This window comes from Phaseolus vulgaris, chromosome 11 (genome assembly GCF_000499845.2).
Source record: "Phaseolus vulgaris cultivar G19833 chromosome 11, P. vulgaris v2.0, whole genome shotgun sequence".
Lineage (NCBI taxonomy): Eukaryota > Viridiplantae > Streptophyta > Magnoliopsida > Fabales > Fabaceae > Phaseolus > Phaseolus vulgaris.
In genome coordinates, this window is record NC_023749.2 from 1,873,715 (window position 1) to 2,002,245 (window position 128,531).

Genomic DNA, 128,531 nt, shown 5'->3' on the forward strand with positions numbered 1-128,531 from the left:
TATAAATTAGACTTTTGAATATAAAAAATTATGTGGTTCAATTTTATTTTAGTTATTGATTTTCAAACTGAGATCTGAGAATAGATTATTAATTAAAGATAAATTAAATAAATAAAAATTATTTTGATCAGTTTTTTCATTTTTTGCTTCAGCATTTAATTATTAGTTTCATAGACTTTATTTCAAATAACCCACTTTATATTTTTTAAATTGTAATTTAAAACAAGAACTTAAAAAGTAAGTTATAGTTACTCTATGGTGTTAATTTGAAAATTCTTTTTAACACAAATCCCCTACGATAACTACAACAACATTCATTGGACAAAAAGGAAGTATAAAGGGAAAAAAATAGCAATCACAAGCTCTCTCCAAAGAGTGAATGAATCCTAACATATCCGTCAACAAAATTTTCTACAGTTGAGTCATTGAAATTCAAAAACGTTGATTTACATCACTGGTGATGCAGTTCAAGACAAAGGAATTTCAACATGTTATTGAAGAATGCTAATTGTACTGGTGAGTCAAGACCGAGAGGTTTAGACCGAGAGGTTTAGACCGAGAGGTTTAGACCGAGAGGTTTACACCGAGAGGTTTAGGCCGAGAGGTTTAGGCCGAGAGGTTTAGACCGAGAGGTTTAGACCGAAAGCAAAGAAGATGAACAATACCAAAATATATACTATATGAAAATAAAAGCCTATCTGGACAAAAACTTACCAAAGGGGGTGCACAAATAATAAAAAGGGTGTAAAAAGAAAGCCCAAAGGTAAAGGGAAAAGCCCATTAATGGAACCCTATAAATACAAGGTCAGCGCAATAAAAAGGTACGAGTAATTTTATGCACTAATTCAAAACCCTCTCTGACTTTGGCATCGGAGCACATGCAGGTACCCCCCACCACCCGAGAGCATCAGTTGGAGAATCCGCCGAGAGCATCAGCTTGGAGAACCCGCCGAGAACATCAACTTAAAGCACTAGCCGGGAGCAGAAACTTAGCTCTAAGCCCAGATCGAAGACATCAGACTCTTTAACCCAGCTCAAGTCTCTTGGTCCTAAATTGTAAGAACATTTTGGCGCCCACCGTGGGGCCGAGGTCAATTGAAAAGGGTTAAAGGCAAGATGAGCCAAGAGGGAGAACAGAGTGGAGATCGTGAAGATAATGCTAACATACCAATGACAATGTTGGTTCAACTACAAAAAGAATTCGAGGCCCTAAAGAAAAGTAACGAAGAAGAGTTAAGTATCTTGAGAGCCGAAAATGCACGCATGAGAAGAAAGATACATGAAGACACGGTTTTGCATACATCCTCCGGAACCGTTCAACTAGGAACACCAGTGAACGAAAGGCTTTACCGCAACGAAAGTTCCCAAACCAAAAAAAAGTGGCTTGAGAACTCTGGGGTCTCGGCAGGAACATCTTCCAGAAAACATCTGTTTTATGATGTTATAGTTGATACTCCGTTGCCCGACAATTGGAAGAATTTGACCATTGACAAATATGATGGGAGCGCCGATCCCGACGAACACATCGCAATATATACCACTCAAATTAGCTTGTACACATGGAATGATGCTATCATGTGCAGAGTTTTTCCTACGACTCTGAAGGGGGCAGCGCTGAGCTGGTTCACACGCCTCCCACCTTTGAGTATAGATTGTTTTGATACGCTGATAGAGAAGTTTGGCGCTCAGTTTGCAACTAGTCGCCCTCACCATTTAACATCAATTGCTTTGGTAAACATAAGGCAGGAGAATGGAGAGTCCTTAAGGATGTTCATGGAACGTTTCGGGAGAGTTGCCCTAGGAATCCGAAATCTCAGCCCCGAAGTCACCATGCACCATATGATAACAGCATTAAAACCGGGGCCGTTTGCTGACAGCTTGTGCAAGAAACCTGCAACTAGCTTAGACGAATTGAGACAACGAGCGTCAAAGTTCATGCAAATGGAAGAATTGAGAGAGTTTCGGAATCGCGTGAGGATCGATGGGAGTGAAAGAAAACAAACAGAGAAAGATAGTAGACCCATGGTTAGAAGAGCCAGGGAAGAATTCAGAAGCCGGAGATTCCAGCAATACACACCCTTGAATACGAACAGAGCAAGGGTCTTACAAGAAGCCATGTCCACAGAACTTATACCACCACCTAGGAAAGCACGAACACCGGAAAATGCCGACCGTGCCAAACATTGTGAGTATCATAAAAATCATGGCCATCATACAGAGGAATGTATCGGATTAAAGGACAGAATAGAGGAGTTGGTTCAAGCAGGGCAATTAAAGCGCTTTGTTCAAGGCGGAAATGTAAGACTGAGGATGAGCCCGGGGAGAAGGGTGCAAGGGATAGAAGCAGGAGAAAGAAGGGTAGAGAGGGTCGAAAGAGAAAAAAGAATAGATAAGAAAGATGGCAGAAGAAGTGGGAGATCAGAAGAACGAAACAACAGAGTTTACCAAAACACACAACCAATGAGAAGAAGCAGGGAACGAAGTTTGGGAAGACCCGTCAGGGGGTTTATAAATACTATTTCTGGTGGTTTCTCTGGAAAGGAGTCATCATCAGCAAGAAAACAACATTGGAGAAGCATCAGGACCATCAATCACATTTTCAAAAAAAGAACTTTGCCACCAATGCTTTTTACAGACGAGGATTTTCAAGACATTGATCCTGACCATGACGATCCCATGGTGATAACAGTCGAAATAGCCGAATACGCCATCATGAAAACCTTGGTCGATCAAGGGAGCTCAGTGGATATTCTGTTTTGGGATACTTTCAAAAGAATACATTTAAAAGAAGAAGACATTGTACCTTTTCGAGAACAAATTATCGGGTTTTCAGGCGAAAGAGTTAGTACGAAAGGGTATATTGACCTGATGACTACCTTTGGAAGAGGAACTAAAACCAAAACGATCAAGATCAGATATTTGGTGGTAGATGCTTCCACGTCCTATAATGTGTTGTTAGGACGATCTTCTTTGAATGAGTTGGGAGCAATAGTCTCAACCCCGCATTTAGCAATGAAATTCCCAACCGACAAGGGGGAGATTGCGACTGTTTATGTTAACCAAAGGGATGCCCGAGAATGCTATGCAATAGGTTTGAAGATGAACCTGAAAGAACACACAGATACCTAAAGAATGGTGGCGATGGCCGATTTAGATCCGAGAATCAATGATGAAAGACTAGAACCAAAAGAAGAGACTACGGCTGTAATACTCGGACAGGACGAGAAGCAATGCACTTATATAAGTGGCAGCCTACCCGAAGACTTGTTACACAAACTCATCACATTGCTACGTACTAACAAAGACTTATTTGCCTGGACGCCATCTGATATACCTGGAATTGATCCGAGGATAATTTGTCATAAATTGTCGGTATGCCGAGAAGCAAAACCGGTATCTCAGAAACGAAGAAAGTTAGGGGAGGAAAGACGACAAGCGGCAATAGCAGAGACCGAGAAGCTAATGCAGGCTAGTTTCATCCGGGAAGCTCAATACACAACATGGTTGTCCAATGTAGTACTCGTTAAAAAATCGAACGGAAAGTGGAGAATGTGTACAGACTATACGGACCTCAATAAGGCTTGTCCGAAAGATACATATCCATTACCCAACATAGACCGATTGGTCGATGGAGCGTCGGGACAAGAGATGATGAGTTTTCTCGATGCATACTCAGGGTATAACCAAATACAAATGTATGGCCCAGACGTGTCAAAAACAGCTTTTACCACAGATACAGCGAATTATTGTTACAAAGTCATGCCTTTCGGTTTGAAAAATGCCGGGGCAACGTATCAAAGACTGATGGATAAGGTGTTCACAAATCAAATCGGAAGAATCATTGAAATATATGTGGACGACATGGTTGTGAAATCAAGCGAAGTGGACAAACATTTAGAAAATCTTGAAGAGGTGTTTTCACGCATAAGAGAGTACAATCTGCGCCTTAACCCAGAAAAATGCGTGTTCGGCGTCAAAGGTGGAAAATTTCTGGGTTTTATGCTAACCAATAGAGGAATTGAAGCCAATCCTGACAAATGTGAAGCAATTATGCAAATGGGAAAACCAAAAAATTTAAAAGAGGTCCAAAGATTAGTGGGGAAACTAAATTCATTGTCAAGGTTCTTACCAGTTCTGGCCGAAAAAACCAAACCGATAGTAAATTTGTTAAAGAAATCTGAAACCTTCGAGTGGAATGACCACTGTGAGCAAGCCTTCTCTCAAATCAAAAGTATGGTGGCACAACCACCAATCCTGGTCAAGCCTGATTGTACCCAACCCATTATAGTATACCTCGCAACTTCCAATCAAGCTATAGGAGCGGCGTTAATCCAAGAAATCCCAGATCAAAAACCAATATACTTTGTGAGTAGATCTCTCCAAAGTGCTGAAACCCGATATCCCAAGGTAGAAAAAATTGCCTTGACTCTGGTATACGCCGCACGACGTCTTCGGCCATACTTTCAGAATCATCAGATAATTGTGAGGACGGATTATCCGATATCAAAAATCTTAAGAAAACCGGAGCTGGCCGGCCGAATGGTCACATGGTCCATGGAACTTTCAGAATATGGGATTCGGTATGAACCAAGAGGACCAATCAAAGCCCAATCCCTTGCGGATTTCATCATCCATATGCCGACAACAGTGCAGCAGGAGCGATGGATGTTGTATGTAGACGGTGCGTCAAGCAAAAAAGGAAGCGGGGCAGGAATAGTCCTTGAAGGACCAGACAACTTCCAAATTGAGATGGCATTACGGTTCGAGTTCAGGACCTCTAACAACCAAGCCGAATACGAAGCTCTTATTGCCGGACTTCTACTGGCAAGGGACATGGGAGTTGAAAATATCATTTGTAAAAGTGATTCCCAGCTTTCCGTGGGACAAGTACGAGGAGACTATCAGGTAAAAGACCCCTTATTGATGCAATATTATCATAAGGTATTAAATATCATGCAATGCTTCAGTCAAGCTGAAATAAATTACATTCCGAGAGAGCTAAACATGAAAGCCGACTCCTTATCCAAACTGGCAAGTCAACAGCGGCCACTCCAACACAACTCCGTCATATAACAAACTCTTAGTCACCCATCAGTCGGTGTAGAGCAATGTTCCAATATTACCACAGCTAAGGACGAGTGGATAGAGACATATACCGAAGCCATAAAGAATCAAGAACAAGGTATTCAATTAGATACGAAAATGTCCAAGAAATTGGCTAGTTTTGTATTGATTGGAGATCAGCTTTACAAACGTGGCCATTCAACACCTTTGTTAAAATGTCTCTCCAAGGAGCAGGCCCAATATGTGGTCAAAGAGCTTCATGAAGGAGTATGTGGGTTACATTGTGGAGCTCGGACAATGGCAACCAAAGTATGCAGAGCCGGATATTATTGGCCAACACTCCGAGAAGACTGTGAGATTTATGTTAAAACATGCAGGAAATGTCAAGAGTTTGGAAGTTTAAATCATATACCGGCACAGGAGTTACAAGGAATTTTGTCTCCATGGCCATTTGCAAAATGGGGTATTGATATCCTCGGCCCATTTCCACTTGGCCGCGGACAAACCAAATTCATGATAGTCGCTATAGATTATTTTACCAAGTGGATAGAAGCGGAAGCATTGACTACGATAACAGCTCAACAAGTCCAAACCTTCATTTGGAAAAATATAATCTGTCGATTCGGAATCCCACACACCATAATAACCGATAATGGCCGGCAATTCATTGATAAAAAACTTATGGAATTTTATGCAGATTTGGGAATCAAGTCAACCCGCACCTCCGTTGAACACCCACAGACAAATGGACAGGCAGAGGCCGCTAACAAAGTCATCTTAGGACAATTGAAAAAGAGGTTAGGAGACGCCAAGGGTTTGTGGGCAGAAAAATTACCATAAATATTATGGGCATATCGGTGTACACCACAAACATCAACTGGCGAAACACCCTTCAACCTCACCTATGGGATGGATGCAATGCTGCCTATAGAAGTAACCGAACCAACATTACGAAGCCAAATAGAGGACTGGAACATAAACAATGAATGTTTAAGAACCGACCTAGATCTCATTGAAGAACTTAGAGAGCGGGCAAAAATAAAAGAGGCAGCAGTAAAAAGAAGAGCAACGAAAAGGTTCAATGCGAAAGTCAAATTCAGGAACTTCAAAAAAGGGGATTTGGTGTGGAGAATGCGAACTGATGCACGAAAAGACCCCCGCCATGGCAAATTAGCATCCAATCGTGACAATTACGTGGCAAACGATCAATAATCCAACCAACTATATGTATTAAGGTTCTCAAAAGACATTACATTCAGCAAAACAAATCTACTTTCGGTGTGGATTGCCATATCAAAAAATATCCATACATGGATTCATAGTTCAAAAAAAATCTACTTTCGGCAGATAAACCCACGCCCATTTAACTCTCAATGTTCACATCTTCAGCATCAGTGTCTGGGATCTCGTTAGCCGGCACTAACTCCCCTTTGTAAAAATCCTTTTCCACATCAAATTTGCCTTCATCCAGTGGTACTTGATAAAAGTATTTTGCCTGTTGAAGAGCTTTCTCAAAGCCCAGTTTATGTTGTTCAAAGATAAAGGTTTCAGCTTCCAAGACATTAGTCTTCAGTTGGCTTATTTCTTCATCCATACGTTTGATTGTGCTTTTGTCAAGCTCACTCGCAGACAACAATGTTGATACCTTCTCGGTCAAATTCTGATTGCCTTCCAAAAGCCGAGCACTCTCTTGAACAAACTTTGCGTTTTCCTTTTTCAACTCGGCATTTTCTTTCTCAAGACCATTTTTCAATACTTCTTCCTCATCCTTCTGCTTTTTCATCTCTTCTAATTGCAAGGACAAAGAACCTGCTTTTTCCTTATACTCGGCAAGATCAGCCTTTAACGTCTCGAATTCTGTCAATGATACGCAACGCCCACTCTTCTCTTTCATCATTTTACCAATCAGCAAACCTCTGCTCGACAATTCGATGAAGGAATCTGCCAACGAACCGGCATCCATATTTTGTAACGTGTTGTACGATGGCTCAGTAAAAGAGGTCTGAACAAACGTTGCATACTTTGTTGAGGCGCTGAAAATAGTTTCGGATAGAGGTTCCGATGAGATATTTTCGGGACCGAGAGGTTTAGACCGAGAGGTTTAGGCCGAGAGGTTTAGACCGAGAGGTTTAGACCGAAAGCAAAGAAGACGAACAATACCAAAATATATACTATATGAAAATAAAAGCCTATCTGGACAAAAACTTACCAAAGGTGGTGCACAAATAATAAAAAGGGTGTAAAAAGAAAGCCCAAAGGTAAAGGGAAAAGCCCATTAATGGAACCCTATAAATACAAGGTCAGCGCAATAAAAAGGTACGAGTAATTTTATGCACTAATTCAAAACCCTCTCTGACTTTGGCATCGGAGCACATGCAGGTACCCCCCCACCACCCGAGAGCATCAGTTGGAGAATCCGCCGAGAGCATCAGCTTGGAGAACCCGCCGAGAACATCAACTTAAAGCACTAGCCGGGAGCAGAAACTTAGCTCTAAGCCCAGATCGAAGACATCAGACTCTTTAACCCAGCTCAAGTCTCTTGGTCCTAAATTGTAAGAACACTAATATTCCAGACAAAAAATGGCCATCCAGAGAAAGGTACTCTGAGTATCAACGCTTGACCCATTGGAAACTTTTTCTTGCTTTTGCCTTTCCTGGTTTTTTCCTTTCTACCACTCGTGAGTCCCTTGTCAGGAAACCAGCTGTTCAAGATTCAAGAAAATACTTGCTTAGTTTAATCATCGTAGTAGTGCAGCATAACATAAAACCCAGCCACAACACAACTAAAAGACTAATCAAGAGTTTTGTAATATGGTAGGAAAACAAAACTGTAACAAAGTAAATCAACAGAGAAAAAAGGCAAAAAATGTTATACCATTTCTCAGTGAAGGCCGCAATTCTGGTTCCCAGTTCTGCAGAGCCTTGCTGATCCCCAATCGTATAGCTCCGACTTGCCCTGTTTTCAAGAAACACATTTCATTGACACTGATGTGAACAATAGCTAAACAAATGAACTTTGACAAGTTAACCAGTGGGTGGTTCTGTCAAACTTCCATTGTGCAGAGTTTTCTCAGTGTAGGATTTCACAGAGGAAGTTGAATAGAAGTGTCTATGGATGATAAATCCAAGATCAAGCATTTATTTGTCAAACTTAAATGTTCTTGCTGGGGTTAGCTCAAGGCCAAAATTCTAGCAGAATGCATTTTGCCCTAAATAAAACCAGAAAATATGAAGACACAAAAGCAAGAGAAAATATAACAATATGAGATAGTTGTCTGCTTTTAATATTAGTGAAGGGTGTAGTAACGCAGCATATACTTATAATTCAGTTCACTATTATTTCATTTTTATTTTCTTCAATCAACACAGATATTTTTCTTGCCTGGTCAAGTATACATTAAAGAAAGCTCGTGATTTCTATGACAAAGGGAAATTTCCATATTACTAGAATAGTTCAGCCAATGTTTCAACTCAACAATTAAGTTTTCTCAGTAGGTGAAGTTGGCTACATAGATCAAAGTTTGGAGGCAGACGTGACAGAGATGATGCTCCACAAACTATAAGAAGTTTTTGCTAACTGAAACTATACATGCTTTAGTTAAAAGATGTAAGATCATCATATAAGAAGCTTTTGCTAACTAAAACTATACATGCTTTAGTTAAAAGATGTAAGATCATCATATAAGAAGCTTCTGCTAACTAAAACTATACATGCTTTAGTTAAAAGATGTAAGATCATTATACAATGGAAGAAGCCAATGCCAATGACCAAATATAGAAACTAACTAAAAAGTAATGAACCTCACCTGAAACACCACCTCCTTTCACGGTACAATACACATCCCAGAGCCCCAATGTCTTTGTCTCAGAGAAAGGTCGAAGGAGAGTAGCGCGATGATCAAGCATAGGAAAATAGACATCAAACTCTTTATCATTGACTATAAATTTACCATTACCAGGCTGAACCCAGACACGGGCAACACTGCATTTTCTTCTTCCTGTTCCATAAGCACGACCTTTGTCATCAACTTGTTTCACTCTAGCCTTTGCAGCTTCCTCCTGCTTCAGCCTCTCCATTTCACCTCTACTGGATTTTCTAGTATTCCTCTCATACCTCATGTCTTCAATTACACTAAGAGGGGGCAACCCATCAACTCCCTCGAAGTCTTTCAACGCAATCAAACTGTCAAGCATTTCATCCGTGATTCCAGAAGCAGCAATCAAATCACCAAATGCACGTTTTGGGCCTGCAATAACATCAGTTACCTAAATAGAGGACTAAACACTGAGTAAACAAAAACAGCTATCGGTACAAGGTACAATACATTTTCATTCAATCACAAAACTGATACATTCTCACTCAATCACAAAACTAATACATTCTCACTCAATCACAAAACTAATACATTCTCATTCAATCACAAAACTAATACATTCTCACTCAATCACAAAACTAATACATTCTCATTCAATCACAAAACAGCATCATTTAGGATAACTATTATAAACCTTAAACCTAAAATTTTAATGTGGTGTTAAAGCCTAACCTTTGACAACATTAACTCTTATACAAATCTTCCGAACTTTGGGCTGGACTCTCTCGGTCTCTTTTCACATTGGGTGTTCTGGACTTCTCCTCAAGGTAGATGGTCTCGGCTTCTCTTTCGGCTAAGTACTCTCGGCTTCTCCTTCGGCTAAGAGCTCTCGGCTTCTCCTTCATCTAGGTGCTCTCGGCTTCTCCTTCAGCTAGGTGCTCTCGGCTTCTTCTCGGGTTGGGCTCTCGGCTTCTTCTCCTCACAGGTGGGTGTGTGTACCTGCAAGGCGCTCCGATGCCAAAGTCAGATATAGTTTTTTACTTATCAGATCAATTCAATTCCCCTTACCTTTTGAGTTGAACCTCTATTTATAAGGCTCTCTTATTGGGCTTAAGAGTTACTTAGGTCTTTTCTTTTTGCACCTAACATTTTGAAAACACACACCTGTATATCTGGGCCCATCTTATGGGCTTTGCTATAATCACTAATTTAATTTTACGCACAACCTTTCGGTCGGTCCAGACTTTCGGTTGACCTTTCGGCCGCACAACCTTACGATCGGTCGCGACTTTCAGTTGACCTTTCGGCCTGGGGACCTTTCGGTCGGTCGAGACTTTCAGTTGACCTTTCGGCCTAGACAGTACACTAGCCCCCCAGGCATGAGGATTTGAAAAAGACGTTATGCCTAATGAAAAGGACAAATTTTGTATTTAATACATTCCGTATCAAAGTATTGCCTTGTTTCGTGTACTTTTCTTGATTATGTTGATTAACATGACGAGTTATAATTGTGATATCGTAACGCTTCGTTTGGAAGGGTTTTTTGTTTTTATTGATTCAGAAAGATTGAACCGAATACTCTCAAAAGGTATAATGTCTTCTTCAAGCTCTGTTTCTATTTCTGATGAATTTACCGAATTTTTGGACATGAGTAACGAGGCTATCAGGAAAGTAATTGAGATGAATGAGGATATTCATTCAATTGTTTCATTTGCCATCATTTCAGTTGTGAAGAATAAAGCTAGTAGTGATGAGTTCAAGTGAAGAAGCTATAGATGTTGAAGCTGAATAAAGAGTTGGTTGAATCCAGCAAGAGTCTTGAATAACATAATTTTTTCATTGTTTGAAGATGTGTTTACCTTTTTCCTTTCGGTCGACCTTTCGGCCTATAACTTATTTGAAAAATGATCACAATAGAAGTCGTGTTTACCTTTCGGATTTCCTTTCGGCCTATAACTTGGTGAAAATTGATAATCAATTGTTTGAAGGCGTTTACCTTTCGGATTTCCTTTCGGCCAACTTTTCGACCTATAACTTTCGGATTTTGTGCTAGTCGGACTTTACTAATTGGCAAAGCAATAAGAGAAGAGACTAAGGATGTTTCTTCTTTTGAACTTGAAAAATTGAATAAGGAAGCAACTGAATCAAATGAGAATATCAGATCCTTAACTTCCCAAGTTGAAAAGTTGTCTAAGGCTAAGGATTGTTATGAAGCCGAGAAAGAGTCTTTGAAGGATGAGGTTACTGAGTTAACAACTCATAAGTTATCCCTTGACAATGAGATTCAACGGTTGAAAGGAAACTTCGCTGAAGTTGATAATAATCCTCGTTTAGAATCTGTGATAAACCTGTTGAATTCAAGGGTTACTCGAGCTGAGGGTTATGTTTTACAAAAACCTCTTCAGCAAGCCGAGTATTTTTACAAGATTCCATTGGATGCTGGAAATTTCGACATGGGCAAAGATTTTTATAATGACGAACTGATGCCCATCAGTGAAATTCCGTATGAGACCTCTCGGTTTTTGTTTTATGTCCTGCAAAAAATGAGACCTCTCGGTTTTGTAATGGAACCTTTCGGTTTTTTGATAAGAGCTCTCGGATTTCTATTGGAACCTTTCGGTTTTCTTATAAAACCTCTCGGTTTTTGTTTTCTGCCATGCAAAAAAGGAGACCTCTCGGTTTTTGTTTTAGAACCTTTCGGTTTTTTATAAAACCTTTCGGTTTGGTATTGGAACCTTTCAGTTTTGTTATAAAACCTTTCGGTTTTGTATTGGAACCTTTCAGTTTTGTTATAAAACCTCTCGGATTTTGTTTTCTGCCATGCAAAAAATGAGACCTCTCGGTTTTTGTATTAGAACCTTTCGGTTTTTTATAAAACCTTTCGGTTTTGTTATAAAACCTTTCGGTTTTGTTATAAAACCTCTCGGTTTTTGTTTTCTGCAATGCAAAAAATGATACCTCTCGGTTTTTGTCTTAGAACCTTTCGGTTTTTTGATAAGAGCTCTCGGATTTCTATTGGAACCTTTCGGTTTTGTTATAAAACCTCTCGGTTTTGTATTAGAACCTCTCGGTTTTGTATTAGAACCTTTCGGTTTTTTGATAAGAGCTCTCGGATTTCTATTGGAACCTTTCGGTTTTTTGAAACACACTCGTGAGAGGGATTTCACCTGGAGTGAAAGCATCTTGATCCGAGAGGCTTGAAGTACGAGATACACACTCGGGAGGGATTTCACCTGGAGTGAAAACATCCTGGACCGAGAGGTTTGAAGATCGAGATACACTCTCGGGAGGGATTTCACCTGGAGTGAAAACATCCAGGACCGAGAGGTTTGAAGAACGAGATACACTCTCGGGAGGGATTTCAGTTGAAGTGAAAGCATCCAGGACCGAGAGGTTTGAAGTATGCGAAGCATTGATGGATATAACAATTTGACTCTTCATATGAATAACTTCCTCATTAAGTGTTTCAATCTTGAATAAGACTTTCTGTATACATGTAAAATCATCCTTGACCGAAAGGTTTTACATACAATGATGAGTGTTTAACTGCCTTGGACTTTGTCTGCTCCTTATCCCTCCATCTCTATCAAAGCGTCTCAACTGCCCAACTTGAATCAATTCTTCAATTCTATCTTTCAAAGCTACATTCTTCTTGTATGACGACCATGATTCTTGTGGTATTGCCAATGTTTACTCTGATATGCTCTTCCTGAAGTTCTTTCCTTCTTTGGTGGTGAGCGGCCGGCCATTACCTGCGATGATAATCGAGTGAGTGTAGTTAACGGCCGGCCATTACTTGGGATGATAATCGAGTGAGCGTAGTTAGCGGCCGGCCATCACTTGCGATGATAATCGAGTGAGCGCGGCCGGCCATTACTTGCGATGATAATCGAGTGAGCGTTGTTAGCGGCCGGCCATTACTTGCGATGATAATCGAGTGAGCGTTGTTAGCGGCCGGCCGTAACTTGCGATAATAATCGAGTGAGCGTAGTGAGCGGCCGGCCATTACTTGCGATGATAATCGAGCAAGTTTAGTGGGCGGTCGGCCGGCACTTGCGATGTTAATCGAGCAAATTTGGTGATGGGTCGGCCGGCACTTGCGATGTTTAATCGAGCAAGCGGGCGTTCGGCCAGAACTTGCGATGATAATCGAGCAAGTGTAGGTGACGATCGGCCGGTACTTGCGATGATAATCGAGCAAGCGGGCAATCGTTCGGGATACTTGCGATGTTAATCAAGCAAGTTTGGTGAGCGTTCGGCCGGCACTTGCGATGTTAATCGAGCAAGCGGGAAATCGTTCGGCCAAGACTTGCGCTGTTAATCAAGCAAATTTGGTGAGCGTTCGGCCGGCACTTGAGATGTTAATCGAGCGAGCGGGGAATCGTTCGGCCAACACTTGCGATGTTTTCTAAAGCAAGTTTGGTGAGCGTTCGGCCGGCACTTGCGATGTTAATCGAGCAAGCGGGCATTCGTTCGGCCTACACTTGCGATGTTAATCAAGCAAGTTTGGTGAGCGTTCGGCCGGCACTTGCGATGTTAATCGAGCAAGCGGGCAATCGTTGGGCCAACACTTGCGATGTTAATCGAGCAAGCGGGCAATCGTTCGGCCAACACTTGCGATGTTAATCAAGCAAGTTTGGTGAGCGTTCGGCCGGCACTTGGATTGTTAATCGAGCAAGCGGGCAATCGTTGGGCCAACACTTGCGATGTTAATCAAGCAAGTTTGGTGAGCGTTCGGCCGGCACTTTCGATGTTAATCGAGCAAGCGGGCAGTCGGGCGGCCGAGAGGTCAGCCAAGCATTGATCGATTCTTGCTCCATTACTACTCAACGGTGTATACTGTTGAAACTTTCGGCTACAAAATTATTCTCTTCCTTTTCTAAATGAATGTCCTCCTGCCTTTTCACTTATCTTCTTATCATTTGCATCTGCCCTCGAAATTATCTCAACTCTTCCATCTGCATAAACTTTGATGCACGTTGTCTTAACTCGTCAAGATTGGTTGCCGGTTTTTGGCGAAGACTGTCGGCAAATGGTCTCGGTTTCAGTCCTGTAATCATATGATGCATTGTGACTTTCGGACTGAGATTGCGGATACTTAGTGCTACCTTTCCAAAGCGCTCCATAAATGTTCTTAGGGATTCTCCCTTTTCTTGCCTTATATTCACTAAGGCAATTGATGTCAGATGATGTGGTCGGCTTGTAGCAAAATGAACTCCAAACTTTTTTACTAAAGTGTTGAAACAATCAATGGATAACGGTGGCAACCGAGTAAACCAACTCAAAGCCCCTCCCTTCAAAGTTGTTGGGAATACTCGGCACAAAATGGCATCATTCCACGTATACAAACTTATCTACGTTGTGTATTGTACCTGTACTGGGCGAGCCCGAACGACCGATAGGTCGAGACTTTCGGAGAGTTGGCCGAACGACAGAGATGTCGAGACCCTCGGAACTTGGCCGAACGACAGAGATGTCGAGACCTTCGAGGACTTGGACGAACGACCGAAAAGTCAAGACCTTCGGGGACTTCGCCGAACGACAGAGATGTCGAGACTTTCGAAGACGTGGACGAACGACCGAAAGGTCGAGACCTTCGGAGAGTTGGCCGACGGCCGAACCCCATTTCAATTAACGCTCAAACCGAGATCAGTGAAGCTAATCCATCATCAAGAATTAGGTAATGCAACCCTAAGCGATACCCACCTCGATAAACAGGCCCAACAAGGTAGGCCCACTAGAATAGTATAAATAGCACTCATTTCCAGGAGTAAGGTATGTCATTTTTCACTCTGAGAGCTGACATTTATCACTCTGAGAGCCGATTGCCCGCTTTACTGACTTGAGCGTCGGAGTGCCTTCGCAGGTACCCCCCCATCCGGTGTTCACCCGAGTGCCGAGTGCCGAGTGCCGAGTGGACGAGAAGAATCCCAGTTCACCACCCAGCCAGCTGCCCGACCGAAGGAAGGAGAAGAAGACTTCAACAGTTCTCTAGGTCCCATCTCCCTAGCAGGAACATGTATACTGCAATGTGTTAATCAGGATCTGTACCTCCATCATATTTCTCCATGGTAAAATTCTTCCAATTTTCGGGCAGTGGGGTTTCTATAATGGCTTCAAAAAGCATAGCCATTGATATGGAATTTTGATTATCTCTCTGCTCCCCAGATTGCTCTCCACCTTGTTCTTCTCATTTGATTCATCTTGTCTTCAACCTTTTTCAGCTACTTCTCGGCCCCACGGTGGGCGCCAAAATGTTCTTACAACAAGGACCAAGAACACTAAAATTAGGTTGACAAGATTAACTCTTATACAAATCTTCTGAACTTTGGGCTGGATTCTCTCGGTCTCTTCTCACATTGGGTGCTCTAGACTTCTCCTCAAGGTAGATGATCTCGGCTTCTCTTCTCGGGTTGGGCTCTCGACTTTTCCTTCGGCTAAGTGCTCTCGGCTTCTCCTTCAGCTAGGTGCTCTCGGCTTCTCCTTCAGCTAGGTGATCTCGGCTTCTTCTCGGGTTGGGCTCTCGGCTTCTTCTCCTCACAGGTGGGTGTGTGTACCTGCAAGGCGCTCCGATGCCAAAGTCAGATATAGTTTTTTGCTTATCAGATCAATTGAATTTCCCCCTACCTTTTGAGTTGAACCTCTATTTATAAGGCTCTCTTATTGGGCTTAAGAGTTACTTAGGTCTTTTCTTTTTGCACCTAACATTTTGAAAACACACACCTGTATATCTGGACCCATCTTATGGGCTTTGCTATAATCACTAATTTAATTTTACGCACAATCTTTCGGTCGGTCCAGACTTTCGGTTGACCTTTCGGCCGCACAACCTTACGGTCGGTCGCGACTTTCAGTTGACCTTTCGGCGTCACAACCTTTCAGTCGGTCGAGACTTTCAGTTGACCTTTCGGCCTAGACAGTACAGAAGATTAATTAGGCTAGAAAGAATACCTTCACAAGTTGCATCTTTAGAAATACTTTAGGGTTTAGGGTTTAGAGAGAGAGAGAGAGTTGTATAATTAATAAAATCAGAATTGTTTTTATTACTTATATCCCAATATGTACAGGGAGTTACTTAAGAAATACTTTAATATTGCGAGAAATGAGAATAGACTATTATCGCTGTACTCCCCAGTCAACGACTCAAGAAACACCTTACAACCTGACGTACGGCACAGAAGCCATGTTCCGGTCGAAATCGGTGAGCCTTCACTACGCCGACAGACATTAGACCTAGACTTAAACAAGGAAAGTCTACTAGTCGGCCTCGACCTCATCAATGAATTAAGGGACAAATGCAAGATAAGGGAAGAAGCATGCAAGATACGAGCAGCACGAAGGTACAACTCGAAAGTGAACCCACGAAACTATCAGAAAGGAGATCTAGTTTGGCGCATGCGCAGCAACGCTCGGAAGGACGGAGGAAAGTTTTCAAGCAACTGGGAAGGACCGTTCCGCATATCCGAAACAGCAACAGGAGGAGCTTATTACTTAGAATATTTGTCAGGAAAATCTATACCGTGGAATGCCACGCATCTCAAATTCTATTACAGTTGATGAATAAACTCAGTGCACTCTTTCCTCGCTCGGTAGTTTTATCCGAATTATAACTTAAACGTTATTCACCAACCTTGGTCAGAAATCCAATTATTAATTAACCGTTCATTCGGTCCGAATTATATAACTACAGTTATCCGAATTATAACTTAAACGTTGTACTGGGCCGACCGAAAGTAATATATATTGGGCCGACCGAAAGCTTTGAAAGATGCCGTCATAAGGAATATCACCCACCGGCATTAATTCGCCCTTGTAAAAGTCTTTGCCGACATCAAAGTTGCCGGCATCTAAAGGGATCTTGTAAAAGTATTCGGCCTGTTGGAGAGCTTTCTGAAAACCTAATTGGTGTTGTTGAATGACAAAACTCTCAGCTTCACCAACTCTCCACTTCAACTTGTTCACTTCTGCTTCCAATTGAGCAAGGCTTTCAGTATCAATTTTCTTCGCAGCCGTAAGTTTAGCAATGTCCCCCTTCAATCCTTGATTCTCCGTGTTAAGCGCCAGAGTTTGGGCCGAGAGCTTTACGTTTTCATCCTTCAACTTTTCTTTCTCAGTTTCTTGTCGGCTTTTAACTGAAGAAAGTTCACCAATTTGAGCCTTCAGTAATTTGATTTTCTCATTTGATTCGGCTGCTTCCCTTTTTAATTTCTCAAATTCGGCAGAGGTAACGAGGCCCTTTGTTTTCTCCTTTATCGCTTCACTGATCAAGAAAGCACGGCCGGTCAATTCAAACATAGAATCGGCTAACGAAGGAACAGAAACCACTTTGAACATATCACTAGCAGAGGAATCAAGACTGCAGTCAACAAAGTCTGCAAAACGTGTGGACGAAGTGAATATTCTTTCAAAAAGTGATTGAGAAGAGCTCCCGGAATCGTGACGATGTTTCTTAGCGGAGTGTGACCTTCTACTACTCTTGTCACGTTTCCTATTCTTCTTAGAAGGTCCTATCCCGGCGTCCACTGCTACTTCAGCCTCTAGGTGAGGGACAGGCTCAACTTCATTTTCTGTTCCAGGAGTTTCATTCTCAACACGAGGAGTTGAACTTCCAGCCTGATTAAACAACTTAGAAAAATAAGCGCGATCCTTCGGTCTCACGGCCGCCATTAAACCTGGACATCACCAACAGATTTAGCAAAGTTAAAATTCTATCATTACTCAGAGAAAATCCGAAAGAATCACATACCCTTGAAATCCTTTTGGGGTTTGCGAGAAACATATAGCCGAAGCAGAGCACGAGTTGGAATCTTATGGGAGAAGTGACTTAGAACCGCAATACTATGCTTCTCTTCGGTATTCATCGAATGGTAAGAACGCGAGTTAAATCTCACAGGAGCACGGGTCCAGTACAAAGGAAATTTTGGAATATCACCATCAAAAAAGTACTTTCTCCCGGTTTCCTCAATTAGAATTTTAAAGAAACTTCCTTTGAAATTTTTATACGAAGAAGTAAATGGAGACAGCAAACACACTTTTCTCTTACTAATCAGGGACAACCAGCTAGGCTTCTTCCCGGGCCGAGAGCTATAGTAATATAAAAAGGTTTTCGGACTCGGAATTTGAGAGTCATGTGATGGGGAAGGGATTCATAGTTATCTTTGGCCAACACCTACGGTCTTCACGTAAGTGTGTAATTGTTAATATTTACTCAGCCTGTAGTCTAAGAGAAAAGAAGATTCTCTGGGAGGAGATAACTGGTATTAAAGGGGCGTCACAGGAGTTGGTTTGGTGTCTCTGTGGTGATTTCAATGCTGTAAGAAGCAGACGGGAAAGGAAAGGTGCTAGCAGTCGGGGTGCAACTGCAAGTGGTCAAACGAGTGAGATAATTGGTTTCAATTGTTTTATCGATTCTAATATGCTTCTGGATCTCCCTATAGTAGGGAAAGCTTATCTGTATCAGAAGCTTTAAGTGATGGTTGCTGGAAGGTGATCTTGAGGAGAGGATTTTGAGGCTGCAGGAACAGAGTTAAATGCAGAGGAGGTAACAACAAGAGCAGCCATGAGGCCTGTCAGAAAATACAAAGGGGGAACGGAGAGTGTCCCAACAGTTGGCAAGGAGGAGCTAACCGTCCAGGAGTGCTAGGAGAAGGGGTATTTGATGCTGATTAACAGTGTGTTTTTCATGCAGGTACCGGCATTTGATGTTGAACTTGGTGTCACTACTTTTGCCGTATTGCAAGAAGGATAACAAGGTTGAATCAAAGGAATCTAAGGCGCCACCCTGAACGAGCTTGTTGAGCTCAAAAGTTGCTCCTCGTGTCTTTTGTTTGAGTGCAGGAAGCAAAAACATCTTTATCTCTGGATGGCCAAATGCCCCAGTGGCCCATCTGTAAAATTTCTAGTTAGTGCGGTGCATACTATGGAGGAGTTGAAGCTAACGGGAAATCACCTAAAAGATTTCTACTCATCATAATGAAGTAGATAAATTACCAAAGGGAGGCCTTGATGTGTTTGAGGTTCGAGCTTTGGAGAAAAAGAAGAAGGCTGGAAAGTCTGCGAAGAAGGTCAAAGCATAGACAAGGAGGAAGATGCATGAGATGTCTAATCCTCTGGAGCCTGATGAGTTTGCAGATATGTGGAAAGATTGATTTTGAATACAACTGCAGCTAAAGAGGGTGCGTGCTGGTCAACAGAACCAGGGAGCTGCTGGTCACCACAGAGGTGCTTGCTGTTGAAGGAGTCTCCACTGTTTTTTTCTCTTAACCTTAATAGTACAATAATCCCTCTTGTCAGAGTTACAACCTCTGAAATTCTGCTTGAGGCATTTGTTGTAATTGAGAGTGGAAAGATAGATGTTCAGGACTTAGCAGAGTAAGCTGGCATCTCTTTTTCAAAAAAGTTGGTTAAAAGGCTAATCTTGACTGTGTCAAGGAATATTTATCAGCAGGATTAGATACTGGTGGTGTGCTTGGGTTTCTTTAAATCATCACTAGGATTCGTGTTATGCTGGTGGTATGCAGTCTCAGGTCTTGGGACTGAGTTCTATCTAGCTTTAAGTTTTTGAGTTAAGTGGTGAGCCGCTTAACTTTGTTATAACTGTTAAATGCTTAATTAGGAGGTCTATGTATAAGGGTTGGAACACCCCTAAAGTGTTTCTTTTATTATATTAATTTGTTGCTGATCAAAAAAAAAAAAATTTACACAAAATACTGAAAGCCTGCATATAAGCCCAACCGTTGGGATGAAGTTGGGTAGGAGCAATATTAAGAAAACGCAAAACACCCATCTGAAATTCACTTAACGGAAACCGAACATGAAGATCAGTAAAAAGACACTCATAAAAATAAAAAAATTCGTGTTCGTCGCTTTCACGACCATGGCAAACATTATCAATGGCACAAGTTCGCCGAAACGAAATAATTTCCTCAGTGGCATCAGGAGAATACACATAAATTTTAGAAAGGAAGTTACGAAGGGTTGAGCTAACTTGGTACCGAGAGAAATATTCCCGAACTTTCGGATTAACCCATTCATACCCTCGCCGAAGGCTTAATTTTTGTTCGGCTATTTCTTCTCTTCTCTCGGCCTCAACATCTACGCCATCCTTGCTTGACGAGTTTAGACCCGAAACCGTTTCTGGTGACACCGCAGGGTCGGCATTCTTATTGGTTTCAATCACTCTCCCAGTAGATTCATTACTCGTGCTCGAAAATTCCGTACCCTCAGAAGAAACGGAAACAGAACTTGATGAAGACATTATACCTTCCACGAATCTGTGCTTCAGCTTTACTATATAATGCAGGGAGGAACTTTGACCTAAAGCCAATAACAGTGAAGATTTATAGTGGTGGAAGAGTGGTGAAATCTGAAGAGTCAAGGCATAGTGACCATCAGATTTACTTACATCCAATGGTTAAAACAGCATGCTTGTCCTGTCGCGCAGTCCCATCAGCAAAAAGCGCGCAAAACCAAGGAGTCCTTCAAAATTTGCTTTTTCTTTCAAATTTGCTTTTCCCCCCAAAAATACAAAGGTAGCATTCTCTCTTTTAAAAGACATTTCGTCGTCTACACCTCCTTATGCCTGGGGGGCTTAGTGTACTGGGCCGACCGAAAGTAATATATATTGGGCCGACCGAAAGCTTTGAAAGATGCCGACCGAAAGATTTGAAAGATGCCGACCGAAAGCTTTGAAAGATGCCGACCGAAAGCTATGAAAGAAATAGAATAGAATGGAAATTATTATTAAGCGACCGAATACAATGGACCGACCGAAGGCAAAAGCCTATGCCCAATTAGGTCCAAATATGCGGGTGTATGTAGTAAAGGCCTGATACAAAGAGAAAACGTCCAAATAACTTCTGGGCCCAATAAAAGAGTAGTATAAATACAGGGTCATCCTGAGAGGTGAGGTAAGTGAAAATTGACTCTTATTAAACTAAATCTAACTTTGGCATCGGAGCACCTTTCAGGTATACACACCCGTCCGTGAGAGGAAGCCGAGACTAAGAACCGAAAGATCATACCGAGAAGGGAGTTCGGAAAAGCTGACCGAAGGGTCGATCTGTGGAAGCCGAAAGAAGTGTGTTTCTAGGCCCTTGTAAGAACAAACGTTATTCACCAACCTTGGTCAGAAATCCAATTATTAATTAACCGTTCATTCGGTCGGAAATATATAACTACAGTTATCCGAATTATAACTTAAACGTTATTCACCAACCTTGGTCAGAAAACCAATTATTAATTAACCGATTTACTCGGTCGGAATTATATAACGACAGTTATCCGAATTATAATAAACGTTATTCACCAACCTTGGTCAGAAATCCAATTATTAATTAACCGTTCATTCGGTCGGAATTATATAACTACAGTTATCCGAATTATAACTTAAACGTTATTCACCAACCTTGGTCAGAAATCCAATTATTAATTAACCGTTCATTCGGTCGGAATTATATAACTTCAGTTATCCGAATTATAACTTAAACGTTATTCACCAACCTTGGTCAGAAATCCAATTATTAATTAACCGTTCATTCGGTCGGAAATATATAACTACAGTTATCCGAATTATAACTTCGGGAAGGTCTTAACCTCTCGGTCGTTCGCCCAAGTCCTAGAAGGTCTCGTCATTCCTGTCGTTCGGCCATGTCCCCGAGGGCCTTGTCATCTCGGTCGTTCGGCCATCTTTCCGTAGGTTTCGACCACTCGGTCGTTCGGCCTCGCCCAGTACCCAACTTCGTCTTCTACCAGTTTATGGCTATGTTACTGCTTAAGGAAAATGTTACCCCAGGTTATCATATAGACGCGATGATGTACCCTAGCTTTAAGTTTTTGAGTTAAGTGGGGAGCCGCTTAACTTTGTTTTAACTGCTAAATGCTTAATTAGGAGGTCTTTGTATAAGGGTTGGAACACCCCTAAAGTGTTTCATTTTATTCTATTTATTCGTTGCTGATCAAAAAAAAAAAATCCGAATTATAACTTAAACGTTATTCACCAACCTTGGTCAGAAAACCAATTATTAATTAACCGATTTACTCGGTCGGAATTATATAACGACAGTTATCCGAATTATAATAAACCCGTCCTACCCATGGTGGTAACGACGGTAAAGGAGGTCATGGCGCAGAAGGTAAGACTGGTAAATCTACGTATAGCACAGGCGACGCCACAACGTTCTTCTTCTCCAACTTTCCGAACGGGTATGGTGAACTGGACATGCACAAGATCTTCCAGAAATGGGCTAGAGTGAAAGAAGTTTTCATTGCTGGAAGGCTGAATAAGTGGGGGAGACGTTTCGGTTTTGTTCGATTCTTCGAAGTGGGAAATGCGGCAAGATTAGAGAAGGAGCTTGACCAAATATTCATTGGCAATGTGAAGCTCCATGTCAATATCCCGAGGTACAGGAGACACGTACCCGAGTCTAGGGTCTACAAGTCTCCACCGATGGTGTCTCATCCTGAGTCAAGGAGGAGGGGAGGGGAAGGCCAGGCGGAAGTACGGAGGGAGAGGATGAAGGAGATATGGGTGAAAAAGAAAGGGGAAGAGTCCTATGCTGATGCAGTAAGGGGAGGCCCTCGTCAGGCGTGGAAGGGACCATCGTTCTCAGCCAAAAAGCAGATCCTACCGTGGATGGAGGCAAGCGTTGTTGGTCAGCTGCGTGCAGAAATAGACCTTGAACAGTTACGCGAAGTGTTCCTGAAAGGTGGGTTGAGTATGGTTTATCTGCGTTCGTTAGGTGATAATCTTGTTCTGATGATGCCAAGGGAAGGGGAGAGCATGCAGGCTCTTATCAAGCTTAATAAGGAGTGGTTCGAGAGTGTCTTCGAAAGCATTGAACCATGGTCGGAGAAGTGCACTGCGACCCATAAAGTCGTCTGGGTAAGGTGCTATGGACTACCCCTTTCTCTCTGGAACAAGGAGTGCTTCTCCAAAGTGGTGGGGGATAAGGCAACATTAGCGTCTATTGGCAGAGCCACTCTCCTTTGGGAGAACCTGGAGTATGCTTCTCTCCAAGTTAGGTTGCCAAAGAGCCAGAGCGTACGGAAGGCGGCAGACATGAAGATCAATAATAACCTCTATAGCATCCTTATAGAAGAAGAAGTCACATGCGGGAATGGAGGTTCATGCAGGTGCATTAGTGATGATGTTGGATCCTTGGATAGCATTTCCTCGTCGGAAACCTATGTAGAGGATTCTGTCTCTGTGAATAGTTGTGAAGAGGAAGGAAAAGCTCAGGGTCGGTTTAGGCAGTGGCCAAGGGGGGTGGTGACCGGTGGTGAAGTTAACGGACAAGAAACCCTAATCGGAAGGGAGGTAGTAGGTGACGGTGAGGGTTTACAGAAAACGACAAAAGGTTTGGTTTGTGGGGAAGCACCCTCTAAGGGTCTAGTCAGTCAGAGGGTCAGTGCCAAGAGTTTCACTAATGTGGAAACAGTACACCTGATAGCCTCTGACGAAACGGCGATCCTGGAAACCTGTAGCCTTGGGCCCACAGCTCTGCACAATAGCACCAACCCTCGGGCTGACGTGGCCAAGTTAGTTGTGGATGAGGAGTTGAGTTGCACTCAGCACGAAGCCTCTGTGTTCTTGGGCCACGAAGTAAACCGATTGGAAGTAGGAGACGGAGAGCTCCTGAGTAAGGACGAAGGGAGTGTCGGTCGTTCGGTCGTTCGGCCGAACAAATCAGCATATCCATGAGGGAGCTTCGGTCGTTCGGGAGCTGGAGCCAAAGGAAGTCATGGAAATACGTGGCCATGAGGTCAGCAAAGGGGGAGTCAGAGAGTCCCTGAGTAAGGACGACGGGTGTGTCGGTCGTTCGGTCGTTCGGCCGAACAAAACAGAATATCCTTGAGGGAGCTTCGGTCGTTCGGGAGCTGGAGCCAAGGGAAGTATTGGAAATTCGTGGCAATGAGGTCACCAAAGGGGGAAGCGGAATTAGGAACCTTTCTCCTAGGGGGAGTCTGCGAACGAAGGGGCTGGGGGAAATGGCGGAACCAAGCACCCTTCCACGGAGGTCAATAAGAGTATGGCCCTCTCAGGTAAGGGACTCTGCCTCAAAAGCTGGATCTTTTTCTGCAACTATCTCTGATGGGGACACAATTTGCAACTCAAGGTTCCGGGACCTGGACGTAACGGTGGAACCACTAAAGTTGTGGGAGATGGGTAAACAGATGGGAATTGTATGCCGTAGGATAGAAGAAGAGGTTGTGAAGGAATATCAGAGTATGGAAGCGAGAGATGTAGAGTTTTCACAGAAGCTAGAAGAGGGGGTAACAAAAGGTTTCCTATGTTGATAGTTAGCTTGAACATTCGAGGTCTGGGGGGTGGAACAAAAAGCAGATATCTGAAAAATTTGATTTCAAGAGAAGGAGCAGAGTTTGTTTGCATTCAAGAAACGAAATTGAAGGGGCTCACTGATGCTAGATGTTTTGCTCTGTGGGGGGACAACAGAATCGGGTGGATTCACTTTGAAGGTGAAAATGGTGGTGGAAGCTTGCTGTCCATGTGGCACAAAGATATGTTCTGCTATGAGAGTCATGTGATGGGGAAGGGATTCATAGTTGTCTTTGGCCAACACATACGGTCTTCACATAAGTGTGTTATTGTTAATATCTATTCAGCTTGTAGTCTAAGAGAAAAGAAGATTCTCTGGGAGGAGATTACTGGTATTAAAGGGGCGTCACAGGAGTTGGTTTGGTGTCTCTGTGGTGATTTTAATGCTGTAAGAAGCAGACGGGAAAGGAAAGGAGTAAGTAGTCAGGGTGCAGCTGCAAGTGGCCAAACGAGTGAGATAAATGGTTTCAATTGTTTTATTGAATCTAATATGCTTCTGGATCTCCCTATAGTAGGGAAAACTTACACATGGTTTAGAGCAAATGGGTCGGCTATGAGCAGGCTTGATAGAATTCTTGTCACCGAGGAGTGGTTGAGCTTATGGCCAAACTGCAAACAATATGTCCAACAGAGGGAAGTGTCTGATCACTGTGCTTTGGTGGTGAAGACCTTGGATAAGGACTGGGGACCCAAGCCCTTTCGAAACATCGATGCCTGGCATATGGATAGAGGTTTCAATGGGTTGGTGAAGGGAAAGTGGCAATCTTATCCAGCCCAAAGGAATGCCATCTTGAACATTAAGGTCAAGTTGAAGCTGCTCAAAGGGGATTTGAAAATCTGGAATAAAGAAGTGTTCGGCAATCTTAACACCATTAAGAATGGTATCCTGCGCGAAATCGAGGCCTTTGACAACCAAGATAAGGATGGAGGTTCGGCGGTCAGGGGGAGGATGGTGAGACTGGATTTACTGAACCAGCTAGGGGAGGTTGACAGAAAGATAGACTCCCTCATTAGCCAAAAAGCAAGAGCTTGTTGGTTCAAGTACGGAGACTCGTGTACAAAATTCTTTCACTCCTCTTTGAGATGGAGAAGGCTTAGAAACGAAGTCAAAGGTGTTGAGGTTGGGGGGCAGTGGTGTGAGGAGCCTGCTACGGTTCGAGCAGAGGCTAAGAAGTTGTTTGAGAACAGGTTTAAAGCAACAAGGGATTTCGGGGTTCGGCTTGATGAAGTGGAGTTCAAAACAATTTCCCCAGAAGACAACCTGTTTCTTATATCGGGTTTTAAGGAAGATGAAGTCAAGGAAGCGGTGTGGCATTGTGAAGGTTCAAAGAGTCCTGGACCCGACGGGTTCAACTTTAACTTTATCAGGGAAAGCTGGGAGTTCCTAAAAGACGAGTTTGTTAAGGCCTTGGCTGTGTTCCATGATACAGGGTCTATTCCTAAGGGCTGTAATGCTTCTTTCATAGCTCTGGTTCCAAAGGTGAAGGACCCCTGTTCGCTGGAGCAGTATCGACCTATCTCTTTAGTGGGGGCTCTATACAAAGTTATAGCAAAGGTGTTGGCTGAAAGAATAAAGAAAGTGTTGAATGCCGTTATTGATGAAAGTCAATCTGCTTTCTTAAAGGGGAGAGGGATCTTAGACAGTGTACTCATGGCCAATGAGGTGGTTGAGGACCTCCGAAGGCGTGAGAGGAGTGGTCTATGCTTGAAGGTGGACTTTGAAAAAGCATATGACTCGGTGCGGTGGGAGTTTATGTACGATATGCTCTACAAAATGGGTTTCCACTGTAAGTGGGTGACGTGGATACGAGGTTGCATGGAATCGGCCTCAGTATCCGTTTTAGTTAACGGGAGCCCTACGGAGGAATTCAAACCATCTAGAGGGTTAAGGCAAGGTGATCCGCTAGCCCCGTTCCTTTTCATTGTGGTAGCGGAAGGCCTAGCTGGGCTAGTTAGGCAAGCGAACAAGGCCAACCTGCTATCGGGTGTTAAGTTCGGCAGAGGAGAGGAGGAGATTAGCTTCTTGCAATTTGCAGACGACACCCTCTTTCTCTGTGAAGCGTCGTACAGCAATGTTGTTGCCGTGAAGGCGATCCTAAGGGGGTTTGAACTAGCATCAGGCTTAAAGATTAATTTTCATAAGTCAAAGATTGCAGGTGTGAATGTGGACAACTTTGCCCTGTTAAGCTATGCAAAAACCCTGAGTTGCGCCCAGATGGGAGTCCCGTTTAAATATCTTGGATTAGAAGTGGGGGGGAATCCAAGGAAGGTGAAGTTCTGGGAACCGGTGCTAACCAAGCTCAAAGCTAGACTCAATGTCTGGAAAGGTAGATTTCTGTCCATGGCAGGGAGAATTTGCCTTATCAAGTCGGTTATCTCGGCGATTCCGCTTTTCTATCTCTCTATCTTCAAAGCTCCGGAATCTGTATATAAGAGCATTATAAGCATTCAGCGAAGGTTCTTGTGGGGATGGGGGAAGGAGAAGAGGTCGATACCCTGGGTTAGCTGGGAAATTGTTTGCAAACCGAAGGAGGAGGGTGGTCTGGGGATCAGAGATATTCGGTTGTTTAATATCGCCCTCCTAGCCAAATGGAGATGGCGGATGGTATCGGAAGAAGAGGGGCGGTGGAAAGGGTTATTGGTCTCAAAATATGGGATGAATATGGATCGTCCGCTTGGTCCAGTGAAACTTCAATCATGGTGGTGGAGAGATTTGAAAAAAGTGTGTGCAGAGGGAGAGGGAGAAGGGTGGTTCAATAATCAACTTGTATGGAAGGTAGGAGGCGGTGAAAAAGTGAGCTTCTGGGAGGATGTGTGGATTGGTAACGTCAATCTCAAAACCCTCTACCCAAGGTTGTTCTCCTTATCCTTGGACCAGGGCCTAATGGTGAGTGAGGTTGGGGAGTGGGACAGTGATGTTTGGAGGTGGGACCTAAGGTGGAGAAGGGCTAGGTATGAATGGGAATCACCGTTGGAAGCAAACCTGGTCCAATCCCTAACCCGTGTAAGTCCGTCCAGGGGCCACAAAGATGTTCAGACGTGGGGGCGTGATGACTCGGGGTCCTTCTCTGTCCATTCTGCATATGAATGCTTAGCTAAACAGGACAGTAGTCCGCGCCACGAAGTTTTCGAGTATCTGTGGAGAATCAAAGCCTTCCCCAGTACAATAACAACCGCTTGGAGAGTCCTCCTAGGTAGGATCCCAACCAGAGTTGATTTGAGGAGGAGAGGAGTGTTGCTTAACACAACCTTATGTGAGCTTTGTCAAACAAAGGAGGAATCCTGCCAACACGTCTTCTTAGAATGCCCCTTCGCCCAGAAGGTGTGGAGGTCTTGTTTTATATGGATTGGCATCTCTTTTGTGCAGCACAACGTTCTTACGATGCACTTTGAGAACTTCTCCTTGCCTCATCTGAGTAGCCAACAAAATCTCTTGTGGAAAGGAGTTTGGGCGTGTGTCGTTAGGAGCATATGGGAGCACAGGAATACGGTTGTTTTCAAACAAGGTGTTGTTGATGCGGAAGAGACTTTTTCGATGGCCCAACTCAAAGCATGGCAATGGCTAAAGCACAGAGGTCACCGCTGGTCTTATTCTCTGGCCGATTGGATCCTAAATCCCCTCAGCTGTATCAGAAGCTTTAAGTGACGGACGCTGGAAGGTGTTCTTGAGGAGAGGATTTTGGGGCTGCAGGAACAGAGTTATGCAGAGGAGGTAACAACAAGAGCAGCAATGAGGCATGCCAGCAAATTCAAAGGGGGAATGGAGAGTGTCCTAACAGCTGGTAAGGACGAGTTAACCGTTAGTCTGCTTGAGAAGCACTAAGTAGTGGTCTGTTCTTGGTGGCAGAGGGTGGTATTGGTTGCGAATCTGTTTTGAATTCCAGGAAGTTCTTTTGTTGTGTAAAATGCTGTATCAGACTTGGTTCCATGTATAGCTGGTCAGGTTTTTCACAGTAGGAAGGTATTGGTAGGAATGTATATAATCTTGTGCTGTGCTGTGCTTGAATGTGATGGCAACAACACGGGTAGCTGCAGGGGTAATATACTGCACATGGAGTAATAAGGTTTTAGTTTCGTGTGTTATTGTGAGCTTTCTGAAGTTAATGCCACATCCTGTCTGATTTTGATGTTGTCCTCTGTTATGGTACTAAGAGTTTTGAGAAGGTCTGGACCTGTTGTATCCTGGGCAATCTGTGAGTGGATGTGTTTTTTTTTTTTCCTGGAGACCATCTCAGGAATGATTGCGGTTACTTTCACTACCAGATCTGTGTGGTTTAATCTGCTGCGTTTTTGTTTCTAAAGGTTCTCCGATTCCTTTGAATTGGATTCTTTTATACAAAGCTTTTGGAGTTGGAGCTGGAAGCTCCAACACTGAAAACGGACTAAACCCCTGCCGTTTTCATGGTGTTTGGAGTTGAGAATGTTTGAGCGTGACCACCATGCAGGAGAGTTGTAGGAAGCTGATTCTTTTCTGTGAAGAGTCGTCTTTATCTACATGGAAGGGGATTGGATGGTAGAGAGGATGTAGTTTGGCAGGTGGATTGGAGGGAGGTTTTTTATCTAATGTTTGCTGAAGTTTATGCAGGTACATCTAAAGCACTGAGATATTTATATCCAGCATGGAGCGCCTGAAGTCACTCAAATCTCAGTGGAGGATGATGAAGTATGATGGGAGTAGGGTTGGGTGATGGTAGAATGATGGTGAACAAAGGCATTCGAATGCCAAGGCACAGTATGGCTCAGTAGCTGGAGTTTGCAACATCACCACTTTGCTGCTGCATGATGTAATGGAGAGTGGAGAGGCGAATGTTAGGACTTAGCCGAGAAAGCTGGATCAAAATGGTGGAATAGTCTCTGGAGGTGAGCCTGGGGTTCCACAAACTATGCTGGTGTAAAGCAGTCTCAGGTCATGGGACTGAGTGAAAAAGAAGAAGGCTGGAAAGTTCGTGCAAAAGGTCTAAGGGAAGGTCTTGACGTTCGGTCGTCCGTCCAAGTCCACGAAGGTTTTGACCTTCGGTCGTTCGTCCAAATCCTCGAAGGTCTTGCCACCTCTGTCGTTCGGCCATCTTTCCGAAGGTTTCGACCATCGGTCGGTCGGACTCGCCCAGTTCTGGTTCTTTAGTTGCTGCAAAAACGCAATGATGTACCCTAGTTTTAAGTTTTTGAGTTAAGTGGGGAGCCGCTTAACTTTGTTTTAATTGCTAAATGCTTAATTAGGAAGGCTATGTATAAGGGTTGGAACACCCCTAAAGTGTTTCATTTAATTCTATTAATTCGTTGCTGATCAAAAAAAAAAATAATAAACGTTATTCACCAACCTTGGTCAGAAATCCAATTATTAATTAACCGTTCATTCGGTCGGAATTATATAACTACAGTTATCCGAATTATAACTTAAACGTTATTCACCAACCTTGGTCAGAAATCCAATTATTAATTAACCGTTCATTCGGTCGGAATTATATAACTTCAGTTATCCGAATTATAACTTAAACGTTATTCACCAACCTTGGTCAGAAATCCAATTATTAATTAACCGTTCATTCGGTCGGAAATATATAACTACAGTTATCCGAATTATAACTTTTTTTTTTTTTTTTGATCAGCAACGAATTAATAAAATTATGTGAAGCACTTTAGGGGTGTTCCAACCCTTATACATTACCCTCCTAATTAAGCATTTAGCAATTAAAACAAAGTTAAGCGGCTCCCCACTTAACTCAAAAAACTTAAAGCTAGGGTACATCATTACGTTTATGCAGCAACAAAGCCCGAAACTGGTGATTGGCGATGTTGGTCCCGACTTACAAAAGGATAAAGAACTGGGCGAGACCGACTGAGATGTCGAGACCCTCAGGAACATGGCCGAACGACAGAGGTGGCAAGACCTTCGAGATTTTGGACGAACGACCGAAGGTCATCCGAATTATAACTTAAACGTTATTCATCCAACCTTGGTCAGAAAACCAATTATTAATTAACCGATTTACTCGGTCGGAATTATATAACGACAGTTATCCGAATTATAATAAACGTTATTCACCAACCTTGGTCAGAAATCCAATTATTAATTAACCGTTCATCCGGTCGGAAATATATAACTACAGTTATCCGAATTATAACTTAAACGTGATTCACCAACCTTGGTCAGAAATCCAATTATTAATTAACCGCTCATTCGGTCGGAATTATATAACTACAGTTATCCGAATTATAACTTCAATGTTATTCACCAATCTTGGTCAGAAATTCAATCATTAATTAACCGGCCATTCGGCCAGAATACATAATGTTCTTACAAAAAGGAGCCAAGACGTTCACAACAGATTGACAAGACAAATCCTTCGGTCTACCGGTCTACCACACAGCTTCTCGTCTCGGCAGAAGTTCTCGGTCTTCTCTACTGGGTCGAGGCTTTCGGTCCTCTCTTCTAGGTCAAGGCTTTCGGTCCTCTCGCTCTGACAGGTGGGGGGTACCTGAAAATTGCTCTGATGCCAAAGTCAGATAGCGGTTTAAGCTTTGTAGGTGAAAATATTCTTACCTTTTTCTTGCTCTGGCCTCATATTTATAGAGTTTGTTCAATGGGCCTTCTCTTTAGCTCTTGGGCCTGCTGGATCTTCTTTCTGCACCTTATTTATTGTTTACACACTTCTATTGTAGGACCTCAAAACCTTTCGGTCTTTCGGTCGGTTTATCTTTTTTAGCAACAAAACCTCAAAACCTTTCGGTCGGTCGGTTAGCTTGCCAGTACACATAACAAAAATTATTACTTTTTTTTTTTTTTGATCAGCAACGAATTAATAAAATTAAATGAAACACTTTAGGGGTGTTCCAACCCTTATACATTGCCCTCCTAATTAAGCATTTAGCAATTAAAACAAAGTTAAGCGGCTCCCCACTTAACTCAAAAACTTAAAGCTAGGGTACATCATTGCGTTTATGCAGCAACATAGCCAGAAACTGGTGGTTGGCGATGTTGGTCTCGACTTACAAAAGGATAAAGAACTGGGCGAGACCGACCGACCGATGGTCGAAACCTTCGGAGGGATGGCCGAACGACAGAGATGTCGAGACCCTCAGGAACATGGCCGAACGACAGAGGTGGCAGGACCTTCGAGGATTTGGACGAACGACCGAAGGTCAATACCTTCGTGGACTTGGACGAACGACCGAACGTCAAGACCTTCCCTTAGACCTTTTGCCCGAACTTTCCAGCCTTCTTCTTTTTCACTCAGTCCCAAGACCTGAGACTGCATTACAACAGCATAAAATGTAGAACCCCAAGCTCACCTCCAGAGGCTATTCCTGTGACATTCAAGTGTAGCCTTTTTACCACCATTTTGATCCAGCTTTCTCTGCTAAGTCCTAACATCCACCTCTCCACTCTCCATTACAACATGCAGCAGCAAAGTGGTGATGTTGCACACTCCAACAACTGAGCCATACTGTACCGTGGCATTCGAATACCTTTGTTCACCATCAATCTACCATCACCCAAGCCTGCTCCCATCACAAAAATTATTACTTAAACGTTATTAACCAACCTTGGTCAAAACATATGGCTAATAACCTAAGTGGTTAGCCGTTCGTTCGCCAAACTTGGTCAGAAATTAATAACTAAATTATTAATCAACCATTCGTGCGGTCAGAGCATATGACTTGGGTTATATAAATTAAACGTTATCTACCAAGCTTGGTCAGAACATACAATTGGTAACTTAAGTGTTGTCCGAGCGCATAACTTCGAATACTGACATGATATGGTCAAAAACAATAGAAGTGCGCGGAAAAAAGCAAGAACTAAAAGCAGTTAAATTGTTCAAACGCCCACAACCCGGGTCCAGATATTTTCACAAATTATACTATTTCGATGGCTTCATCCTGCTGCGGGCCCTCCGACACAGTTTCATCACGATTCTGACATTCTTCCTCCGCCCCTTCTGCCTCCTCACCCTCTTCGCCTCCAAGAGGTACTAGGCGGCCATCCACCACATCCATACCCGGGTCGTAACGGCTATCATTAGTCGGCACACCATGGAAGAAAGCTACCTGACGAACGCCCTGGTTAAAACTCTCTTCACTTACACGCAGCATAAAACTTTGGCACTGTTCGATCTGAGCGGTCAAAGACTCCTTTTCAGCCATCAGACTATCTTTTTCTTTCTTTAAAAGATTTCGTTCGGTCGTCATTTCAACCAAGGCGGTTTTTAATGCTTCTTGCTCTTCTTTCGCAAACCGGCTATCCTTCTCCCTCTCCCTTTGGCATTCTTCAACAGACTCCAAAGCTCTCTTCAAAGACGTGTCTGAGTCGTCAAGCTTACGCTTTAACTTGGGAATCACGACCGACTCAGCCCTCTTCAACTCCTCACCAATAGCATGGCTTACGACCGCTGCCCGACACTGAAGTTCTACCATTTCTGTAATAAGGTCCAAAGTCGGGACGGCAGCCAATATCCCCTCGTCCTCTGGTCGCAGATCAAATTGCATGGTGGGGGCAACTCGTATCCCAATTCCCAGCATGCTGATGGGTTTGCCTCCAGAAGAAGAGCCCGCTTCGATTCTCGGTACCTTGGTCGGGCGGCCCCTCTTCTTATTTGCAATAGGAGCAACAATAGCAGTCTCGGTCGGCTCCTCCCCGATAACAGCAATTGGGGATTTCGATTTCACACCAGCAATGGCAGCAACCTTGCTCTTCTTCGCTTGTCTTTTCAAGCTGTTCATGAATTTACTCAAACTCGGATCCATTGTTACGACAATATCTGCAAAACACACAGTTAAATAAGTGTCAAGTATCAAATCGAACTACCGTAGGGCAAAGAGGCTCACCGTTCAGATCTGCCCATTGCTTGGACGATCCATAGAGAGCTATCAGTCCCCGAGTGGGAAGTCTACACGGCAATTGGTTTATAATCATCAAAATCTCCTGATCAATAGGGGATAAGGATTCCCAAAATCGATTTTCAAGCGTGGCAGGTTTCTCGGTCCAATGAAAGGGAAATTTGGTAGTCCCATCAGCGTTATAGAAAAGATCTCGGCCGTTCGGCCCCACAAAAACTTTAAAATAATAGTCTTTGAAATTTTTGTAAGAGGAGGTAAACGCAGCAAAACGCACTTTACCCGGACGACTAGATAGGGATAACCAACCCACAGGATGGCTAGGATGAGTATTATAGTAGTACAAGAAAGACTCAGGAGTTGGCGTAAGGCCAAAAATTTGACAGATAACCCGGAAGGCTTGTAAAATGGCCCACGAGTTCGGGTGTAGCTGGGTTGGTGCAACATTAAGTATCCGAAGGATACTCATAGTAAAATCATCAAAGGGGAAAGATACGTACAAATGAGAAAATAAAGTGCTATACACAAAGAAAAAGTCGTGCGGAGCATTTTCCCGGCCGTGACACACACGGTCGGTGACACCACATATATCGACATATAACGCCTCTGCCGGACAATCTGGTGTTAAAAAGTTTTTATGGGCAGCAAGAAATTCATCTAACATATCAGAGGACATTATTTTACTAGGAATCCTAAGAACGGCAGGATCGACCCAGTCATACGTTGGGCCATCCGATGCCTGACTCGCACCGCGAGTCAAAGACGAGCCCACAACACTAGGAGACCCCTCGGAAGAAGGCATGACTAACCTTGAATTGAAGAAGAAGACACCAGCAACAAACTCAACACCTAGCAAACGGAGCAAGCGACGTGAAACTCAGAGCAAGAGAAACAGAAAACCCTCAACTCCACAAATGAAGCACTATTTATAGGAGAAGCAAAACCCCTGCGTTCGTCTAGCACCATTAGATCAAATCTAATCTAACGATCATACGCGCTCGGCATACGAAACTGCACGTAATCCCTACCATTCAATCGATCTAGATGTGACAGCATCCCCAAACGGCAACTCTGCCATGCGTCACATCTCTGCCACACATTAATGATGCCAGCTATCAAGCATTGTCTCAAAAACCCCTGCGTCTTATACTGGTCGGCACCGGACGATCGCATGGTTCGAATTAAAATTATCTAATTAATTAACGTGGTTACACATGGTGGAGATGGCTTTTATAGAGTGAGTATGGGAGTGAGAGACCGTGATTGGTAGGTGGAAGGCTTTGTTTTGAAACTTTAAATTGTGATTTGTGAGCATACACACAGTTGTAAGCTAGAAAAGAATATTGAGGTTTTGCATCAACGTTCTACTGATGTATTAAGCATAATGCATTTTGATGATTGAATGCCACACCAATCTGCCATCAAAATCAATTGATTTTTGTCAATAATATTGCTTTTTGCTGAGACCATTGTAATTAAACAGTGCGATTTTTTTTCCCATGAAGATATATTGGGTGAAAAAAGAGTGCTCGATCAAACAGATCAAGAAATAGAAACACACGCAAATGAAACTTACAATAGGTTCTGATAGGTTGTGGAAGTTACACTCCTAAAACTCTACATCTGTACATAATGACATTATTTCGGTTGCAAGTCACATATGAAGTAAGCTATATTCTGTACATAGTGGGCAAGGATGATCAAGATTAAGGGTATACATATATGATATATCAAAGTTATGCAATTGTTTCATTTGATACAAAGGTGTTCTCCAGATTTTAGAGAAACTTTATCTCTGTCTAATTGAATGAGCTTTTGACAGAGAATCACATAGAGGTCTTGCTCTGATTGTGGTTTGCTACCAACGAAGAAATTGGAGAATACTGTTATTATCAATAATTATGATAAAAGTTTCCTGAACGATTTATTAATATTCGAATATTTTGGTTTCTAGCTTGGAGATGTATCCAGATAAACAATGACCTAAAATGTTGCCTCCACGATTTTGTAAGGGAAATAGTGATTACATTACATGTACTACAGATATGTTGAATTTTACTTTGGGAAACTTTTCATTTCAAGTGTTCCTGCTAGGGAGATGGGACCTAGAGAACTGTTGAAGTCTTCTTCTCCTTCCTTCGGTCGGGCAGCTGACTGGGTGGTGAACTTGGATTCTTCTCGTCCTCCTGCTTATCCTTCGGCACTCGGCATCGGGCAGGCAGGTGGGTCCCGGCCTCGCCCATTACCGGTACACCTTCCAAGGTCTCGGCCTCTCGGCCAAGTCTTCTAAGCTCTCGGCCTATCGGTCGTCTCGCCCCATACCGGTAATTCAATTTCTTTTAGGAGAAAAAGCCTCCTATTGTCCATCGTTTTGTCTTTCTCAAAATTATGTATGAGAACAATTGCTTGTCTAGTGGGTAAGAGAAACCTTCCTTTCAAGTAAAAAAACAACTATTACAGATCATTTTAATAATCAGAATTATTTGAGATGGAGAGAGAAAGGAGAGGGAGAGAGAGAGAAAGGAGAGGGAGAGAGAGAGAAAGGAGAGGGAGAGAAACCCGTCCTATCTATGGTGGTAACGCCGGTCAAGGAGGTCATGGCGCAGAAGAGAAGACAGGAAAATCTGCGTATGGCACAGGCGACGCCACAACCTTCTTCTTCTCCAATTTTCCGAATGGGTTTGGTGAGCTGGACATGCACAAGATCTTCCAGAAATGGGCTAGAGTGAAAGAAGTTTTCATTGCTCGAAGGCTGAACAAGGGGGGGAGAAGATTTGGCTTTGTTCGTTTCTTCGAAGTGGGAAATGCGGCAAGATTAGAGAAGGAGCTTGACCAAATATTCATTGGCAATGTGAAGCTCCACGTCAATGTCCCGAGGTACAGGAGACATGTACCCGAGTCTAGGGTTTACAAGTTTCCACCGGTGGTGCCTCATCCTGAGTCAAGGAGGAGGGGAGGGGAAGGCCAGGCGGAAGTTCGGAGGGAGAGGAAGAAGGCGATATGGGTGAAAAAGAAAGGGGAAGAGTCATATGCTGAAATAGTAAGGGGAGGTCCTCGTCAGGCGTGGAAGGGACCAACGTTCTCAGCCCAAAAACAGATCCTTCCGTGGATGGAGGCAAGTGTCGTTGGTCAGTTGCGTGCAGAACTAGACCTTGACCAGTTACGCGAAGAGTTCCTGAAAGGTGGGTTGAGCACGGTTTTTTTGCGTTCCTTAGGAGACAATCTAGTTATGTTGATGCCAAGGGAAGGGGAGAGTATGCAGGCTCTCATTAAGCTTAATAAGGAGTGGTTTGAGAGTGTTTTCACAAGCTTTGAACCATGGTCGGAAAAGTGCATAGCGAGCCATAAAGTCGTCTGGGTAAGGTGCTACGGTCTACCCCTTTCTCTCTGGAACAAGGAGTGCTTCTCTAAAGTGGTGGGAGATAAGGCATCTTTAGTGTCTATCGGTAAAGCCACTCTCCTTTGGGAGAACCTGGAGTATGCTATTCTCCAAGTCAGGATGCCAAAGAGTCAGAGTGTTAGGATGGCAGTAGACATGAAGATCAACAATAATCTGTATAATATCCTTTTAGAAGAAGAAGTTATATGTGGGAATAGAGGTTCATGTAGGTGCAACTGTGATGATGTTGGCTCCTCAGATAGTGTTTCCTCGTCGGAAACCTATGTAGAGGAAACTGCTTCTGTGAATAGTTGTGAAGAGGAAGGAAAAGTGCGGGGTCGGATAAGGCAGTGGCCTAGGGCGGAGGAGATCGGTGGTGAAGCTAACGGTGAAGAGGTCCTAATCGGAAGGGAGGTGGTAGGTGACGGTGAGGGTTTACAGAAAACGACAAAAGGTTTGGTTTGTGGGGAAGCAACCTCTAAGGGTCTAGTCAGTCAGAGGGTCAGTGCCAAGGGATTCACCAATGTGGAAACAGTACACCTGATAGCCTCTGACGAAGCGGCGATTCTGAAAACCTGTAACCATGGGCCCACAGCTTTGCACAATAGTACCAACCCTCGGGCTGACGTGGCCAAGTTAGTTGTGGATGAGGAGTTGAGTTGCACTCAGCACGAATCCTCTGTTTTTTTGGGCCACGAAGTAAACCGATTGGAAGTAGGAGACGGAGAGCTCCTGAGTAAGGATGACGGGAGTGTCGGTCGTTCGGTCGTTCGGCCCGAGGGGGGAGTGTCGTTCGTCCGGTCGTCCGGCCGAACAAATCAGCATATCCATGAGGGAGCTTCGGTTGTTCGGGAGCTGGAGCCAAGGGAAGTATTGGAAATACGTGGCAATGAGGTCAGCAAGGGGGGAAGCGGAATTAGGAACCTTTCTCCTAGGGGGAGTCTGCGAACGAAGGGGCTGGGGGAAATGGCGGAACCAAGCACCCTTCCACGGAGGTCAGTAAGAGTATGGCCCTCTCAGGTAAGGGACTCTGCCTCAAAAGCTGGATCTTTTTCTGCAACTATCTCTGATGGGGACACAATTTGCAACTCAAGGTTCCGGGACCTGGACGTAACGGTGGAACCACTAAAGTTGTGGGAGATGGGCAAACAGATGGGAATTGTATGCCGTAGGATAGAAGAAGAGGTTGTGAAGGAATATCAGAGTATGGAAGCGAGAGATGTAGAGTTTTCACAGAAGCTAGAAGAGGGGGTAACAAAAGGTTTCCTATGTTGATAGTTAGCTTGAACATTCGAGGTCTGGGGGGTGGAACAAAAAGCAGATATCTGAAAAATTTGATTTCAAGAGAAGGAGCAGAGTTTGTTTGCATTCAAGAAACGAAATTGAAGGGGCTCACTGATGCTAGATGTTTTGCTCTGTGGGGGGACAACAGAATCGGGTGGATTCACTTTGAAGGTGAAAATGGTGGTGGAAGCTTGCTGTCCATGTGGCACAAAGATATGTTCTGCTATGAGAGTCATGTGATGGGGAAGGGATTCATAGTTGTCTTTGGCCAACACATACGGTCTTCACATAAGTGTGTTATTGTTAATATCTATTCAGCTTGTAGTCTAAGAGAAAAGAAGATTCTCTGGGAGGAGATTACTGGTATTAAAGGGGCGTCACAGGAGTTGGTTTGGTGTCTCTGTGGTGATTTTAATGCTGTAAGAAGCAGACGGGAAAGGAAAGGAGTAAGTAGTCAGGGTGCAGCTGCAAGTGGCCAAACGAGTGAGATAAATGGTTTCAATTGTTTTATTGAATCTAATATGCTTCTGGATCTCCCTATAGTAGGGAAAACTTACACATGGTTTAGAGCAAATGGGTCGGCTATGAGCAGGCTTGATAGAATTCTTGTCACCGAGGAGTGGTTGAGCTTATGGCCAAACTGCAAACAATATGTCCAACAGAGGGAAGTGTCTGATCACTGTGCTTTGGTGGTGAAGACCTTGGATAAGGACTGGGGACCCAAGCCCTTTCGAAACATCGATGCCTGGCATATGGATAGAGGTTTCAATGGGTTGGTGAAGGGAAAGTGGCAATCTTATCCAGCCCAAAGGAATGCCATCTTGAACATTAAGGTCAAGTTGAAGCTGCTCAAAGGGGATTTGAAAATCTGGATTAAAGAAGTGTTCGGCAATCTTAACACCATTAAGAATGGTATCCTGCGCGAAATCGAGGCCTTTGACAACCAAGATAAGGATGGAGGTTCGGCGGTCAGGGGGAGGATGGTGAGACTGGATTTACTGAACCAGCTAGGGGAGGTTGACAGAAAGATAGACTCCCTCATTAGCCAAAAAGCAAGAGCTTGTTGGTTCAAGTACGGAGACTCGTGTACAAAATTCTTTCACTCCTCTTTGAGATGGAGAAGGCTTAGAAACGAAGTCAAAGGTGTTGAGGTTGGGGGGCAGTGGTGTGAGGAGCCTGCTACGGTTCGAGCAGAGGCTAAGAAGTTGTTTGAGAACAGGTTTAAAGCAACAAGGGATTTCGGGGTTCGGCTTGATGAAGTGGAGTTCAAAACAATTTCCCCAGAAGACAACCTGTTTCTTATATCGGGTTTTAAGGAAGATGAAGTCAAGGAAGCGGTGTGGCATTGTGAAGGTTCAAAGAGTCCTGGACCCGACGGGTTCAACTTTAACTTTATCAGGGAAAGCTGGGAGTTCCTAAAAGACGAGTTTGTTAAGGCCTTGGCTGTGTTCCATGATACAGGGTCTATTCCTAAGGGCTGTAATGCTTCTTTCATAGCTTTGGTTCCAAAGGTGAAGGACCCCTGTTCGCTGGAGCAGTATCGACCTATCTCTTTAGTGGGGGCTCTATACAAAGTTATAGCAAAGGTGTTGGCTGAAAGAATAAAGAAAGTGTTGAATGCCGTTATTGATGAAAGTCAATCTGCTTTCTTAAAGGGGAGAGGGATCTTAGACAGTGTACTCATGGCCAATGAGGTGGTTGAGGACCTCCGAAGGCGTGAGAGGAGTGGTCTATGCTTGAAGGTGGACTTTGAAAAAGCATATGACTCGGTGCGGTGGGAGTTTATGTACGATATGCTCTACAAAATGGGTTTCCACTGTAAGTGGGTGACGTGGATACGAGGTTGCATGGAATCGGCCTCAGTATCCGTTTTAGTTAACGGGAGCCCTACGGAGGAATTCAAACCATCTAGAGGGTTAAGGCAAGGTGATCCGCTAGCCCCGTTCCTTTTCATTGTGGTAGCGGAAGGCCTAGCTGGGCTAGTTAGGCAAGCGAACAAGGCCAACCTGCTATCGGGTGTTAAGTTCGGCAGAGGAGAGGAGGAGATTAGCTTCTTGCAATTTGCAGACGACACCCTCTTTCTCTGTGAAGCGTCGTACAGCAATGTTGTTGCCGTGAAGGCGATCCTAAGGGGGTTTGAACTAGCATCAGGCTTAAAGATTAATTTTCATAAGTCAAAGATTGCAGGTGTGAATGTGGACAACTTTGCCCTGTTAAGCTATGCAAAAACCCTGAGTTGTGCCCAGATGGGAGTCCCGTTTAAATATCTTGGTTTAGAAGTGGGGGGGAATCCAAGGAAGGTGAAGTTCTGGGAACCGGTGCTAACCAAGCTCAAAGCTAGACTCAATGTCTGGAAAGGTAGATTTTTGTCAATGGCAGGAAGAATTTGCCTGATCAAATCGGTTATTTCAGCGATTCCGCTTTTCTATCTCTCTATCTTCAAAGCACCGGAATCTATATACAAAAGCATTATCAGCATTCAGCGAAGATTCCTGTGGGGTTGGGGGAAGGAGAAAAGGTCGATACCCTGGGTTAGCTGGGAAAATGTATGCAAACCGAAGGAGGAGGGTGGTCTGGGGATCAGAGATATTCGGAAGTTTAATTATGCTCTCCTAGCCAAGTGGAGATGGCGGATGGTATCGGAAGAAGAGGGGCGGTGGAAAGACTTATTGATCTCAAAATATGGGATGAATCTGGATCGTTCGCTTGGTCCAGTGAAACTCCAATCATGGTGGTGGAGAGATTTGAAAAAAGTGTGTACAGAGGGAGAGGGAGAAGGGTGGTTCAAAAATCAACTTGTATGGAAGGTAGGAGGCGGTGAAAAAGTGAACTTCTGGGAGGATGTGTGGATTGGTAATATCAATCTCAAAACCCTCTACCCAAGGTTGTTCTCCTTATCCTTGGACCAGGGCCTAATGGTGAGTGAGGTTGGGGAGTGGGACAGTGATGTTTGGAGGTGGGACCTAAGGTGGAGAAGGGCTAGGTATGAATGGGAATCACCGTTGGAAGCAAACCTTGTCCATTTACTAACCCGTGTAAGTCCGTCCAGGGGTCACAAAGATGTTCAGACGTGGGGGTGTGATGGCTCGGGGTTCTTCTCTGTCCATTCTGCATATGAATGCTTAGCTAAACAGGATAGTAGTCCGCGCCACGAAGTTTTCGAGCATCTGTGGAGAATCAAAGCCTTCCCCAATACAATAACAACTGCTTGGAGAGTCCTCCTAGGTAGGATCCCAACCAGAGTTGATTTGAGGAGGAGAGGAGTGTTGCTTAACACAACCTTATGTGAGCTTTGTCAAACAAAGGAGGAATCCTGCCAACACATCTTCTTAGAATGCCCCTTCGCCCAGAAAGTGTGGAGGTCTTGTTTTATATGGATTGGCATCTCTTTTGTGCAGCACAATGTTCTTATGATGCACTTTGAGAACTTCTCCTTGCCTCATCTGAGTAGCCAACAAAATCTCTTGTGGAAAGGAGTTTGGGCGTGTGTCGTTAGGAGCATTTGGGAGCATAGGAATTCGGTTGTTTTCAAACAAGGTGTTGTTGATGCGGAAGAGACTTTTTCGATGGCCCAACTCAAATCATGGCAATGGATAAAGCACAGAGGTCACCGCTGTGTTTATTCTCTGGCTGATTGGATTCTAAATCCCCTTATCTGTATCAGAAGCTTTAAGTGATGGATGCTGGAAGGTGTTCTTGAGGAGAGGTTTTGAGGCTGCAGGACTTTCGGTCGTCCGTCCAAGACTTTTTGGTCATTTGCCCAAGTCTTCGAAGGTCTCGATTCGTTCGCCTAAGTCCCGAGGGTCTCCATCTCTGCTGTTGAAGGAATCTCCACTGCTGTTTTCTCTCTCAAAATATTATTATAATCACTCTTGACAGTGTTTCATCCTCCGAATCTCGTGTGCACATAGTTCATTTGGATGGAGAGTACCATTTGCATCTGGTGCAAAGGCTAGTGCAGTTTGTGCAGCATCCTGTGGCAACGAGCTGCTGATAGTGGTTCTAGTTTCTGCTAATGGTTGTTTGGTATGCAGGAGTTAAACCAGCATCGCATGATTTGATGACTAGGTGTGATTGTTGGATTGATGTGGAAGCTGGTGTTGAAAGCTGGATGCTGGTTTGTAGGTTAAAGGTGCTCTGAAGTTGTAGGAAGTAAAACAGATTTGGGGAATGATGGTTTGGTGTGGAACATGGTTTGGGATGGTATGCAGGAGATAAAACAGCATCGTTTGTTTTGTTGACTAGGTGAGTATGTTGGTCTGATGAGGAAGCTGGTGTTGAATGCTGACTGCTGGTTTGTAGGTTAAAGGTGCTCTAAGCCAAAAGCTTCTTTTTACAAACAAAGCTTAAGACAATGCAGGCGTGCAGGTTCTCTTTTTGGCATTTTTTCAAATGTGGATTCAAAATGCAGGGTGTTGGTCGTTGATGGAGCTGTAAGGGACAGCCTGATTGTTTAAATCAGTGTAGTACCTCTGTTCTTTTTAGTAGGAAGCTGTTATGTTTTATGTGTTCTGTTATGTGTACTGAACTGTTATGTTGTTTAAATCAGTGTTGTGAGGTTGCGAGGTAGGAAATGGGAGGCCTGCATGTCTTATATGTTGATGAGTGCATGATGGTTAGGGAAAGGCAATCTGATGTAACTTCAGTAATAGAATGGGGTTGCAGTAGGAATAGCTTCTGGAGGTGTGCTTGGGGTTCTACAAATCATCTCTAGGACTTGTGTCATGCTGGTGTTATGCAGTCTCAGGTATTGGGACTGCATAAAAGACTTTGCTGGAGGTTCGAGCTTTGGAGTAAAAGAAGAAGGCTGGAAGTTTGCGCAGAAGGTCAAAGCGTAGGTCTTGACTTTCGGTCGTACGGGAAGGTCTTAACCTCTCGGTCGTTTGCCCAAGTCCTAGAAGGTCTCGTCATTCCTGTCATTCGGCCATGTCCCCGAGGGTCTTGACATCTCGGTCGTTCGGCCATCTTTCCGTAGGTTTCGACCATTCGGTCGTTCGGCCTCGCCCAGTACCGGTTCTCTATCCTATATAAGTCGAGACCAACATCGTCTACTACCAGTTTATGGCCATGTTACTGCTTAAGGAAAAAGTTACCCCAGGTTATCACATAGACGCGATGATGTACCCTAGCTTTAAGTTTTTGAGTTAAGTGGGGAGCCGCTTAACTTTGTTTTAACTGCTAAATGCTTAATTAGGAGGTCTATGTATAAGGGTTGGAACACCCCTAAAGTGTTTCATTTTATTCTATTAATTCGTTGCTGATCAAAAAAAAAAAAAACAGATCATTTTAATAGTTTCCTCTATGCTGATCAAAAAAAAAAAAAAAAAAAAAAAAAAAAAAAAAAAAAAAAAAAAAAAAAAAAAAAATAAAAGTATGAATACACTGTTTTGTTTGACATGCTTTTCCTAGTTTACTACCAGAAGGCCCTTTTACATTGGCCAATGAGGAATCATCTTCAACGAGTGTGAACAGACTTGGGAGAGTGCAGAGTGCTATTCAGCCAAGTCCAAAATAATAAATGGACTTGAAGCAACATGTTTATGAACAAGAAGCTTCAACAGCTAAACTCTTTGGTACTCCTTTACATGGATCTCCGAATGTATTAATTGATAATCCAATTCTACAACTGCTTGATCCAATGCAGCCCTGTTAACAGATGCTCCTTAGAGTAAGTATAATCCGAATGAAAAAATAAAATGAAATTAACTACACAAAAGACATATATGAACTTCTTATTTAAAAAGAAAGAAAGAAAACACCTTCTGCACAATGGATAGAGCCTTATTGCTGCTGCAGCGTCCATGTTTGAAGTTCCCACAAGTCCCCTGAGGTGTTCCAAAACTAGCAAATTTAATGGAAGAGATCACTTGATTAGGATAAGGGCACTCCAGTAACATTACAGGCCCTACTTTTCTTCCTGATTCTGCATCTGAATTCCACAAGTCTACAGGTGGAGGGTGAGATTCAGATACATGTGAACACACGCTTCCCATCTGTTTTGTAGCAAAAGTGATTTGCTTAGGGTTGCCTCCACTTTCCTCAAACAAAACAAGTGTGTTGCTTTTAGGTCGTAGCCATGATCGTGGTACATGGTATCTGCATGATTAGTTACTAAATAAGTATCTAGCATGATTTCAAGTTACTTTCAAGTTTCAACTTCTTTCATGCAGAATATCTAGCACTTACAATGTCTGTGATGGCTTTCCACAGTTTTGGAGACATTTGGATGCTTGATAGGACCCTCTATAATTGCACGAATCAGTACAACCACTACTTGGAGAGGCATACGTAGGCCAGTATCGCCCAATGCTCTGTCCATTCACCCAAGCCTCACCTTTTCCCATCCCCGTGAAGTCAATTGCAACTGGATTGCTACCAGAGGGAGCAAGGAAATTTGTCTAATAGAATGTGTTAATACATTTTAGCTAGCCGCAAAATCATTTGTCCTATAGTAGCATTCCCTTAATTTTCTATGAAGTGTGTGATGATGAAGATATCAGAGGCAAAAGTAAAAACGAAATTGGACAATCCATAAACAAAGGAAACAAATTTCAGCAAAGAGACTTTGTCTGCCTATGCAATTGTTAGCATTAAACTCAAAACCGTCATCAGTTTTATTTTGAAATTTGAATAGTCAATAATTATTACTTTTAATTCTAGTTTTGAATGTCATTTATACTATGATTTTAAATATAATTTATAGTATAGGTTTATGAGAGAATGTAGAATTTGAGAAGTCTATTGTTAAACTATTTAGAAAGATTGTATTCTCATTTGAAAAGTAACAGGGAAATAAAAGTTATATTCTCTGTTCACAAATTGGTTCAGTTATAAGGATAATTTTATTTCAGTAGATTATATATTCTGATAAAGATTACCTTGTACCAAATCAACGGTTGGTGTACAGGTAGGGTAGATTGTGAATTCCACTGTCCAGAACTGCCACCAGATGGACCTAAATCTTCATCTTTAAGGCCAATCTGAATTCACAAAATTATGGACAGTCTATTCTATATATAGGTTTAATCAAAACCTCAAAATGAGAGAAAAAAAAACTGGCTTTACTTAGGCTGAGAGCATGAGACTAACCTGATATGTCCACTTCTGGGAGGACAGATCAAGAGAGCTGCCATTTTTCAAACCTTTCAATATCACAGGGCCAGTGATCCCTGCACCCCATGTGTCAAAAAAAGCTCCATAGTTCTGATGCGCATAAGGTGTGCATTAGTTAATGTGGCAATGAGAACTGGTTTGGTGATAAAGTGAAATTATATGGGAAGGGATTAACAGGACATTATATTACAAGAAGAAAAGACGAACCTGAAGTCCCACAGTTAAACTTAGAAGATCAATTGTGTTCTTCCCAGCCAGTAGTGTGATGGGGATGTCTACTTTGACCTTAGCTTTCTCATGGTTGCCAATTCCACTCCCTGAAAAAGTTCTCCATAATGTGACAGATGAGTATCATTATTGATAGATAATGAAATATTCCATTTAAATAAAGAACTGAACATTTTAGAAAGGAACAGTCCTGAACAATTGGTTCTGTGTATCATTAATGCAATTTTTGCTTGTCAAGGAATGCATAAAATCATCAGAATGTTAATAGTTTCTCTTCTAGCTATACATTTTAATGAGCATGAGTTTGTAAAATATTTCAAAGTATTCCTTATAAAGCTGCTGAGTACTAAGTTTTATGCGTAGTTTGAGTGATCACATCTACTTAGTATACCTGCAAGTTTCCCATTTATGAAAGCATGAAGAGCTTGACCAAGGGATTTAATGTGAAGGACAGTTTGAGCACCAGTATCAAGATCAATTCTGCAGAAAAAAACCATGAAAAGCGTTACTGCGGGACAGAAAATTGCAATTTATTTCTCAACCTAAAAGGTATATTGTATACCTTGTGGAGTACCACAAGTAGTCACTTCTGTCAGCTGTTGTATTTATTTGCTCCAGTAACCCAAATTTTGAGAATGAATCAGCCTTTGAAATACCGATAGGTTCACTAATCCAACTCCATCCGCCTGAGTCAGAATCATCCAACGAGCCAACCTCTTCTTTTAAAGATTCACTTGTAAAGCTTGAAATCATAGATGCAGAATTAATCTGTAATCATAAATAACTATTGGTTATGCAACTTCATGTACTAGAAGATGAAAGAAAAGGTCTAAACTATAGATAGATTAATCACATGCATTATGAAAGTAACTTCGTTCAATTGAACAACTACTTTGATCTCAAAGCTGATAAGGCAAACCTTTGCAGTATTAAGCACTACATTCTTGCAGTCTGGTAAGATGCTGACAGGCCATGCGGGCAGGTGATATGGATTTCCATTGAAGGTCACTTTTGCATCAGATGTGGCTATGTTGGCAAGGAAAGCGGAACATACAGCTCCTGTCTTGTAAACTGCAACCTGGATTTGAATAGTAATGTTAAGAGATGTAACTAAACTATCCATTTGAGATTATTGATTCTAAATGTTAAGGAGTTTCACATTCATGATCCTTTTACCCAACATTTAACATTATGGATGGTTCACTAAAGGGCACACATTATTTGTAGAGAAGAGACTCAATCTTCATAATGCATGCAAATCAAGTATTAATTAGCCCACAAAGAAAGACACCGTCAGTGATCAGACAGCATTATTTTTCCACAATCAATAAAAAGCAACACGAAATTGGGAAGGAGGCAGGAACTAGAGAAAACAATAACATTGAGAAAATCAGGTGGACCTCTAAATTTTTCAATGCATTTTTCGAGACAGCAACTTAAAATTTTGGCAGAAAATGAGACATTTAGGCCACTAAGATAATCCAGAAATTGTGGCCTAATTTTGAAAGGAGTACTTATTACCTCTATATTTGGTCCAAGAGATGTAATTGTTGGATCAGTAGCTGTGAGAGCTTCTTCACAAAGTTTTATGGCCTTATGCAAGTCTTTAAGGTGGCCCCACTTAGGCTGTCTAAGAATTCCTGAATCATGCAGTTCAGATATAGAATGTAAATTTGATGTCATGTTACAAGTTTGTTTATTTTTCTTGTGGACTGCACATGGAAGCAAGTTTGACTAGTTCATATAATCCTACAGAGTAGACAATGAATATGAAGTATAAAGGTAGAAAAATTCCATACCATACTCATCAATTGGTGCATCATAGTCATAACTACTAGCAACGAAAGGCCCACCAGAAGCCCGGCCAAAGTTCGTCCCTCCATGGTACTGTTTTGGAAGCAACCAAAAAAGTTGTGGCATCAGCTCATTTCCTAAATATCTAGAGTAGCTTAAAGTTAAAAAAGCCTTAAACATCATGTAAGGTTTCATTACCATATAGTAATTGTTAAAAGTTCCACCTCTTTGGAAAAAGCGTGCTACAGCAAATGCAAGATCTTCCACAGGTCTGTGAGGTACAGCATCGCCAAATGCAAGAAACCTACAGTTTTGTGGATTTCGATAGGTTACAAGAAAAATATAATTAGAGTTGAATGTGAATGGAGGTACTCCATCAGTAGATCATATTTTGAGTATTACTTTCAAATAACTAATGACTTAGACAGAAAAGGAGACTAACCATCCAGTATAACCCTCAGTCCATATTTTTGGTTTTGCATTAGAATTTGGTTGGAATTGGTCACAGTAAAATCCATTGCACGTGTTAATCTGGGAGTAGTTAATATAACAAAATGTGAAATTAATAATGATTTACGATAATTGTGGACAGCAACATAGTAAGATTGCTCAATTCAGGAAACAAGAAAACAAACAACAGAGTAAAATAACTAAATAACACTAGAAGACAGCTAAAACATAAACTGTTCAGGATAATTGTAGATGGCTAAAAGGAGAAAACTTACAATTGGATCAGGAGCATCTAGCTGTTGGCACATTACCCAGGGAACCCCTGTATCAAGAGATGTTGCCATTGATGCTGCCCATTTGATGTAGGATTTAGCAGCTGGACCATAATGATCATCAATGTTCCCATACTCATTTTCTATCTGTTCATAGTATTTTCACATTTAAAAGTAGGCAATAGGCTATTAAAAATTCAGGACTGTCTGTGTATCATGCTTCGACCAAGAAAAATTGAAATGTATTTAGTAAAATTTAAGAAAAACCTGAGACAAAATAATAGGTCCTCCGTATGACATATAGAGGTTCTCTTGCTTCATCATATCCACAATCTTAGCGGTGAACCGCTTCATTTCTTCCTGAACACAATTCAATTTCACATGATAGCAGGAAGCAGATTTAGCAAGATGAGACAAGGAGAAAGGAAAGGAATAATTACCTCAAATGGTTTGTTATCAGTTCGGAACTGAATTCCCGGAATAAAATGTAGCCAAAGAGGGAAACCACTGCTCAGAAAAGTTAAAGGCCATGATCAGATATTAACTTCTTTGTGAAAAAATACATATAAAGATCATATTTTACCCGTAGTTCCATTCAGCACATGCGTATGGACCAATCCGTAGATGCACATATAGGCCTGCTGCTGCTACTGTCTTCAAAAATTTAACCAAATCTGCCCTACCTTCAAAATTATACTGCCAAGCCAAAGCAAACACTCCATTGATTTAATCACAAATTTAAGCTTCTTATTGACATTAAGAAATACCCTCTCCATTTCATGTTTTCAAGATCTAACTACATTGTTCTTATTGACTCAGAAAAATATTTGAAGCAGTGATCATTTACTTTCCTAAGCTGCATGCACTTATTTTTGGTGGAGTTTAGACCCTCTGAATGTGCTTGATTGCTGAGAAAGTTTGAAAATGAACACACACACACACACTGCAATGCAAGTAACAGTGAACAAGAGACACAACACAAAAATGGTAGTAATAATAACATCAACAGAACTAAAAAGAAGAGGACCTGGCCTCGAACTGGTTCGTGTAAGTTCCAGAAAACATAAGTCTCAATCACATCAAGTCCTCCATCTTTGGACTTTTGAATGATGTCTGGCCACATCTGCAACAACAAACCCCACCCCTTTTAATTCAAAACTTCAAAAACAAAGGAAAAACTAGTGTACATGTAACAACATTACACGCAGACACAGAAAGAGGGTAATGAAGAGAACCTCTGGAGTGCTACGAGGGTAATGGATAGAACCAGAGACCAAAACTCGGCGCTTGCCATTAATGACCAATGCTCTTATTTGTGGAAAACGAAGTAGGGGCATAAATGCAGAAGAACCAAAGCAAAAGGAACAGAGTCTGTGATGCTCTCATTGCCTTTTGGAATTGTTAGTGCAAAACGAACAAACAAAAACAACAAGGAAATGAGACCTTCTTTGTGTTTTGCTCTTGTTCTTGAAGCAAAACAAGTGCTAAAACGGGCTTAAGGACCAACACAGATTCTACTCATTCCATTGTTATTTATAACACTTTTTTTCCAGAAAGAGTAGTGATACTCAAACTCAATAATCTTTTTTTTTTCATAAACACCTTATATATCTTTTTCTACCATTTATTTCCTCATGTCATGGATCACTTCTTTTTTATTCTCTCTCTTCAAATGTAAATGGATACTCTTCAAGCATTATCCTTCAGTAAATTTTCTGGCTTTTAAAAGTTCCCTTTTGTTAATGCTCTTATTATACTTTCTTACACTAATCATTTTCAGAACTGTTTATAACTAATTAATGGATTTTTCAAGTCATTCTCAATATTATAAGCTTGATTAACTATTCACTTGTAACAAATTTTAATTTTCCAACTACTTTTATGATTCTTTGATAAAACAAATTTTCTGAACTCCTCTCAACAGAGTCAATTTTCTTAAAGGGTAGAAATGATTGAAAAAGTGTTGCAAATAATGTGGAAAGAATGGAATAAAATTTAAAAGAGGGTAGCTTATGAAGACAGACAGAAAAAACAAGTTTGTGAAGCATCAATGTTTGGCTAGTTAGGTTCATCAATCAGTTTCTTGTGTCTTTTTGGCCCACCGTGTTGCTGTTTGAAAGATACTTTATTATCTTTGGAAATAAAAAAGTTGTAAGTTGAAATTGATAAACATGGAAAGATAAAGAGTACTTACTGTAACCATTGAGAAGGGTACGGCACGCATACAAATTATTTAAAGCTTGTTTTTTTTTTCGATCAGCAAGATTATTTAAAGCTTGTAAGTTAGTTAATAATGTCATGATCTTCTGCTGCTTTTGTTTTAGCATGGTTTATTATTTTATTTTATTTTATTTTACTGAGAGGTCGAAAGGCGTATTAAAAAGATAAATAAAATTAAAATAATATAATAAATAATAAAATAAGATAAGGTCCAATAAATACGTCTAAAATAATAAAATATATTTAATAATTACAATATGTTAAAAATAAAAGATCAACAACGAACATTATAAATAAGTGATTTGTTTAATAGGTAAGTAGAGTGTTTTTAATATGATAATTAAACAAATTGATTCTAACTTAATCATCGGAGTACCTTGCATATACATACACCCAACCGAAAGTGAGCATGGATCTAGAAGCCGAGAGTTAACCCAGATGCAATAGACTAGTGATAGTCCAAATCAAGTAGTTGACAGCAAATCAACACCGAAAGGAGAAGAAGTTAATTACTTATAAGTCATGTAATAACACTTTGGATTAAACTATTTTTTTTAATGAATTTTAAATTTTTAAATATTTATTTTATCAAGATGTGTGTTAAATTAATTAATATTTTTTTTACTAAAATGGGTATTTTTTTATTTTCAATTCTAAATCAAAACTAGCACAAACCAAGTAGTCGTAAGTTTGTTTTATTGGTAAAGGTTAATAAATAACATTTAATATCCAAACCCTTTTATTATATAACAAAATAAATAGCAAAAGAGTAAAGCAAATTTAATTGCCAATTCAACTATTTATAGTCTTTACAATATGGATTAACAGAGAAAAATCTATTAAAAAATTGGTCTAAATAGAAAAAAATAACATAGATCGAAAAAAATTGTTTTCATAATGGGTACTATTAAAAATAATAGGTTAAATTGATTTTTTGGTTCTTTTTATCTTATTCGGAGGTTTGAGTTTGATCATTTCTCTTTTTAAAAAAAATCATTTATCTTCTTAATCATATGTGTCATTTTCTGACCGATTCTTGACATGAAATTTGTCACATTACATGAACCTACATAACAACTATGAAACTCAATCGTTGTTCAAACAAAAATTACAATAAATGAAGTGAATTTTACGAGGAAATCGAGTTCCGAACAATCGAAATAAAGCATACAATTGATTTTGGCAATTTCTTTCTCCACTTCCTACAACTTCGTACTTTTGATGAAAAATCATATTAGTCACGAGTCTAATGGAAAAAGTTTTAGGTCTTGAATTAGTATATGATTCCTAAAAATAATATATTTTTTGTCATAAACTTGGTGTACTAATATCCTAAAATTTCACCTTGACCAAAAACACAAATAAAGTTTGAACAGGAAAAAATGGTAATTATTTAAAATAAACAATTTTGTTCAAATGAAGAATCAAAATGAATTTTTAAAAGAAAAATATGACTAAATTAAAACTTATAAGTAAAATAAATAACCAAAAATATCTTTTAATAATAAAAACAATAGTTATTGTCAATCATTGTTATTACAGAATTGGTTAATATAAAAATTCAAAATATTTTTTATTGAAATTAATATGTAAGTGGATAAGAAACCATAAAAAAATGATATATTTTAACGTATTCCAATAAAATGTTTTTCTTAAATTTTTAACTAGTACCCTTAAAACATGAGTTATAAATTGCCAAAACTAATAAGCTATTTAGGAAAAGAAATGATGATAACACTTAAATATTATTTTCACAATCAAGTTCTATCAATAAAATAATTTTAATATATATTATTCAGAAATCACTGAAGTTCACTTACCCAATACAAATAAGTTTAGCTTTATATCTGCAGAAAATTCACAGCAACCTTAGAATATATACAAGAGACAGTGGAAAACTCCACAAATCATAAAGAGAATGAATTAATTCAATACTATCAAATGCTTTATTCATTGAGCTACTCTTTTTTATTCATTGAAGTTTCCATTTCTGTATTTATTACTTAAAACTCGCAATTAGCCTAACAATTTGAAAGAGTAACCCGTAAATTCCAGACACAGTTTCCATGAAATTTTTTCTTCAAAGTACGTAAACTTACAAAACATTGAAACAACCTCTATTGAAATGTGCATAACATTGAAGTAGCCGAACACAGAAGAATACAACAATCTCAGATATATATACTGATAATTCACCACTGTAGTACTCACTCATGCCTTTCAATCATAGCACACTTGAATATTAACTGAGTAGTATGTAACGGCTGGGGTGTTTGAAAATTCATCATGATGACAATGTAAGCACAAGAAGTACTCCAAGAACATGGGACACCCACTTTCCTTGTAAGTTGATTTTCACAGTGCCGGAGTTGTCGTTCGTGGAATTAATATCAGATGATTCTGAGGAATCTGGAGACACTGGCTTCTCCTTATCCGCTTTAGGAGCCTTTGCAGAAGGTTCTGGTGCCAAAGATGGTCCCTTTGCTGGTGCCTTGGCCACTGCAAAGAAGTCCATAGGAAGAAGCACCTTCCCCACCTTGTAAATAGCGAGATGTTTATCTGTGTATACAATGCCTGTGATGGTGGTGTTAACCTCACCCGTTGAGATGTTCACACTCCCTCCGTAACTTATCACATTCAGTTCCACCTTTCCAGGTTTAGCCCCTGCAAGTGTTCTCACTGGGTTGGTTAGAGTATCGAAGTTGGAGCTAGACACATAGTCAGAAAGAACATGGAACTGTAAGAGCTCCAGCTTTTGGCCGTCAGAAAGAGAGTTGAGGAAGCCTGCTTTCAGTTCAGAGAAGGAACTGTCATCAGGTGCAAGAATGGTGATGCCACCGGATTTAGTAGTGAGGAGCTGTGCATTGAGTTGGTTGATCAATTGGGTGGTTTTCATGAGGCGGATTAGGATGTTGAATGACTTGGCCTGCCTCAGGATTCCAACAATGTCAACAGCTGCAGTGTCAGGGGTGGAATCACTTGGTGACTGTGGCAGTGAGGGAACCAATGGTTGTTTAGGAGCCTCAGTTGGTGGGGTAGGGGTAGGTTGTGGTGGTTTGAGAGGGGCAGAAGTTGGAGATAATTGGCCTAAAGTGGTGGTGGAGTACAAGAATGAAAGTAGCAGTGCTAGTGAGAAGGACAAACCAAATTGCTTTTTCACCATTTTGGTCTTGTTAGATGATAATGGTGTAGAAGATATTGGAAAGGAATGCAAATGGTAGGATTTGTGTATGCAATGTGCACTTGATGCATTGATGGTATGGTGGAGGAGATGGTTTTTATATAGCATGTCTGAGAGTGGGAGACAATGAAAGGTAGGTGAGAGGTTTTGTTTGAAAATCTTGAAATGTGATTTGTGATCATACAATGAGTTAATAGCTGGCAAAGGAGATTTGAGGTGTTGCATCAGTGAAGATGTATGGATGTAAGTTACAAACTAAACTGTTAAAGGGTTACTTCATCAGATGCTTAACCTGCTGCATTTTTGTTTTTTCTTTTCTTAGTAATGAGATGGGAAGGTTAACAATGTGTATAAACTGTTATTGCTAAGAACATTCTTGATCAGGTAATTAAGCTATATAAAGAGGACATTTTAATCTCACCGGTGTATATTTTTCTTATGAAATTTATCAGAATAGTACAACTTTGAAAAAAATATATAAAATAATGTCCTCTTATATTATAATATCAATTTTGTGAAGTTAAAATAAATTTTCTTATTATTTAAAGTTTATTATTTTTTAAGATAATATTAGAGTTATTTAAAGTTTATCATATTTAAATTTATTAAGCTCGGTTGCTCATTACTCTAAAAAAAATGTTAGAAATATCACATCAAGATATAAAAAATTATAATAAATAGGTAAACACAAACCTAAATAAAAGTTCAATATACAAATGTCTAATCGTTATGAAAGTACACAAGGAGCATGGAATTATAAAATATTTCCCTTTAATTAAAAATAGCACATTAACTTTTATGGATTTGCTCATCAAGTTAACAAGTATATAGAACGAGAAAGTAAAGGTACATTCACCATTAATCATTAAAATACTTTATAAATTTAACTAAGAACCAAAATAGTAAATATACTTGACTTTCTCACTTCATAAACATTCCTTCAGAGTAGTCAACTCCAATTTTCATACAAAGAAAAGACAGTATTACAAAATTGATTGCGCCTTAAACAACTATCCATTCATGAAAGGCAGTGAATAATACAAGATCCCAAACACTCCTAAATAATGATAGCCTCTAATTGCAACTAGTAATTCAATTGAAAATGTATCTCCTCCCAATTCAGGCACTCATGAGGTGAACTCGTTTGAGGAACACTTGTTGGCTGGCCAATAATCTCCACTGGAAAATAACTGTAACTGCATAACATAAAAACTGGACACTATGGATGCAATAAAGATAAGATGCAACAATTGTTAGAACCTATAGGGCCGTAGACATCACAATGCAATGGCTGATCACCTCCTTGTCTATGATCGTTTCTTTTGTTTCTTTTGTTTCTTATATTGTTCATATAGCTGCGGCGATAGTGCAGTCCTGTCCAGCTCCTTTCTCAACCTTTCATTCTCCTTGATGTCATGATGAACCATAAAATGGGAAATAAGTTTCCTCTGCAACTCATTGTCATCAAATGAACTCATTACAGTAGTAGAACCAATGGAAGGTGATGTAGCAGGGCCATTTGTTCGTTTCCGCTTGTTATTTAATTTTATACTGCCACTTTGCTGTGTGAAACATAATTCCTGGTCCAGAGACATTTCCTTATAAGCTAGCTGAGGAGAGGTCTTGGATAAAAGGACCTGGTTATGTGCAGTACTCATACTTGAAATGCCCGAGGCCAGCGTTGATATAGCTGGATGATAATGGCTGGACAAAAGATTGAGTTCCCAAAGTACTGAGGCAAGGGCACCACTTAAATTGGGGTCTGTGGAATATGGTAGATATTTCTGCACACCAAAGTGGGAGAGACAGTCCATAAAAACACAAGAAAATGGTCCACAACAGAATATCTTGTCATCAAATTCACACGTTTTGCATTTTTTCCATAGACTGACTTCGACATTAATATTCACACATATAAAGGAATAGCTTCAGGAAGATGCAGGCTACTACTTACGAAGCATTCTCCACCTTTCCCATTTCCCTTTTAGTTTATACTAGGCTGTTGTTTTTTCATTATCATTTATCTCTATACAAAAGGTCTTATGCTTGGTATGTAAGGATTTTGCACTAATGCATAACTTTGTTGTATTATCACATTATTAGCCGATGCACAATCCACAAAAGAAATGATAGAGCACTTTACAATAATAGATCTTTTTAGTGTCACCTCTAGCCTCTTGTTTTGGCACACCCAGTTTAATTTCTTTTATTGTGACTGCTTGTAATAAATAAAGCAAAGAATCTGCACTTAATGCAAACAAATAATACACGAAAGATGCTTACAGGAATTGTGCCAGAAACAGAGCCCCCTCCAATGTCATTTTCCAACAAATTTCTGCACTTAACATTCTTCTGAAGGAGATTCTTTACGGTGACCAAGGCTGAAATGGGGGATTCAAAGGAAAACTAAATTTAAGTATGTCTCTCTTTTCATTTTAATTTCTATTTCCTGTGTTTTATTACAGAAGGTAGTGTTGCATACAAAATGGAAGGTTGATATAAGAATGCTAAAACATACCAGCCATGGAATCTGCTGATCCAACACACAGTGATATTGTTGCTAATCTTTTTATAAATGCAGCAGTCTTTTGCATGTCATGTTGCTTATCATCGCACAACATTATCTTCAAAGCTTCTGCTAAAACCTCTCCTTGATCTCTGTTTCATAAATAAAACACAAATTAACTGGAACAAGTTAAAAAAAATAAAAACAAACTGAGAAATTTGCTAATAAGGTGCATTTCCCTGTACAACATTAAAGTTGAAACAAGGAAAAATTAAAAAAAACAAAAATTTAATAGTACTTTATGTTTCCATGCTTCCATTTAATGCCATATATATACATGTGTATGTATGTGCACGCTATGGAACAAAATCAATTTTCGGACAACAGAACTAACTGATTCTAAAAGCACAAGATGTTAGGTGAAGGCCCGGTAATCATTTTTATCCCCATTTCTCTAATATATTCACCCATGACAAGGCCCCGGAGCTTTAGGTGTCAACATGTTTTTGGTTACAATATGTTTTTTCATGTGTCCATATATGCAAGCAAACTCTACATTGGGACAAATTAAATATTTAATTAGAAAAGTGAGAGCAGAAAAGTCTGAATTCCTACTTATTCTAAAACCTTAAGAGACCCACAGGATGTATTGCATCTCTAACAATACAATTTGTTCTTATAGTCACTAAATTTATATGCATACCTATGCATGTAAACTAGCATCTAAGACAACATACAAAAACAAGTACATCAATATCCACAAAAATTACCTATCCTGCAAGTCTGGTAGATTTTCAGCAACAGAAAATACTGGTCATAAGGAAAAACAAATTGAAAAGAAAAAGTAAATTGTATTTTAATACAAACCTTCCAGGATTGTATTCAAGTACAAGATTGTAAAGGTGGATAAAGAAATCCTGTAAATCAACATTTAAGGCATCAAGATTGTTCCGCATCACTTTAAAAGCAACTATGCAACATTGGAGACGTTCCGATACGGTCAAACATTTAGAACACTTGTCAGAAGTGTTGCCTGAGTAGCTACTTCCAGAAGCAAGTGCTTTCAGATGGTTCATTAAATCACCCATGAAATCAAGGTCAATAAGATGTGAAAATTTTGCCAGTCCTTTCAGACATGGAGCAAGCAAAGGGAGAGGTTCCACAGCAGTAGATAATGCCCCGGCATTTGCTTCAGGCCTGAGCAAGAATTATCATCCATCATGACAGAAAGTGATTAATTCTCATTCAAAAGCTACTTAGTATTCAAAACAAATAAAAAACTTAAGCAAGAAATATTAATAAAGAAAAATATAATCAATCAATAAATAAATAAAATATCTAATTCAATGGAGAACAGGGTTTATAAAATAAACCATAGAAAACTAATATTTCCTATGCATATATAGTAATACTTGTTATATAAAAACACACCTGACACGTATGGACTGCATTGTATGCTTCAAAATGCGAAAGTATGTCTCAAAGACAACTGAGAGTGTTGCAGTTTGCATCTGTCTCCTCTCCATAACATCTGGGGCAAAGGATGCAGCCTTGTAATCGGCTTCAACCTACAGAAGGCATAACTATAATATCATCTGAACAAAAAACCATAAGTGACTTTTATGGGGAAAAGTAATAACCTCCTCTCTTGTTTTGGAAATCGATTCTTGCCTACTTCTCTTTCTATCATTTTCCACCAACTGATTTGATGCCTCCATGTTTTTCCTTTTCTTACTATTCTTGTTTTTTAATTTCTGATCCTCTTCTTTCTTTTCATACTTCAAGAGATCCTCATTAAATGAAAGAGACAAGAAAACCTGGAAAGCCATTGCAACGAAGATACATTACTAAATAACTCTGTTAAACATTCCACGCAAATAAAATAAAATAAGTTTCACTAAAACAGGAACAGAACAAAACACAAGTTGTTGGTGCCTTTTTAAAAGAACTGTTTTAAATTAGAACATGTCTAAAATATTTATCATAAGTATTCAAGTTCTCTGCAGGAAAAGACTTAAAAAAAAACTACTTTAAACAAGCAGGCCCTTGATGATGTCACCACACAAAGTAAAGTAGAAATTTATTGGAAAAAGAAACAGAAAATTGACAAAATCTAGACTTCAAGAAAAAGATACAAATATCAGAGGAGCAGGGTTGTACATCAACAGAATCTGGGTGAAATTGGCAATTATGAGCTTTAACATGATCAGCAATCAATCGAACAGCCTCCAGGGTAACTTCACCCCCATGTTTCCCTTCATTTGTAAAGAGTGATTTAATTGTTGAACAACAAAGCTTCCTGTAAAATGAAAAAGGAAATTTCAAACAGATACATAGTAGTAACTGGTAAGTATCATGAAATAAAAATAAATAAATCACTATCCATATGCAAGAAGAAAGTAACTCATAACTTACAAGGTATTGTCTTACTAAAAGATTCAAGGGTCAATGTGACATGTGCACATTAAAGAGGGGCAAAACAGACCTTGGATAGGTCATCTGCAGGGAGACACATGGCTGCTGATCCAACAAAATGAGGGAAGGAGAAAAAGTGCAAGGCCCAAAATAACTAATTCTAAGCTGAAGGATTTCAAATGGTCTCAACACTATTATATAAAATTTGGTTATACATAGCGGAATTCTGATCTCTCTCTGGGACAATTCTATTCTCATATAGTATTTTCTATCTCTGTACTGCTACTATGAGGTAGCCTTCCTCATTGTAATTCATATCCATCTTAAGTAATAATATTCATTAGTACTGTTATAATATTCATTAGTACTGTTATATTGGTAATGTTAGTCAATGTTAAAAATATAAGCCATGTAAACAAAACTTTGTCTTTCCACCACTTAATAAACTGAAATTAGAATCATGCCTGACTTTCAGAACCCAGCTTCCACAGAAAAGTGAATGATGCCACAACTTACAATTATAAAATGAAATATTACTAATGAAACTTGGCAACAAGTTTCTGAGGCAAAGTTCATTACGACTACACACCTGAAGCATGTATTATTTTTAAACAATAGTTGTTTAAATGGAAAAAGACGATGATGTTACAAATTGCTAAGCCCTCAAAATCCAACTTCAAGAATATCGATATTCACATTCTACAATTCTTTTTTTACGAGGTATGCTTTCCAAAACATGGTAAAATATTTTGTATACTCTCCACTCCAACACTAGCTAAATGACAAGAAAACAATAGGCATACATTATTCCCCTCATAAATGATTTAAAGGAACATCCATAAAGAAAAGTTTTTTTTCTGTACATTTATAAATTCGAATGGCTAGTATATTATAAAAACTTTTATGCATACACTATAACTATACAAGGCAGTCAAGCACTTTTAGTTTTAATCCCATAAGAACCCCATTACCATAAACATTTTTCTTATGTCTCCAATGACAGCATACATAGTTTTTTTTTTCTAGTTATATTAGGTATAACAGTTGTATCTGTTATTAGGTATAACAGTATCAACTGTATATAACAGTCTTAACTGTTTACGTTTACTGTAGGTTACTACTGCACTGGGTACTATTAATACCCAGCCTTCTATGTACATCAGAATATTGCATTCTATACTAAAGATTACTCATTCTCTTTTTCCTTCTCTCAATCTCTCCTTCTCTCTACACTCTTATATGGTATCAAGAGCAAAAAATGGCTCCATCATCTACCCCTGAACCCACTCCTGACAATTTTTCCTCCAAACCCGAGGCTCTTCTCCCTCATATCTTTCATACCCCCATCCCTCTCAAACTGGATCCAGACAATTTCCTTGTCTGGCGGCAGCAGGTTAATGCTACCCTTCGCAGCCTTGATCTTCTTTATTTTCTGGATGGTTCTTGCACTCCCCCGCGCTTCATCTCTGCCGAAGAAGACTCTTCCCCAGTTGTTAATCCAAAATATATCCCCTATGATCGTCAAGATCAGGCAATCTTGGCCTGGTTATTGGCATCCATGACTGCTGGTATCCTAACTCAGATGGTTGGACTGGATACTTCAAACCAAGTCTGGGACAAACTCCAGACCCATTATGCTTCTCAAACTCGTGCTCAAATAAAGAAGCACAAACAGCAACTGCGTACATCCAAGAAGGATCGCTCCATCTCTGCCTACCTTCTTGATATCAAGAAAACCGTGGACCACTTGGCTGCTGTGGGTTGTCAAATTTCTCCAGAAGATCACATTGAAGCTGTTCTTGATGGGCTTTCTGACGAATACGACCCTTTTATCACCTCTGTCACATCTCGCCTTGACCCATACACAGTAGCAGACATTGAAGCGCTGCTTCTTGCACAAGAAAACCGTATTGAAAGGAATAAACAATCGGTTGATCACATCTTGCAGGCCAATATTGCCTCTGTCCCACATTCTTTCTCTCCTTACAACTCCAATTCTACAAATTATCCCTCCTCCTTCCGCCCCGCAGCTCCTGCTAAACAACGGTTTTATTCAAAACCTCGTTTTCCACCATCCAAGAACTTCCCCAAACCACCATCTAACTCTTCTTCAGCCCGGGTGCAATGCCAAATTTGTGGAAAATATGGCCACACTGCTCTTCACTGCTGGCATAGATTTGATTCTTCTACCCAATCTCAAGTTACTGCTAATACTGCCCATTTTTCTAGATATCTTGGTGATGATGAACCTTCGATCCTTGGAACTCCCAATACTCTCCATGACCCGCTTTGGTATCCTGATAGTGGTGCTTCCCACCATCTCACTGCCAACAGCAACAACCTCTCCACAACCACTCCTTACACAGGTTCGGAAAAGGTGGCTGTAGGTAATGGTTTCCAGCTTCCTATTACTTCTATTGGTTCTGCAACCTTTACAGATATTAATACTCATCATACCTTCTCTTTACACCACCTTCTGCATGTTCCTACTATTTCTAAAAATCTATTAAGTGTTTCCAGGTTTGCCCGTGATAATAATGTTTTCTTTGAGTTTCATGCTGATGTTTGCCTTGTTAAACGTCAGGGAACCAACAAAATTCTGCTCCAAGGCAAGCTTAAAGATGGTCTTTATGTGTTTCCCAGTCTAGTTCACAATGCATCATACTCTGCTTACAATACTGCACTCTCTGCTGGCTCTTCTGCTTATCATTTGTGGCACTCCCGGTTTGGTCATGCCCAACCAAGAGTGATTCATCAAATAATGAAGATGTGTAATATACCATGTACTGTTAAACATGAATTTTGTGAATCCTGTGTTGTTGGCAAGTCCCATCAACTTCCTTTTAAAGCCTCTCAAACTATATACTCTAAACCTTTACAACTTGTTTTCATTGACATTTGGGGGCCATCGGCTACCCCTGCCACTAATGGTGCTCCTTATTATATCTCTTTTGTTGATGCTTACACTAGATATGTGTGGTTCTATTTAATTCATGCTAAATCACAAGCCCTCACTGTTTTTAAATCTTTCAAAATATATGCTGAAAAACAGACTGGTTTTCCTTTGTTAAGCATTCAGACTGATAATGCAAAAGAATTTCTCTGTTTTAAATCCTTTTTGCTATCCAATGGCATATCTCACCGTCTCACTTGCCCTCACACTCATGAACAGAATGGTTCTGTGGAACGCAAGCATAGACATATTGTTGATATTGGTTTAACTTTACTTGCTTGCTCTAAATTACCCATGCATTTCTGGGGCTATGCTTTCACTGCTGCTGTATCCATTATCAATGTTTTACCCACACCTGTTTTAAATAATCAAAGCCCATACTACTTGCTGTCTAACACACACCCTGATTATGCTTTTTATAAAACCTTTGGATGTGCTTGTTATCCTTTGCTTCGCCCATATAACAAACATAAAATGAGTTTTCGTTCATCATTGTGTGTGTTTCTTGGCTATGCATCCAATCACAAAGGCTACATGTGTTTATCTCCCTCTGGGCGTATGTATATCACTCGCCATGTCACCTTTAATGAATCTGTTTTTCCCTATGCTGATTCTACTAACCCTTTTTCTTCTGTCTCTTCACCCACAACTAGCCCCTCTGATGCTTCCCCTAGTCTAACTGTTTTTCAGCAACCAACGTTCTCTGTGTCACAACCAGCTCTTCCTGCCTCACCACCGATCGCTTCTGCCTCTTCACATGACCAACCTGCTTCCTCTGCATCCACATCTTCTCACTCTGATTTGTCTTCCATGGCTTCACCCCCACCACATTCTGCTCCTCACAACACTCATCCTATGCTTACACGTGCGAAGGCTGCCTTACTTGCCCCAAGTGCTTTCACTGCTGTCCCTGTGTTGCCTCTCCCAAAATCCACCAAAGAAGCCTTACAGCTTCCCCAATGGCTTGCTGCCATGCAAGAAGAACTTGCTGCTCTAAACACAAACAACACTTGGATTCTCACTCCCCTTCCTCCTGGCGTTCAACCCATTGGCTGCAAATGGATTTTCAAAATAAAATACAATGCAGATGGCTCGTTTCAACGCAATAAAGCTCGCCTCGTCGCCAAAGGTTTTCATCAGCAATATGGTTTTGACTATTTTGAAACATTCAGTCCTGTGATAAAGCCTGTCACCATCCGTATTATCCTTACTCTAGCCCTTCAACTAAACTGGTCTGTCAATCAAATTGATATTAATAACGCCTTTTTGTATGGTGACCTTGAGGAATCTGTCTACATGAGTCAACCTCCTGGCTTTGAAATTGGTGACTCCAACACTGTCTGCAAACTTACCAAAGCCCTCTATGGGTTGAAGCAGGCACCTAGATCCTGGTTTCACAAGCTAAGTACCACTTTGCTTTCTCTTGGTTTTCATCCTACTAAAAGTGACACCTCTCTTTTCCTTCACTTCCACAACAATATTACTCTCTTTGTCCTAATCTATGTTGATGACATACTAATCACAGGGAACTCTAACAGTGCCATTCAGCGTCTTATTCACTCTCTCAGTCAGCACTTTGCCCTAAAAGACCTTGGGCCTCTTCATTACTTTCTCGGGATTGAGGCCACTTGGACGTCGGCTGGCGGCTTACATCATCTCAAACTAAATACATTCAGGATCTCCTACGTAAAACCAACATGCTCTCTTCCAAGCCTCAACCAACACCTATGCTCTCCACCACTCGTCTAACAATAGACGCTACCACTGCTGTAGATGATCCTTCATTCTATCGCTCAGTAGTAGGCTCCCTTCAATACATCCTCATCACTCGTCCTGAACTCGCTTATAGTGTCAACAAAGCGTGCCAGTTTATGAACAACCCTCAACATCACCACTGGAATGCTGTTAAACGTATTCTCCGCTACCTTGCTGGCACTACCACTCATGGGCTTCATCTTCAGCGCCCATCCCACCTCACACTAAATGCCTTTGCTGATGCTGACTGGGGTTCTGACCCGGATGACAGAAAATCCACCTCAGGCCTTGTTGTCTATCTTGGATCGAACCCTGTTGCTTGGCTCTCAAAGAAACAAAAGGTTGTTTCTCGCAGCTCCACTGAAGCTGAATATCGCAGCATTGCCGCCACACTTGCTGAACTCAAGTGGATACAAAATCTGCTCACTGAACTTCGTCTTCCTCCTACTCTTCCCACCATTCGATCTGATAATCTGGGCGCTGTTCTCCTTGCCTCCAATCCCATTATGCACTCCAAGACCAAGCATTTTGAACTTGACCTTCATTTTGTTCGTGATGCCATCCAACAAAAGCAGTTACAACTTCTACATGTCCCTGCTACACTACAGATCGCTGATGTCTTTACGAAACCTTTAAGTGTTGGCCCGTTTTCAGCTTTCTCGAATAAATTAATGGTGTATCCTAAACCATTAATTTAAGGGGGGAATATTAGGTATAACAGTTGTATCTGTTATTAGGTATAACAGTATCAACTGTATATAACAGTCTTAACTGTTTACGTTTACTGTAGGTTACTACTGCACTGGGTACTATTAATACCCAGCCTTCTATGTACATCAGAATATTGCATTCTATACTAAAGATTACTCATTCTCTTTTTCCTTCTCTCAATCTCTCCTTCTCTCTACACTCTTATAAGTTAAATCTTCACCCTGAAATTTGAATAACATTAATAAAACTAACTTAATGTTATTATAATTATAGAAATATCTTTTATAATCAAGAATATCCACATTATATATGTATTATTAAGAATTTTGTATCTACTTTTGTATCATTATTAAAGGATATTAAATTTTATCTGTTTTTTGTAATGACTCCATTTTCTTAATATAAGTAAAGCACTCGTGCTATCTTAGAAACATAAAGTTTCAGTTCAGAGTCTCTCTCTCTTCCTATAGTAACACATGATTTCAATAGCAAATTCCACAAAAATTCCGGAGAAAGCTTATTATAATGAAAAATGGTGAACAGAAAATATACACCAGAACCTTATAGCGTCATTAGTAGAGCTTATGTTTCTGACAGTAGCATCCAACAAACTTTCCCGGTAGTTGAAATGGGGATTAGCATCAAGCAAAGAACAAATACAACGAACCGCTACATGCTGAAATAGAGGCTTATTCTCTAAGGCCATCAATCTTTGCAAGTACACCTAACAACATGACAAAAGTAAAAAATAACACATCTTAGTCCCACAAATATTGAAAAAGTTAGTATTTTATAAGAATTTCAAACAAGATATCACAAAAAGTTTGAGTGATGTAGGAAGTAGATCCAAGAAAAAGGCAACAATCACCATTGCAAGCACAGGAACTGGATATCATATATGACAGAATAACTATGATTCAGCTAAATAAGAAATTGTAGTATATAGTGTAACACTTAAGCATGATATGAACCTTGTACGCTGAAAGAAGAGTTGACTCATAATATCGCATCTTTCTTACAGTCTTTGAAACCTTCATTTCTAGTTCCTTTTCAGTAGGAAGCCTGATCCGATAACTGCCACATTGCATGTATACATGAAAGTAAACATTAAAAATACATTTAAAGTTGATTTTCGAAGCAAAAGAATCACAATATCATTACATATAAAATGTGCATTATGATATGTAACTATCAATACCCGGGTATGATATCTTTGAAAACAGCTAAGAGGGATAGAAGTCCTAGTTTAACAATGGTATGATTATTATCTTTAGATATCTGCACCATCTCTTTCAGAAGTTTAATATTGGACTCTGGATCTGTAAGCAAGGCACTCCCCAATTCAGCAAGTTTACACTTCTTACTTTCAAATGCCTCCTCAGCTGTAAGATCTTCTTTTATCTCAGCCTAAACAAAGTAAAAAAAGAGAGAATACCAAAAATTATGCACAACATCATGTTAAAAAATTTAGTCTTGTAAAATAGTTGACAGTTCAAGAGAATATACAAAATCTACAATTAATATGAAAAAACAAATATTTTTACTTTCAAGTTGAAACCCAATATTTTCAGCACATTCCTTTATTAGGTTCCTTTATCAGGTGAATGAAGATAAAGGAAAAGATAAACTTAGTACCTTAACAATGAAATGCATAAAGACAAAAGCTGAATACATGAAAACTATCTCTAAGTAAATCATCAAACTTACGATTACAAATAGTGACACATCTTTTATCTAAAAATTAAAAGGGCTTAACAGCCAAACAACAAATAACTTCCTCCAAAAAACAGTTGTTGATGTGTGACACATGATTTATTGGAATGCTAAAAAAGTAAATATTGCATGGAATCAATTAAGAAATAATCTTACATTTATATCATTTCATTAAATTTATTTTAATAAACCATTCCATTTCTATAGAGATGATTTGTGCTCTTATTTTTAATGAAGAAAAGATACAATAATAAGGAGCAAAATCAATACCTAATATTTCCCTATCAAATCATATCTCTAACCCTCTCCCTCAGCTAAAGCATATAGTTTATATGAATCAAGCTTCTTTCATATGATATCAACAAGGAAACCCTTAAGGGATCTAGAGAATATGTCTACAAGTTGGTCATTGGAGTTAGCAAAGTCACTGAAGATTTCTCTTGAGAGCACCTTCTCTCTTATAAAGTTACAATCAATCTCTACATGTTTGGTCTACTCACAGAAGACTAGATTTGACACAATGTGAACAGTAGCTTGATTGTCGCATCCTGTCATGGCACAATTCTCAACATTGTTTTTTGCTTCTTGCTCCTCTAATGAGAACATAATATCTAGAAGTGGACTTCTTATCTAATGATGATCTCGACCAATCAGCGTCGAAGTAATAGAGAAATTTGGAATTGACTTTGTCCTTGTATATGAATTTACAACCTAGTGCATCTTTTAGGTATCAAAGAGTACACATGGAAGCTTTCCAATGGCTATCACATGGATCTTTCAGGAATTGGCCAACCACATTAACAGTAAATGTAACGTCTGGCCTAGTAACAGTAAGGTAATTAAGTTTTCCTACAAGACGGAAAAATCTTTTAATGGCTCCCTCTTCCTTGGAAGAAGCTTCACATTAGGATCCATACTAACACTTGAATGACAATCAACACTACCAAGTTCAATAAGGATGTTTATTACATTCTAGCTATAAAATGAAAATGCAAGTGGATGATTGAGCAACTTAGGTGTGTGGACCCTAATTGTTCATTCCACCACTACCTTTATTCTATTCAGATCTTTCTTTTCTTGCCACGTCTATCCTTCTCTGCCTTTAGCCTGTCTTTGAGATCTATCTTGTTCTTCCTTTGACTTGCCCTGAGCATTCACTATCCAAAGTCGATTAGATCACTATTTGAGTCAAGTCAAGGTTTGAAATTGACTACGAAGACCAGACTTCAAATGAAGGATCCCATCATAATCATTCCCATTGATGATTACATCAGCAAAATATACAACAAGATAGATGCAAAGTCCAAATGGAGAATGGAAGTGAAAGATAAAGTGATTATCTTCACAAAGAGTCACACTAAACTCAAACAAAGCGAAGGTGAAATGACTAAACAATACTTGAGGTGATTGCTTCAAACCATAGATGGAGCAGTGAAGCCTATAAACAACACATGAGTTGTTGGAGGCTATTCACTCACCCATGAAGACATTTTTTATGTCCAACTAATGAAGAGGCCAATGATGAATGGCAGCCATAGCGAGAAAAAGGCAAAGGTGATTATGGCTACTAGGGAAAAAATGTCACCATAATCAAGTCCAAAAGTTTGAGAATAACCCAACTTGTTCCTTGAAACACAAATATATAGCAACCCAAGTGGTGTAGTAGGACATTTTAGTGAGTTTTATCACACAAAACAAAATTGGTGAAGGTCACATAAGTAGGAGTGACCGCTAAACACACCAAAACAACCACATACAATTGTGGAAAACCATGTTGAACCAAACAACTACAAAACAAAGAGTCACAAGAGGTGGAGGAGCTTGGCAAAAGGGTTGTTGGAGGAAGGCACATGTCAAAAAGAGAAGTGCACCAAAATATGGGATGCACAAATGTGCAAAAGAGTGGTGTGAGGAAGGGTGGTGGACGGTTGCAGGCCAAGGATCAAATAGGTTGTTGGAGGATGGATGGCGGTTCTAGTCGTGTGGCACATCAGGGTGGTTCCATACAGATAGGATTGCTTGTAATTGTGTGATGTATACACACATAAGTATTCTTATTAATAATGAAAAAGACATACAATAATAAGGAACAAAATCAATACCTAATGTAATAAAATAAAACCATATCTCTAAATAATCAAATCATATCTCAAATAACTCCAAAATTGAAATAGTATCACATGCTAAAAAGAAAAGGATCTTTAAAACCATAAAAAAGACTAAAATGATATTGTTAATTTGATTGGACAATACCAGCACTGCTGCTTGTGGTGTATCTTCCACTTCTGTTTTAGCCATTTCTTTCCCTTGTTTTTTGGCCTCTTTTTTCATCTTCTTAAGTTTGGCTCTCTTTTCAGACTTAGTTAGCTTCACCATACCTTCATCTGCATTGACATCCTCTGCAGTTCCCTCTTCACTTGGATCATTTTCTGATACTGTCTTTGTAGCTGCATAATTGTGAGAACATCATATGTTACCCAAGCAGTTGATAAAATAAATCAGAAATAAAGAGTAATCCGGTGACAGCAATGCATAAACTATATCTTGAACACTCTATACCTGTCCGGTAATGGAGTTTTCCATCCAATGTCTTGATTGGAAGAGCATCTGCACGATCAACCTGCAAACCAGTTTCTTCTTTTTCTTTCTTGAGAGCATTCTTTTGCATGCGTTTCTCATAAAGTTTTTCCAATGCATCATCTTTGGCATCAGCAACCCGTGTAACATGCCTGAGGATGTGTGGGAATGTTATTTCTTAAGTAACCTTGTCATATAAAACTCATCACAAATACATTCAAATAAGCTGATGGGTTTCCAAATTCTAAATAATCAGGACAACCCAGCATGGGGTAGCTGCAGCCCAAATTTCAGGTTGGCCCACCAGAGTTACCTTTAGTGGAAAATACAGAAGAAGGAAAGAGTTAGCTATAGGGAGAGAAGAGAAGACGTGAGGTTACACATAGAGGAACGAGAGATGTGTGTAGGGAGAATTTTGGGTTGTTGCTTTATATTAGGCAGAGAAATAGTTTCTATCAGGAGCTTATGCTCTGGGATTACAGGGGTTCTCTTCTATAATAATTTTGTTTCCAATCTATAGTACAAATTTCAACCTAAACCCCAAATCCCAAACCTTATATTGAATTGGGTTCCTATCAAAATTAAGAAGACACTTCCACGCTGAACAGGGGACAGTTGCATGCCTACCCTAAAGATTCAAACAGCAGGCTCAGGAAGCTTTTTGTCAGAGTACAAGAACCGATAAAAATGTTATAATGTGAAAAATAAAAATAAATAAACAAACTTTTCATTGATAATCTAAACCTTATTGCTATGGAAATTTTTTAACAATAAATCTGCGAAGTTTTCCATCCTCATAAGTGAGATAAAATATTTCCCCAAATTATGCACCTAAACAGTCGAAATTACGGACAGGTTTCAAAGAGACAAACTATGTAAACGTTATAATTTTCCCTATTAATAAATTGTGACAAAAACCTCGAAACTTTTGTAACATTTTACACAAAGTGTAGCACAGCAAGTAAGGGCGCTATAAAATATTATGAAAACAGGACAGAGGATTGGAAGAAAGTATCGAACTTGGTGATTGAATGGGTATCCAAGGTGGAGAGCAAGGAGGCATAGCTGCGATTCTCTTTAATGAATTGGAGGTCATCGTCGGAAACCTCAACTTCATCCTCTGGGATATCCGGTGGAAGCTCCGGCGGAAGAACGATTTTCTGCTTCTTCTTCCCCATTGGTTGGATGTATGAGACTGAGGTTTTTCTAGGGTTTACTGTTAGTCAAGGTGTGAGACAACACACAAATTTATGAGATTTATATTTATTAATATTTACGATTAAGTACCAAGTCTTCTAAGGTCTCGGCCCCTCGGCCGTCTCGGCCAAGTCTTCTAAGGTCTCGGCCCCTCGGCCGTCTCGGCCAAGCCTTCCAAGGTCTCGGCCTCTCGGCCAAGCCTTCTAAGGGTTTAGGGTTTAGGGTTTAAGGTCTCGGCCTCTCGGCCATACCGGTACACTTGCCCCCCAGGCTCAAGGGCAGATGTGTTAGATATGTCCGATGAGTCTTTAATGATGGGTGTCGGTCGGTTTCCCTTGATCGTGCGGCTATTCCATTTCTCGAGGTGTGACGTGACCCTAGGTGTGATCAAATAAGTTGGATTTGGGCGGTTGGCCTTTTAATTGTGATTTTAATCGAACAAGAACGGGCGATCGGCCATTTAATTGTGATCTTTAATCGAACAACTAAGGATAGGTGGCCAGCTTACTTGCGATGTTAATCGAGAAAGTGTAGGTGGCGGCCGGCACTTGAGATGTTAATCGAGCAAGCGGGCAATCGTTCGGTCAATACTTGCGATGTTAATCAAGCAAGCGGGCGTTCGGCCAATAATTGCAATGTCATCGAGCAAGTTTGGTGGGAGGTCGGCTGGCACTTGCGATGTTAATCGAGCAAGCGGGCGTTCGGCGGCCGACACTTGCGATGTTTAATCGAGCAAATTTGGCGAGTGTTCGGCCGGCACTTGCGATGTTAATCGAGCAAGCGGGCAATCGTTCGGCCAATACTTGCGATGTTATCGTTCAAGTTTGGTCGGCCGGCAATTGCGATGTTAATCGAGCAAGCGGGCGTTCGGCCAATACTTGCAATGTCATCGAGCAAGTTTGGTGGGTGGTCGGCCGGCACTTGCTATGTTAATCGAGCAAGCGGGCGTTCGACGGCCGGCACTTGCGATGTTTAATCGAGCAAATTTGGTGAGCGTTCGGCCGGCATTGTGTTTGGTATCAATCAATTTTTGTTACCATAAATTTATTAAAACATTTTATGATAAATATGTGTCAAATAGATAAAACTCTTATTAAATTTTTTTATAATTTTTTATCTATTCATATTTTCAACTTATTCTCATTCACAAATAAATTATAAAATTTCAATACAAACTTATTGTAAGTGTTTAGATGTGTATAAATACAACGCAAATCGTAATATAGTTATCCTTAAAACAATTCCTAAATAATTAGACTTATAAATTAGACTTTTGAATATAAAAAATTATCTGGTTCAATTTTATTTTAGTTATTGATTTTCAAACTGAGATCTGAGAATAGATTATTAATTAAAGATAAATTAAATAAATAAAAATTATTTTGATCAGTTTTTTCATTTTTTGCTTCAGCATTTAATTATTAGTTTCATAGACTTTATTTCAAATAACCCACTTTATATTTTTTAAATTGTAATTTAAAACAAGAACTTAAAAAGTAACGTTATAGTTACTCTATGGTGTTAATTTGAAAATTCTTTTTAACACAAATCCCCTACGATAACTACAACAACATTCATTGGACAAAAAGGAAGTATAAAGGGAAAAAAATAGCAATCACAAGCTCTCTCCAAAGAGTGAATGAATCCTAACATATCCGTCAACAAAATTTTCTACAGTTGAGTCATTGAAATTCAAAAACGTTGATTTACATCACTGGTGATGCAGTTCAAGACAAAGGAATTTCAACATGTTATTGAAGAATGCTAATATTCCAGACAAAAAATGGCCATCCAGAGAAAGGTACTCTGAGTATCAACGCTTGACCCATTGGAAACTTTTTCTTGCTTTTGCCTTTCCTGGTTTTTTCCTTTCTACCACTCGTGAGTCCCTTGTCAGGAAACCAGCTGTTCAAGATTCAAGAAAATACTTGCTTAGTTTAATCATCGTAGTAGTGCAGCATAACATAAAACCCAGCCACAACACAACTAAAAGACTAATCAAGAGTTTTGTAATATGGTAGGAAAACAAAACTGTAACAAAGTAAATCAACAGAGAAAAAAGGCAAAAAATGTTATACCATTTCTCAGTGAAGGCCGCAATTCTGGTTCCCAGTTCTGCAGAGCCTTGCTGATCCCCAATCGTATAGCTCCGACTTGCCCTGTTTTCAAGAAACACATTTCATTGACACTGATGTGAACAATAGCTAAACAAATGAACTTTGACAAGTTAACCAGTGGGTGGTTCTGTCAAACTTCCATTGTGCAGAGTTTTCTCAGTGTAGGATTTCACAGAGGAAGTTGAATAGAAGTGTCTATGGATGATAAATCCAAGATCAAGCATTTATTTGTCAAACTTAAATGTTCTTGCTGGGGTTAGCTCAAGGCCAAAATTCTAGCAGAATGCATTTTGCCCTAAATAAAACCAGAAAATATGAAGACACAAAAGCAAGAGAAAATATAACAATATGAGATAGTTGTCTGCTTTTAATATTAGTGAAGGGTGTAGTAACGCAGCATATACTTATAATTCAGTTCACTATTATTTCATTTTTATTTTCTTCAATCAACACAGATATTTTTCTTGCCTGGTCAAGTATACATTAAAGAAAGCTCGTGATTTCTATGACAAAGGGAAATTTCCATATTACTAGAATAGTTCAGCCAATGTTTCAACTCAACAATTAAGTTTTCTCAGTAGGTGAAGTTGGCTACATAGATCAAAGTTTGGAGGCAGACGTGACAGAGATGATGCTCCACAAACTATAAGAAGTTTTTGCTAACTGAAACTATACATGCTTTAGTTAAAAGATGTAAGATCATCATATAAGAAGCTTTTGCTAACTAAAACTATACATGCTTTAGTTAAAAGATGTAAGATCATCATATAAGAAGCTTCTGCTAACTAAAACTATACATGCTTTAGTTAAAAGATGTAAGATCATTATACAATGGAAGAAGCCAATGCCAATGACCAAATATAGAAACTAACTAAAAAGTAATGAACCTCACCTGAAACACCACCTCCTTTCACGGTACAATACACATCCCAGAGCCCCAATGTCTTTGTCTCAGAGAAAGGTCGAAGGAGAGTAGCGCGATGATCAAGCATAGGAAAATAGACATCAAACTCTTTATCATTGACTATAAATTTACCATTACCAGGCTGAACCCAGACACGGGCAACACTGCATTTTCTTCTTCCTGTTCCATAAGCACGACCTTTGTCATCAACGTGTTTCACTCTAGCCTTTGCAGCTTCCTCCTGCTTCAGCCTCTCCATTTCACCTCTACTGGATTTTCTAGTATTCCTCTCATACCTCATGTCTTCAATTACACTAAGAGGGGGCAACCCATCAACTCCCTCGAAGTCTTTCAACGCAATCAAACTGTCAAGCATTTCATCCGTGATTCCAGAAGCAGCAATCAAATCACCAAATGCACGTTTTGGGCCTGCAATAACAATCGCAAAATAACATCAGTTACCTAAATAGAGGACTAAACACTGAATAAACAAAAACAGCTATCGGTACAAGGTACAATACATTTTCATTCAATCACAAAACTAATACATTCTCACTCAATTACAAAACTAATACATTCTCACTCAATCACAAAACTGATACATTCTCACTCAATCACAAAACTGATACATTCTCATTCAATCACAAAACTAATACATTCTCACTCAATCACAAAACTAATACATTCTCATTCAATCACAAAACAGCATCATTTAGGATAACTATCATAAACCTTAAACCTAAAATTTTAATGTGGTGTTAAAGCCTAACCTTTGACAACAGCAGTGAGAGCTTGTTCTTCCTTCTCAAGCTGTTCAACATCTACTTGAGGCTTAGCATCCACAGCATGGATCTCCCTTTCCTGTTCCACATCCTCTTCCTCTTGGAAAGCAAACACATCCTCTTTGTCTTCTTCCTTCAAGTTCCAAGGTTTGAAGTCCTCTCCTGCTCGAACTCCAGAATTCCCACCATCAAAAGCACCACCTCCACCACCCGCATCTCCACTTTCCTTCTCGATCCCTTTAAATATAGCATCCTCGTCTTGCTCATCGAGACCCTTCTCATGCAACCACCCCTGTTCTTCCTCTTGCAGCCACCCCCGCTCCTCCCTTTTCCCACCCTCTTCGTTTATTCCGGAAATTCCACTCTCCTCCTCCGCCTCGAATAAAGCGCCGTACTTTTCCTCGGTCTCCCCGAATTCGTTCCACAAACGGGACGATAGGGGATCCTTGCCATCACTGCTGCCGCCGCTGTTGGTGGAGAAGTGTTTGGGAACAACGAAGGTGGTGAAGTTGGGTTTCGCAGGTGCGTGGGGCGGTTTCAACGGAAGAGAGAGGAAGCGACGGAGGTGAGAGGGTTTAGGGATTAACCGAGAAAGCATGGTGATGAAGCGAGTGAATGTGAAGTTGAATTATAGAGTGAAAGTGATATCATTCATTCGCGCATTGCGAGAGAAGAGAGTCGTCGGAGAGTTGACGGCGGCGATCGGAGTGAGTGGAAGAGTGAGAAATGGAAGGACTACTAAGCTTGGGATTAGGTTTACAGAACCAGGGACCAAACCGTCGTCGTTTAATTTCTTTGTTGTTCGAATAACGAAACAGGGTTTAACGGTCTGTTTATTTTGTTACACTTATTTATTTAGGTGATGAAAAGCAAACAAAAACAACCACTAGGGAAAAACGGGTGTTTTTTTTTATCAAAATGAAGTAATTTGGTTTCAAAATTACATAAATGAAAACAAAATTATGGTTATGAATAAGTCTTCATCCAAAATAAGTGTGTTACCTAAACATTTTTTTTTTTGATCAGCAACGAATTAATAAAATTAAGTGAAGCACTTTAGGGGTGTTCCAACCCTTATACATTACCCTCCTAATTAAGCATTTAGCAATTAAAACAAAGTTAAGCGGCTCCCCACTTAACTCAAAAAACTTAAAGCTAGGGTACATCATTACGTTTATGCAGCAACAAAGCCCGAAACTGGTGATTGGCGATGTTGGTCCCGACTTACAAAAGGATAAAGAACTGGGCGAGACCGACCGACCGATGGTCGAAACCATCGGAGAGGTGGCCGACCGACTGAGATGTCGAGACCCTCAGGAACATGGCCGAACGACAGAGGTGGCAAGACCTTCGAGATTTTGGACGAACGACCGAAGGTCAATACCTTTGGACGAACGACCGACCGTCAAGACCTTCCCTTAGACCTTTTGCCCGAACTTTCCAGCCTTCTTCTTTTTCACTCAGTCCCAAGACCTGAGACACCATTTTGATCCAGCTTTCTCTGCTAAGTCCTAACATCCACCTCTCACTCTCCATTACAACATTCAGCAGCAAAGTGGTGATGTTGCACCCTCCACCGTGGCATACGAATGCCTTTGTTCACCATCAAACTACCATGACCCAGGTCTGCTCCCATCATACTTCGTCGTCCTCCACTGAGATTTGAGTGACTTCAGGCGCTCCATGCTGGGTATAAGTATCTCAGTGCTTTATACCAGCACTTACACAGATGTACCTGCATAAACTTCAGCAAACATTAGATAAAAAGCCTCCCTCCAATCCACCTGCCAAACTACAACCTCTCTACCATCCAATCCCCTTCCATGTAAATTAGGACGACTCTTCACAGATAAGAAGGCTTTGGATAAACCCGATTCAAGGAATCAGAGGACCTTTAGAAACAATAGCGTAGCAGATTTAACCACACAGTACTGGTAGTGAAAAAACACATCCACTCTCAGATTGCCCAGGATACAAATGGTCCAGACCCTCTCAAGACTCTTAGAACCATAACAGAGGACAACATCAAGATCAGACAGGATGTGGCATTTTACTTCAAGAAGCTCACACAACCACACGAACCTAAAACCTTATTGCTCCATGTGCAGTATGTAACCCCTGTAGCTACCCGGGTTGTTGCCATCACATTCAAGCACAGCACAGCACAAGATTATTAACATACGTGCCAAACCTTCCTACTGTGAAAAACCTGACCAGCTATACAGGGAACCAAGTCTGATGCAGCATTTTACACTACAAATGAGCTTCCTAGAACTCAAATCAGATTCGCACCAAAACCACCTTCTGCCATCAAGAGCAGATCACTACTTAATGCTTCTTGGATATTCTGGCAAGCCTCATTGCTGCTCTTGTTATTACCTCCTCTGCATATAAAACTGATCCTGCAGCCCCAAACTCCTCTCCTCAAGAACACCTTCGAGCGTCCGTCACTTAAAACTTCTGATACAGATGAGGGGATTTAGGATCCAATCGGCCAGAGAATAAGACCAGCGGTGACCTCTGTGCTTCAGCCATTGCCATGCTTTGAGTTGGGCCATCGAAAAAGTCTCTTCCGCATCAACAACACCTTGTTTGAAAACAACCGAATTCCTATGCTCCCAAATGCTCCTTACAACACACGCCCAAACTCCTTTCCACACGAGGTTTTGTTGGCTATTCAGATGAGGCAAGAAGAAGTTTTCGAAGTGCATCATAAGGACGTTGTGCTGCACAAAAGAGATACCGATCCATGTAAAACATGATCTCCACACTTTCTGGGCGAAGGGACATTCCATGAAAATGTGTTGGCAAGATTCCTCCTTTGATTGACAAAGCTCACATAAGACTGTGTTAAGCATCACTCCCCTCCTCCTCAAATCAACTTTGGTTGGGATTCTACCTAGGAGGACCCTCCAAGCAGTTGTTATAATATTGGGGAAGGCTTTGATTCTCCATAGCTGCTCGAAAACTTCGTGGCGTGGACTACTTACCTGTTTGGCTAAGCAATCATATGCAGAAGGGACAGAAAAGGATCCCGAGCCATCACACCCCCACGTCTGAACGTCCTTATGACCCCTTACCGGACTAACTCGGGATAGGAGATGGACAAGGTTTGCTTCCAACGGTGATTCCCATTCATACCTATCCCTTCTCCACCTTAAGTTCCACCTCCAAACGGCGCTTACCCACTCCCCAACCTCACTCACCGTTAGGCCTTGGACCAAGGACAAGGAGAACAACCTTGGGTAGAGGGTTTTGAGATTGGTATTGCCAATCCACACATCCTCCCAGAAGTTCACTTTTTCACCACCTCCTACCTTCCATACAAGTTGATTTTTGAACCACCCTCCTCCTTCTCCCTCTGTGCACACTTTTATCAAATCTCTCCACCACCATGATTGGGATTTGACTGGACCAGTCGAGCGATCCAGATTCATCCCATACTTTGAGATCAACAAATCTTTCCACCTCCCCTTTTCTTCCGATACCATCCGCCATCTCCATTTGGCTAGGAGGGCGATATTAAACATCCGAATATCTCTGATCCCCAGACCACCCTCCTCCTTCGGTTTGCAAACAATTTCCCAGCTAACCCAGGGTATCGACCTCTTCTCCTTCCCCCATCCCCACAAGAACCTTCGCTGGATGCTGATAATGCTCTTATATACAGATTCCGGTGCTTTGAAGATAGAGAGATAGTATAGCGGAATCGCAGAGATAACCGACTTGATAAGGCAAATTCTCCCTGCCATTGACAGAAATCTACCTTTCCAGACATTGAGTCTAGCTTTGAGCTTGTTTAGCACCGGTTCCCAGAACTTCACCTTCCTTGGATTCCCCCCCACTTCTAATCCAAGATATTTAAACGGGACTCCCATCTGGGCACAACTCAGTGTTTTTGCATAGCTTGCCAGAGCATAGTTATCCACATTCACACCTGCTATCTTTGACTTATGGAAATTTATCTTTAAGCCTGATGCTAATTCAAACCCCCTTAGGATCGCCTTCACTGCCACAACATTACTGTATGACGCTTCACAAAGAAAGAGGGTGTCATCTGCGAATTGCATGATGCTAATCTCCACCTCTCCTCTACCGAACTTGACGCCCGATAACAAATTGGCCTTGTTCGCTTGCCTAACTAGCCCTGCTAGGCCTTCAGCGACCACAATGAAGAGGAACGGTGCTAGCGGGTCACCTTGCCTCAAACCTCTGGATGGTTTGAATTCCTCCGTAGGGCTCCCATTAACTAGAACAGACACAGAGGCTGATTCCAAACAGCCTCTTATCCACAACACCCACTTCCAGTGGAAACCCATTTTGTAGAGCATATCATACATGAACTCCCACCGCACCGAGTCATATGCTTTTTCAAAATCCACCTTCAAGCATATCCCGCTCCTCTCTCGCCTTCTGAGGTCCTCTACCACCTCATTGGCCATGAGTACACTATCTAAAATCCCTCTCCCCTTTAAAAAAGCAGATTGGCTTTCGTCAATAACGGAGTTCAACACTTTCTTTATTCTTTCAGCCAACACTTTCGCTATAACTTTGTATAGAGCCCCCACTAGTGAGATGGGTCGGTACTGCTCCAACGAACAGGGGTCCTTCACCTTTGGAACCAAAGCTATGAAGGATGCATTACAGCCCTTAGGAATAGACCCTGTATCGTGGAACACAGCCAAGGCCTTAACAAACTCGTCTTTTAGGAACTCCCAACTTTCCTTGATAAAGTTAAAATTGAACCCATCGGGTCCTGGGCTCTTAGAACCTTCACAGTGCCACACCGCGTCCTTGACTTCATCTTCCTTGAAACCAGAAGTAAGAAACAGGTTGTCTTCTGGAGATATAGTTTTGAACTCCACTCCATCAAGTCTAACCCCGAAATCCCTTGTTGCTTTAAACCTGTCCTCAAACAACTTCTTAGCCTCTGCTCGAACCGTAGCAGGCTCCTCACACCACTGACCCCCAACCTCAACACCTTTTACTTCGTTTCTGAGCCTTCTCCATCTCAAAGAGGAGTGAAAGAATTTTGTACACGAGTCACCATACTTGAACCAACAAGCTCTAGCTTTTTGACTAATGAGGGAGTCTATCTTTCTGTCAACCTCCCCTAGCTGACTCAGTAAATCCAGTCTCTCCATCCTCCCCCTACCCTCCGAGCCTCCATCCTCATCTTGATTATCAAAAGCCTCGATTTCACGCAAGATTCCATCCTTAGTTGTATTGAGATTGCCGAACACTTCTCTATTCCAGATTTTCAAATCCCCTTTGAGCAGCTTCAGCTTACCCTTAAGGTTCAAGATGGCGTTCCTTTCGGCTGGATAAGCTTGCCACTTTCCCTTCACCATCCCGTTGAACCCTCTATCCATATGCCAGGCATCGATGTTTCGGAAGGGTTTGGGTCCCCAGTCCTTATCCAAGGCCTTCACCACCAAAGCACAATGATCGGACACTTCCCTCTGTTGGACATACTGTTTGCAGTTTGGCCATATACTCAACCACTCCTCGGTGACAAGAATTCTATCAAGCCTGCTCATAGCCGACCCATTTGCTCTAAACCACGTGTAAGCTTTCCCTACTATAGGAAGGTCCAGAAGCATATTAGATTCAATAAAACAATTGAGTGTGTTACCTAAACATGATTCTTTATTTTTTACTTTTTAAGTGAAATCATCTTTGATATAAGCTGAGTATAATTTTATTTATATATTTCAAGTTTTAAGTGTATGTATGAATAAATTTACTATTTTAATTGAAATTTATTTTATTTGATTTATTTTAATTTTAATTGTTATTTAGGTTATGTACTGGCTAGTAAACCGACCGACCGAAAGACCGAAAGGTTTTGAGGTTTTGTTGCTAATAAAGATAAACCGACCGACCGAAAGGTATCCTATAATAGAAGTGTGTAAACAATAAATAAGGTACAGAAAGAAGGTCCAGCAGGCCCAAAAGCTAAAGAGAAAGCCCATTGAACAAACTCTATAAATATGAGGCCAGAGCAAGAAAAAGGTAAGAATATTTTTCACCTACAAAGCTTAAACCGCTATCTGACTTTGGCATCGGAGCAATTTTCAGGTACCACCCACCTGTCAGAGCGAGAGGACCGAAAGTCTTGACCAAGAAGAGAGGACCGAAAGTCTTGACCAAGAAGAGAGGACCGAAAGCTTTGACCTAGAAGAGAGGACCGAAAGCCTCGACCCAGTCGAGACGACCGAGAACTCCTGCCGAGACGAGAAGCTGTGGTAGACCGAAGGATTTGTCTTGTCAATCTGTTGTGAACGTCTTGGCTCCTTTTTGTAAGAACAGGTTAATTTTATGTTTTCAATCAAATAAGACGGTTTCTTTAGTGGTTATACGTATCTAATAGGAATGTCTGACTATATAATCAGTATGATTTGTCTACCGCTGAATAGCTCGAATAATGCAAAAAAATCTAAGTTGTTTATCTGAATAAAAAACGAAATTGAGAAAAATAATCAGATAATAAAATTTACAATATATCTTAAATATATTTGGAAGTAAATCACCCCAAAGATACAAGGTATGCATGCAATTAAATGGGAAAATTCAATGATTCTTGAAAATTGGAAATAAAAAACTGTAAACATAATATAAACTGTTCCTGCTAGGGAGATGGGACCTAGAGAACTGTTGAAGTCTTCTTCTCCTTCCTTCGGTCGGGCAGGTGACTGGGTGATGAACTGGGGTTCTTCTCGGCACTCGGCACTCGGCACTCGGTCGTCTGGTGAACACCGGATGGTGGGGGTACCTGCGAAGGCACTCCGACGCTCAAGTCAGTAAAGCGGGCGGTCGGCTCTCAGAGTGATAAATGTCAGCTCTCAGAGTGATAAAATGACATACCTTACTCCTGGAAATGAGTGCTATTTATACTATTCTAGTGGGCCTACCTTGTTGGGCCTGTTTATCGAGGTGGGTACCGCTTAGGATTGCATTACCTAATTCTTGATGATGGATTAGCTTCACTGATCTTGGTTTGAGCGTTAATTGAAATGGGGTTCGGCCGTCGGCCAAATACCCGTGGTCTCGACATCTCAGTCGTTCGGCCAAGACTCCAAAGGGCTCGACATCTCTCTCGTTCGGCCAAGACTCCAAAGGTCTCGACATCTCTCTCGTTCGGCCAAGGCTCCAAAGGTCTCGACATCTCAGTCGTTCGGCCGTTCGGCCCAGTACCGGTACACTTGCCCCCCAGGCTCAAGGGCAGATGTGTTAGATATGTCCGATGAGTCTTTAATGATGGGTGTCGGTCGGTTTCCCTTGATCGTGCGGCTATTCCATTTATCGATGTGTGACGTGACCCTCGGTGTGATCAAATAAGTTGGATTTGGGCGGTCAGCCTTTTAATTGTGATTTTAATCGAACAAGAATGGGCGGTCGGCCATTTAATTGTGATCTTTAATCGAACAACTAAGGATAGGTGGCCAGCTATTACTTGCGATGATAATCGAGCAAGTGTAGGTGGCGATCGGCCGGTACTTGCGATGATAATCGAGCAAGCGTAGTGGGCGGCCGGCAATTACTTGCGATGATAATCGAGCAAGTGTAGGTGGCGATCGGCCGGTACTTGGGATGATAATCGAGCAAGCGTAGTGAACGGCCGGCACTTGCGATGATAATAGAGGGTGTCAGATATGTCCGATTAGTCTTTGATGATGGGAGTGGGTGGTCGCTTCGTTTTTCGAGGTGTGACTTGACTAGGCGGCGTGACATGATTTCAGACTGCGCGACGTGACGCGCATTGATGAGGGGTTTTTTGGGCGGGGGTTTTTGTGGACCGTTAGATCTACTGGATCCAATGGTTGAGATTGGTTTGTTGTTTCACGTTTTGAGGCCCATGAGCCCTATATATAGAGGTCCACCAGTGTCACATTCTTGTTTTTTCTATTGGAGCGAGCGAACTGGTAGCCCAGAGAAAGTTTAGTCATGTCGAGCCGGTCTCGGTCGGCATCTTCATCATTTGGTCGAACGCCTTCTCCCACCCTTGGGTCGTCTTCCTTTTCTTCCTCTTCATCTTCTACCACCGGCCCTTTATCGGTTAGTTTGGCTGGGGCGCCACTCATGGTAGAGGTGGTAAGGGGTGAACACCCGGTTAACGCGAGGTGGATCTTAGCTGGGTGGATCCTAAGGTTGCGGAGTTCTCGTCCGCTTATGATACTGAGAAGTCTGTGGCCAAGTTTTTGGCTGAGTACCCCCTTGGCTCCAGCTCCCGAACGACCGAAGCTCCCTCATGGATATGTTGATTTGTTCGGCCGAACGACCGAACGACCGACACTCCCCCCTCAATGTTCGGCCCGTCGTCCTTACTCAGGAGCACTCCATCTCCTACTTCCTCTTTTTTTTTTTGATCAGCAACGAATAAATAGAATAAAATGAAACACTTTAGGGGTGTTCCAACCCTTATACAAAGACCTCCTAATTAAGCATTTAGCAGTTAAAACAAAGTTAAGCGGCTCCCCACTTAACTCAAAAACTTAAAGCTAGGGTACATCATCGCGTCTATATGATAACCTGGGGTAACATTTTCCTTAAGCAGTAACATAGCCATAAACTGGTAGAAGAAGAACGACCGAGTGGTCGAAACCTACGGAAAGATGGCCGAACGACCGAGATGACAAGGCCCTCGGGGACATGGCCGAACGACAGGAATGACGAGACCTTCTAGGACTTGGGCGAACGACCGAGAGGTTAAGACCTTCCCGTACGGCCGAAAGTCCAGACCTACTCTATGACCTTCTGCGCAAACTTCCAGCCTTCTTCTTTTACTCCAAAGCTCGAACCTCCAGCAAAGTCTTTTATGCAGTCCCAATACCTGAGGCTGCATAACACCAGCATGACACAAGTCCTAGAGATGATTTGTAGAACCCCAAGTACACCTCCAGAAGCTATTCCTACTGCAACCCCATTCTATTACTAAAGTTACATCAGATTTCCTTTCCCTAACCATCATGCACTCATCAACATATAAGACAAGCAGGCCTCCCATTTCCTACCTCGCTACCTCACAACACTGATTTAAACAACATAACAGAACAGAACACATAACAGTACACATAAAACATAACAGCTTCTACTAAAAAGAACAGAGGTACTACACTGACTTAAACAATCAGGCTATCCCTTACAGCTCCATCAGTCTCCTACTTCCTCTTGGACTAGCGAATGGGATAACCCATTGCCAAGATGGGCCATCCGGTTTTCTTCGTGGCCCAAAAAACCAGAGGGTTCGTGCTGAGTGCAACTTAACTCCTCATCCACAACTAACTTGGCTACGTCAGCCCGAGGGTTGGTACTATTGTGCGAAGCTGTTTATTGTGCGAAGCAGTACCGGTTCTCTATCCTATATAAGTCGAGACCAACATCGTCTACTACCAGTTTATGGCCATGTTACTGCTTAAGGAAAAAGTTACCCCAGGTTATCACATAGACGCGATGATGTACCCTAGCTTTAAGTTTTTGAGTTAAGTGGGGAGCCGCTTAACTTTGTTTTAACTGCTAAATGCTTAATTAGGAGGTCTATGTATAAGGGTTGGAACACCCCTAAAGTGTTTCATTTTATTCTATTAATTCGTTGCTGATCAAAAAAAAAATTGTGCGAAGCTGTGGGCCCGTGGCTACAGGTTTTCAGGATCGCCGCTTCGTCAGAGGCTATCTGATGTACTGTTTCCACATTGGTGAAACTCTTAGCACTGACCCTCTGACTGACTAGACCCTTAGAGGTTGCTTCCCCTCGAACCAAGCCTTTTGTCGTTTTCTCTTGACCCTCACCGACACCTACCACCTCCCTTCCGATTTGGACATCTTCACCGTTAACTTCACCACCGATCACCTCCCCCCTATGCCACTGCCTTATCCGACCCCGAACTTTTCCTTCCTCTTCACAACTATTCACAGAGGCAGTATCCTCTACATAGGTTTCCGACGAGGAAACACTATCCGAGGAGCCAACATCATCATAGATGCACCTGCATGAACCTCTATTCCCACATATAACTTCTTCTTCTATAAGGATACTATAAAGATTATTGTTGATCTTCATGTCTGCCGCCATCCTTACACTCTGACTCTTTGGCATCCTGACTTGAAGAATAGCATACTCCAAGTTCTCCCATAGGAGAGTGGCTTTGCCGATAGACACTATTGTTGCCTTATCTCCCACCACTTTAGAGAAGCACTCCTTGTTCCAGAGAGAAAGGTAACTTTTAAGTGCGTCCTTGAAACGAAAAATAAAAAACTCTGTTTTTTCAGTAATAACGGGTTTAAAAAATTTCATAAAAATATATTGGAAATTAGTTTAATTAGGATTCAATTTTCAGGAAATTTGTGCCTCGTTCGGCATCAGAATTATCATTACTTTAATGCAATCAGAATTATTTATGCCTCGTTCGGCATTAGAATTATCTTATTACTTTAATGTAATCGAAATTATTTATGCCTCGTTCGGCATCAGAATTATCTTATTACTTTAATGTAATCGAAATTATTTATGCCTTGTTCGGCATCCGAATTATCTTATTACTTTAATGTAATCGGAATTATTTATGCCTCGTTCGGCATCAGAATTATCTTATTACTTTAATGTAATCAATTATTTATGCCTCGTTCGGCATCAGAATTATCATTACTTCAATGTAATCGGAATTATTTATGCCTCGTTCGGCATCCGAATTATCATTACTTTAATGTAATCGGAATTTTTTTGCCTCGTTCGGCATCAAAATTATCTTATTACTTTAATGTAATCAGAATTATTTATGCCTCGTTCGACATCAGAATTATCTTATTACTTTAATGTAATCAGAATTATTTATGCCTCGTTCGGCATCACAATTATCTTTACTTTAATGTAATCAGAATTATCTATACCTCGTTCGGCATCAGAATTATCTTATTACTTTAATGTAATCAGAATTATTTATGCCTCGTTCGGCATCAGAATTATCTTATTACTTTAATGTAATCAGAATTATTTATGCGTCGTTCGGGATCAGAATTATCTTATTACTTTAATCACATCAGAATTATTTATGCCTCGTTCGGCACACGAATTATCTTATTACTTTAACGTAATCAGTATTATTTATGCCTCGTCCGGCATCATAATTATTCAGAATTATTTATGCCTCGTTCGGCATCACAATTATCTTTACTTTAATGTAATCAGAATTATCTATACCTCGTTCGGCATCAGAATTATCTTATTACTTTAATGTAATCAGAATTATTTATGCTTCGTCCGGCATCAGAATTATCTTATTATTTTAATGTAATCAGAATTATTTATGCCTCGTTCAGCATCAGAATTATCTTATTACTTTAATGTAATCAGAATTATTTATGCCTCGTTTGGCATCAGAATTATCATTACTTTAATGCCTCGTCTTGACCTTTCGGTCGTCCGTCCAAGTCCTCGAAGGTCTCGACATCTCTGTCGTTCGGCCAACTCTCCGAATGGTTCGACCTTTCGGTCGTTCGGCATGTAGTCGAATTTTTTCTCAATTAACAAGAACAATACCCAACTACTAACTAACTACGTACACAAATACCATACCTACCACACATCAAGCAACCAAGATTCTCATCACATACAAACTACAATTGTTTTGGTGTTAGAATTAAGGCTAGTTGAAATATTGCGTAGATAGATAAAAGAAATTGGGGCTTTTTTTTCTCTCTATAATTCAACCAAAATAAAGGAATAAATAGCCACGGAGGTCATTATCATATTGAACTGAACTCGTTTCATAAGAGAATGTTACTTTCTACAATCATACTGCAATTATTATCATTATTTTAATTTTTTTGAAATGTGAAGATGAGAGCAAACCTTATTCTCATTCAATGTTACAGGCAGCAATAAGTGCAATTTGAATGCAAATGAGAAATTGAGATCCTAACTAGTAATCGGAAAAAAAATCGGTACCTTTACATACTGAGAATGAGAGGTTGAGAAGTGCACCGTCACCGTCAAACCCTCGCAACGTTCAACCAAGAAACAGAGAGAGAAAGATGGATGATTTTGGAAGGAAAAGAGAAGAATGGAGGAAATTGGGGATTTAGGGCACGCTTTGAAGTAAGGACATCAATGCTAAACGCTCTCAGAGCTTTTCCAACAAGGGTTTAGTTTTATAGATGTTATTTATTTTTATATAAATTATTATAAACAAGATTGCTTAATTATTAAAAATATAGTATTTTAAAATAAATGTTTTTTTGACCTGAAAAAATAATTGGAATCCCCTAAAAGTAAATTAGGAAGTGCAATTGCAATTTTATATTGGAATCAAATTAATAGTTAAATCTTATATGAAAACATGTGGCTCACTAAAAAAAGAAAATACATTGAAGATGCTACAAATTTAATAGTTAAAAAGGAAAAGTATATTGATAATATAAACTTTTTACATTGATAATGCATAATAAATTTGTTGGCTTTTACTTTTAAAACTATAATAACGATTATTTGTGACTATGAAGAATGATGTCAAATTATCATTTTCTCTAGTAAAACACGATTAAGTTTTAATCTCACAAATTTCCTGAAAATTGAATCCTAATTAAACTAATTTCCAATATATTTTTATGAAATTTTTTAAACCCGTTATTACTGAAAAAACTGAGTTTTTTATTTTTCGTTTCAAGGACGCACTTAAAAGTTACCTTTTGTTAAAGCTAAAAGAAATTATAAAGTAGAAGTTATTTATCCTTTTTTTATTTTTGAAAATTATTTTTAGCTTGAAAGTGGTTTGATAAATTTTTTAAAGAAATTATAAATTTTATGAAATATTTTAAACACAATAAAAAATACTAAAATATAAAAAAAGATTTTAATTATTTTTAATAAAGATTAACAAATATTATTTGTACTGGGCCGACCGAAAGCAATATATTGGGACGACCGAAAGCTATGAAAGAAAGCAATATATTGGGACGACCGAAAGCTATGAAAGAAAGTAATATATATTGGGCCGACCAAAAGCTATGAAAGAAAGTAATATATATTGGGCCGACCGAAAGCTGTGAAAGAAAGTAATATATATTGGGCCGACCGAAAGCTGTGAAAGAAAGTAATATATATTGGGCCGACCGAAAGCAATGGCCCGACCGAAAGCTATGAAAGAAATAGAATAGAATGGAAATTATTATTAAGCGACCGAAAGCAACGGACCGACCGAAGGCAAAAGCCTATGCCCAATTAGGTCCAAATATGCGGGTGTATGTAGTAAAGGCTTGATACAAAGAGAAAACGTCCAAATAACTTCTGGGCCCAATAAAAGAGTAGTATAAATACAGGGTCATCCTGAGAGGTGAGGTAAGTGAAAGAGACTCTGACATCTTTTCAAACTGAATCTAACTTTGGCATCGGAGCACCTTTCAGGTACGCACACCCGTCCGTGAGAGGAAGCCGAGACTAAAAACCGAAAGATCATACCGAGAAGGGAGTTTGGAAGCGCTGGCCGAGAGGTCGATCTGTGGAAGCCGAAAGAAGTGTGTTTCTAGGCCCTTGTAAGAACATTTTGGCGCCCACCGTGGGGCCGAGAAACAAGATGAGCGAAGGAGGAGAACATCCCAGAGAACAAGAAGATTGTCAGAACGCCATGACTATGGCTATGTTAATACAATTGCAAGAGGAATTTGAAACACTGAAGAAGAGTAATGAAGAGGAGTTGAGCGTGTTGAGAGCTGAGAATGCTAGCATGAGGCAAAGATTGAATGGAGAAGCCGTGTTAAATGCTTCTCTTGAAACTTTTCCGCCGAGAAATTTCACAAATGAAAGAGAGAATAAGGAAGAGAGTTTCGGGGTTACACAAAGGAAGATACCTGAGACTTCCGATGTCGCTGTGGAAACGCCAGCCAGAAGACACCCGTTTTCTGAGACTATAATAGAGACCCCGTTACCTGACAATTGGAAGAGTCTAACAATAGAGAAGTATGATGGGAGCACAGATCCGGATGAACATGTTGCAATATACACAACTCAAATAAGTCTGTACACGTGGAACGACGCCATTCTATGTAGGGTTTTCCTGACTACCTTGAAAGGAGCCGCTTTGAGCTGGTTTACCCGGCTACCACCCTTATCTGTTGATTGTTTTGACACTTTGATAGAAAAGTTTGGAGCTCAATTCGCTACAAGCAGACCACATCACTTAACATCTATAGCTCTCGTAAACATAAGACAAGAACAGAATGAGTCACTGCGAGCTTTTATGGAACGCTTTGGAAGGATGGCTTTAAGCATTAGAAACCTCAGTCCGGAAGTTTCTATGCATCATATGATAACTGCCTTGAAACCGGGACCATTCGCCGATAGCTTGTGCAAAAAACCGGCCGAAAGCCTTGATGAATTAAGACGGCGTGCAGCAAAGTTCATGCAGATGGAAGAGTTAAGGGACTTCAGAAATCAAGCAAGGATGGACGTGAAGAATGAGAGGAAAACAAATGAAAGGGAGGCAGGATATCAAGGCAGACGTTTCAGAGAGGAACCCCGAAGCCGAAAGTTTCAACAATACACACCATTGAGCACAACTCGGACCCGAATACTTCAAGAGGCGATGGCAACCGAAGTAATGCCGCCACCAGCAAAAGCACGAACCCCAGAGCGGGCTGACCGAAATAAACATTGCCAGTACCATAAAAATCATGGCCATCACACTGAAGAATGTATAGGCCTGAAGGACCGAATTGAAGAGTTAATCCAGGCGGGACAACTAAAACGCTTTCTGGGAGTCAGAAGAATGAAGGCCAGTCAAAGTCCAGAACAATATGTCAGAAATAGAGGAGAAAAATTTAGAAGAACGACTGATACACAAAACGACCGACAGGAGAGAAAAGCAGAAAGAAACGAAAAAGGAGACCTAAGAAGTGGACGAAGTCACCATTCCCAAGAAAGAAGGAGCCGACAACGCAGCTTGGGAAGGCCGGTTCGGGGGTTCGTCAATACCATTTCTGGAGGTTTTCCGGGAAAGGACGCACACAGTACCATGACTGTCAACCATGTTTTCAAAACAAGGAGTTTGCCGCCTATGTTATTTACTGATGAAGATTTCCAGGATATTGACCCTGATCAACGTGACCCAATGGGGATAACAGTTGAAATTGCCAAGTACGCGATAATGAAAACTCTTGTAGATCAAGGCAGTTCAGTTGATATTCTGTTCTGGGAAACCTTCCAAAAGTTATATCTGAAAGAACAGGACATGGTCTCTGTGAAAGAGCAAATAATTGGGTTTTCAGGTGAAAAGGTTGAAACCAAAGGATACATTGATCTGCCGACAACTTTCGGTAGAGGAAATGCGACGAAAACAATTACAATCAGATACTTGGTGGTAGATACTCGTACTTCTTATAATGCCCTCTTGGGAAGATCTTCGTTAAATGAGTTAGGAGCTATAGTGTCGACACCACATTTGGCAATGAAATTTCCCACTGAATGGGGTGACATAGCAACTATATGTCAACCAAAAGGCAGCCAAAGAGTGTTATGCGACCGGATTGAAAATGGTCCAAGAGCCGAGAGTTTCGACCCGAAGAACGAGAGCAAGAAACATGGTTGCAATGGTAGACTTGGATCCCAGAATGAATGATGATGAACGAATGGAACCAAGAGAAGAAATTACATCGCTTCAATTAGGCGAAGATGAAACCCAATGTACATACATTGGGGGAAGCATGCCTGAAAAGATAATTGACGATTTGGTAGCAGTAATAAGAACGAACAAAGACTTGTTTGCCTGGAAGGCGTCGGACATACCGGGAATTGACCCTAACATTGTTTCTCACAAATTATCTGTTTGCCGAGAAGCCAGGCCGATAGCTCAGAAACGGAGGAAGTTGGGAGAAGAAAAACGAAAGGCTGCTCTTGGAGAAACCGAGAAATTGTTACAAGCCGGTTTCATTAAAGAAATCCAGTATACGACCTGGTTGGCGAATGTAGTACTAGTCAAGAAGGCAAACGGAAATTGGAGGATGTGTACTGATTATACAGATTTGAATAAGGCATGTCCGAAAGATTCATATCCATTGCCGAGTATTGACAGGTTGGTTGATGGGGCATCGGGCCAAGCCATGATGAGTTTTTTGGATGCTTACTCCAGCTACAATCAAATACAAATGTATGAACCCGACATCCCGAAAACTGCGTTCACCACCGATATGGCCAACTACTGCTACCAGGTCATGCCTTTCGGTTTAAAAAACGCTGGGGCCACATATCAAAGACTGATGGATACGATGTTCAAAAAACAAATAGGAAAGAATATGGAAGTTTATGTGGACGATATGATCGTCAAGTCACAGGCGGACGATAACCATGTACAAGATCTTGAAGAAGTATTTGCTCAGGTCAGGAAGTATAACCTGCGATTAAATCCAGAAAAATGTGTTTTTGGAGTCAAAGGTGGGAAGTTCCTTGGTTTCATGTTGACTAACAGAGGAATTGAAGCAAATTCAGATAAATGCGAAGCAATAATGAATATGAGAAATCCGGCAAATCTGAAAGAAGTTCAGAGGTTGATGGGAAGGTTAAATGCATTGGCACGGTTTTTGCCCACACTTGCCGAAAAATCAAAACCAATATGTTAAGGAAGGCCGAAACATTCACATGGAATGCACAATGCGAGCAAGCTTTTGCAACCATTAAAGAGACAATAGCAAAGCCTCCCATCCTGGTCAAACCTGTGTCAACTCTGCCTATCATCGTCTATCTCGCTACTTCTCACGAAGCCATAGGAGCAGCCTTGATACAGGAAAATCCGGAACAAAAACCGGTATACTTCGTGAGCAGAGTCCTTCAAAGCGCCGAAACCAGATACCAACACGTTGAGAAAATCGCCCTAACTCTTGTATACGCAGCAAGACGACTCCGGCCATATTTTCAGAATCACCAAGTTATTGTCAGAACCGATTGCCCAATAGCCAAAGTATTGAGAAAACCTGAACTGGCCGGACGAATGGTGACATGGTCAATAGAGTTGTCTGAATTTGGAATCAAATATGAGCCAAGAGGAGCCATCAAAGCACAAGCGCTAGCAGACTTCATTATCCAGATGCCAACAGCTGAAACCGATCATGAAGCGTGGATCGTATCCGTTGACGGATCATCTAGCAAGAAAGGCGGTGGTGCAGGAATCGTGCTAGAAGGACCAGGAAATTTTCATTTGGAAATGGCCCTAAAATTTGAATTCAAGACTTCAAATAACCAAGCCGAGTATGAAGCTTTAATCGCGGGATTGGTTTTAGCCCAAGACATGGGTGCACAAAATATTATATGCCGGAGTGATTCTCAGTTAATGGTTGGACATATGAAAGGTGAATACCAGGTGCGAGATCCCTTGTTACTACGGTATTATCACAAAGTCTTGAGCATCATGGGAAACTTCACCACAGCCGAGATCATACATATCCCGAGAGAGCAAAATACGAAGGCCGATTCTTTATCCAAGTTGGCCAGTCAACAGAAACAATCTCAGCACAACTCCATTTTACAACAGACAATGCACAACCCGACGGTCGGAGTGGAAGAATGTTTAATTGTTACCACGGAGAAAGACGATTGGATCCGATCATACAAAGAAGTGATTTCCAATCAAGAACAAGGAATTGAAACTGATGTTAGGACGGCTAGGAAAGCTGCTAATTTTATCCTCATAGGGGCCGAACTGTATAAGAGGGGGTTTTCAACCCCTTTGTTAAAATGCCTTTCCTATGAGCAAGCCGAGCATGTAATCCGAGAACTTCATGAAGGCTTATGCGGATTGCACTGTGGAGCGCGAACAATGGCAACAAGAATCTGTCGAGCCGGATATTATTGGCCAACAATACGTGAAGATTGCAATCAATACGTTAAAGCCTGCAAGAAGTGCCAGGAATTCGGCAGCCTCAACCATATACCATCACAAGAACTGCAAAGGATTGCTTCTCCCTGGCCATTTGCTAAGTGGGGAATGGATATCCTCGGCCCATTCCCTTTAGGCCGAGGACAAACAAAATTCATGATTGTTGCAGTTGATTATTTCACAAAATGGATAGAGGCGGAAGCATTGACAAAAATAACGGCTCAACAGGTTCAAACCTTTGTGTGGAAGAACATCATTTGCAGATTCGGTCTTCCACACTCTATTATAACCGACAATGGCCGGCAGTTCACGGATAAAAAACTTCTGCAGTTCTATGCGGATTTGGGAATCAAGCCTACAACTACCTCAGTTGAACATCCGCAAACAAATGGGCAAGCAGAATCAGCTAACAAAGTCATTCTTAGTCAACTGAAGCGGAGATTGGGAAGTGCGAAAGGTTTGTGGGCTGAGAAGTTATCTGAAATATTGTGGGCATATAGATGCGCACCGCAAACATCAACTGGAGAAACACCATTTAATCTCACATACGAAACAGATGCTATGCTACCCATAGAGATCACCGAACCAACATTACGAAGACAAATAGAAGATTGGAGCGTTAACAATGAATGCTTGAAAGCAGACTTGGATCTGATCGAGGAACTTCGAGAGAAAGCCAAAATCAGAGAGGAGGCCGTAAAAAGAAGAGCATGTAAGAGGTTCAACGCAAAGGTGAGGCCGAGAACTTTCAATAAAGGAGATCTAGTATGGAGAATGAGAACTGATGCGAGAAAAGATCCAGCAGAAGGGAAGTTCGCGTCAAACTGGGAAGGGCCATTCAGAATCACTGAAAACCTAAAGAACGGAGCCTATAGATTGGAGACATTAGACGAGAAGATAATACCCAGAACGTGGAATACCAGTCACTTAAAGTTTTATTTCAGTTAAGGCTTGTACCTTACAAAATAATCAATGGATGCAAGAGTCATGTAAAAAAAAATTATTATAATTTGAAGTTGTTAAAAATAAAGAAAAAAAGTTAAAGTAAAGAGGGTTGGAATCCAAGATTCTCTTCAAGAATACACAAAGAAACCATCAAGGAATATTAAGCAACGTAATTAGAGAAAAAAAAAAACATAAAATTAGTTACGATAATAATGTACTCTAATTAGATATATCATTAAACTTAACTATCATAGTCAAACTAATTCCCATGTTCTTGTAATTGTTAGTCACTTTTATTCAAGTAATTTTATTTTAGCATCCAAATATCACTTTTAAAATATTATTCTCTAAACATTGTGATTGAGATTAGTATGTGAATGAATAGAGTGAAAGATACTTATGAGAAGACGAAATAATCATTTTTAATATAAGTTTCTTTTTAAACCAGTATTCCTAGGGTTAATTCTTGCAAAAATAAAGTCTAACAAAATCTGAAATGTTTTGGTCTATAATGAAGGATTCATGATCGAATCCATCACATAAGCAAAGCCTTTTCTTTTTGTTCAAAGAGTTTCTTCCTGCACCCCCAACAATTTTCTTGAAAACACTTTCCAGAACAGACTACATTTTGAAATGTATTTTTCAGTGTATATTTTGAAAACAAAATTTCCAAAATAAGGACAAATTAGATGAGAAGATTTGGTCATTTCACCTATTTGATGAAATGCATGAAGAACAAACTTTGATGAGGTGGAGAAAAAACTTTAATAAGATACATGAAGAAACACCCTACTCAAAATACATGCCTTGATATTTTTAGGGGTTTAAGAGGTAAAGCAATTTACTTGGGATGTTTCTTCCTGTATCCCTACATTAATGTGAATTGACAAAATTAACCTGGAAAATGTTTAAAAACCCTAAGCCAACGCAAACTGCCCTCCTTGTTTATTCTCTGCACTTTTTGTTGACACTGTTGCAAGCAGCGGCAAACATGGTGGAGAAGGAATGTAAGTTTATTGGCAGAGTTGCAAATCTGGAATTGAAATGGAAAGTGTATGATTATAGCATTTCAGAATTGACAGTCCATAACTGTTACCCTATATTGGCTAAATCTGTGAACAAGAAAAAGGACACCATGCATGGATGGATGTGAATAGAGAAAGAGTGAAAAGAAAAGGTGTTGTGCCCACTAATGAATGTGCAGTAAGTAGTCCCTTCTTATTTTCCTCTCTCACTGCTACTTCTTGTGACTGCCATTAACATTCCAAGATTGGTTTGATTCACTTCCAAATTTCCTTTTCCGGAACAACAGACTTACACAACACCCCTCCTTCGGGAATTCATTTATCTACCTTACAGAGTATTCATTTCAAAATTTTGAATAAAACTAGCAAGGTAATTTTGATATTTTAAAAATTGTAGGAGTGCATAGGGGTGCAAGAAGAAACACCTTTTACGCTAGTGTGCAACTATAAAATGCTTTATACTTAAAAATTATTAATTATTTTCTAAGTATTATCTATAATAAAATTTAATTAATATAAAAAAATACTTTTAATCTAGTTAGAAATCTCTAATAAATTAAAAAAGTATTTTAAATATATAGGACTTAAAGTGCTGAAAGTCAGGGTGTCCAAAAATGTTTAAATGAAAATCCCCAGTATTTTTATGCTTCTTGCTGAGGCTAGACTCAAATTTGGATATAAATGAAATTTAACTTTATTTAACAACACTTAATTCTCCGAAAGTTCGAATGAAACTCAGAAAGGCAGTCACATTTAAACTACAGTAGTAAAAAATAGTCTAAATTACATGGAACAAACTGTGATAAACTCTTAAAAAGTCGAAAATATCACAACGAAGTTATAGCTAATCAAAGCAATTGGATATGAAACTGAGGAGGCTAATAATATATTCTCATTCTTTGTATAGGATCCGAATAATCAAGAGCAGATAATTTTTTTCAATAAAGACTGCACCTTAGAGTGATGGAACCAAGAATCATTCCTCTGGATCCTCAAACCCATATAGTTACAAACATCCCTCCCGAAGAGATTCTGAATACCCGTACTGCCACTTTTCACATATCAGACACGGACCAAAGATAAGCTTCTCTATCTCTAGCTTGCCTCTCATTTGTTCTCTTGAACATATCCTTTTCGAACCCTGCAAACAGCAGTGATAAGTCAATCATTTAAGCCTATTTCCATGAGAAAAGTACAAAACCTATGGTGAATATGAACCAACCATTACTACGATCAACACCATCCCAGTGTCGTCCGGGCGTTATTCCATACCGATTTGAAGCAGCATCTAAACCTCTTTTTAACCAGCTGTGATTTGGAATATCCTGGGGGACTACAAAACCTGATTCCTTCATCTTCTCATTTTCCCCCAAGTTTGGAAGAACAGGCTCTGGATATTTTTTCTACAAAACAATTGACACAATAAACATGTGAGAACTGATCAAACCCCATCTCACACATCAAGCAATATGAAATGTTTTGCATTACCTTTACAAGATGTGCCATCGGATCACCCCACCTTAATCTCTCCTTCAGCATTTTGTCTAGTTCAGGATCATCTCTGAAGGAAACAAATGCAAATACAGCATAAGAGATAGGGAGACGCGAAGGAAAATGGAACCTTGATCAATGACATAAACATTGCATCTCAATGACAGTATTTGCTCTCAATGGGATTTTCAGTAACATACAAATAATTTATAAATAAATTTCCATGCTGGTACATGGTAAACTAAGTAATTATATAGCACTACTAATTACCCCCGAAAAAACGAAATTATGTTCAAACAGGTGTAAAAAAGATCATCTCTTTTGATTATATACATGATAATCCATAAATGATGTAGGAATTACTTCCGGAAATATTTAATGATGGACATGAATTTCTATTTAACTGATAGTCTAAATACATGAATGAGGACCAAAAGTAAAAGTTTTATCTTCAGGATTCTGGAGCCTAAAGTAAAATATGTCTTGAAGAAGATGGATTAATCAGTGAGGCATTAAAGAGTCTAGGAAAGAGAGTCACGAGTTGGCTCACAAAATTCTTTTAGCAAGATTACCAGGTTTAAGAAAATTTCAAACGAGTAGAGAAGCACTTAAATCCCTATTTATAACAAAGGAGATATATAACTTGCACAAATTAAGGGATTAATCTCATTGTGCATTGACACAAGCTGGGAAGAGTTGATTTGAGTCAAGAGTTGCTTGTTATGTTGCATTCATTCCAATAGCTGAATCAAGAATAATTTTATCCAAATATGAAAGTTTTACTTAATGTGTCAAATATCAGCCTTAATCTAATGTAACATCCTCTTAGAAAAAAGAGCTTAAATAATTCACAGGTATGGAGAATCCAAGCATATCAATATCAAACATGTATCCGATTTTGGTATGGGGGATGCATGTATTAGTGTTTCATGGATTAGGAATTTTAGTTTTGCAATTATATATTCATGTTTTATGAATTTTTATGCATATTTATATTTGTATTGTACAACTTAGTATAATTTTAAGAATAATTGTCACCAACTCAATGTATCCCATATACACATGGTATTTTTTATACCCCATATTATGTTTGTGCATCATAGGTTGCTAGAATACTATGATAACAAATTTAAACAATCTAGAAACCATGTTCCCAAGTACTTATGTATACCTAGTCCGTGCAAAAGGCTTCTCCTTCTCAAGTTCTAGTTCCTTCAGCCTAGCCTCAGCTTCACGCTTTTGAGCTAAGCCCTTGCCCCATTCTATTTCTATCTCCTGAAAAACACAAAGATAGCCAAGAATTCAGCTTACCAGTTTTCATGGGAAAACATGAATAACATCAATGTTCTGACATATACTTGAGATTTTAGAGAACGTAGTGAGTCTCTTGCTACTCACTTGTGTATATATTGTAGTCATATATAAAAGTTGGCATACAAAAGAAAAAGAGAAAAGAAAAAGGGAATAGGAGTCAGCCTATGACCCTTCCATGATAATACATCAAAAAACAGCTTTAAAAAAACGCTGAACAACAGATAAAAAGGTTATTTTAACACACATTAGAAGTAACATTCAACTTCAATTACAGCGTAGGGACAAAATGACAACAACAAATATGACACGGTTTATTGTCCATTTGATGTAATTGAAATATTAATAGAAATAATATCCTTAAAAAAAGCACCAATAATATATTTTAGTTAATAAGTGCTTTCATGGAACAAATAACTTACTGCTCCATTTTATTAGGAAATTTTAGATAACTCACCCAGTCACACTATGATAATCAGTCTACTGTTTCGAATACAATTTGATCCTTTCATTTCTTTTGTTCTACCAAGTTAACAAACCTCCTAATCTGTACTTTTCATGCTCATTGTATGTAAACCTTACAAAATCATCCATGCAATTATGCTTACTGCAAATTACCAAATCAATCTTCAGACCATCATTGAATTTCCAGATAGTACTCCAGAAAATATCCAAGTGAACAAAACAAACTAAGCAAGTATCTTTTTGACCATTCATTACGTACAAACAAAAAGTGGATCCTCAGAAAGAATCATACTTTCTTCACATATATGATATGCATCCAATTACACATTAGAAGCATAGAGAAAGCTACATCTAGAAACGATACAACCATGCTACAAAAATTATGCAGTGCACCAAATACCTTGGGTTTTTCTTCTACTTTCTGTTTTGACTTCAAGTATTCCTCCTTCGAAATGCGTACTCCTGCAAAATTCAGCATGATTCAAAAGTTCTTTGTATCACGAAGACATCAAATCACATTGAACAGAAACATCAACAAAAAACTGACTAAAATTCCGACCTTTTATTTTATCACGATATACAGGTTCAGCACCACGTCCACTGATGGAAGGGTCCATCTTGTTAAATCTGCACAAAACATAGCTATCAATGCCATGGAGCAATGTGAAGTACACCAAAACTTCCATAGAAAGACAGGGAGCGACAAGCATTGTTACGTGTATAAATGAAATAAGAGTTTCAATTGTACGAAAGAGGAATTGCAAGATTAACCCCCCACCCCCAAAAGCCAACCTTAGACAATGAAGAAAAGGTGACAAACGGGATTATTTTTAACCCCTTTTATGAGTCACATCTGCTACCTTTGTGATTTTAAATGTTTTTTGGTATCATAGCAGCCACAAAGTTAAAACAGAACACAATCAGGAAAATTATAGCCTTGCAATGCCGCTCAGCCATAATAGATAATTAAGGCATAACAGAAAGCATTTTTAGTCAGAATGAGGTTTACCAGGAACGTTAGTGACATAATAATAGTCCTGGGCTTCTACGTAATAGCTTAAGATTTTGGAAGAATTTGCCTCAGAAATGAAATATTTTATCAGTTACCTATATCTTGATAACTGAATTTTAATGTTGATTGTTAAATGTTGAAATATAATGTTATTTTATCAATATTTACTTAGTGTGTACCCAGCTTTAGGGTTAGGGTTTTAGGCAAGTGTCTTGCCTCTTTTTGTATCCCCATATATTTACATCAATAAGAAACACAACACTGATCCAGGCGGGACAACTAAAACGCTTTCTGGGAGTTAGAAGAATGAAGGCCAGTCAAAGTCCAGAACAATATGTCAGAAATAGAGGAGAAAAATTTAGAAGAACGACTGATACACAAAACGACCGACAGGAGAGAAAAGCAGAAGGAAACGAAAAAGGAGACCTAAGAAGTGGACGAAGTCACCATTCCCAAGAAAGGAGCCGACAACGCAGCTTGGGAAGGCCGGTTCGGGGGTTCGTCAATACCATTTCTGGAGGTTTTCCGGGAAAGGACGCACACAGTACCATGACTGTCAACCATGTTTTCAAAACAAGGAGTTTGCCGCCTATGTTATTTACTGATGAAGATTTCCAGGATATTGACCCTGATCAACGTGACCCAATGGTGATAACAGTTGAAATTGCCAAGTACGCGGTAATGAAAACTCTTGTAGATCAAGGCAGTTCAGTTGATATTCTGTTCTGGGAAACCTTCCAAAAGTTATATCTGAAAGAACAGGACATGGTCTCTGTGAAAGAGCAAATAATTGGGTTTTCAGGTGAAAAGGTTGAAACCAAAGGATACATTGATCTGCCGACAACTTTCGGTAGAGGAAATGCGACGAAAACAATTACAATCAGATACTTGGTGGTAGATACTCGTACTTCTTATAATGCCCTCTTGGGAAGATCTTCGTTAAATGAGTTAGGAGCTATAGTGTCGACACCACATTTGGCAATGAAATTTCCCACTGAATGGGGTGACATAGCAACTATATATGTCAACCAAAAGGCAGCCAAAGAGTGTTATGCGACCGGATTGAAAATGGTCCAAGAGCCGAGAGTTTCGACCCGAAGAACGAGAGCAAGAAACATGGTTGCAATGGTAGACTTGGATCCCAGAATGAATGATGATGAACGAATGGAACCAAGAGAAGAAATTACATCGCTTCAATTAGGCGAAGATGAAACCCAATGTACATACGTTGGGGGAAGCATGCCTGAAAAGATAATTGACGATTTGGTAGCAGTAATAAGAACGAACAAAGACTTGTTTGCCTGGAAGGCGTCGGACATACCGGGAATTGACCCTAACATTGTTTCTCACAAATTATCTGTTTGCCGAGAAGCCAGGCCGATAGCTCAGAAACGGAGGAAGTTGGGAGAAGAAAAACGAAAGGCTGCTCTTGGAGAAACCGAGAAATTGTTACAAGCCGGTTTCATTAAAGAAATCCAGTATACGACCTGGTTGGCGAATGTAGTACTAGTCAAGAAGGCAAACGGAAATTGGAGGATGTGTACTGATTATACAGATTTGAATAAGGCATGTCCGAAAGATTCATATCCATTGCCGAGTATTGACAGGTTGGTTGATGGGGCATCGGGCCAAGCCATGATGAGTTTTTTGGATGCTTACTCCGGCTACAATCAAATACAAATGTATGAACCCGACATCCCGAAAACTGCGTTCACCACCGATATGGCCAACTACTGCTACCAGGTCATGCCTTTCGGTTTAAAAAACGCTGGGGCCACATATCAAAGACTGATGGATACGATGTTCAAAAAACAAATAGGAAAGAATATGGAAGTTTATGTGGACGATATGATCGTCAAGTCACAGGCGTGCAATCGTTCGGCCAACACTTGCGATGTTTAATCGAGCAAGTTTGGTAGGCGTTCGGCCGGCACTTTCGATGTTAATCGAGCAAGCGGGCAATCGTTCGGCCAATACTTGCGATGTTTAATCAAGCAAGTTTGGAAGGCGTTCGGCCGGCACTTGCGATGTTAATCGAGCAAGCGGGCAATCGTTCGGCCAACACTTGCGATGTTTAATCAAGCAAGTTTGGTTGGCGTTCGGCCGGCACTTGCGATGTTAATCGAGCAACCGGGCAATCGTTCGGCCAACACTTGCGATGTTTAATCAAGCAAGTTTGGTAGGCGTTCGGCCGGCACTTGCGATGTTAATCGAGCTAGCGTGCAATCGTTCGGCCAACACTTAAAATACTATATTTTTAATAATTAAGCAATCTTGTTTATAATAATTTATATAAAAATAAATAACATCTATAAAACTAAACCCTTGTTGGAAAAGCTCTGAGAGCGTTTAGCATTGATGTCCTTGCTTCAAAGCGTGCCCTAAATCCCCAATTTCCTCCATTCTCCTTTCTTCTCTTTTCCTTCCAAAATCATCCATCTTTCTCTCTCTATTTCTTGGTTGAACGTTGCGAGGGTTTGACGGTGACGGTGCACTTCTCAACCTCTCATTCTCAGTATGTAAAGGTACCGATTTTTTTTCCGATTACTAGTTAGGATCTCAATTTCTCATTTGCATTCAAATCGCACTTATTGCTGCCTGTAACATTGAATGAGAATAAGGTTTGCTCTCATCTTCACATTTCAAAAAAATTAAAATAATGATAATAATTGCAGTATGATTGTAGAAAGTAACATTCTCTTATGAAACGAGTTCAGTTCAATATGATAATGACCTCCGTGGCTATTTATTCCTTTATTTTGGTTGAATTATAGAGAAAAAAAAAAGCCCCAATTTTTTTTATCTATCTACGCAATATTTCAACTAGCCTTAATTCTAACACCAAAACAATTGTAGTTTGTATGTGATGAGAATCTTGGTTGCTTGATGTGTGTTTTGAACGTGTGGTAGGTATGGTATTTGTGTACGTAGTTAGTTAGTAGTTGGGTATTGTTCTTGTTAATTGAGAAAAAATTCGACTACATGTAAGGTAGAGATTGGCCGGACCATGGATTTGGTGGTCTATGTGTTGTGTAATGGCTTTTATAAAGAGTGTGGTTTTCTTGAGATTTATGTAGATTGAAAGGAGTCGCGTTCTGGGTATGCATACGTTAGCTCTGTTTGAATTAGCATACGCTAACCTAGTATTGGCTTGTTTGGATGAACTTATCTATAAGCTCTTCTACAGCAGAAAATAAGAAGAAAAAAAGGAATTTGACTTTTCTATAGATAAGTTAAAAATAATAATATTGGAAAAGCTATACGATATATAAGCTCATGCATAAGCTAATTTTAACTTGTAGAAGCTAATTTCAAATTGTCTTATTTTTCTCTTCTAGAAAGAACTTATGGGGAAATTCGTTTGGCTTATTTCAAAGTGAGTGTAAGTTGTTTAACAAGAGAAGTTTATTTCATTTCTTATTTTCTTGTTCTGTTAGTCCTTATTGTGAAGTTCATGTGAACTGGGCCATATTGTTGTGTGCACTCTTTACAGATTTTGATTGTCATTGGGGTTTTTTCTTGTTATGAATGATGTCCATGTTGATTGGGTGATGATAATCAGCTTAGATATTATTTACAGTGGAGATTTATGTTCATGATGGGTTTTTTTTTCCCTGCTGTTGACTTCTTGTCTTACATTGATATGTTGCAGGTTGTGTCCTTAAATAGAGATCATTATCATCAGACTATAACACAAATTCTTTCCAAATGGCACTGGTTGTAATGTGTGGGCAGCCATGCAGCGGGAAGTCCAAAGCTGCACTCTGTCTTGTTGAAGCTCTCAAGGAATCAGAATCAAAACATAACGTGAGAATCATAGACGAAGCTTGCTTTCATCTTGATCGTAACCAAAGCTATGCAAATATGCCTTCAGAGAAGAATTTAAGAGGGGTGCTTCGGTCAGAAGTAGATAGGTCTGTGTCCAAAGATAGTATCATCATAGTAGATTCTTTGAATAACATCAAGGGTTACAGATACGAGCTATGGTGCTTGGCTCGAGCTTCTGGAATCAGATACTGTGTGGTCTACTGTGACGTTGAAGAAACCTTTTGTAGGAAATGGAATGAAGAGCGCAGAGAGAAAGGAGAAGTCAATTATAATGATTCAATTTTTGAAGATTTGGTGAGAAGGTTTGAGAAACCAGAAAGAAGAAACAGGTGGGATTCTCCATTGTTTGAATTATGGCCACACAGAGAAGGGACAGAGAAATCTTCCTCTGCCATTATAGATGCTGTCTCCTACTTAACCAAAAAGGTGGACTCCAAAACCAGGGATGTTAAGATTCTGCAACCAACTATTGCCACTCAAACCACACGTTTTTCTGATGCAAATTCTCTCTTTGAATTGGACAAAGCAACACAAGAGGTCACAAATGCTATAGTAGAAGCACAATCTCAAGCTCTTGGAGGACCACTTAACGGTGTTTCGGTGGGAAAAGACTTGCCTGTAATCAACATTTCAAGATCAGTTGGGCTGCCGGAGCTTCGCAGGATGCGACGCACCTTCATAAAATTAACAGGGCAAACAAGTTTAAGTGGGCCACCACCCCCTTCTGATGCAGACAGTGCAAAAAGGATGTTCATTGACTACTTGAACAGGGAACTAGGAACATCCTGAAGAACAGTATTTGAATTGCAATTCAGCTTGTGTGCTAAAACATGCCATGTTTGTATGTTTAGATCCCGAACTGTTTTCATTTTTACTTTACATCATTATTATTGAATAAAGTGATCTTTTTTTAATCCTTTTGGTTTTTTGTACCATCGTTTAAATTCTTTTCCCAGCCCTAGTAGTAATAATGAAGTAAAGATTGTACTCGGGTCTGGTTTAAGAAAATACATTTCGCACTTTACAAAAACATAAGAATAATGAAAAAGGTTATATAATTTAAATAAGATATAAAAACTGAATGCTTGAATTCACTTTTTTTTTTTCCTTCCTTGCTAAATAGAACATACTCCTCCCCACAACTTCTGTATTGGTAATTGAGTTGCATTGGATATATTCAATGAGATTCCTTGACAAAAGTGTTACTAGATATAACAAAACATGGTATTTTTGACGCGTATACAGCAATATTAAACAAATTTTCATTAAGTAAAAGGCACGATGAACCGAGAGAGCAAATATTGGAAACCAAAGAATTGGTGTCAGTTACTTTACTAGTTTTGATACGATCTTTGACATAGTTTAGGACTCGTGACGTAACAAGACTCGTGCGATTAACATGAGATCACAACCAAAGTCATTCTATTGGACATCATATTCTATATTATTACAATTGCTAAAGAAGAAACATCCTCTTTTTTTTAGTAGAAAAAAATGCACCATTACACAGTAACGAATTTGCTTAGATAACATTTATGGTGAGCGTGTACACAGACCCACACATAAATAAACTATGCGTAAAACTAACAATTCTTTCCCTGCTGATGATGCATACACAGTATTTTTTTCCTGATAAAATTTTGGGCAGAAATGAAACTATCTCTGGATTAGCAAGCAAATAATGGTGGAATGCTATGGTGATGCTCCAGATCAACCATATAACCTTTGATAATTTGAATGAGAAAAGAAACAATGATTGATTGCACTTGTGTGTGCTTGTGACCCTAAAAGCTATGGTGAGCTGGACATGCACAAGATCTTCCAGAAATGGGCTAGAGTGAAAGAAGTTTTCATCGCGCGCAGGCTGAACAAGGGGGGGAGAAGATTTGGCTTTGTCCGTTTCTTCGAAGTGGGAAATGCGGCAAGATTAGAGAAGGAGCTAGACCAAATATTTATTGGCAATGTGAAGCTCCATGTCAATGTTCCGAGATACAGGAGGTTTGTCCCCGATAACATCAGGGTGTCGTCCAAGGTTTATAAGTTTCCTCCGGTGGTGCCGCATTCTGAGTCAAAGAGGAGGGGAGGGGAAGGCCTGGCGGAAAATCGGAGGGAGAGGAAGAAGGAGGCATGGGTGAAGAAGAAAGGGGAAGAGTCATATGCTGATATAGTAAGGGGAGGTCCTCGTCAGGTGTGGAAGGGACCAACGTTTTCAGTCCAAAAATAGTTCTTACCATGGATGGAGGCAAGCGTTATTGGCCAGTTGCGTGCAGAACTAGACCTCGAACAGTTACGCGAAGAGTTCCTGAAAGGTGGGTTGAGCATGGTTTATTTGCGCTCCTTAGGAGACAACCTAGTTCTGCTAATGCCAAGGGAAGGGGAGAGTATGCAGGCTCTTATTAAGCTTAATAAGGAGTGGTTTGAGAGTGTCTTCACAAGCTTTGAACCATGGTCGGAAAATTGCACAGCGAGCCACAAAATCGTCTGGGTAAGGTGCTATGGGCTACCCCTTTCTCTCTGGAACAAGGAGTGCTTCTCTAAAGTGATGGGAGATAAGGCAACTATAGTGTCTATTGGTAAATCCACTCTCCTATGGGAGAACTTGGAGTATGCTATTCTCCAAGTCAGGATGCCAAAGAGTCAGAGTGTAAGGTTGGCGGCAGATATGAAGATCAATAATAATCTTTATAGTATCCTCATAGAAGAAGAAGTAATATGCGGGAATAGAGGTTCATGCAGGTGTATCCATGATGACGTTGGTTCCTCGGATAGTATTTCCTCGTCGGAAACCTATGTAGAGGATACTGCCTCTGTGAATAGTTGTGAAGAGGAAGGAGAAGTTCGGGGTCGGATACGGCAGTGGCCTAGGGGGGAGGTGATCGGTGGCGAAATCAACGGTGAAGAAGTCCTAATCGGAAGGGAGGTGGTAGGTGACGGTGAGGGTCAAGAGAAAACGACAAAAGGTTTGGTTTTTGGGGAGGTAACTTCTAAGGGTCTAGACTGTCAGAGGGTCAGTGCTAAGAGTTTCACCAATGTGGAAACAGTACATCAGATAGTCTCTGATGAAGCGGCGATCCTGAAAACCTGTAGCCTTGGGTCTACAGCTTCGTACAATAGCACCATCCTTCGGGCTGACGTGGCCAAGTTAGTTGTGGATGAGGAATTAAGTTGCACTCAGCACGTGCTCTCTCCCTCTTTGGGCCACGAAGAAATTCGGACGGCCCATTTAGGCACTGGGTTAGTCCATTCGCTAGCCCATGAGGGAGCTTCGGTCGTTCGGGAGCTGGAGCAAAGTGAAGTCTTGGTAATACGTGGCCATGAGGTCAGAAAAGGGGGAAGTGGAATCAGGAACCAATCCCCTAGGGGTAGACTGCGAACGAAGGGGCTGGGGGAAATGGCGGAACCAAGCACCCTTCCACGGAGGTCAATAAGAGTATGGCCCTCTCAGGTAAGGAACTCTGCCTCAAAAGCTGGAACTTTATCTGCAACAATCTCTGATGGGGATACCATCATTTGTAATTCAAGGCCCCGGGACCTGGATGTAATGGAGGAACCACTAAAGTTGTGGGAGATGGGCAAACAGATGGGAATTGTATGTCGTAGGATAGAAGAAGAGGTTGTGAAGGAATATCAGAGTATGGAAGTGAGAGATGTAGAGTTTGCACAGAAGCTAGAAGAGGGGGTAACAAAAGGTCTCCTATGCTGATAGTTAGCTTGAACATCCGAGGTTTGGGGGGAGGAACAAAAAGCAGATATCTGAAAAATTTGATCTCAAGAGAAGGAGCAGAGTTTGTTTGCATTCAAGAAACGAAACTGAAGGGGTTCACTGATGCTAGATGTTTTGCTTTGTGGGGGGACAATAGAGTCGGGTGGATTCACTATGAAGGTGAAAATGGTGGTGGAAGCTTGCTGTCCATGTGGCACAAAGATATGTTCTGCTATGAGAGTCATGTGATGGGGAAGGGTTTCATAGTTATCTTTGGCCAACACCTACGGTCTTCACGTAAGTGTGTAATTGTCAATATTTACTCAGCCTGTAGTCTAAGAGAAAAGAAGATTCTCTGGGAGGAGATAACTGGTATTAAAGAAGCGTCACAGGAGTTGGTTTGGTGTCTCTGTGGTGACTTTAATGCTGTAAGAAGCAGACGGGAAAGGAAAGGTGCTAGCAGTCGGGGTGCAACTGCAAGCGGTCAAACGAGTGAGATAAATGGTTTCAATTGTTTTATCGACTCTAATTTGCTTCTGGATCTCCCTATAGTAGGGAAAGCTTACACGTGGTTTAGAGCAAATGGGTCGGCTATGAGCAGGCTTGATAGAATCCTTGTCACCGAGGAGTGGTTGAGCTTATGGCCAAAATGCAAACAATATGTCCAACAGAGGGAAGTGTCTGATCACTGTGCTTTGGTGGTGAAGACCTTGGATAAGGACTGGGGACCCAAGCCCTTTCGAAACATCGATGCCTAGCATATGGATAGAGGGTTCAATGGGATGGTGAAGGGAAAGTGGCAATCTTATCCAGCCCAAAGGAATGCCATCTTGAACCTTAAGGTTAAGTTGAAGCTACTCAAAGGGGATTTGAAAATCTGGAATAGAGAAGTGTACGGCAATCTTAATACCATTAAGAATGGTATCCTGCGCGAAATCGAGGCCTTTGACAACCAAGATAAGGATGGAGGTTCGGTGGTTAGGGGGAGGATGGAGAGACTGGAATTACTGAACCAGCTAGGGGAGGTTGACAGAAAGATAGACTCCCTCATTAGTCAAAAAGCAAGAGCTTGTTGGTTCAAGTATGGAGATTCGTGTACAAAATTTTTTCACTCCTCCTTGAGATGGAGAAGGCTTAGAAACGAAGTAAAAGGTGTTGAGGTTGGGGGTCAGTGGTGTGAGGAGCCTGCTACGGTTCGAGCAGAGGCTAAGAAGTTGTTTGAGAACAGGTTTAAAGCAACAAGGGATTTTGGGGTTAGACTCGATGAAGTGGAGTTCAAAACTATCTCCCCAGAAGACAACCTGTTTCTTATATCTGGTTTTAAGGAAGATGAAGTCAAGGAAGCGGTGTGGCATTGTGAAGGTTCAAAGAGTCCAGGACCCGACGGGTTCAACTTTAACTTTATCAAGGAAAGTTGGGAGTTTATAAAAGACGAGTTTGTTAAGGCCTTGGCTGTGTTCCATGATACAGGGTCTATTCCTAAGGGCTGTAATGCATCCTTCATAGCTTTGGTTCCAAAGGTGAAGGACCCCTGTTCGCTGGAGCAATATCGACCCATCTCATTAGTGGGGGCTCTATACAAAGTTATAGCAAAGGTGTTGGCTGAAAGAATAAAGAAAGTGTTGAACTCCGTTATTGATGAAAGTCAATCTGCTTTCTTAAAGGGGAGAGGGATCTTAGATAGCGTACTCATGGCCAATGAGGTGGTAGAGGATCTCAGAAGGCGTGAGAGGAGTGGCCTCTGCTTGAAGGTGGACTTTGAAAAAGCATATGACTCGGTGCGGTGGGAGTTTATGTACGATATGCTCTACAAAATGGGTTTCCACTGCAAGTGGGTGACGTGGATACGAGGCTGCATGGAATCGGCCTCAGTGTCCGTTTTAGTTAACGGGAGCCCTACGGAGGAATTCAAACCTTCTAGAGGTTTGAGGCAAGGTGACCCGCTAGCCCCGTTCCTCTTCATTGTGGTTGCTGAAGGCCTAGCTGGGCTAGTTAGGCAAGCGAACAAGGCCAATCTGCTATCGGGCGTTAAGTTCGGTAGAGGAGAGGTGGAGATTAGCATCATGCAATTCGCAGACGACACCCTCTTCCTTTGTGAAGCGTCGTACAGCAATGTTGTTGCCGTGAAGGCGATCCTAAGGGGGTTTGAACTAGCATCAGGCTTAAAGATAAATTTCCATAAGTCAAAGATTGCAGGTGTGAACGTGGATAACTTTGCTCTGTTAAGCTATGCAAAAACCCTGAGTTGTGCCCAGATGGGAGTCCCGTTTAAATATCTTGGATTAGAAGTGGGGGGGAATCCAAGGAAGGTGAAGTTCTGGGAACCGGTGTTAACCAAGCTTAAAGCTAGACTCAATGTCTGGAAAGGAAGATTTTTGTCAATGGCAGGGAGAATTTGCCTAATCAAATCGGTTATCTCAGCGATTTCGCTTTTCTATCTCTCTATCTTCAAAGCACCGGAATCTATATATAAAAGCATTATCAGCATTCAGCGAAGGTTCTTGTGGGGATGGGGGAAGGAGAAGAGGTCGATACCCTGGGTTAGCTGGGAAAATGTATGCAAACCGAAGGAGGAGGGTGGTCTGGGGATCAGAGATATTCGGAAGTTTAATTACGCCCTCCTAGCCAAGTGGAGATGGAGGATGGTATCGGAAGAAAAGGGGAGGTGGAAAGACTTATTGATCTCAAAGTATGGGATGAATCTGGATCGTTCGCTTGGCCCAGTGAAATTCCAATCATGGTGGTGGAGAGATTTGAAAAAAGTGTGCACAGAGGGAGAAGGAGGAGGGTGGTTCAAAAATCAACTTGTATGGAAGGTAGGAGGCGGTGAAAAAGTGAACTTCTGGGAGGATGTGTGGATTGGCAATATCAACCTCAAAACCCTCTACCCAAGGTTGTTCTCCTTATCCTTGGACCAGGGCCTAATGGTGAGTGAGGTTGGGGAGTGGGTAAGCGCTGTTTGGAGGTGGGACTTAAGGTGGAGAAGGGATAGGTATGAATGGGAATCCCCGTTGGAAGCAAACCTTGTCCAACTGCTATCCCGAGTAAGTCCGTCAAGGGGTCACAAAGACGTTTAGACGTGGGGGTGTGATGGATCGGGGTCCTTTTCTGTCCCTTCTGCATATGAATGCTTAGCTAAACAGGATAGTAGTCCGCGCCACGAAGTTTTCGAGCATCTGTGGAGAATCAAAGCCTTCCCCAATACAATAACAACTGCTTGGAGAGTCCTCCTAAGTAGAATCCCAACCAGAGTTGATTTGAGGAGGAGAGGAGTGTTGCTTAACACAATTTTATGTGAGCGTTGTCAAACAAAGGAGGAATCCTGCCAACACATCTTCTTAGAATGCCCCTTCGCCCAGAAAGTGTGGAGGTCTTGTTTTATATGGATTGGCATCTCTTTTGTGCAGCACAATGTTCTTATGATGCACTTTGAAAATTTCTTCTTGTGGAAAGGAGTTTGGGCGTGTGTTGTAAGGAGCATTTGGGAGCATAGGAATTCGGTTGTTTTCAAACAAGGTGTTGTAGATGCGGAAGAGACTTTTTCGATGGCTCAACTCAAATCATGGCAATGGCTAAAGCACAGAGGTCACCGCTGGTGTTATTCTCTGGCTGATTGGATCCTAAATCCCCTTATCTGTATCAGAAGCTTTAAGTGATGGATGCTGGAAGGTGTTCTTGAGGAGAGGATTTTGAGGCTGCAGGAACAGAGTTAAATGCAGAGGAGGTAACATCAAGAGCAGCCATGAGGCCTGTCAGAATATACAAAGGGGGAATGGAGAGTGTCCTAACAGTTGGCAAGGAGGAGCTAACCGTCCAGGAGTGCTAGGAGAAGGGGAATTTGATGCTGATTGATCCTTAACAGTGTGCCTAGATGGTTCTCTGTCTTTTGACTCTCAGGGACCAGGCGGTTGGAGGGTGGATTCAGAGGTTGGCTGGCCTTGACCGGGCACTGCTGTAGGATAGTGTGTTTTTGATGCGGTACCGGCATTTGATGTTGAACTTGGTGTCACTACTTTTGCCGCATTGCAAGAAGGATAACAAGGTTGAATCAAAGGAATCTAAAGGCGCCACCCTGAACGAGCTTGTTGAGCTCAAAAGTTGCCCCTCGTGTCTTTTGTTTGAGTGCAGGAAGCAAAAACATCTTTTTCTCTGGACGGCCAAATGCCCCAGTGGCCCATCTGTAAAATTTCTAGTTAGTGCGGTGCATACTATGGAGGAGTTGAAGCTAACGGGAAATCACCTAAAAGATTTCTACTCATCATAATGAAGCAGATAAATTACCAAAGGGAGGCCTTGATAAAAGTCTTTGTTTGAGGTTCGAGCTTTGGAGTAAAAGTAGAAGGCTGGAAAGTTTGCGAAGAAGGTCAAAGCAAAGACAAGGAGGAAAATGCAAGAGATGTCTAATCCTCTGGAGCCTGATGAGTTTGCAGATATGTGGAAAGATTGATTTTGAATACAACTGCAGCTAAAGAGGGTGCGTGCTGGTCAACAGAACCAGGGAGCTGCTGGTCACCACAGTGGTGCTTGCTGTTGAAGGAGTCTCCACTGTTTTTTTTCTCTCAAACCTTATTATTACAATAATCCCTCTTGTCAGACTTATTGATCTCAAAGTATGGGATGAATCTGGATCGTTCGCTTGGCCTAGTGAAATTCCAATCATGGTGGTGGAGAGATTTGAAAAAAGTGTGCACAGAGGGAGAAGGAGGAGGGTGGTTCAAAAATCAACTTGTATGGAAGGTAGGAGGCGGTGAAAAAGTGAACTTCTAGGAGGATGTGTGGATTGGCAATATCAACCTCAAAACCCTCTACCCAAGGTTGTTCTCCTTATCCTTGGACCAGGGCCTAATGGTGAGCGAGGTTGGGGAGTGGGTAAGCGCTGTTTGGAGGTGGGACTTAAGGTGGAGAAGGGATAGGTATGAATGGGAATCCCCGTTGGAAGCAAACCTTGTCCAACTCCTATCCCGAGTAAGTCCGTCAAGGGGTCACAAAGACGTTCAGACGTGGGGGTGTGATGGATCGGGGTCCTTTTCTGTCCCTTCTGCATATGAATGCTTAGCTAAACAGGATAGTAGTCCGCGCCACGAAGTTTTCGAGCATCTGTGGAGAATCAAAGCCTTCCCCAATACAATAACAACTGCTTGGAGAGTCCTCCTAGGTAGAATCCCAACCAGAGTTGATTTGAGGAGGAGAGGAGTGTTGCTTAACACAATTTTATGTGAGCTTTGTCAAACAAAGGAGGAATCCTGCCAACACATCTTCTTAGAATGCCCCTTCGCCCAGAAAGTGTGGAGGTCTTGTTTTATATGGATTGGCATCTCTTTTGTGCAGCACAATGTTCTTATGATGCACTTTGAAAATTTCTTCTTGCCTCATCTGAGTAGCCAACAAAATCTCTTGTGGAAAGGAGTTTGGGCGTGTGTTGTAAGGAGCATTTGGGAGCATAGGAATTCGGTTGTTTTCAAACAAGGTGTTGTAGATGCGGAAGAGACTTTTTCGATGGCTCAACTCAAATCATGGCAATGGCTAAAGCACAGAGGTCACCGCTGGTGTTATTCTCTGGCTGATTGGATCCTAAATCCCCTTATCTGTATCAGAAGCTTTAAGTGATGGATGCTGGAAGGTGTTCTTGAGGAGAGGATTTTGAGGCTGCAGGAACAGAGTTAAATGCAGAGGAGGTAACATCAAGAGCAGCCATGAGGCCTGTCAGAATATACAAAGGGGGAATGGAGAGTGTCCTAACAGTTGGCAAGGAGGAGCTAACCGTCCAGGAGTGCTAGGAGAAGGGGAATTTGATGCTGATTGATCCTTAACAGTGTGCCTAGATGGTTCTCTGTCTTTTGACTCTCAGGGACCAGGCGGTTGGAGGGTGGATTCAGAGGTTGGCTGGCCTTGACCGGGCACTGCTGTAGGATAGTGTGTTTTTGATGCAGGTACCGGCATTTGATGTTGAACTTGGTGTCACTAGTTTTGCCGCATTGCAAGAAGGATAACAAGGTTGAATCAAAGGAATCTAAAGGCGCCACCCTGAACGAGCTTGTTGAGCTCAAAAGTTGCCCCTCGTGTCTTTTGTTTGAGTGCAGGAAGCAAAAACATCTTTATCTCTGGATGGCCAAATGCCCCAGTGGCCCATCTGTAAAATTTCTAGTTAGTGCGGTGCATACTATGGAGGAGTTGAAGCTAACGGGAAATCACCTAAAAGATTTCTACTCATCATAATGAAGCAGATAAATTACCAAAGGGAGGCCTTGATAAAAGTCTTTGTTTGAGGTTCGAGCTTTGGAGTAAAAGTAGAAGGCTGGAAAGTTTGCGAAGAAGGTCAAAGCAAAGACAAGGAGGAAAATGCAAGAGATGTCTAATCCTCTGGAGCCTGATGAGTTTGCAGATATGTGGAAAGATTGATTTTGAATACAACTGCAGCTAAAGAGGGTGCGTGCTGGTCAACAGAACCAGGGAGCTGCTGGTCACCACAGTGGTGCTTGCTGTTGAAGGAGTCTCCACTGTTTTTTTTCTCTCAAACCTTAATATTACAATAATCCCTCTTGTCAGAGTTACAACCTCTGAAATTCTGCTTGAGGAATCTGTTGTAATTGAGAGTGGAAAGATGGATGTTCAGGACTTAGCAGAGTAAGCTGGCATCTCTTTTTCAAAAAAGTTGGTAAAAAGGATACTCTGGACTGTGTCAAGGAATATATATCAGCAGGAATAGATACTGGTGGTGTGCTTGGGTTTCTATAAATCATCAATAGGATTCGTGTTATGCTGGTGTTATGCAGTCTGAGGTCTTGGGACTGAGTTCTAACTAGCTTTAAGTTTTTGAGTTAAGTGGTGAGCCGCTTAACTTTGTTTTAATTGTTAAATGCTTAATTAGGAGGTCTATGTATAAGGGTTGGAACACCCCTAAAGTGTTTCATTTAATTCTATTAATTCGTTGCTGATAAAAAAAAAAATGTAATCAGAATTATTTATGCCTCGTTCGGCATCAGAATTATCTCATAACCAATAAAAAGGGCCTTAACCTAAATGAAAGGCCCATTCTCGTTGAACCAAAGCAACTTCTGTAGACCAGAAAACCTTAAAACCCTTTCCTCGCCTCCACCGCAGGTTTATTTCTTTACGTTCGGCTGAGTTTATTTTTGTTGCTGTTCATTCTCGATCAGGTATGTATCTGATAACCCTAGACTGATTGTTGTTTCCAATTTCTGTTATCAACACGTGCTATGGTTTCTAGCTTTATTGTTATCTGATTCGGTTTTTGCTATGATTTCCAATTTTATTCTAGGATTTTTTTTGAAAAATGCTTTCCAGAATTTTTGAAAGTTATTTTCCAAAATACACTTATAAATTTTGGAAAGGAGTATATGAGAAGATTTCAAAATAAGTATTCCAATTTTTTATAAAGCTGGCGTTCTATATATCATCACCAGGATTCTGATTTGTGTTTTGCTGGTGTTCTGCAGACTCAGGTCTTGGGACTGAGTTTTATCTAGTTTTAAGGTTTTGAGTTAAGTGGTGTGCCCCTTAACTTTGGTTTAATTGTTGAATGCTTAATTAGGAGGTCTATGTATAAGGGTTGGAACACCTCTAAAGTGTTTCTTTTAATTCTATTAATTCGTTGCTGATCAAAAAAAAAAAAAGTATTCCAAAAAATCATTTAAAAAAAGGAGTAAAATTGTATTTTTAAATATTGATCGGGGGGTGAAGGAAGAAACACCCTCATTTTTTATGTAGCAGTTGTATGATTCTAACACCGTTCATATATATAACGTTTTCATATAATCTATTGCTCTCTCATTTCTAAATTATAAGTAATTTATTTATTTATTCATTTTCTTTATTTGTTGTAATTTTCAGATTTCAAGGCAATTATGATTTTTTTTTTCAATTATACCTTGTTTTCTTTAATTAAATATAATTGGAAAATAGAACACTTAATCTTCTACAGAGTAGCTAAGATCGAAAATAGATTACGATTTTATTTTCTGGATTGATTTCAGTTCAAATCTATGCCAGATAATAAAAATGTAACATTTGAAGCCATGCTTGGAGAGTTGTAAGTAAGTTATTTGATCATTGAATTGGAGTTATATATGCACTGAAAAATTAAGGAGGAAAATTTGTTTTGCTAAATGTGGTTAGATATCAAATTTGGCGAAGATGGAGAAAATTAAAGATAATGTGAAATGAGTGACAGTGATGGAGTAGTAGTAATATAAGGAAGTGATTAAAAATAATATTAAGAAAATTGCATCCTCACGGGTTATTGGCAACAAGCCAAAATCTTGGTGGTTATCACTGCTTTGAAGTGTGTTGTTTTTCTTCTTTGCAGAAAGAGTCGCCGGTAGGGCTAGCTACACAATCTGCCCATCCAGGTATTTTGCTCTGCTTACTGCAGTTTCTTGACATATATATGAGTTTTTTCAAATTATGCTATAATAATTGCTTGTGAATTCAAAAGAAAACCTTTTGTCCTTCTCTGTGCAATTTCTTTGTAATTTCTGTGTTGATACTAAAATGCACTGTGGACCGTAACATTGTTATAGTTTGTATTTTTTTATTTGGGGGCTTTTTTTTCACTTCTCTTCTATTTGCGTAGATAATTTTCTGAAACGGGTTGGCTTGGATTGTATGGATTAATGGGTTTATTATTCTCATTGAAAATTGGGGTTGTACCTAGGGCATTTGACAGTTTGTGTTTTAATTTTAGAGGATCTGCTCTGTCAACAACGATAGAAAAAGGGTTTTTGGCATTGCATTCAATCTGTGTTTCTTTGTGTTTATTAAAGAAATGCTAGAGTTTTCTCTGGCAGCCCGTCTTCTAGAGTTTAGTTGTGAAATTGGGATCAAGACTTTTCTTGGTTGTTTGGTAATTGCCTTTTTAGAGGCCGTCTTTGTCAAATTCTTAGCGAGATTGGCATTCTTTGCTGCTTGATTTTGATCCTGGTTTTCTTTTGTCCCCTTTTCACCTTTTGGTCTTTTTTCCCTGAAGGATTTTTGGTCTTTATAAGGGAAAAAAGTTAAAGGTGGAAAAAAAGTAACACCATCAGCCTCGTCGTTTTTCCGAAAGTGCCGAGTCATCATCTTGATATGCATGTTGGATGTAACATTGGATGAAAGTCATTGACTGAGAAACATATCATTGTGGCTGTTTGATTAAGAACTTCTGTAGTGTGGAACTTGGTAGCATAGGGCTAATTTACTACAAAAAATTGTTTTCTATTTTGATTTTTGTTTGTTAATTTTATTTAAAAAAGCCACCTAGTACTTTGTTTCCTATTTTCAGCAGTAACAACTTATTATTTTCATTGCTCACTGTATAATATTTTAAAGATCTGCTTTTTGCACAGTTTGGATTTTGTCATTGGCATAAGGCATACTAGTCACTCTCAAATACATGTGAAATGTTATTTATAAATTATAATTCTCTCCATTTTCTGTACCTGTTTATGATTTTTGTGGTTTTCCCAAAATGCAGCTCGGTTTTCACCCGATGATAAATATTCGAGGCAGAGAGTTCTTCTGAAGAAGCGTTTTGGATTGTTACCAACCCAGCAGGCACCTCTAAAGTACTGACTGATTTTGAAGCTCCAATTTTTAAGTGTCTTTTCTGTGCTTGGCCGTGTTTTGTGAACTAGTGTAGTGCCGATACCTGGTGCCTAGTGATTGAGCCATTTATATTGTTTTGAACCAATTACGTCAAATATGGCTCACTTATTACTTACTGTATTAGAATGAAGTTTCCAATGTTGAAATGCACTAAAGGATTTTGAGTTCTGTTGCAGTCAATTTAATATTTTTTTTTTGATCAGCAACGAATTAATAAAATATCAATTTAATATTGTGAAACAAATAATTTGTCTCAACGCATGGGGTGGTTGCCAGCTTTCAAAACGAGATAAAAGTGCAGCTAGATGAAACCAGCTACATGAATCAACAAAGAATGAATGAAATTTTTATCTGTGCAAATATGTTTACACGTATTTTCCTTTTCCCAATTAAGAAACGTAAGAGAAAGAACTTAGTTATCATTAACACAGGTAATTTGATGGAGATAAATGAATTATAAAAACAGATATTAATGTATGTCAAGGGACTATAATACTTGTTCCTGCTAGGGAGGTGGGACCTAGAGAACTGTTGAAGTCTTCTTCTCCTTCCTTCGGTCGGGCAGGTGACTGGGTGAAGAACTGGGGTTCTTCTCGGCACTCGGCACTCGGCACACTCGGCACTCGAACTGGGGTCTTGACTTCTCGGTCGTTCGTCCAAGTCCTAGAAGGTCTCGATATCTCTGCCGTTCGGCCATGTCCCCGAGGGTCTCGACATCTCTGTCGTTCGGCCATCTTTCCGAAGGTTTCGACCATTCGGTCGTTCGGCCTCGCCCAGTACCGGTACTCTATCCAAAATAAGTCGAGACCAACATCGTCAACCACCAGTTTCTGGCCATGTTACTGCTAAAGGCAAAAAAGATACCCCAGGTTAATCACATAGACGCGATGATGTACCCTAGCTTTAAGTTTTTGAGTTAAGTGGGGTGCCGCTTAACTTTGTTTTAACTGCTAAATGCTTAAGTAGGAGGTCTATGTATAAGGGTTGGAACACCCCTAAAGTGTTTCATTTTATTCTATTAATTCGTTGCTGATCAAAAAAAAAAAAAAGTGATGGATGCTGGAAGGTGTTCTTGAGGAGAGGTTTTTGAGGCTGCAGGACATTCGGTCGTTCGTCCAAGACTTTTTGGTCGTTCGCCCAAGTCCTCGAAGGTCTCGATTCGTTCGGCTAAGTCCCGAGGGTCTCCACATCTGCTGCTGAAGGAACCTCCACTGCTGTTTTTTCTCTCAAAATATTACAATAATCCCTCTTGACAGTGTTTCAACCTCTGAAGCTCTAGTGCACATAGTTCATTTGGATGGAGCATACCATTTGCATCTGGTGCAAAGGCTAGTGCAGTTTGTGCAGCATCCTGTGGCAACGAGCTGCTGATAGTGGTTCTAGTTTTTGATAATGGTTGTTTCCAAGGTAGAGGTGCTGGTTTTTGGGAAGATCTACATTGTTATGGTTTCTGCAATTTAAAATACACCTGGTGAAGTAATAGAAGTGGTGTAAGGAAGCAGCCTGTATAGAAATTGAATTGGTGTATAGAAGGACTAGTGCTAATGAAGTTGTAGGAAGTAAAACAGATTTGGGGAATGATGGTTTGGTGTGGATGACGGGTTGGGATGGTATGCAGGAGATAAACCAGCATAGTATGATATGATGACTAGGTGTGTTTGTTGGTTTGATGTGGAAGCTGGTGTTGAATGCTGGATGCTGGTTTGTAGGTTAAAGGTGCTCTGAAGTTGTAGGATGTAAAAAAGATTTGGGGAATGATGGTTTGGTGCGGAAGATGGTTTGGGATGGTATGCAGGAGATAAACCAGCATCGTATGATATGATGACTAGGCGTGCAGGTTTTCTTTATGGCACTTTTTTTTCAAAAGTGGATCCAAAATGCAGGGTGTTGGTCGTTGATGGAGCCGCAAGGGATTGCCTGATTGTTTATATCAGTGTAGTGAGGGATGAGGATGAAGAAGGGTATATGGAGGCTGGTGTACCTATGGACTCGTGTTTGGCCAATCTGGTTTTTTGAAGTGTGGCCTTTGCCCAGGTCACGCTGGTTATAGCTGAACAATACAACCAGGGAGCTGCTGGCCACCATAGTGGAGCTAGCTGCTGTAGGAGTCTTTGGTGTTCTCTTTTGCTCAATCTTTATATTACAATAATCCCTCTTGTCAGAGTTACAATCTCTGAAATTCTGCTTGAGGAATATGTTGTAATGGAGAGTGGAGAGGTGGATGTTCAGGACTTAGCAGAGAAAGCTGGATCAAAATGGTGGTAAAAAGGCTACACTTGAATGTGTCAAAGTACATGGTTCAGCAGGAATAGCTTCTGGAGTGGGAGGCCTTGATAAAAGACTTTGTTTGAGGTTGGAGCTTTGGAGAAAAAGAACAAGGCTGGAAAGTTTGCGCAGAAGGTCAAAGCGAAGGTCTTGTCATTCGGTCGTTCGTCCATGTCCACGAAGGTCTTGACCTTTCGGTCGTTCGTCCAAGTCCTCGAAGGTCTCGACATCTCTGTCGTTCGGCCAACTCTCCGAAGGTCTCGACATTTCGGTCGTTCAACACCAGCATCCAGCATTCAACACCAGCTTCCACATCAAACCAACAATCTCACCTAGTCATGATATCATACGATGCTGGTTTATCTCCTGCATACCATCCCAAACCGTCATCCACACCAAACCATCATTCCCCAAATCTGTTTTACTTCCTACAACTTCAAAAGCACTAGTCCTTCTATATACCAATTCAATTTCTATACAAGCTGCTTCCTTACACCACTTCTATTACTTCACCAGGTGTATTTAAAATGCAGAAACCATAACTATGTAGATCTTCCCAAAAACCAGTACCTCTACCTTGGAAACAACCATTATCAAAAACTAGTAACACTAACAGCAGCTCATTGCCACAGGATGCTGCACCAACTGCACTAGCCTTTGCACCAGATGCAGATGGTATACTCCATCCAAATGAACTTTGTGCACCCAGCATTAGACCCCTAGCTTCCAGACATCCACTTCCACACCGTTTGAATAGTTGAAAGATTGCACGCCATGTTTCACCCATAACCACATTTTAAGTGGTGCCTACTCTCCAAACCTCATTCTTCCAAGTTGTTCTGTTGCCTCAAGTTCCTACTGCAACCCCATTCTTTTTCTATGGTTACATCAGATTGCCTTTCCCTATCCATCATGCACTCATCAACATATAAAACATGCAGGCCTACCAAATCCTACCTCACAGCCTCACAACACTCAACAGAACAAAACACATAAAACATTACAACTTCCTACTATAAGGAACAGTGATACTGGAGCAGAATCCTGCATAAAACCCCATAAATCAACAATTTGGTATTGCAAAAAGACAGATGCAGAGGATATACAGTGCTTCCATGTGCCAGAAACGCAAAAAACTCCCTCCTTCCTTCAAATACAAGCCTCATGACTACTCTTGATGTTACCTCCTCTGCATTTGACTCTATTCCTGCAGCATCTAGAGCCTCTCCTCAGGAACACCTACCAGCATCCATCACTTAAAGCTTCTGATGCAGATAAGGGGGTTTAGGATCCAATCAGCCAGGGAATAGCAGCAGCGGTGACCTCTATGCTTTAGCCATTGCCATGATTTGAGTTGAGCCATCGAAAAAGTCTCTTCCGCATCAACAACACCTTGTTTGAATACAGCTGAGTTCCTATGCTCCCAAATGCTCCTTACAACACACGCCCAAACTCCTTTCCACAAGAGGTTTTGTTGGCTACTCAGATGAGGCAAGGAGAAATTTTCGAAGTGCATCATAGGAACATTATGCTGCACAAAAGAGATGCCAATCCAATTAAAACATAACCTCCACACTTTCTGGGCGAAGGTGCATTCTAGGAAGATGTGATGGCAGGATTCCTCCTTTGCTTGACAAAGCTCACATAGAGTTGTGTTAAGCAACACTCCTCTCCTCCTCAAGTCGACTCTAGTTGGGATTCTACCTAGGAGGACTCTCCAAGCAGTTGTAATACTATTGGGGAAAGCTTTGATTCTCCACAGATGCTCGAACACTTCGTGGCGCGGACTGCTGTCCTGTTTTGCTAAGCATTCATAAGCAGACTGGACAGAAAAGGACCCCGAGCCATCACACCCCCACGTCTGAACGTCTTGGTGACCCCTCAACGGGCTTACTCGGGATAGGAGTTGGACAAGGTTTGCTTCCAACGGGGATTCCCATTCAAACCTATCCCTTCTCCACCTTAAATCCCACCTCCAAACAGCGCTTACCCACTCCCCAACCTCACTCACCATCAGGCCCTGGTCCAAAGATAAGGAGAACTACCTAGGGTAGAGGGTTTTGAGGTTGATATTGCCAATCCACACATCCTCCCAGAAGTTCACTTTTTCTCCTCCTCCTATCTTCCATACAAGTTGATTTTTGAACCACCCTCCTCCTTCTCCCTCTGTGCATACTTTTTTCAAATCTCTCCACCACCATGATTGGAATTTCACTGGGCCAAGCGGACAATCCAGATTCATCCCATACTTTGAGACCAATAGGTCTTTCCACCTCCCCTTTTCTTCCGATACCATCCGCCATCTCCACTTGGCTAGGAGGGCGTAATTAAACTTCCGAATATCTCTGATCCCCAATCCTCCCTCCTCCTTCGGTTTGCACACATTTTCCCAGCTAACCCAGGTTATCGACCTCTTCTCCTTTCCCCATCCCCACAAAAACCTTCGCTGAATGCTGATAATGCTTTTATATACAGATTCCGGTGCTTTGAAGATAGAGAGATAGAAAAGCGGGATCGCTGAGATAACCGATTTGATTAGGCATATTCTCCCTGCCAATGACAAAAATCTTCCTTTCCAGACATTGAGTCTAGCTTTAAGCTTGGTTAACACCGGTTCCCAGAACTTCACCTTCCTTGGGTTCCCTCCCACTTCTAATCCAAGGTAATTAAACGGGACTCCCATCTGGGCACAACTCAGGGTCTTTGCATAGCTTGACAGAGCAAAGTTATCCACATTCACACCTGCAATCTTAGACTTATGGAAATTTATCTTTAAGCCTGATGCTAGTTCAAACCCCCTTAGGATCGCCTTCACGGCAACAACATTGCTATGCGACGCTTCGCAAAGAAAGAGGGTGTCGTCTGCGAATTGCATGATACTAATCTCCCCCTCTCCTCTACCAAACTTAACACCCGAAAGCAGATTGGCCTTGTTCGCTTGCCTAACTAGCCCAGCTAGGCCTTCAGCTACCACAATGAAGAGGAACGGGGCTAGCGGATCGCCTTGCCTCAAGCCTCTAGAAGGTTTGAATTCCTCCGTAGGACTCCCGTTAACTAAAACGGACACTGAGGCCGATTCCATGCAGTGTAGTGAGGATTGAGGATGAAGAAGGGTATATGGAGGCTGGTGTACCTATGGACTCGTGTTTGGTCAATCTGGTTTTTTGAAGTGTGGCCTTTGCCCAGGTCACGCTGGTTATAGCTGAATAATACAACCGGGGAGCTGCTGGCCACCATAGTGGAGTTAGCTGCTGTAGGAGTCTTTGGAGTTCTCTTTAGCTCAATCTTTATTTTACAATAATCCCTCTTGTCAGAGTTACAATCTCTGGAACTCTGCTTGAGGAATCTGTTGTAATGGAGAGTGGAGAGGTGGATGTTCAGGACTTAGTAGAGAAAGCTGGATCAAAATGGTGGTAAAAAATGGTGGAAAAAGGCTACACTTGAATGTGTCACAGGAATAGCCTCTGGAGGTGAGCTTGGGGTTCTACAAATCTTCTCTAGGTCTCGTTTATGCTGGTGTTATGCAGTCTCAGGTATTGGGACTGAGTGAAAAAGAAGAAGGCTGGAAAGTTTGCGCAAAAGGTCAAAGGGAAGGTCTTGACGTTCGGTCGTCCGTCCAAGTCCACGAAGGTCTTGACCTTCGGTCGTTCGTCCAAGACCTCGAAGGTCTTGCCACCTCTGTCGTTCGGCCACGTCCCCGAGGGTCTCGACGCCTCTGTCGTTCGGTCAACTCTCCGAAGGTTTCGACCATCGGTCGGTCGGCCTTGCCCAGTTCTGGTACTCTATCCTTTTGTAAGTCGAGACCAACATCGCCAACCACCAGTTTCTGGCCATGATGCTGCAAAAACACAATGCTGTACCCTAGCTTTAAGTTTTTGAGTTAAGTGGGGAGCCGCTTAACTTTGTTTTAATTGCTAAATGCTTAATTAGGAGGGCTATGTATAAGGGTTGGAACACCCCTAAAGTGTTTCATTTAATTTTATTAATTCGTTGCTGATCAAAAAAAAATCCACATCACCCACTTGCAGTGGAAACCCATTTTGTAGAGCATATCGTACATAAACTCCCACCGCACCGAGTCATATGCTTTTTCAAAATCCACCTTCAAGCAGAGACCACTCCTCTCACGCCTTCTAAGATCCTCTACCACCTCATTGGCCATGAGAACACTGTCTAGAATCCCTCTCCCCTTTAGGAAAGCAGATTGACTTTCATCAATAACGGAGTTCAACACTTTCTTTATTCTTTCAGCCAACACCTTTGCTATAACTTTGTATAGAGCCCCCACTAGTGAGATGGGACGATATTGCTCCAGCGAGAAGGGGTCCTTCACCTTTGGAACCAAGGCTATGAAGGATGCATTACATCCCTTAGGAATAGACCCTGTATCATGGAACACAGCCAAGGCCTTAACAAACTCGTCTTTTATAAACTCCCAACTTTTCCTGATAAAATTAAAGTTGAATCCATCAGGTCCTGGACTCTTTGATCCTTCACAATTCCACACCGCTTCCTTGATCTCATCTTCCTTAAAGCCAGAGATAAGAAACAGGTTGTCTTCTGGGGATATAGATTTGAACTCCACTTCATCAAGTCTTACCCCAAAATCCCTTGTTGCTGTAAACCTATTCTCAAACAACTTCTTGGCCTCTGCTCGCACCGTAGAAGGCTCCTCACACCACTGACCCCCAACCTCCACTCCTTTTACTTCGTTTCTAAGCCTTCTCCATCTCAAGGAGGAGTGAAAAAATTTAGTACACGAGTCGCCGTACTTGAACCAACAAGCTCTTGCTTTCTGACTAATGAGGGAGTCTATCTTTCTGTCAACCTCCCCTAGCTGGTTCAGTAACTCCAGTCTCTCCACCCTCCCACTAACCACCGAACCTCCATCCTTATCTTGGTTGTCACAGACCTCAATTTCGCGCAGGATACCATTCTTAATGGTATAAAGATTACCGTACACATCTCTATTCCAGATTTTCAAGTCCCCTTTGAGCAGCTTCAGCTTAACCTTAAGGTTCAAAATGGCATTCCCTTGGGCTGGATAAGATTGCCACTTTCCCTTCACCATCCCGTTGAAACCTCTATCCATATGCCAGGCATCGATATTTCGAAAGGGCTTGGGACCCCAGTCCTTATCCAAGGTCTTCACCACCAGAGCACAGTGATCAGACACTTCCCTCTGTTGGACATATTGTTTACAGTTTGGCCATAAGCTCAACCACTCCTCAGAGACAAGGATTCTATCAAGCCTGCTCTTAGCCGACCCATTTGCTCTAAACCACGTGTAAGCTTTCCCTACAATAGGGAGATCCAGAAGCATATTAGATTCAATAAAACAATTAAAACCATATATCTCGCTCGTTTGGCCACTTGCCGTTGCACCCCGACTGCTAGCACCTTTCCTTTCCCGTCTACTTCTTACAGCATTAAAGTCACCACAGAGACACCAAACCAACTCCTGTGACCCTCCTTTGATTCCAGTTATCTCCTCCCAGAGAATCTTCTTTTCTCTTAGACTACAGGCTGAGTAAATATTAACAATAACACACTTACGTGTAGACCGCAGGTGTTGGCCAAAGATAACTATGAATCCCTTCCCCATCACATGACTCTCATAGCAGAACATATCTTTGTGCCACATGGACAGCAAGCTTCCACCTCCATTTTCACCTTCATAGTGAATCCACCCGACTCTATTGTCCCCCCACAAAGCAAAACATCTAGCATCGGTGAACCCCTTCAATTTCGTTTCTTGAATGCAAACAAACTCTGCTCCTTCTCTTGAGATCAAATTTTTAAGATATCTGCTTTTTGTTCCTCCCCCCAAACCTCGGATGTTCAAGCTAACTATCAGCATAGGAGACCTTTTGTTACCCCCTCTTCTAGCTTCTGTGCAAACTCTACATCTCTCGTTTCCATACTCTGATATTCCTTCACAACCTCTTCTTCGATCCTACGACATACAATTCCCATCTGTTTGCCCATCTCCCACAACTTTAGTGGTTTCTCCGTTACGTCCAGGTCCCGGAACCTTGAGTTACAAATGATTGTATCCCCATCAGAGATAGTTGCAGAAAGAGTTCCAGCTTTTGAGGCAGAGTCCCTTACCTGGGAGGGCCATACTCTTATTGACCTCCGTGGAAGGGTGCTTGGTTCCGCCATTTCCCCCAGCCCCTTCATTCGCAGTCTACCCCTAGGGGATTGGTTCCTGATTCCACTTCCCCCTTTGCTGACCTCATGGCCACGTATTTCCAGGACTTCCCTTGGCTCCAGCTCCCGACCGACCGAAGCTCCCTCATGGATATGCTGATTTGTTCGGCCGAACGACCGAACGACCGACACTCCCCCCTCAATGTTCGGCCCGTCGTCCTTACTCAGGAGCACTCCATCTCCTACTTCCTCTTGGACTAGCGAATGGGATAACCCATTGCCAAAAAGGGCCGACCGGTTTCCTTCGTGGCCCAAGAAGACAGAGGGTTCGCGCTGAGTGCAACTTAACTCCTCATCCACAACTAACTTGGCCACGTCAGCCCGAGGGTTGGTACTATAGTGCAAAGCTGTGGGCCCGTTGCTACAGGTTTTCAGGATCGCCGCTTCGTCAGAGGCTATCTGATTTACTGTTTCCACATTGGTGAAACTCTTAGCACTGACCCTCTGACAGACTAGACCCTTAGAGGTTGCTTCCCCACGAACCAAGCCTTTTGTCGTATTCTCTTGACCCTCACCGTCACCTACCACCTCCCTTCCGACTTGGACTTCTTCACCGTTAACTTCACCACCGATCACCTCCCCCCTAGGCCACTGCCTTATCCGACCCCGAACTTTTCCTTCCTCTTCACAACTATTCACAGAGGCAGTATCCTCTACATAGGTTTCCGACGAGGAAACACTATCCGAGGAGCCACCATCATCATAGATGCACCTGCATGAACCTCTATTCCCACATATAACTTCTTCTTCTATACGGATACTATAAAGATTATTGTTGATCTTCATGTCTGCCGCCATCCCTACACTCTGGCTCTTTGGCATCCTGACTTGAAGAACAGCATACTCCAAGTTCTCCCATAGGAGAGTGGCTTTGCCGATAGACACTATAGTTGCCTTATCTCCCACCACTTTAGAGAAGCACTCCTTGTTCCAGAGAGAAAGGGGTAGTCCATAGCACCTTACCCAGACGACTTTGTGGCTCGCTATGCACTTTTCCGACCATGGTTCAAAGCTTGTGAAAACACTCTCAAACCACTCCTTATTAAGCTTAATAAGAGCCTGCATACTCTCCCCTTCCCTTGGCATAAGCAGAACTAGATTGTCTCCTAAGGAATGCAAAAAAACCGTGCTCAACCCTCCTTTCAGGAACTCTTCGCGTAACTGATCAAGATCTAGTTCTGCACGCAGCTGACCAATGACACTTGCCTCCATCCACGGTAGGATCTGTTTTTGGACTGAGAACGTTGGTCCCTTCCACACCTGACGAGGACCTCCCCTTACTATATCAGCATATGACTCTTCCCCTTTCTTTTTCACCCATACCTCCTTCTTCCTCTCCCTCCGTGTTTCCGCCAGGCCTTCCCCTCCCCTCCTCCTTGACTCAGAATGAGGCACCCCCGGGGGAAACTTGTAGACCCTAGACTCGGGTACAAGCCTCCTGTACCTCGGGATATTGACATGGAGCTTCACATTGCCAATGAAAATTTGGTCAAGCTCCTTCTCTAATCTTGTCGCATTTCCCACTTCGAAGAAACGAACAAAACCAAATCGTCTCCCCCACTTGTTCAGCCTTCGAGCAATGAAAACTTCTTTCACTCTAGCCCATTTCTGGAAGATCTTGTGCATGTCCAGTTCACCATACCCGTTCGGAAAGTTGGAGAAGAAGAATGTTGTGGCGTCGCCTGTGCTATACGCAGAAATACCTGTCTTCTCTTTTACACCATGACCACCTTGACCATTGTGACCACCATAACCACCATGAGAAGGGCGAGTTTCTCTCCCTCTCCTTTCTCTCTCTCTCCCTCTCCTTTCTCTCTCCTTTCTCCCTCTCCTTTCTCTCTCCATTAAAATTGAACGAGGCATAAATAATTCTGATTACCTTTTTTTTTTTTGATCAGCAACGAATTAATAGAATTAAATGAAACACTTTAGGGGTGTTCCAACCCTTATACAAAGACCTCCTAATTAAGCATCTAGCAATTAAAACAAAGTTAAGCGGCTCACCACTTAACTCAAAAACTTAAAGCTAGGGTACATCATTGCGTTTAAGTAATAAGATAATTCTGATGCCGAACGAGGCATAAATAATTCTGATTACATTAAAGTAATAAGATAGTTCTGATGCCGGACGAGGCATAAATAATTCTGATGCCGAACGAGGCATAAATAATTTTGATTTCTGACCAAGGTTGGTGAATAACGTTGAAGTTATAATTCGTTATATATTCTGGCCGAACGAACGGTTAATGAATTAATAGATAATTCGGATGCCGGACGAGGCATAAATAATTCGGATTACCTTAAAGTAATAAGATAATTCTGATGCCGAACGAGGCATAAATAATTCTGATTACGTTAAAGTAATAAGATAATTCTGATGCCGTAGGAGGCGTAAATAAATCTGATTACCTTAAAGTAATAAGATAATTCTGATGCCGAACGAGGCATAAATAATTCTGATTACATTAAAGTAATAAGATAGTTCTGATGCCGGACGAGGCATAAATAATTCTGAATAATTCTGATGCCGAACGAGGCATAAATAATTTCGATTTCTGACCAAGGTTGGTGAATAACGTTGAAGTTATAATTCGTTATATATTCTGGCCGACCGAACGGTTAATGAATTAATAGATAATTCGGATGCCGGACGAGGCATAAATAATTCGGATTACCTTTTTTTTTTTTGATCAGCAACGAATTAATAGAATAAAATGAAACACTTTAGGGGTGTTCCAACCCTTATACATAGACCTCCTAATTAAGCATTTAGCAGTTACAACAAAGTTAAGCGGCTCCCCACTTAACTCAAAAACTTAAAGCTAGGGTACATCATCGCGTCTATGTGATAACCTGGGGTAACTTTTTCCTTAAGCAGTAACATGGCCATAAACTGGTAGTAGACGATGTTGGTCTCGACTTATATAGGATAGAGAACCGGTACTGGGCGAGGCCGAACGACCGAATGATTAGCCTCAATACCCCGATGTGTGAGCATGAAGCCTAAGAACTTCCCACCTTCGACGCCGAACGCGCACTTTTCCGGATTTAAACGCATGCGGTATTGACGCAAGGCTTGAAAAACCTCTTTTAGGTCAGAAACATGTTGCTCGCAAGAGTCTGATTTGACGACGATGTCGTCAACGTATACTTCCACATTCCGACCGATCATGTCGTGGAACACGTGGTCCATGAGTCGCTGGTATGTGGCTCCTGCATTCTTGAGACCGAACGGCATGACTTCATAGAAGAAATTATCAGAGTCCGTTCTAAACGCGGTTTTTTCCCGGTCACGGTGGTACATTTGTATTTGATTGTAACCCGAATAAGCATCAAGGAAACTTAGGATTTGATGACCGGCTGCACCGTCGACCAGTCGGTCGATAGTAGGCAGGGGATACGAGTCTTTTGGGCACGCCTTGTTAAGGTCTGTGTAGTCTACGCACATTCTCCATTTTCCATTCGCCTTTTTTACCATCACTACATTGGCTAGCCATGTCGTATAGTGGGCCTTTTGAATGAAACCAGCTTGAATTAACTTTCTGTTTCTTCTCGTGCGGCTTTGCGCCGTTCTTCACCTAGTTTCCTTTTCTTTTGAGTGATCGGCCTGGCCTCTGTATACACAGATAATCGATGGGTAATCACATCTGATTTTACCCCTGGCATGTCTGCAGCCGTCCAAGCGAAAAGATCAGCGTTCTTTATTAATGTTTTTCCGACCGCCTCTCGGTCGTCCGGATTGAGAGATGTTCCCATGTATGTTTTTCGGTCTTTGTCTTGGAGGAATATGGGTTGAAGATCTTCCCCTGCTTCCATCCGGGGATCATCCAGTCGAGGGTCTAGATCGACTAAGGCGACCAAGTGTCTTCTAGTTTTAATATTTTTCTCCCTCAATAGAAAATTTGGTCAACACACTCGTTTAACTCATATCATAGTAATCATCACTATGTTGAAACTCTTGAGTTGTAATTGTAAGGGTGAGACAACCTTCTACAACATAGAGTGGAATTGCATAAAACTAAGGATCATACTTTAATAATTCAACTGGTTTTAAGAGAAGGATTGTCTTTTCTCAGTCGGTATCTTTTTCACATAACGTTTTTGTACTCTTCTTTAACTCCTTTACTTTTCGACTTCTTGAGCTCCAAACTCGGATAATATCTGTAAAAACATTCTGACGTTCAAGTCAGATTTCCAATATTTGATACTCGGTGCTATTAGTCCTGAAAGATGACTACCTTATTTTCAAAATCTGTGCATATTTATATAATTATCATGAGTTTTTTGTTATTGGGTTCGCAAGTGATAGATTTTAGAAATACCTTATGCATGCATCTTATACATATTATCTATTTGATGTTTATATTTGTTCACATGTTTGTTCATATGGCTCACCTCCCCGGGCTTTTTAGCAGAACTCTAGTACTATTTCAGCCTCTGGTGGAGCTAAGCTGTTAACAAGAATGTTTGTGAGTACATCAAAGTGCTTCTGAGCAGATCTCTGTCATGTAGTGAGAGATTGCAGACAATACTATGATGATGCTAGTGTGATCCAATAATTTTCCAAACATAAACTGTTTGGAGTGCCAATGATCCGTGACCAACTCCATTCTTTCTCCTCTCCAACTTCTAATTCTGCTAACTGCCATAAGTCATGATGTTACCAAAACACAATTTCAGTATCTTTGCTTGTGAGAGAGTTTTAAATGGCAGGTTTGAAAAGGGTATTGCAAATGCCAAAAGGGGTAGAATTCAAGCACTATGGTCGAAACCTACGGAAAGATGGCCGAACGACCGAGATGTCAAGACCCTCGGGGACATGGCCGAACGACAGGAATGACGAGACCTTCTAGGACTTGGGCAAACGACCGAGAGGTTAAGACCTTCCCGTACGACCGAAGGTCAAGACCTACGCTTTGACCTTCTGCGCAAACTTCCAGCCTTCTTCTTTTACTCCAAAGCTCGAACCTCCAGCAAAGTCTTTTATGCAGTCCCAATACCTGAGACTGCATAACACCAGCATGACACAAGTCCTAGAGATGATTTGTAGAACCCCAAGCACACCTCCAGAAGCTATTCCTACTGCAACCCCATTCTATTACTGAAGTTACATCAGATTGCCTTTCCCTAACCATCATGCACTCATCAACATATAAGACATGCAGGCCTCCCATTTCCTACCTCGCAACCTCACAACAACTGATTTAAACAATCAGGCTGTCCCTTACAGCTCCATCAACGACCAACACCCTGCATTTTGAATCCACATTTGAAAAAAAGCCAAAAAGAGAACCTGCACGCCTGCATTGTCTTAAGCTTTGTTTGTAAAAAGAAGCTTTTGGCTTAGAGCACCTTTAACCTACAAACCAGCAGTCAGCATTCAACACCAGCTTCCTCATCAGACCAACATACTCACCTAGTCAACAAAACAAACGATGCTGTTTTATCTCCTGCATACCATCCCAAACCATGTTCCACACCAAACCATCATTCCCCAAATCTGTTTTACTTCCTACAACTTCAGAGCACCTTTAACCTACAAACCAGCATCCAGCTTTCAACACCAGCTTCCACATCAATCCAACAATCACACCTAGTCATCAAATCATGCGATGCTGGTTTAACTCCTGCATACCAAACAACCATTAGCAGAAACTAGAACCACTATCAGCAGCTCGTTGCCACAGGATGCTGCACAAACTGCACTAGCCTTTGCACCAGATGCAAATGGTACTCTCCATCCAAATGAACTATGTGCACACGAGATTCGGAGGATGAAACACTGTCAAGAGTGATTATAATAATATTTTGAGAGAGAAAACAGCAGTGGAGATTCCTTCAACAGCAGAGATGGAGACCCTCGGGACTTAGGCGAACGAATCGAGACCTTCGAAGACTTGGGCAAATGACCAAAAAGTCTTGGACGGACGACCGAAAGTCCTGCAGCCTCAAAACCTCTCCTCAAGAACACCTTCCAGCATCCATCACTTAAAGCTTCTGATACAGATAAGGGGATTTAGAATCCAATCAGCCAGAGAATAAACACAGCGGTGACCTCTGTGCTTTAGCCATTGCCATGATTTGAGTTGGGCCATCGAAAAAGTCTCTTCCGCATCAACAACACCTTGTTTGAAAACAACCGAATTCCTATGCTCCCAAATGCTCCTAACGACACACGCCCAAACTCCTTTCCACAAGAGATTTTGTTGG

The 128,531-nt window shown here is 41.0% G+C and overlaps 12 protein-coding genes and 2 pseudogenes across 14 annotated transcripts; 8 read left to right on the plus strand and 6 right to left on the minus strand.

The window, feature by feature from the left end:
* The first annotated feature begins 1,116 nt into the window (after nt 1-1,116).
* Nucleotides 1,117-3,129, plus strand: LOC137821761 (uncharacterized). The gene has a single exon (XM_068626511.1). The coding sequence runs from the start codon at nt 1,117-1,119 to the stop codon at nt 3,127-3,129; it is 2,013 nt and encodes a 670-aa protein (XP_068482612.1).
* Nucleotides 3,130-7,606: 4,477 nt separating this feature from the next.
* On the minus strand, nt 7,607-10,061 carry LOC137821803 (small ribosomal subunit protein uS9m-like). The gene is made up of 4 exons (XM_068626563.1): nt 10,044-10,061; nt 8,871-9,330; nt 7,940-8,020; nt 7,607-7,766 (listed from the first exon to the last, which is right to left on the minus strand). Exons 1-4 carry the CDS (start codon nt 10,059-10,061, stop codon nt 7,675-7,677), a joined length of 651 nt encoding a protein of 216 aa, XP_068482664.1. The 3' UTR covers nt 7,607-7,674.
* A 12,037-nt stretch (nt 10,062-22,098) lies between these two features.
* LOC137821830 (uncharacterized) lies at nt 22,099-23,580 on the plus strand. Its single transcript, XM_068626599.1, has one exon. The coding sequence runs from the start codon at nt 22,099-22,101 to the stop codon at nt 23,578-23,580; it is 1,482 nt and encodes a 493-aa protein (XP_068482700.1).
* Nucleotides 23,581-34,263: 10,683 nt separating this feature from the next.
* LOC137814249 (nucleolar complex-associated protein 3-like) lies at nt 34,264-68,840 on the minus strand. 2 transcript variants are annotated; one of them, XM_068616987.1, is made up of 13 exons: nt 68,623-68,840; nt 67,585-67,754; nt 67,279-67,472; nt 64,511-64,719; nt 64,284-64,386; nt 63,873-64,036; nt 57,639-57,777; nt 57,119-57,295; nt 56,910-57,046; nt 56,346-56,675; nt 55,491-55,630; nt 55,256-55,353; nt 34,264-34,466 (listed from the first exon to the last, which is right to left on the minus strand). In XM_068616987.1, the coding sequence occupies exons 1-13, from the start codon at nt 68,778-68,780 to the stop codon at nt 34,416-34,418; spliced, it is 2,070 nt and encodes a 689-aa protein (XP_068473088.1). In that variant the 5' UTR covers nt 68,781-68,840; the 3' UTR covers nt 34,264-34,415. The 2 variants fall into 2 exon arrangements, with proteins under 2 accessions (XP_068473088.1, XP_068473007.1); XM_068616906.1 differs by lacking the exon at nt 34,264-34,466 and adding an exon at nt 53,831-54,756.
* On the minus strand, nt 43,086-49,753 carry LOC137814169 (beta-galactosidase 8-like; annotated as a pseudogene).
* Nucleotides 51,853-53,159, minus strand: LOC137814365 (fasciclin-like arabinogalactan protein 12). Its single transcript, XM_068617100.1, has one exon. The coding sequence runs from the start codon at nt 53,078-53,080 to the stop codon at nt 52,076-52,078; it is 1,005 nt and encodes a 334-aa protein (XP_068473201.1). The 5' UTR covers nt 53,081-53,159; the 3' UTR covers nt 51,853-52,075.
* Nucleotides 68,841-70,422: 1,582 nt separating the features above from the next.
* On the minus strand, nt 70,423-73,437 carry LOC137814434 (small ribosomal subunit protein uS9m-like). Its single transcript, XM_068617215.1, has 4 exons — nt 72,591-73,437; nt 71,809-72,249; nt 70,878-70,958; nt 70,423-70,704 (listed from the first exon to the last, which is right to left on the minus strand). The coding sequence occupies exons 1-4, from the start codon at nt 73,198-73,200 to the stop codon at nt 70,613-70,615; spliced, it is 1,224 nt and encodes a 407-aa protein (XP_068473316.1). The 5' UTR covers nt 73,201-73,437; the 3' UTR covers nt 70,423-70,612.
* A 12,784-nt stretch (nt 73,438-86,221) lies between these two features.
* Nucleotides 86,222-88,210, plus strand: LOC137821858 (uncharacterized). Its single transcript, XM_068626646.1, has one exon. It carries the CDS (start codon nt 86,222-86,224, stop codon nt 88,208-88,210), a length of 1,989 nt encoding a protein of 662 aa, XP_068482747.1.
* Nucleotides 88,211-92,195: 3,985 nt separating this feature from the next.
* LOC137833319 (pre-mRNA-splicing factor cwf26-like) lies at nt 92,196-96,422 on the minus strand. 2 transcript variants are annotated; one of them, XR_011084696.1, is made up of 7 exons: nt 96,257-96,422; nt 96,098-96,159; nt 95,093-95,196; nt 93,919-93,991; nt 93,653-93,833; nt 93,385-93,571; nt 92,196-92,438 (listed from the first exon to the last, which is right to left on the minus strand). XR_011084696.1 is itself a non-coding variant. In XM_068641678.1 (6 exons), the coding sequence occupies exons 1-6, from the start codon at nt 96,405-96,407 to the stop codon at nt 93,486-93,488; spliced, it is 657 nt and encodes a 218-aa protein (XP_068497779.1). In that variant the 5' UTR covers nt 96,408-96,422; the 3' UTR covers nt 93,101-93,485. The 2 variants fall into 2 exon arrangements, 1 of the variants encoding a protein (XP_068497779.1); XM_068641678.1 differs by lacking the exon at nt 92,196-92,438 and having other exon boundaries at nt 93,101-93,571.
* Nucleotides 96,423-97,015: 593 nt separating this feature from the next.
* On the plus strand, nt 97,016-98,611 carry LOC137821874 (uncharacterized). The gene has a single exon (XM_068626667.1). It carries the CDS (start codon nt 97,016-97,018, stop codon nt 98,609-98,611), a length of 1,596 nt encoding a protein of 531 aa, XP_068482768.1.
* A 436-nt stretch (nt 98,612-99,047) lies between these two features.
* On the plus strand, nt 99,048-101,451 carry LOC137829966 (protein KTI12 homolog). Its single transcript, XM_068637020.1, has 2 exons — nt 99,048-99,234; nt 100,362-101,451. Exon 2 carries the CDS (start codon nt 100,418-100,420, stop codon nt 101,324-101,326), a length of 909 nt encoding a protein of 302 aa, XP_068493121.1. The 5' UTR covers nt 99,048-99,234; nt 100,362-100,417; the 3' UTR covers nt 101,327-101,451.
* Nucleotides 101,452-102,344: 893 nt separating this feature from the next.
* On the plus strand, nt 102,345-102,761 carry LOC137821883 (uncharacterized). The gene has a single exon (XM_068626680.1). It carries the CDS (start codon nt 102,345-102,347, stop codon nt 102,759-102,761), a length of 417 nt encoding a protein of 138 aa, XP_068482781.1.
* A 5,352-nt stretch (nt 102,762-108,113) lies between these two features.
* Nucleotides 108,114-110,769, plus strand: LOC137821937 (ribosome biogenesis protein BRX1 homolog 2-like; annotated as a pseudogene).
* Nucleotides 110,770-112,470: 1,701 nt separating this feature from the next.
* LOC137821942 (H/ACA ribonucleoprotein complex subunit 3-like protein) lies at nt 112,471-114,023 on the plus strand (the record flags this gene model as incomplete). The annotated part of the gene is made up of 2 exons (XM_068626763.1): nt 112,471-112,609; nt 113,713-114,023. Coding segments are annotated over 2 exons (237 nt in total), but the record flags the coding sequence as incomplete, so codon positions are not given.
* Between the last annotated feature and the right edge of the window lie 14,508 nt (nt 114,024-128,531).

Coding starts and splice junctions, on each gene's coding strand:
- LOC137814434 (XM_068617215.1), bottom strand. CDS start 73,200: ATGCTTTCTCGGTTAATCCCTAAACCCTCTCACCTCCGTCGCTTCCTC. Junction 72,250..72,590: donor TCTCACTGCTGTTGTCAAAG/GTTAGGCTTTAA, acceptor TTGTTATTGCAG/GCCCAAAACGTGCATTTGGT. Junction 70,705..70,877: donor GCGGCCTTCACTGAGAAATG/GTATAACATTTT, acceptor AATCTTGAACAG/CTGGTTTCCTGACAAGGGAC.
- LOC137821858 (XM_068626646.1), top strand. CDS start 86,222: ATGACTATGGCTATGTTAATACAATTGCAAGAGGAATTTGAAACACTG.
- LOC137821830 (XM_068626599.1), top strand. CDS start 22,099: ATGCACAAGATCTTCCAGAAATGGGCTAGAGTGAAAGAAGTTTTCATT.
- LOC137821761 (XM_068626511.1), top strand. CDS start 1,117: ATGAGCCAAGAGGGAGAACAGAGTGGAGATCGTGAAGATAATGCTAAC.
- LOC137821803 (XM_068626563.1), bottom strand. Junction 8,021..8,870: donor GAAAGGAGGTGGTGTTTCAG/GTGAGGTTCATT, acceptor TCTTGAAAACAG/GGCAAGTCGGAGCTATACGA. Junction 7,767..7,939: donor GCGGCCTTCACTGAGAAATG/GTATAACATTTT, acceptor AATCTTGAACAG/CTGGTTTCCTGACAAGGGAC.
- LOC137814249 (XM_068616906.1), bottom strand. CDS start 68,780: ATGGGGAAGAAGAAGCAGAAAATCGTTCTTCCGCCGGAGCTTCCACCG. Junction 64,037..64,283: donor CTCTTCTTTCAGCGTACAAG/GTTCATATCATG, acceptor TCATGTTGTTAG/GTGTACTTGCAAAGATTGAT. Junction 56,676..56,909: donor ATGCAGTCCATACGTGTCAG/GTGTGTTTTTAT, acceptor ATTCTTGCTCAG/GCCTGAAGCAAATGCCGGGG.
- LOC137829966 (XM_068637020.1), top strand. CDS start 100,418: ATGGCACTGGTTGTAATGTGTGGGCAGCCATGCAGCGGGAAGTCCAAA.
- LOC137821874 (XM_068626667.1), top strand. CDS start 97,016: ATGAAGGCCAGTCAAAGTCCAGAACAATATGTCAGAAATAGAGGAGAA.
- LOC137814365 (XM_068617100.1), bottom strand. CDS start 53,080: ATGCTATATAAAAACCATCTCCTCCACCATACCATCAATGCATCAAGT.
- LOC137821883 (XM_068626680.1), top strand. CDS start 102,345: ATGCACAAGATCTTCCAGAAATGGGCTAGAGTGAAAGAAGTTTTCATC.
- LOC137833319 (XM_068641678.1), bottom strand. CDS start 96,407: ATGCTTGTCGCTCCCTGTCTTTCTATGGAAGTTTTGGTGTACTTCACA. Junction 95,197..96,097: donor AAGTAGAAGAAAAACCCAAG/GTATTTGGTGCA, acceptor TGTGTTTTTCAG/GAGATAGAAATAGAATGGGG. Junction 93,572..93,652: donor TGGTGTTGATCGTAGTAATG/GTTGGTTCATAT, acceptor TGCTGTTTGCAG/GGTTCGAAAAGGATATGTTC.